Raw genomic sequence first — 107126 nt, forward strand, 5'->3', positions numbered from 1 at the left:
GTGCTGAGATTACAGACTTGCATCACCATGAGTGAGTTTTAGTTCATTTTAGAGGGGTCTTATGATGTAGTCCGGGTTGGTCTCAAACCCAAACCAATCCTCAGCCTCTCTGAGGGCTGGGTTATGAATGTGACCGTCACACCAGGCATTAATTCTCTTCAGAGCTAATAGGAACCCTCATTATAGCATAGCCAATGGGCACTCCATACATGGGTGTTCAGAGCAATGTCTGTGAAGCACCAAAACCGTAAACAATCAGAATCAGCTTTATTGAAGTATAATTGACATACCATGAACCGCATCTATTTAAAGTACACAATTTAATATGTTTTGACACATGTGCACACCCATGACAATATCGCACAATCAAGATAAGGAACATGTCCATCATCGGGGAGGCTTCCTCTTGCCCCTCCCTACCCACTTCCCATTCCTAGATCTGCTTTCTAAATACGCCTAACGCTAAGATGTCTCACCCATTTCCCCACTCTAGTCAATAGAGTATGATCTTTGAGTCACCCTGCCTTTAACATTCTGAAAGTGATGTCCCCAGAAGTCATGAAGATATGTAACATCGTTTGCTCTGCGTACTAAGTAACCATTGTCAGACTGCCAGAGGAGGTGGCTTGGCACTCGAGAGCCATCTGGGTATCTGATTCCCAGCTACGACTCCTAATGCCTCCAGACTGGCACATCCACCTCCCGCTGTGACCTTTTCATACCTGACTATGGATCAGAGGTTTCACTGAGATTTTGTCACTGGAAAGGATCTGACACAGTCTAGGAACTTGGGGACATTATTACTGTGGGTTACTGTGGGGGTTGCATCTGGGGTTGGGACCAGAGAGGTGACCGATGTTGGACAGTGCCCACCACAGAGACAATCTGACCTGAGGCGTCAATAGTATTGAAGGAGAGCAACCCTGTATGGACGGACGAGGAACCAACGCAGAAGCTCAAGTGATGGTGGTCAGCTGTTATGAAGGAGGAGCAGTGGGCTGGTTGGAGCAGCAGGTCACAAAGCTAAAGTTAAGGACCCTGCAGAGTCTCAGGTCAGAGGCAGCTCTGCCTTCCTGAGGACAAGTCCTAAGGGAACCAGGGCAAGGCACGCAGCACATATCCAGCAAATGCCTGGCAGACAGGGCTGTACCCAAAGCATTTATTAGGTTCCTAATTGTGGGTAGCACTCATTGGGCACAGAAGGGGAGGCTGAAGACATCCAGCTGGCCACAGGAAGCCATTAAAGCACCGAGTGACCAGGATGGAGAGGAGCCAGCGGGAAAAGGTAAGTGCAGACCCACCCCAATAAACGAGAAAATGAGAAAGGCTAGTCATGTTGGGATCCGGTTCCAACGTGACCAGATATGTCACCACCGCATTACTTCTAGCTTGAAGCTCCTCCCCCCACCTACAGACACCAGTTGGCCTGTCATATAAAGGGTTTTTTCCCAAAGTGGTTTAGCCGGAACTGGAAAGTTACTGCCTGGCGTGACAGGAGCCTCACCGGGGCACCAGCGGCCAACAGGGAAGCCGAAGGGACCAGCAGGATGGATCGTCGTGGGTTCTCTGGAGCTAGATGGTGAAGTATGGGCAATGCTTTACTCCGTTTTGCATGACTTGAAGCTTTTGCTATTGTATTATAGGAGCTATGGAGACACTGCTGAAGATTCAGGTAAGAGAAAGAAAGGAAGCAAGCAGAAAGCTGTCCCATCCCTCCAGGGACAGGAAGCACCCTTTATACACACATGCTGCGTGTATGGTGACTTAAACCAAGGGTGACTACTACTGAAGGCTTCTGGGTGCCTCAGGGTGGGGAAGGTTTGAGAGGTAGAGACTCCCGCAGTTCCCCAAGGGGACAAAGGGACTGGGTGGATTTTAGCACTCTGTGGTTTAATTATGGATCAACTTTATCTAAGGATAAAGAGAGACTGGCTCCTTCCTCTTACTTCCGCCCCTCCAAAGGGTCCCGCTTCTCCCATCTCTAGACTCCGGTCACTCCAGGTCCTAAGGATTCTGTAAAACAGATAAGTGTTACTGTGGAAGACTCGTCAGGAGTTAAGTGTCAGCGGCAGCTTAGGTTTCAGGTCACTAGGTAGAAGGTGAGTAGGAGAAAGGAACTACGTATAGAACTTATTTCACCAAGGTGAGGCATTCTGCCACTCACTAGCCCGAGAAAGACTTCCACATCCTTGTCAGCAGAAGTGTTGCAAATGCAATGTATGTGAACTTCCAAACTGGAGAGAAACAGGGTGGAAGCGGCTGTGGGTTAACCCGGGCAGCAGCTTAGCCTGCTGGGTCTCTCCACGTACCCCTCTCCCTTAGTGAGGTGCCTGTATAGATTCTGTCTCCAGCCAGGCAGCAATAGCAGGGAAGATCACCGAGAGAGATGCCTCTGGGCCCAACCTCCAAGGATGGGTGGAACCACAGAGGCTTTCATTCTGGGGTGACCTTTTTTTTTAGGTCACAGGACAATTGGGAGGGGCACTGGGGGGACTCCCTGCTAGATAGGGCCAACCCTGTCCCTGTTTCCCCTAAATGGGTGCTGTTGCTCACAGCTCGAGGAAGAACTCTGACTCACTTCCGGCCTCAGTCTCACCACAGGAGTATTGTTCTTCCCAACTGTGCATGGTGTGTGCTGGTAGGGGCTCCCCCATCATGGCCCCCACAGTTCCCGGCTCCTTCTAAGAGAAGTCTGGGAGGACCAGAAGGACTAGGGCTGACAGACTAATCTCCTGGCCTTGAGGACCCTGTGTCCACAGTGTTTTTAAAGGTGCTCAAATTATAACAGACTCCCTCCATTAACTGCACACACATTTACAGAAGGGTAAACTGAGGCTCTGGGAATTTAAGATTGTCATAATGCAAAACAGTGCCACAATGATTGGAGCCCAACTTTGCTGGATGGTTTGCCACACAAATGACTTTAGGAATATATATATATATATATATATGTATATATATGTATGTATGTATATGTATATGTATACACACACACATATACACATACGTTTCTTTTGGGATTTTGAGACAAAGTCTTAATATGTCGTCTTGGCTGGCCTTAAACTTGTGATCATTCTCCTGCCTCTGCCTCCCCAGTTCTGGGATTACAGGCCAAGTGCTACCACTCCTGGCTCCTTGGCATATTTAACCTTCCTGGGTCTAAACCCCACCCTCAGAAGAAACCGTCTAGGAAGCAGAAAAGATACCTAAACAACCGCTGTGTGAACTTCATGGGGTTTGCGGTTTGAGTGGAGCCCAACCACATGGAGCCGGCTTAGGATAGTGCCTAGCTCCGAGGGGCACTCGGTAGCATTTGTGTGAAAGACCCACAAGGAGAGGATGGGATAGCATCATGTAGCCAGGTTATCTCACAGACAGCAAGAAGGGTTTGGGCAGAGGCTGCTGACGACCTTGGAACAACCCAGCCTGGGAAGTTCTTGGCCCTGTTTCCCCTCTTCTTTCTCAGCTCCAGCAGAATGTCGACCTCAGCCAAGTAGCACAGCCGTTTTCTAGGGCAGGAACCCAGGGAGGGAAGGGTTCTGGCTGGTATATTCTAAGTAGCTTGGAGTGAAGCGCTGCCAAATCTGAGGCCTGCTAAGTTGTGTGACTTAAGGAAAATTATTTAAACTTTGTGTGCCTCAGTTTCCTTATCTGTAAAGTGGGATTAATAAATCAGCCTGAATGGATTATGTGGATTAAAGAATGTACATAAGGAGAAGATAATGTGAACTGAGATTGGCCCAGTGCCTGGCTCTCCGTTGTTGCAGGGGGCGGGGAGGGAGGGGAGACCAAACATAAAAGGGGGTGGGCTATTTCTGTTTATCCACCTGTCTCTACAGAAGCAAATAAAAGTCTGCCTCCTATAGTAGGAGGCGCGAGGCTGCCCTGCCGCCGCCGCCGTGAGGTCCGACCAGTGAGGGAGTGGAGTTGCCCCAGGTCCGCCATCCCAGGGCGCTTCCCGGGACTGCCCCCCAAACTCAGGGCTCTGGAGCCGGAACCGCGGGGAAGGCAGGGCCAGCCTGGGCTCCACACGACTCCCGGCCCCTTCCCTCACCATCCCGCCGGCATCTCCGAGACCGCCTGCCGGGGAGTTCGCGGGGCGGAGAGCCGAGCCCGGCGCGGACCGAGGGGCCTGGGCGAGGCGCGCAGGGGCCGCGCTCCTACCCGCCCCGCCGGCAGCCGCGGCCAGGGCGCCCTAAAGGCCGCGGGGCCCGCCGCGTGGGGCGCTCCGAACGCTCGCCCGGCACGGGCGGCGAGCGGGCCGGGCCGGCGGCGGCCGCGGAGCGCGGAGGTGGCGCCGCGAGGGGGAGGGGCGCGGCGCGGAGGAGGAGGAGGAGCCGGGGCCGCCGCCGCCGCCGCCGCCGTGACAGCGGCCCGAGTAAACAAGCCGCGCCGCCGCGGCCGGGCCGCTGCCCCCGCCCGCGCCCGAGCCCAGGCCGAGCCTTGCCCTGGTCGCCGGCCGGGCCGAGGCCGCGCCGCCGCGCCTCCCCGCCTGCGCGCCGTGACGCCGCTGCCGGGCGCGGGGACCGCCCGAGGCAGGCCCCCGCCGCCGGGCTCCGCGCTCGGCCGAGGGCTGCCGAGCAGCCGCGGCCGGCGCTCGCCCGGAAAAGTTTCCCCGCCCGGGCTCCCCAGGGTAAGCGGCCAGGGCGCGCGGCCCCGGGGCCGGGAAGGCGGCGCGCCGGGGAGCCGGGCCCGGAGCTGGCGTGGGGAGAGGGGGGGGAAGCGCGGAACCGGGCGGCGCAGCCCCGGGCCTCGCCGGCCGCCGGGCTCTGGCCGCGGGTTCCCGGCCGCCGCGGTGGGAGGACGGGAGCAGCGCAGCCCACCTGAGCGCGGGGCTTGGGGCCCGCGCCGGTACTTTTCCGCTGGGGCCGGGGCGAGCCCTCTGACCTCAGGAAACGCCGGCGGGGCCCCTACTGGGGCGGGCCGGGCAGAGCATTCCGAGGGCGCTGGGTGCTCACGCCTGCCCCGCCGACCTCCGGAGCCCCGGCGGCTCGGGCCTGTGCCCCCCCACCCCGCGGGACGCGCTCCTGGTAGGGACACGGGGTCCTCGGGCGGAGGACCGCACACCTGTGCGGCCGGAGCAGCCGGGGGCGGGATCGGCGGGCGGGATCGGCAGACGGGCGCGCGCAGGCCGGCTCGGGGAGGTCTGGGTTTGCCTCCTGCCGAGGCCTGGCGGAGGCCCCTGCTGCCCCCGTCGGGTGGCTTTGGTCGAGGGGCGGCCTGCTTGCCAGACAGGTCTGACGGCAGATGCTGGTCTGGTCAGTGCCTACTTTCCCCACCGCCCCTGGTCCTTGGCGCCTGGGAAGGCGACTTTCATCCCTCTGGACCGCTGGGCTTCTCTTTGACTTGGGAAGTACCAAGGCAATGCAGGTGATGTGGCCCAGGGAGGGCCTGTGGCTGCTGGCCAGGTGTGGGCACAGCGAAGGAGAGTGGCCGAGCAGATTCGGTGTTTGTTTGTTTCCTATATTGGGCTTCTATCTAAAATTTACATTTTTAAGAAGATTCGTGGGCTTTTCTTAAAAAAAAAAATAAAAGTTTTAAAGCCGCTGGCTTTTAATAGTTTTTAACCACCAAGGAAACTGAGGCCCAGGAAGAGGAAATGACTTGTGTAAGATACATAAGGAACAGTAGTTGAGCCAGGACTAGGAGTTAGAATCCATGGGACTGTATGTGTGCCGGTAACAGAACCTGCCTTGGGGTCTCTGCTGGAAAAAGACCTGACCAGGTTTCCCAGCAGTCTTCGGTGACTTGCTCTGTGGCTGTCTCAGCCAGGTCTCCAGGCCCCGGGAAACAACAGCCACACCTGGTGGTTGGTGCAGTTCTGATACCTGGACTGGTTGTCTCTGTTGGCTGGTTCTAGGGAGGGAGAGAAAGACTTTGACCAAGAAAACAGCTAGGGACAGCACCAAGGCCCAGTCTGTAGCCAGGCCCAAGAGCTGAGTGCTGGGCAGGACTGACCCAGAGAAGCTAGAAATATATCCAGCCTCCTGGTTTGAGACAACCGGGACTCAGAGGGTGAGTCAGAGTCTGGGTTGGAGTGGGGAGAAGCCTGTTCATTCATTGTTCTCAGCGTGTGTGTGTGTGTGTGTGTGTGTGTGTGTGTGGTGGGGGTCCTCTCTCTATGTCAGAGGTTGAGGCAGGGCTGTCTGATGTCTACTGCCCATAGCCTTGAGGACACTTGGGGGAGGGAGGCAGATCACCTTTCTTAGGGGTGGGGAGATTCCCATCCTGTTCAGTTGTGCCTGGGTGCTTGCTCGTGGACTGCTGCAAGGTAATTAAATAGTTGGTTAATCGCCTCTAACACCATGCAGTTGTGGCTCCATCTACAGTTTGCCAGAACCTGGGCTATACCCAGACAGACCCGGCCCGAATTCGGAAGCTGTAGTCAGGTCTCCCAACTCTGGGCCGGGAGTCTGCCTGGTGTCTAAACCCAAGAGATTTAGATGTGACAGGAGACCAGGCCTTGTTTCCATATGATTTTGCCTCTAAGCCCCACATCTCCTTAAATGGGGGCTTGGGGGTCCCTGTACCCCTTAGCACTGGAGTCTCTGATTAGCCATAAATAGTGGCTTTATCTCCCAAGGGGACAGGGAACTGTAACTCCCAGGCATGTCTTGGGAGCTCTTTGGACTCTGCCCTTCGGGCATGGATTCTGCTCTGTGGATGTGTCCTGCCATCAGCTGTCAGGTTATTTTGGTGTAAACTGAAAATACTCCAGGAATTGTGTGTGGAGTCCCCGCAGCCCTAGGGTGAGACAGCAGCGGTTAAGGAGGCCCTGTTGTAGCTCCTTGAGAATCCAGTGCCAAGCAGATCTGTCCTGCTCCTGGGACAGTGTGCACTGAGGTAAATTCATGTCACCATCTGGGTGAATGGCCACCTCTGGGGCTGGGACACTGGAATGGCGGGGGGGGGGGGGGGCACGTCAGGAACCTTGGGGCCGACGCAAAAACTTGGTCCTGAGACAGGATCCCCCCAGCAGCCTACTGGAGCCCCCTAGCTTCCACCTACCCCAGGAGCTTGACTTGTGGTTAGCCGGGGGCCCCTTCTGGGGACAGTTATGTGGCCCCTGGTAGAGAGGTCTTGCTGTCTGTTTGCTGAAGGAGGAAAAACAACACTCAGGACTATTGATTCAGCCTCACCTTGTGCTCCTGGCTCAGCAGCCAGTGTTTGCCCTGACTGCCCGGCTCAGATTATGCAAGGTGGTGGGTCAGGAACAAGCAAGGGGGCAGCTCTGAGCCCTGCCTCTAAAGATGGCTGTCATCTTAGTCCTAGAGGGAGGTGAAGCCTGAGGAATCCCTTGTGCTCAGAGCATGGTTTCCCAGCCTCCCCCCCCCCAAAACTTAAGTCACCCACTCTTTCCTTGCAGGGACTCTGTTTTCAAAGAACTCCTATAGCTAACCATTTTTGCTGAACCAGGATACCCTAATGAGCTGGGTAGACCCTGTACGTTTTTTAAAGAGCTAGCATGTTATTCTTTTATAAAATATAGCTAGGTATGAGAGCATACGACAGTTCCTGCTCAGAATTCTCACCATCTCCAGGGAACCATTGTTAACATTTCAGTGGGTGTCCTTCCAGATTTTGTTTTGGTTTTGTATAAACATGCATCTATAGTTTTAAGAAAACAAAATGGAATCCTGTGTACATGCCATTTTATAGTGTATCTTCCTTTCTTTGGATATTGTTTGTTTTTTATTTTGAATGACTCAAGCCCTGCTTGTATTCTTAATGGAGAAAGGCTTGTGAAAGGAGATGGTGGGTCCATGTGTCTGTTTGGCTGACCCTGAGGGGTAGGGGCTGGATTCTTCCAGAGACATTTCGGGGGTTTGTGGAGTGTGCATGTGTGTCTGGTGAAGCTGGGAATGCTGGATCCCTTGGAGCTGCAATTATAAGCAGTTGTGAACCATGCAGTACAGGTGCTGGGACCAGCCTGGTCCTCCTCAGAAGCTATGTGTGTGTTCTCACCACAGAGCCAGCCCTGACCACTGTTGTTTTTTTGTTTGTTTGTTTGTTTTGTTTTGTTTGTTTGTTGTTTTGAGGCCTGCTCTCTTCCCAAGCCTGAAGCTTGTGAATTTGGATAGGTTGGCCAGCCATCAAGCCCCAGGGATCCTGGTGTCTCTGCCCTGCTCTCAGAAGGGCAGAGTAGGGCCCTACTACTGCCAAGCCTACTTTTTTATGTGGGTCCTGGGACTCTAAACTCTGATCCTCATGCTGGGGAAGCAGTAACTGTCCTTACTGAGCCATCTTCCCAACCCCTCAGTTGTTTGTTTTATCCATCTCCCCTGAAACGCCTTTTAGCCTAAGCATTGAAGACAGGAAAACAGTAAGGTGTGTGATGAGAACGGACTGACTCGTCCTTTCTTGTTCCCTCAGAGCCTGCCCTCATCCTGCCCTCCAGCCCTGCCCATCTCGGCCCCATGCCCCCACCAGTCAGCTCCGGGCCCCTGGCAGTGAGCAGGCACGTGACAGCCGAGGCCCTGTGACCAGGCCAGGGAGACGGGAGCTCCGGGGTCCCAGTCATCTGCCCCCCCATGGAGCTGAGGCCCTGGTTGCTATGGGTGGTAGCAGCAGCAGGAACCTTGGTCCTGCTAGCAGCTGATGCTCGTGGCCAAAAGGTCTTCACCAACACTTGGGCTGTGCACATCTCTGGAGGCCCAGCTGTAGCTGACAGCCTGGCACGGAAGCATGGGTTCCACAACCTGGGCCAGGTAGGTTTCTTACCTGACCTATTGGTATAACTTCAGGATGTTGCCCCGTGGTGAGGAGGGTGAGGGCAGGGGTTTTTGCACCATAAAGCAGTTTGTCTTTCAGGGCATCTGACCAAGTGGCAGGTTCTGGGTGACTGGGATGGGATCTGTGCCATTGCTCTGTTAGTGGGATTTTATCATAGGTTGCTTAGAAAGCCCAACACATCTAAATGAGGGGTGTCCCTCTCTATCCCTTTCCATGTTACCTTGGTTCTTAGCAGCGAACAGATGCCCCCCCACTTGTCTTTGTGAGCTCCCTAGCAGCCTCGTCCACCCCCTTTCTTCCTCCCCCAGGGACTGCCAGATGGAAGGCCCATCTCAGTCTCGCTGCTTTATTACAGATCTTCGGTGACTATTACCACTTCAGGCACAGAGCAGTGACAAAGCGGTCCTTGTCGCCTCACCGCCCGCGGCACAGCCGGCTACAGAGGGAGCCTCAAGTAAGTGTGGCCCTGGCCCTTCTGACTCCCATCCCCTTCTGTTCTGAGGGCCCCCAACACTTCACACCCCCCCACACACATACTTATACCATCTACATCATTCCTAGGTAAAGTGGCTGGAGCAGCAGGTCGTAAAACGAAGGACCAAGAGGGACGTGTATCAGGAGCCCACAGACCCCAAGTTCCCCCAGCAGTGGTACCTGGTATGCTGCCTTCCTGGGTTCTGGTCTTCTTCCCACCACTGGGAGGGGCTGTGCGTGGATGAGGCTCACTCTGGGGCTTCTGATTCTTCCCCCCCTTTTCTCTGCCTCTAGCCCACTGGGTCTCAAGCTTCCCAATGCTGCAGCTCCTCATGTTTTAGTGACCCCAACCATAAAATTATTTCATTGCTACTTCATGGCTGCAGTTTTGCTACTGTTATATATCATAATGTAAATAATTCGGAGCTAGAGGGTTGAGAACCCCTGCTCTAGCCCACCCTGCCTTCCCAGAGTCTATGTGTCAGGTGGAAAGCAGTGGCGGCTTAATTAAGAACTGGAATCGGTAGAGATAGAGGTTTGAGGGTGGAACGGATTCTCTGAGTTAACAACCAAATACTTCTGGTAATGGACTGGTTGTCTCTGCAGTCTGGTGTCACTCAGCGAGACCTGAATGTGAAGGAAGCCTGGGCACAGGGCTTCACAGGTCACGGCATTGTGGTCTCCATCCTGGACGACGGCATCGAGAAGAATCACCCTGACTTGGCAGGCAATTATGTGAGGAGTGGAGAAAAGTGGTCGTGGCCCCTGGGCAGGGGCCTCTAGGGCCTGTTCTGTCGTCGCTGTGGTTAGCAGCTCCTGATGATGCCCTGTTCTTACAGGATCCTGGAGCCAGTTTTGACGTCAATGACCAGGACCCCGACCCCCAGCCTCGGTACACACAGATGAATGACAACAGGTGAGGAGTGCTAAGTCCTGCCTCTGGGCCTCTGCTTCCCTCTCATCTATTAAGGACTCAAGGGTGAGTCTGATGTCACATGTCCCACCTAAAAACTGAAGTCTTTCTGGGCATGGTGGCATATTCTTTTCATTTAACCAGCACTTGAGAAGGAGATGTTGGCACATGCCTGTGAATTTGAGGTCTGGTTTACATAGTGAGTTTCAAGCTAGCCAAGTGCATAGTGGCTATGCTATAACAACAAGGGGTTGGTGGTGGCGCACACCTTTAATCTCAGCATTGGGGAAACAGAGGCAGATGGATCTCTGTGAGTTCCAGGATAGCCAGGGCAACACAGTAAGACTCTAAAACAAACAAACAACCCCACAACCGAGTCTTTGTTTTTAGTCCCAGTCATCCAGGGAGTTTTAGTTTTGGTCTTTTGAGACATGGTTTCCATGTGTAGCCCTGACTGTCCTGGAACTTGCTCTGCAGACCAGACTGGCCTCAAACTCAGATCCTCCACACCCAGATCCAAGGGAGATTTTGATCAGAGCAAAGAGGACTACAGGCCCCACAAGGGAAGTGCTGTGCACACACGGGATGATGAATGTGGTTCAAGGTTCTTTCTGATCCTTCCCACTCCTCGAGCTCCATCTGCTGCACTCTGTCCACCGCACTAATGCTATGCTCTCGATCCTGGCAGGCACGGCACTCGGTGTGCAGGTGAAGTGGCAGCAGTGGCTAACAACGGTGTCTGTGGTGTAGGTGTAGCTTACAACGCCCGAATTGGAGGTGGGTATGAGCCTTGGCCCTGGGTCCGCATTGACGGTAGTAGGGACCACTTTGGAAGTTTTCTCTGCCCACGGCCACCTTCCACATTGGATCTTGAGGCAGCATGCTAGTCTGTGGGAGGTCCTTAGCAAACAGAAAAGCTGGAACCTCAGTGCTGGTAGCATAGTAGAGCGGGTAGGGTCCTGTTAGCCAGCGTCTCCCTTACTCAGCACAACCTTGGATCCCTTGCTCCTCTGAGGCCCCAGAATCTTCCTAGTGAAGAATGTGTAGTCTTGGGGAGACGGTCACGTCCTCTGTCCTCCTTGGGTTGTGTTTGTGAAAGGCAGTGGTAGACAACTGATGGGGGCTTTGGGTTTCCCAGCACTGGCCTCTCCTCTTTCTTGCTCCTCCCTGGGGTTCAGGCTGGGCCTGTGCCTACGGGTGCCCCTGGCAGCTGGACCCACGTGGCATCCCTTTTCCCACCCCCTCTGCGGCCAGGGGTGCGCATGTTGGATGGCGAGGTGACTGACGCGGTAGAGGCTCGTTCGCTGGGCTTGAACCCCAACCACATCCACATCTACAGCGCCAGCTGGGGCCCCGAGGATGATGGCAAAACCGTGGATGGGCCAGCGCGTCTCGCCGAGGAGGCCTTCTTTCGGGGAGTCAGCCAGGTGAAGTGGGGGGTCAGTGCCAGCCCTGGAAATCAGGCTGGCTAGTTCTGTCTTTTCCATTTGCTCTCTTCCTTGTTTTCTATTTTAGATACTGTTTTTTTTTCTTTCTCTCTCTCTCTCTTTCTTTTTATCTTTCAGTTTTCCATGTAACAGCCTTGGCTGTAGTGGAACTCCCTTTGTAGACTAGGCTGACCTCAAACTCACAGAGGTCCACTTGCCTTTGCCACCAAGTACTGAGCTTAAAGGCATAAGCCATCACCTCTTGGCCCTTGTTTTTGAGACAAAGTCTTCCTATGAGGTTTTGACTGGCCCAGAGTTTGCCATGTAACCTTGTAACCCAGGCTAGCCTCGAACTCACTACTCTGCTGCTTCAGCTTCCTGACGTTGAGATTACAGGTGTGCACCACCATGCCTCCTGGCTTCTGTGTTTAATTTTAATATTGACAAAAGTGATAAAATGAAATGTTATAGAGGCCAGAGAGATGTCCCGGTGGTTAAGAGCACTGGCTGCCCCTGCAGAGAACCTGCGTGTGGTTCTCAGAGCCTGCATGGTGGCTCACAGCTCTCAGTAACTCCAGTTCCAGGGATCTGGTGCCCTCTTCTGGCCTCTGAGAATGTACTACATGTACATACATACAGGCAAAACACTCATAAAAAATAATAAATTTTATGGATTGGAGAGATGGCTTAGCAATCAAGAGCACTGGCTGCTCTTCCAGAGGACCAGAATTCAGTTCCCAGCACCCATGTGGCAGCTCAGAACTCTCTGTAACTCTAGTTCCCCAGGGATCTGGCACCCTCATATAGACAGACATACATGCACATTAAAAATTTTAAAACTAAATGTTATTAAAATATTAAGGAGGTGGAGACTGACAGTGAATAAGTGACGTTTGAATAAGATCCTGATTTTTGGGGTTTGTTTGTTTCTTTCTTTCTTTTTTTGTTTTTTCAACTCAAGGTTTCTCTGTGTTAACAGTCCTGCCTGTCCTGGAACTCACTCTGTAGACCAGGCTGGCCTCGAACTCACAGGGATTCACCTGCCTCTGCCTCCCTAGTGAGTGCTGGGATTAAAGGCATGCCCCACCACTGCCCGGCCAAGGTCCTGATTTTTTAAATTTTATTTTTATTTTATATGTATAAATGTTTTACTGGTTTGCATGTATGTGCACCACATGCACACCTGTTGAAGTCCCTGACACTGGGATTATGGATGGCTGTGAGCCACCATGAGTGCTGAGAATCAAACCCAGGTCTTCTTCAAGAGCAACAGGTTCCCTTAACTGCTGAGCTAATTCTCCAGTCCTAACTTTTTTTTTAAAACTGGGACAAAGATTGCAGTATTATGTTGAGCATAGACATTACATATTTTGTCATGAAGCTGCATTCCCGTCCCGAGACCATGGATTTGATCTCAGCACCACCACAGATAACACGTGACAGGGTCTGAAAGAGATGTTGGCAGGTACAGCATCTGCACACAGCTGCATGGCCTGAGTTCAAGCCCCAGTTAGTTGTTCTCTGACCACCACATAGGCACCATGGCATGCACAGCCGTAACACATATCATATAGTAATTGTCTGAGTTTAAGAGACGAAAGAAAGAAAGGAAGAAAGAAAGAAAGAAAGAAAGAAAGAAAGAAAGAAAGAAAGAAAGAAAGGTCCATTACCCCATCCTGTGGGAATCACATCACTCTGAACCTAGGCTGATTTGATGCCCAAGCCTAAGTGTGTATACATACTGATCTATAGAGATCTTTAGGTGGATCCAAGAAGTGAGCTGAGACCCCAGAGATGGGGCTCCCATCTTCCCAGGCTGCTGCAGCATCTTCCTTCTGCACCTCTGTACCCCTTATCTCCCCCCTCCAGCTCATGCCCCACCTTGAGGAACCTTGGCCTACTTTGTTCACAGGGTCGCGGGGGATTGGGCTCCATCTTCGTCTGGGCCTCAGGGAACGGGGGCCGAGAGCATGACAGCTGCAACTGTGACGGCTACACCAACAGCATCTACACCCTGTCCATCAGCAGCGCCACACAATTTGGCAACGTGCCCTGGTACAGTGAGGCCTGCTCCTCCACGCTGGCCACCACCTACAGCAGTGGCAACCAGAATGAGAAACAGATTGTGAGTCTTTCCCAGGCTCGGGAACTGGGTCAAAAGGCTTCCTGTTCTCTGCTCGGGGCCCCATTAGATCTCATCTGCTCTCATCCCTGTGTGGCCTTGTGAGCTGGAGTCCCTCCTAGACTCTTGACGGCAGCAAAACCACCTCTGAATCCCTGAGAAATACAGTCTCCCTGTCTCCCTGGAAACCTGCCTTGTACTCCAACCTCTGATTGATCCACCTTAATCCTTGAGAGACTTGGCCCTTGAAGGGACTATGCATGTTAGCAAGGTAGAAGCTGGGACCCAAGTGTCTTGACATCTGGGGTACCGAGTGTTATAGGCACGACAGGCAGGTAGCTCATTCACTGCCCCCAACATCCCTCATGGTTTCAACACCATTGTCCCCTGGCAGGTGACAACTGACTTGAGGCAGAAGTGCACAGAATCTCACACGGGCACCTCAGCTTCTGCCCCATTGGCAGCTGGCATCATTGCTCTCACCCTGGAGGCCAAGTAAGTGGGCAAGCAGCCCCTGTCCCAGCAGCGCTCTCTGTAAAGGAGCTATTTTCTCCTGCCATGTTCCAAAAAGCCTGACCCTTAGACTTTCCCTCCTTTTCAGTAAGAATCTCACCTGGCGGGACATGCAGCACCTGGTGGTGCAGACCTCAAAGCCAGCCCACCTCAATGCTAATGATTGGGCCACCAACGGTGTGGGCCGGAAAGGTGAGGGATGGTGACCCAGAGGTTTAGACTCTTGGGTAGGATGGGGCACTCCTGCTTCCCTACTGACCCTTCCCTGTCTCTGCAGTGAGCCATTCGTATGGCTATGGGCTTTTGGATGCAGGTGCCATGGTGGCCCTGGCTCAGAACTGGACAACAGTGGCCCCCCAGCGGAAGTGCATCATTGACATCTTGGTGGAACCCAAGTAAAAACTGGGCCCTGAGTGGGAGGGAGCAAATGCAGCCTGAGAGTTCTGGGGCGTCCACAGACCACTCTTGTCCTGCTGACTCTCGTGGTGCTTTCTGCGCAGGGACATTGGCAAGCGGCTGGAGGTACGCAAGTCTGTAACGGCGTGCCTGGGCGAGCCCAACCACGTCGTCCGGCTGGAGCATGCTCAGGCACGGCTCACCCTGTCTTACAACCGCCGTGGAGACCTGGCCATCCACCTTGTCAGCCCCATGGGCACCCGCTCCACCTTACTGGCTGCCAGGTGCTCGCCATGTCCCTTTGCAGTCTCGCTTCCAGGTCGTCGTCACTTTATCTCCAAGACTCCAGCAAGCATCAGGGACCCTGGGGATGGGGGCAGCCGTGTGCTCTGGGACACCCTCATCACGGGAATCCTTGCCTGGGACCCATTTTCATGCCAGTTGTGTGTGTCCCCTTGTGAAATAGTCCCCTAGTTAAGACCATCTGGGAAACAGCCTTTCTAGAAAGCATTTCCAGTCTGTGAGGTTGCCACTTGGGAAGAATAGCGTATGTCCCATATGTCGTGGGCTAGGTGTCCCCTCTAGACCTCAGATGGCTACATGGAACTCTCTTCCTCCAGACCCCACGACTACTCCGCTGACGGATTTAATGACTGGGCTTTCATGACAACTCATTCCTGGGATGAGGACCCCTCTGGCGAATGGGTCCTAGAGATTGAAAACACCAGCGAAGCCAACAACTATGGTATTGAGAGTGGGGGTGGGAGAGTTGCTGGGCTCTCGGCTGCTGACGTGGTGCTCACGCCCTTGACCCTTGTCTCTTACGAACCCCGGAATAGGGACACTCACCAAGTTTACGCTCGTACTATATGGCACAGCTCCTGAGAGGCCCTCTACACCTCCTGAAAGCAGCGGCTGCAAAACCCTCACCTCCAGCCAGGCCTGCGTGGGTCAGTAGTGGGTGTGGTTATGGCTGGGAAGGTTGCGGGGATGGGATTGGAATGGTGGAGTCCGACAGGACAATGATGGTCAGGCAGCTAAAGAAAAAAGGCTCCTGGGGACTATAGGTCCACTGTGGCTGGACTTTGGGTAGAGAGCTCAGTGGCTTAGAGGCTACAATGCCCTTGACTAACGCTCCCCGTCCTCTCTTGTGCTGGCAGTGTGCGAGGAAGGCTTCTCATTGCACCAGAAAAGCTGTGTCCAGCACTGCCCACTGGGCTTCACACCCCAAGTCCTCGATACACACTACAGCACTGAGAACGATGTGGAGATCATCCGTGCCAGCGTCTGCACCCCCTGTCACACCTCATGTGCCACATGCCAGGGCCCAGCTCCCACAGACTGCCTCAGCTGCCCCAGCCATGCCTCCCTGGACCCTGTGGAGCAAACCTGCTCCCGGCAAAGCCAGAGCAGCCGAGAGTCTCGGCCTCAGCAGCAGCCTCCCGCACTGCACCCGGAGGTGGAAGTGGAGCCCCGGCTGCAGGCTGGGCTGCTGCCTTCTCACCTGCCCGAGGTGGTGGCCGGCCTCAGCTGCGTTTTCATCGTGCTGGTCTTCGGTACTGTCTTCCTGGTCCTGCAGCTGCGCTCAGGCTTCAGCTTCCGGGGAGTGAAGGTGTACACCATGGACCGTGGCCTCGTGTCCTACAAGGGGCTGCCCCCTGAAGCCTGGCAGGAGGAGTGCCCATCTGACTCAGAAGAGGATGAGGGCCGGGGCGAGAGGACCGCCTTTATCAAAGACCAGAGCGCCCTTTGACGAGCCCACTCCCACCCCATCAAATTGATCCCTTCCTCGGGCACTTTTTAATTCACCAAAGTATTTTTTTATCTTGGGACTGTGTTTGGACTCTTTTGGGAGGTAAGAGGGGCAGACACTGCTTCCTACCCCACCCTTGGGCCTACCTATTTGCCTGAGGTGGGGACCCAGGAGCCTCAGCCCCTCCCACCCCTCCATGTGGAAAAGGAGTAAAATCTTTAGGGCAGCTTCCAAGGCCCAGCTGGAGTTCTGCAGAGTGAAGAGGGGCGGCCTTTCTCTGGGTCCCTGACCGGTGCAGCCCTACCCCGTTCCTGCCCCTCAGAAAGCAATAATGGTCCCCATCCAGGCAACAGGGAGGCTGGCCAGGAGGTACTTGAAGACAGCGGCCACCTCTCCAAGGGCTTTTGCATCCCCTGACCTTCTCTAGCTTGTGGATGAGCCTCCACAGCCGCTGCAGTTGTAGGAAGGGACCAAAGCAAAGCAGGCGCTGCCCAGCTCCAATGTGCCCACCCTTACATGCCCTCAGCCTGCCTCTGCACTCCAGGCCGAGCTGGGCTGGCACGGGCCAAACTAAAGCTCTGGGGGCCTTATTGCTGGTGTCCTGACCATCCTGTCGACGGCACCCTTCCCCCCTGCCAGGGCCCTGTTTTCTGAGCCCGGGGCTGCCTGGGCTGTTGGCACTCACAGTACCGGAGCCCCTGGGTGGGTGATGGGAAGGGACGGTGGCCCAGCCGGCCCCTCCTGCCTCCCACCCGATGCTGCTTTCCCCTGTGGGGATCTCAGGAGCTGTTTGAGGATATATTTTCACTTTGTGATTATTTCACTTTAGATGCTGATTTTTGTTTTTGTATTTTTAATGGGGGTAGCAGCTGGACCATTGACCTCCTAACACCCATGCCCACCCTGCCCTTCCCTTGGCTGCCCAGCCCTGAGGTATAGGGGCCGGCAGCATATTGCTGAGGAGTAGGGAATCACTAAGCCCCGTGTCCTGAAGAGGCAGGCTGGCCAGGTGGGCTCTAGGAAAGGGGGTAGACTGACATCTGTGTTTCAAATGGGGTTGTGCCAAGGGCTTATGGGTCGCTGGCTCTCCAGTGCCAGGGGTGGGCAGGTGGTGGCACCAAGCCCTTTCTAACACTGTGCCCTGGTGGAGAAAGCATTGCCTATGATGCCCCCCAAGCCCTCTCTTCTGATGTGCCTTTTGCACCCCTCCCATTAGGACAATCAGTCCCCTCCCACCTGGGACCCCCTTTTTCTTTTCCCTAGCCTTTCCTCTGGTACCCAGCCTACCTGCCCAGGGGTGCCCCTTCTGCCCACCCCTCACGGCCATCCCGGCTGGTTTTGTAAGATACTGGGTTGGTACACAGTGATTTTTTTTCCTTGTAATTTAAACAGGCCTGGCATTGTTGGTTCTATTTAATGGACACAAGATAATGTTAGAGGTTTTAAAGTGATTAAACGTGCAGACTATGCAAACCAAGCTTGGTCTCTGGCGTGATTCTCTTGCTCTTCCCAGGACCCTTTACTGGGTTCAGCTGGGGACAGGAGTGGGAACTGGGGGCCAGTTTGGCTAAGTGGTACCTTGACTGCAGAAAGCTTAAATGTCTCCAAGGGGTCGAGGGGCGTCCTGTGCTGAGCAGGTGTACCAGCTTCCTGGGCAAGAATTCAGCAGCTGGAGATGAGCCTAGAGGGTGGGGCAAGTGAAGCCACCTGGCCACCAGCTACAGAGCTGAGATCTAAGGAGAATCTGAGTGAGCCAAGACGACTTGTGTGCTTGTTAGTGTGTGTGTGTGTGCATGCTTGTGTGTGTGCTTGTTTGTGTGTGCTTATTAGTGTGTGCGTGTGCTTGTGTGTGTGCTTGTTAGTATGTGTGTGCATGCTTGTGTGTGCTTGTTTGTGTATGCGTGTGCTTGTTTGTGTGTGCTTATTAGTGTGCGTGTGCTTGTGTGTGTGCTTGTTTGTGTATGCGTGTGCTTGTTTGTGTGTGCTTATTAGTGTGCGTGTGCTTGTGCACGTGCTTGTTTGTGTGTGTTTATTAGTGTGCATGTGCTTGTGTGTGTGCTTGTTTGTGTTGTGTGCGTGTGTGCTTGTGTGTGTGCTTTTTAGTGGTGTGTGTGTGTGTGTTGCATGTGTGCAGTCAGGCGGAAGTGGGGGGTGGGGGGCTGGGGGAAGGGAGGCTAGGGGATGCCATCGTAACACAAGCTAGTTTGATCTGGGTAGAGAAGCTTCAGTTGAGAAATTGCCTTTCATCAGACCGGCCTCTGGGCAAGTCTGGGGAGCATTTTCTTGAGAATGACTGGTGTGGAAAAGGTCTGACATACTGGGAGGAGGGGGTAATCTGGGGAGGGGAGTTACCCCTGGCCAAGGGTGTATATGAAAGTAAGCCGAGCCAACCAATAAGCGGTGTTCTCCCATGGTTACAGGTTAAGCCCTGGCTTCCCTTAAAAGTGAGTTCTAATCCATAAGTCAGATAACCCCTTTCTCCAAGTTTCTGCCCAGAAATGGAGCTGGGTGTGGTGGCGCTCACCTTTAATCCCACCTTGGGAGGCAGAGGCAGGTGGATCTGAATTTGAATCCAGCCTGGCCTACATAATGAGTTCCAGGACAGCCAGGACTACATAGACTCTTACAAGGGGCAGAGGAGGTGGGGGGGGGGGGGATAGCACACCAGGACTACATGGCTGGGGGTGTCTGAGCCCCCCGGGAAAGTTCATACCCAGCGCTGACCCAGGCTTCCGTTGAGACTGAAGCCCTAGCTGGGTACCTGTGCCTGAGAAGCAGGCTTCTGCTCAGGGTATTTATTTGGAAATTTTCTATTCAAATAGAGGCTGCCGCCTGAGCTGTGCTTAGGGAATCCAGAGAAAGGACGGACGAGGCTTCCCGCCTCTCCCGCGGCTGCATTCCACTGACACCTTAGCTCAGAATCCCCAGACTCTGAGCACCCTAGGTGCCACTGAGCCCAACTCCTTCTTGCCTGGGGCCTCTCCTTCAGTCCTTCCCACTCCATTTTGGGTTCCTTCTCCATGTTCACGGGACGCCGCAGGGCCCTTGGGAGTGTCTGGTGCACAGGCATGACCATTCTTTGCCGGCCTCCTCCTCCCTTCCGTTTCCGTGCCTCTGTAGGCTGTAGCCCAGGGCATGCAGAGTGGGGAGCAGGGGGGCCTGTAAACTCCAGCCCGCCCCTTCCCTGTAGTGGACCCGCCCCGGGGCCTGGGGCAACTGAAACCACGGAGGAGGAAGCTGGTAATCAAGAACTGGGCTGAGTGGATTCTGGGCCCGAGTTGGTCCGCTGCTGCCTGCCCCCCGGAGCAGCTGCCCCACAAGTTACCGCAAAGGTAACTTCACCTTTGCGGTCCAGAAGGTTAGATAGGGTATGGGCAAGGGGTGGCTAGGGGTGCCAGTGGGTGAGAACTGGAAAGGGGACAGGAAGATGTTCTGGGAGCCTGAAACCTGTTGGGGGTGGGGGTGGGAGCTTGGGAAGGGCAGGAGAGTGCGGTGGCGCCGAGCAGTCCAGCAAACTTGGCACTGTTGAGGACCCTGGTGCAGGATCCGGTACCATCCAGGAACAGTGTGGGTGACGGACCCTAGTAGGGATCTCCAGTCCGTTCCTGGAAAAGGAACCACTGGCTCTGGGACCTGGCCCGGCACACAGGAAAGAGCAAGTGCCCAAGTGCGGTCCCCAGCCCAGGTTGCTCTCTCTGTACCTCCCGGTTTTTCTGTTGGACAGGACTCCACCCATGTCCTGCCCGGAGGGAGCCTCTCTTTGACCTTACTAGCCTTTGGCCTCTTTTTCCTGCCCTTCCATCTCCAGCTGCTGCTTTGTCGCCACTGAATGACCTAGTCTCTGTCTCTAGGACACCAATATGGGCTTCTCTTCGGAGCTGTGCAGCCCCCAGGGTCACGGGGCAGTGCAACAGATGCAGGAAGCGGAGCTCCGTTTACTGGAGGGGATGAGGAAGTGGATGGCCCAGAGGGTCAAGAGTGACCGGGAATATGCAGGACTGCTCCACCACATGTCCCTGCAAGACGGTGGAGGCCAGAACTGGAGCAGCGGCCCTGACAGCCACATCAGCCAGGTGAGCTTCCACTCCCCAAACCCTTAGATGTGGGGCTGGAGAAAAGCTCTTCCTGCTTCCCCATCCCACCCTGTGCCGTAGTCCTGGGCAGAGATCACGAGCCAGACAGAGAACTTGAGCCGGGTGCTGCGGCAGCATGCGGAAGATCTGAACTCGGGGCCCTTGAGCAAGCTGAGTGTGCTGATCCGGGAGCGGCAGCACCTGAGAAAGACGTACAACGAGCAGTGGCAGCAGCTGCAGCAGGAGCTCACCAAGGTGGGTGTGCACCCCGAGGAGAACTCTTCACAATCAGGAGTTGCACAAGAATGCCTGGGGAAGCAGAAGTCACTGGCTACAGGCCTAACTCCAGGATGGCTTGTCTGACCCTGCTGCTGCTGCTGCTGCTGCAGCTTCCTCTTTTTCTCCCCAGCTCAGGCTAACCTGCTTCAGGGCCTGTCCAGGCATCGATGGGTGCCTGAGCAGAGTGTCGAAGTCCAGAATGGGTGAGGCTAGCCCTTGCCTCAGAGATCAGTGCAGCTCAGGGGTGAGGGACTTGGGGTGGCCAAGTCCATCTTTGGCTCCGAGTGGTTCCTTCCACGGCCTCAGAGGCAGAGGCGTCTGAATTCCAGCGGCTCTTCAGCTATAGGCTGGGGTGTGTGCAGCTGCTTTGTCTCCCGGGGTCACTGGTCAGCCTCCCAGTACCACACCCCTTTCAGCTCCACAGAGCTAGGTTTTCCCGTGGACCTACAGCGCCTCCTTGTGGTCCAACTTCCTTTTCTAACTGCATCCTAATTCAAGGGTCTGCCCATTTGTGGGGTCCTCGCCACGCTCGTTTTGGACTCTATGTTTCAGTTACAGAATGGAGTAATTTCTGCAGACTCTCTGGCCTAAATGCCTGAAATATTTACTAGCTGGCCCTTTAAGACTGGCCAAGCCTATGAATTTAATCAGTAACAATGGGGAAACTGAGGTTCCAAGAAGCAAAATGAAAGCTTGCATGCTGTGTCCCAGCACCCAAGCCAGAGAACTGGGTTGAGGACTCCGGTCTGTGGCCATCACCTAGTGTACTTTTACCAAGAACATGCCATTCAGGACCCTATGCAAATTAAAAATGTGGGAAGTTAGCCGTTGGTGGGCAGCGGATGGTGGTGGCACGCTTGCCTTTAATCCCAGCACTCAGGAGACAGAGGCAGGCGGATCTCTGTGAATTTGAGGCTGGCCTGTTCTATGAAGTGAGTTTTAGGACATCCAGAGCTGTTCCACAACGAAACCCTGTCTCAAAAAAAAAAAAAAAAAAAAAGTTGGAAAGCAAAGAGTTGCACAAGCCAAGTCTGTAATCTTGCATTCAGGCAACAGAAGCAAGAAGATTGCAGGTTATCCTGGGCTATAGAGCAGGACCCTGTCTAAGAGGAAAAAAAAAAAAGAACAAAAGAAGGCTAAGGGCCACTGAAATGGCTCAGTATGCAAAGGCACTTGCTGCGAAGCCTGCCAGTTTGAGTTTGATCCCTGAGATCCACACGGTGTAAGGAGAGAACCAATGCTTGCAAGTTATCCTCTGATTTTATGTGTGCTATAGCATATGCACACCTTCACACACACACACACACACACACATGCACACGCACAAAGAGCTGGAGAGATGGCTGAGTGGTTAAGAGTGCTTATTGCTCTCTCAGAGGATCAGAGTTTGGATCCCAGCTCCTACATCAAACAAAGCTCACAACCACCTATAACTTTAGTCTCAGGGATCTAATAGCCCTCTCTGGCTTTGGAGGGACATGCCTTCCTGTGCACACACACATAAATAAAATGAGACAAATCTTTGAGATAATAATAATTCAACATGAAATTGAGTGTAGTGGTTCATGTCCGTAATCCAGAGATAGGATTGCAACAAGTTTCAGGCCAGCCTGGGCTACAGAGTGAGTTCTAGGTAAACCTAGACTAGAGTGAGACCCGACCTCAAGAAAAAAACGAGGAAAAAGAAAAGAATTATTGGGGGCTGGAGAGATGGCTCAGAGGTTAAGAACATTGCCTGCTCTTCCAAAGGTCCTGAGTTCAATTCCCAGCAACCACATAGTGGCTCACAGTCATCTGTAATGGAGTCTGTGCAGGCATACACACAGACAGAATAGTGTATACATAATGAATAAATATTTTTTTTAAAAAAAGAAAAGAATTATTATTATTATTATTATTTATAGTGTTCTGCCGGTATGTATGCCTGAGGGCCAGAAGAGGGCACCAGATCTCATTACAGATGGTTGTGAGCCACCATGTGGTTGCTGGGAATTGAACTCAGGACCTCTGGAAGAGCAGCCAGTGCTTTTAACCACTAAGCCATCTCTCCAGACCAAGAAAAAAATTTCAGTGCAGTAACAACAGGAGAGGAAGCCGAGCCTAAGGGCTTTTGAGGGTGGAGTCATAGGCCAACTCTACCTGCCACCAGGTAGTCAGGTCCTGCCCCAAGTTCCTTCCTGGCCCCTTCAGCAGGCCATCTACAACTCAGCTCCTCTGACCCTGACCTCAGCAGCCAGCTTCCCCAGAAGTCTCCAGACTTTTCTAGAAGTTTAAGTTTGGCTAACCTGACACCTTTCCAAGGCTTGAGGCTCGGCCTCCCCCACTCTGACCTCCCTTTTCTTCCAGACCCACAGTCAGGACATTGAAAAGCTAAAGAGCCAGTACCGGACCCTGGTTCGCGATAGTGCCCAGGCCAGGCGCAAGTACCAGGAAGCCAGCAAAGGTTTGGGGGCTTTCCTTCCTGACAGGAACAAAAGCTCAGCCCAGTAGACCTGTCTGCGGGTGCCCAGGGGTGGGTGGGGTTGCTGCTTGGGCCTCTGGAATACCAACCCCCGGAGCTTGTTTGTTTGTGTGTGTGTGTGTGTGTGTGTGTGTGTGTGTGATACCCCCCCCACACCACATACACCTCTTCCCTCCCACCCGCCAGACAAGGATCGAGACAAGGCCAAAGACAAGTACGTGCGCAGCCTGTGGAAGCTCTTGTTTGTGTGTGTGTGTGTGTGTGTGTGTGTGTATGTGTGTGTGTGTGTATATGTGTGTGTATGTGTATGTGTGTATGTGTGTGTATGTGTGTGTATATGTGTGTGTGTATGTGTGTGTGTATGTGTGTGTGTATGTGTGTGTATGTGTATGTGTGTGTATGTGTGTGTGTATGTGTATGTGTGTGTATGTGTGTGTGTATGTGTGTGTGTGTGTGTGTGTGTGTGTGATACTCCCCCCACACATACACCTCTTCCCTCCCACCCGCCAGACAAGGACCGAGACAAGGCCAAAGACAAGTACGTGCGCAGCCTGTGGAAGCTCTTTGCACACCACAACCGCTACGTGCTGGGCGTGAGGGCCGCCCAGCTGCACCACCAGCATTACCACCAGTTCCTGCTGCCTGGCTTGCTGCAGTCGCTGCAGGACCTGCACGAGGAGATGGCGGGCATCCTGTAAGCCCGCAGCCTCATTCCTTTCTAACCCGTGGTAAAACCGGCGGGCTAGGTACCAGGCCTGGGAGACACAGACTTGGGGTCAGCAGCACATTAATGCCTTATGTATTTATTGGGGACCTAGATCCTGAGTACTTCCTGTGTAGCAGGCACTGCCCACAGAATCTCCTGGATCCTTGTCACCACTACCTAAATGCCTATAATCTTACCTGGAAACAGAAGGCCAAGGGAAGGCCTTACATGATTTGCCTAAGGTCGTTCACTTGCAAATGAGTAGAGGTGAAAGTGGCGGGGTGGGGGTGGGGCACATCGTCCAACCTAGAACTGCTCCCGAACCACCAGTGTCCTAGGCTGAGTGGCTCTCCTTGCCCAGCCCGAAGCCCTCTAACTCGGTGGTTCTCTGGGGTGGGGGATGCAGGAAGGACATCCTGCAGGAATACCTGGAGATCAGCAGTCTGGTGCAGGACGACGTGGCGTCCATTCACCGGGAGTTGGCGGCCGCTGCTGCCCGCATCCAGCCCGAGTTAGAGTACCTAGGCTTCCTCCGGCAGTATGGGTAAGCCAGCCCTTATCCTTGGCTCCCGGACCTCCGACCTAGCCACTGAAGGACCTTGTCTCCCCTACAGATCCACCCCCGACGTGCCACCTTGTGTCACTTTCGATGAGTCGCTTCTTGAAGAGGGTGAACAGCTGGAACCTGGGGAGCTGCAGCTGAACGAGCTGACCTTGGAGAGCGTGCAGCACACGTGCGTGGTAGTTTGGCTCACTATGCTCACACGTGTGCGTGTGCGTGTGCGTGCGTGTGTGTGTCGGCACGGAATCCTTAGCTACGTGGTCAGGCTAGGTTGGCTTTGTTGGGGTGTGTGTGGCAGGGTAGGGGAGTGGGGGGGTGGATACAGCTTTCACCATCCTGTCCTTGGTGCAGGCTGACCTCAGTGACAGATGACCTGGCCGTGGCCACCAAAGAGGTGCTGAGCCGGCAGGAGATGGTCAGTCAGCTGCAGAGCGAGCTGAGGAATGAGGAACAGAGCACCCACCCCCGGGAGCGGTGAGCAGGCCCCACCTGCAGCCTCCTGGCTCCCCTCCACTATGTGTGCACACTTCAGACTGAGCTTCTCTCTGCTCTCCTCTTGCCCTGCTCCTGCCTGCAGGGTGCAGCTTCTGGGCAAGAGGCAGGTGCTGCAGGAGGCGATGCAGGGGTTACAGGTAGCGCTGTGCAGCCAAGACAAGCTTCAGGCCCAGCAGGAGCTGCTGCAGAACAAGATGGAGCAACTAGGCACTGGCGAGCCCCCGGCTGTGCCGCTCCTTCAAGATGACCGCCATTCCACCTCCTCCGCGGTGAGATGCCCGGCCACCAACCACTAGTCACCTCCTCCCTCGCCAGCCTACCTGCAGGGGCTGTGCTCCTCATTTTTGCCCTCCCCCTCCCTAAGCCTGACCATCCGCTGACGTCTGTCCCTGGCCTCAGGAGCAGGAGCGAGAGGGGGGAAGGACACCCACACTGGAGATCCTTAAAAGCCACTTCTCTGGAATCTTCCGCCCCAAGTTCTCTGTGAGTAGTGCTAAGGCTGGGCCTCCACCTCTGCCTATCTAGTTAGGCCAGGACAGGAGTCTCGGACATCCTCCTCCATGCCCTAGATAGAAGGACCTGTCTAGACTTCTTTCACTGGGCAGGGGGTGGGGTGAGGGTGAAGGAGCGTCCTTTTCTTTCTCGGGATTCCAGGCTTCAGACACCTCCGAGCCCCAACAGCTCCCTTGGACACTCCTCGTCTCCCCTGAATGTTGTTGCAGGGCCTGCAGCTTTGGCTACTCCATTGCTCTGTCTGCTGTGGGAGTGACGGGGAGGCTGTGGTTCAGAAGAGAAAAGTACTACTTGGTTGCGATCTGCTAGCCTGGGCTTCCCCGTCCCAGTTCTGCTCAGAGTGAGCTTGAACCAGGCCTCTGTAGTGTCATGGGAGTAGCCGTAGGAATGAGAGCAGCGTAGGAGACAGAGGGACCCCACACTAGCCCAGTGTTCTCCCGCTAGGGGCCAGCCCAGTGACTCCTGCGTGTTCCCTCCAGATCCCTCCGCCACTGCAGCTCGTTCCCGAGGTGCAGAAGCCCCTCCACGAGCAGCTGTGGTACCATGGGGCCCTCCCTCGGGCGGAGGTGGTCGAGCTGCTCACACACTCGGGGGACTTCCTGGTTCGGGAAAGCCAGGGCAAGCAGGAGTACGTGCTGTCCGTGCTGTGGGATGGCCAGCCCCGGCACTTTATCATCCAATCCTCAGACGTGAGTGGGGCTGGGACCCTGAGCCTTCTGGACCCCACTCCTTCCTTCTCCTTCCCCTCTCCAGGGAAACGGCCTGGATGACTTAGAGTAGGGTGCCACGTACCACACTCCACTGCCTCTACTTCATGTCCTAGAGAGTCCCTGGGCTCAGGGCTCCTCCCCAAAGGAAGCTGCTTACCTCATGTCTCCCCCACACCCCTAACCCCTGCCTCACAGAACCTGTACCGGCTGGAAGGGGATGGCTTTCCCAGCATTCCTTTGCTCATCGACCACCTGCTGTCCTCCCAGCAGCCCCTTACCAAGAAGAGCGGTGTTGTCCTGTACAGGGCGGTGCCCAAGGTGAGCCTGTGGCTGGCCTGGCCCGTGTTGGGCTTGGGCTTCACTGGTCAACCTCCTCCCTTGGTCTACACTGAGAGGGTGAAGGGAGCATGACCCTACAGGGTGGGCAGCCTCAGTATGGGGTGCCTTCCCACCCACGGGTCATATATATCAGCCTGGTCCCCGAATTATCTGAGTGTGTCCTGATGCGACCAACCCTATCAGCCAGTGTGACACACTGAGGCTCAAAGTCAGACATAGTGTCAGCAGGAGAGCTATTCAGCCCGTCACAGGGCCCAGCACCTCTTCTGTTTGCTGGTTTCTGACACCCCAGCCTCTCTCCTCAGGACAAGTGGGTGTTGAAGCATGAGGACCTGGTGCTGGGCGAGCAGATTGGAAGGGTAGGTCTAGCCCCACCCCCCTGGGATTCTCCAGCCACCTGGGGGCTGCCTGTTACCTCCTCGCCAGCTTCCTTCAGGCCCTTCACCAAGTTCCACCTTGGGTTTGACCTCCAGAGTCCTAGAGGGTCTCCCTGACTCAATGCGACTCCAGCCTGTACCCTGGTTCCTTCGTCAGAAAATAGCAAATGACTCCTAGGCCCCCCGAGAAGCCAGCACCCCACCCCCAGCTCTTGCCCCACTCAAGGGCTTCCTACCAAGCTCCTCTTGTGACTGTAAAATGCCTGTCACTTTTCGATCAGAATGCTTTTCCAACCCAAAGAAAGGCGATTTCTGGGTTTCCCTCGTCACTTCTCAGGGAAGGTGGCCCAGGTTAACTTTTGGGTCCCTGCTGGAGGAGCATTTCCTAGAGAGCCGGGGTGACAGTCAGCACAAACAGTGGGGACAAGATGGGCTGCCCCCTTGAGAAAAGTCAGCAGTTCCTGGAAGCTGTGTGAGCCCGGGACTGTTTCAGGGGAACTTCGGAGATGTGTTTAGTGGCCGCCTCCGAGCAGACAACACCCCTGTGGCTGTGAAGTCTTGTCGAGAAACACTCCCACCCGACCTCAAGGCCAAGTTTCTGCAAGAAGCGAGGTGGGTGATACAATAAGCTTGACCGAAGGCTCCTTGTCTGGAAGGGTCCCTCTGCGCGTGGCCTGGCATTCAGCCCTCTGAGTCCAAGTAGCACCCATAATGCAAAGAGGTACTGACCAGGACCCCACCTGCGGTCACCTGTCCAGGACTGCCGGCATTCAAGGCTTTTCTTGAGGGGGGTGGAGGGTGGGAGATGGGAGACGGGGTGTTAGGGGTAGGTGCAGAAGGCTGTGAGCACCCATGGCCTAAGCAGCTGTGCACTATAGGATCCTGAAACAGTACAGCCACCCCAATATTGTGCGTCTCATCGGGGTCTGCACACAGAAACAGCCTATCTACATTGTCATGGAGCTGGTGCAAGGTGAGCGGAGGGGCTGGTCTCTAGGGGGATAGCTCCGCTGGCTGGGGGGTGGTCCTCCCACCAGGCTTCAGGCTGCCCTCTCCTCCAGGGGGCGACTTTCTCACCTTCCTGCGGACAGAGGGACCCCGCCTGCGGGTGAAGACGCTGCTGCAGATGGTCGGGGACGCAGCAGCTGGCATGGAGTACTTGGAGAGCAAGTGCTGCATCCACCGGTGAGCGGACTGCAGGCCCCGGCGGGCCCCGTCATGGTGGCCGCCTGGCATCAGCCTTCCAGGCTGAACTGGTCTCGAGTGCCCTGTGTTTGAGGGTTACACTGTGGCAGCATGCTTGCCAGTGCACACGCGTGTAATGTGTGTAGAGGCCAGAGATCAGTGTTAGGTGTCTTAATCTTTTACCCTTTTATTTTTGGAGACAGGGTGTCTCACTAACCCCAGAACTCATGAATTTGGTGACGCTGACTAGCCGTGAGCTCTGGGGATCCACTTCTTCCTCATCCCCCAGTGCCCGGATGATAGACAAGCGTTGCCAGCTTTTTCTATGAGAACCCGGGATCTGAACTCAGGTCCTCATGATTGCACAACAGGCAGGCACTTTAGTGTGCCACCTCCTAAGCCCCAGGGAACAGCTATTGTTCATTGTCTAGAGCGTTTGACCCGGCTGGGCAAACAACACTGCCCGGAGGAGACCAACTTCTGCCCTGCCTCACCCAGGGATCTGGCTGCTCGGAACTGCCTGGTGACCGAGAAGAACGTCCTGAAGATCAGTGACTTTGGGATGTCCCGAGAAGAAGCCGATGGGATCTATGCCGCCTCAGGGGGCCTCAGACAAGTCCCTGTTAAGTGGACGGCCCCTGAGGCCCTTAACTATGGTACCTGATTCTCACCCACCCTGGGCTGCAAGGCTGATGGCTGGGCATGGTGGACTCTGGGTCCCTAAGTGTGGACAGTCTCCCCATGTGGCCTTGTCTCCTTTGCAGGCCGCTACTCCTCAGAGAGTGACGTGTGGAGCTTCGGCATTTTGCTGTGGGAGACCTTCAGCCTGGGGGCCTCACCCTATCCCAACCTCACCAATCAGCAGACGCGGGAGTTTGTGGAAAAGGGTGAGGCCACAGATGCAGGATGGTACCTCAGGGCCAAGCTCCTAGCTGAGATGCTGCAGCTGAAAGCTTCCTTCTCAAAACCTCCTACTGGGGCAGAATAAGAACAGGCTGTAGCTACCACAGGTGGCAAGCCTATTTATGCATGGTGGGTTAGAGATTAGAACCTAGGCCTCCGTCTTGGGGTTCTTAGTAGATCAGATTGGCTCCTTAAGGGCAGTGAGTCTGAAGCCATCTGGTCCCTTCTCACACTTGCTCCATTGTGCCCTGTCCTTGCAGGGGGTCGTCTGCCTTGCCCAGAGCTGTGCCCTGATGCAGTCTTCAGGCTCATGGAACAGTGCTGGGCCTACGAGCCTGGGCAGAGGCCCAGCTTCAGCAGCATCGTCCAGGAGCTACAGACCATCCGCAAGCGGCATCGGTGAGGCCTAAGGGCCCCTTGCTGAAGCCAGTGGCCTGTCCAGAAAAGAACGTACCTCCTCAGCAGCTCTCAGTCCCTGTTGGACAACTCCAAGACCTGGGTTCCAACCGCCAGCAAGAGGGCGGCTGGCAGGGTGCAGCCCCAGGGAGGCGCTCTGTCCCAATTCCTGCCCAGCTTCCTCTCAGGCAGAAAAATAAAACCAGTTGTGCCCATCAGGTAATCTTGGCATGTGTGCTCCTCTGGAGGCCAGGGACCAGTTCTAGGAGAAGATAAGCAGGGTCCTTATGGGACTGTGAGGAAGAACAGAGAGCCCAACTGGGCTAGAGCCGGCTGGCAAGATTTGGTATAATGTGAGACAGGAGCCGGGAAGGAGCGCAGGGTGGTATACAAGCTCTGACCAGATGGTGGCGCTGTTCCCTAGAAAAGGCCCAGATGCTGATTGTAAAGACATGGCTTTCTGGGAGTCTTTTTTGGTTTTTGGTTTTTGGTGTTTTGTTTTGTTTTGTTTTGTTTTGTGACAAGGTTTCTCCATAGCTTTGGAGCCTGTCCTGAATCTCGCTCTGTAGACCAGGCTGGAATCGAACTCACAGAGATCCACCTGCCTCTCCCTCCTGACAAGAAAATAGTCAAGCTGGGTATAGTGACTCTTGTCTGTAATCCCAGCACTTGGAAGGTGGAGGCAGGAGGGTCAGGAATTCATCTACATAAAGCCCTGTCTCAACAACAACAAGCAAACAAAAAAAAAAGAAAGAAAGAAAAGGAAAGAAAGAAAGAAAGAAAGAAAGAAAGAAAGAAGGAAACAAAGAGCGAGGCGGGGTGGTGGCAATGCCTTTAATCCCAGCACTCAGGAGGCAGAGGCAGGCGGTTCTTTGTGAGTTTGATGCCAGCCTGGTCTACCAGAGCTAGTTCCAGGATAGGCACCAAAACCACACAGCGAACCCCTGTCTCAAAAAAACCAAAGGAAGGGCTGGAGAGATGGCTCAGAGGATAAGAGCACTGGCTGCTCTTCCAGAGGTCCTGAGTTCAATTCCCAGCAACCCCATGGTGGCTCACAACCATCTGTAATGAGGTCTGATGCCCTCTTCTGGCCCATAGGGATACATGCAGGCAGAATATTGTATATATAATAAATAAATAAATCTTAAAAAAAAAAAAACCAAAGAAAGAAAGGAAGAAGAAAGTTGAGCCACTGGCATCGGGTTCTTAGTTCTGCACCCCAGCCCACCATGCCATGAACTACACAGCTCTGCCAAGTCTTCTTCACCACGGCGAACCCTTGGAAGTCATGGAAATGAATATGCCTATTTATTTGTTTACTTATTTTTTCCTGTCACAGCTACAAAATCAAACCTAGTTACTACAGGTCCCATCCAAGATAATAGCTATATTGAGGTCATTGCCCAACCAGAAAAATCACAATGGCAAATGCCCTAGATGGGAAGGCCCTAAACATGACCATGGCTACAAAATTAAGCCTGACAGGATACAGTTACTTAGGCGTCAGGTGGGCGGGCACCCAGAGAACAAGTACTGCACCTGTTCAAGGAGGTCCACTGGCCTCAAACTTCCAGCAAACTTGGAATGGTGGCACACACACCTGTCATCCATCCCTGGGGAAGTGGAGGCAAAGGCACCAGTAGTTCATCTTCAGCTACGTCCCCACTGTCATTGACACTCGACAGATTCCGTCCTATCTACACCAGCTCTTTCTTCTTGTTTCGCATTGTCAACGCCCGCCTGCAGCCTACCCCCAGGACTTGCATTTCATTTTTTGTAATTTATTTATTTATTTATTTTATGTGTGTATGAGTGCTCCACCTGCAGGTACACCCTTACACCAGAAGACGGCATCAGATCCCACTACAGATGGTTGTGAGATGTGGTTGCTGGGAATTGACCTCAAGACCTCTGGAAGAGCGGTCAGTGGTCCTAACCTCTGAGCCATCTCTCCAGCCCAAGCGTATGTTTTTTTGTAATTGATTTATTTATATTTTACATGCATTGGTGCTATTTTGCCTGCATTCATATCTGTGTGAGGGTGTTGGGACCCCTGAAACTGAAGGCAAAGACAGTTGTGAGCTGCCATCCATGTGGGTGCTGGGAATTGAACCCTGGTCCTCTGGAAGAGCAATCAGTGTGCTCTTAGCCACTGAGCCATCTCCCTAGCCCCCAGGATTTGCATTTCTTAAGGGCTATTACTCTTGTAAAAATCTGTCAAATGTTAGACCCCAGCTGCAGATACTGCAACCCTCCTTTTCCTACCCACCAGGCCAGAGGCTCTCTCCCCGAGACTGACGGGCAACTTGACTTTACCCACAAGCCCACAGTCAGACAAGTTAGGTACCTCCTGGTCTTAGTGGACACATTCTCAGGGTCGGGGGAGGCACTCCCCACCACAACATAAGGATTCAGACAGTCTCCTCTGGGAGATTGTAAACGAAGACTGCTCTTTTGTTTCTCAGTCACCCAGACCCGAATAATCACAGAGAAACTATATTAACTACAACCCTGTTTGGTTGACATCTCAGGCGTATTTCTAGTTAGCTCTTACATCTTAAATTAACCCATTTCTATTGTTTTATATTTTACCACGAGGCTTGTGGTTTGTTACCTCTTGCTTCCTGGGCAGCTACATGACTTCTCTTTGACTCCATCTACTCTCTCTAGCTATCTCTTCCAGCCTGGCTATATATATAATCCTCAAGTGCTGGGATTACAGGCTCGTGCTTGGTTTATATAGTGCAGTGGATGGAACCCAGGGCTTCGAGCATGCTGGGCCAGCACGCCACTGATCGATTCTACCGACCTGTATTTCTGCAGGTCTTTGTCAAGATTCATTAAGATGTACACTCAAGATTTGTAAATTTGGCCGGGTGATGACGGCAGATGACTTTAATCCCAGAACTTGGATTGCTATGAGTTTGAGGTTAGCCTGGTCTACAGAGCTAGTTACAGGATGGCTCCACAGAGAAACCCTGGCTAGAAAAACAAGAAAACAAGAACAAAAAAAGATTGGTAAATTTTATACGTGAATTAAAAGAAAAGAAAGAAGGACCACTAAGAGAGAAACTGGAGCCTTTGGAAATAAAGTTTCTCCCCAAAATGAAAAAATTAATAGAAAGGCTAGGAAATAAATTTCTGTGAACACAGGGTAAGCACAAACAGCTACGCGGGAGGAGACCTACATCTTAGCATCGGCCATTCTGGCTGGTACACATCCCTAGAAAAATGGCCTTGAAGATAATACCAAAAAAAATGGGAGTGAAACCATGAGATTGTATTTTATATCTAATTAATCAACTAAGAATCGCTTTGGGGCTGGAAAGATGGCTCAGTGGTTAAGAGCATTGCCTGCTCTTCCAAAGGTCCTGAGTTCAATTCCCGGCAACCACATGGTGGCTCACAACCATCTGTAATGAGGTCTGGCCTGCAGGCATACACACAGACAGAATATTGTATACATAATAAATAAACTGTTAAAAAAAATCGCTTTGGCGATATTTAGCTGTTGCTTTTCGACAGGTGAGCGGGTACAGTCCTTTCCAGAAACCGTTGGAAAAGCTGAGCATCATCCATCATATCAGGGCTTATCTTTTGCCCAGGAAAACTCACGGCTGCAAATCCGTCCAAAGATAATGTCTCAGGCTGGTTGAGCTGCTATAACTAAATACCATAAACTAGGTAGTATATACATAACAATTGACTTCTTACATGCCTGAAGAGTGTGAGACACGAGTAGATTGGGGTGTGCATTTGTATGTGTACATATGTGTGTGTGTGTGTGTGTGAACAGAGGGTACTTTTTGGTATATAGATGGATTCTTCTGTGTTCTCACATAGCAGAAGGGACAAAGCATCCTTCTTCCTGGGATGCTTTAAACTTTTACTACATTCCTCTGTGTGTGCTCGTGCACTATGGTACAAGTGGGAGATCAGAGGACAGCTTGCAGGAGTCGGGTTCTTTCCTTCCACTGTGGATTCTGGAGATCAAACTCAGGTCATTGGGTTCGGTGGCAAGCATCTTTACCCACTGAGCCATCTCACTGGCTTCCAGGTTCCCTTTATTTCATTAGGACAAGGTTTGGCTATGCAGCCCTGGTTGGCCGGGCGCTCTCCACAATCTGCATGTCTCTACTTCTTGACTGCTGAGGTGCCAGGTTCTGGGGTGCTTTTACAATGAAGTGATAATCTGCTTTTTTAAAATTAATTTATTTTTATTGTATGTACATTGGTGTTTTGTCCACGTGTATGTCTGTGTGAGGGTGTCAGATCCCCTGAAGGTAGAGTTACAGGAACTGCCATGTGGCCATGTGGGTACTGGGAATTGAACTCAGCCTCTTTTTTGTTTGTTTGGGGTTTTTTGTTTGTTTGTTTTTTGTTTTTTTATTTTTGAGACAGGGTTTCTCTGTAGCTTTGGAGACTGTCCTGGAACTAGCTCTTGTAGACCAGACTGGTCTTGAACTCAGAGATCCACCTGCCTCTGCCTCCCAAGTGCTGGGATTAAAGGTGTGCGCCACCACCACCCAGTTTGAACTCAACCTCTTGAAGAGCAACCAATGCTCTTAGCCTCTAAACCATCTCTCCAGTCCCGATAATCTGCTTTCTAAGGGCTCTGCATTCATTAGCTAATCTTAATCTCACCAAAGCCCCACCTCCAGATATGGTCAAATAGGGAGAGAGAGCTTCCTGATGTGAATCTGGGATCAGGCACAGGCTAATCTAATGTTTTGTTATGGTGTGTGGGACCTAGGCTGCTGTCCGGTGACTGGGATCTTCTTGCCACAACCCCCCACTAGCCCAGTTTCAGCACTAACCCAGTCAGGCAGCAATTTTTAGTAATCATGCTTTTGAAACAGGGTCTCAATGTGTAACCCAGGATAGCTTCCAACTTGTGGTAATCCTCCTGTCTCACGGATAAAAGGTATTTTGTTTTGTTTTGTTTTTTGTCTATATAGCTATGGTTATCCCAGAACTCACTATGTACACCAGGCTGGCCTCGAACTCAGAGATCCGCCTGCCTCTTCCTTCCACGTGCTAGGACTAGGCATGATCTCCTTCGTCCGGTCAAACAGTAATCTTAAAAACAGAAAAATATGAGATCCGTGAAGATGTTCACTGCGATTTGTCTTACGTTGCAAATCTGAAACCTGGACGCCCAATAAAGGAGTAATCTTTAACAGTATGGTATGCCTTTCACCCTCCATGGCAGAGCCACGGAACGCACAGTACCCAGACAGAGGCGGCATCCCTTTGCCTAAGAAACATCACTATGGAGCCAGGCTAGGGAAGCCAACACGCACCGCACGCACGGTTCTGCCCTTTCTGTTTGTGCCTGATTCTTGACTCTCGGAAGATCGTAAAGAAGTCTCGCGGCTCTGCCGGAGTTCCGCAGCGCGCGCCCGGCCCTTTCCACGGCTGCGTAGAGCGGCGTAGTAGCCATATCGGACCCCGTACCGACCCAGCAGGAGGCACCGCGGGAACGGGTCGAGACGCTGGGAGGCGACCGCGCCTGGTGCTAGGGGGCGCTGCGGAGCTCGGCGGGGCGGGGGGGGGGGGAGGGGGTTGGCGAGGAGGCGGCAGGGCCCGGAGCTGGGGGACGCTGCGCGCGCTCCCCCGCGCCCCTCCTCCTTCCCCCACCCGGCGAGCCGCTTGGCCCCGCGGCCGCTAGAGGCGGGAGCGCGGATCGAACGCAGGAGCGCGTGGCCGGCCTGGCCCCCGCGGGAGCGCGGCTGCGGGGCCGAGCAGGGGCGGTGGGTGGGCAGGCCTCCGTCTCTGCCTGCGCAACTGCCCCGCGCGCGGGCGGGCGGGTTGCGGTCCCCGGGGATGCAAGCGGTGGCGGCGCGGCCGGCAGGGTCCCGAGCGGCGCGGAGGCCGGCCGCGTACGGTAGCGGGCCAGGCCGGGTGCGGGCGATGACTCCTGCCTGCAGGCCGCGGGCGTTGCGGCCCCCGGGTGCCCGCTGAGCTCCGAGGACCGGAGGGGGCTGGGCGGGCTTGCGTGGGGCGGGGGACGACGACCCCGCGGCAGGTGCCTGCCCCCAACGGTGACCCAGCTCCTGCTCCCCAGCACCGCCCTCTTTGACCAGGACCCAACCTCCAGGGGCTAAAAATATTGCCCGGAGGCTCCCGAGCGGAATCAGTTGGCGCTAAGTAGGACGCAGGGTGAGGTGACGGAGATCTTCAGCACCAGGGCCCGAAGAGCAGACTCCAGAACGCGGTCCCGCCCACGCGCGTTCGGCAGCTAGCGTCCTCCCTCCGCCGACAGGCAAGTGGGGGGCCCGCGGGCGGTGGCAGCGGGCATTGTGGGTCCTCTCGAGTTGCTTCGTTTCCGAGAAGTAGCTCCCGGCCTCCACTACCCTAGGGACTTTGAGTCTCGCCGCTGGCTTCTCAGGAGTCCCTGAAAGCGCTCTGGAAGCCAGGACTGGAAGTTTTGCACTGCAGGAATCAGTACCGCCAGGGTGAATACTAGAATACTAATACTAGGTTGTGTTAGAAACGTGAGCATCTCTTTCAAAAGAAATCCATTCTGTATGCTTCCTGAGACAGGATCTGGGCCAGGCACTGTTTCTGCTGAGTAGCAAGCAGTCTGACTCAGGAGGTCAGAGCAGGGAGGCTAGCCTGTCTCCTGAGGCGGTGATTGTACCTCTAAGTCAAACAAAATAGAAGCCTTGGTATTTATGCATCCGAAGGGAGGAAACACATGGCTAGGAAGCCTGGACAGACCTTCTCTGCGGGCATGGTCCTGAGCAAGCTGTTTGTAATTAGTGGTTTTATAATGAAATGTGAGTCAGAGCTGGGACTCGGTTATCCCCACTTTTGTTTTCGTTTTAATATGTTACACTTATTTATCTGTGTGCGTCTACACCACAGAAAACATGTGGCAATCAGAGGACAGTTGTGGAGGTCGGTGTTCTGCTTCCGCCATGCTAGTCAAATGGCTTAACTTGGTTGTCAGGCTTGGCTGAAAGTGCCTTTGCCTCTTGAGCTGTCTCACCTGCCAGTGCCACACACACACACACACACACACACACACACACACACACGTACATTCACACACAGTGACACACAGTGTATCCAGGTTTTTATGGATCGGACTGAGGGGAGACAGAACTCCTGCCCTACAGGACCAGCCCCAGATATATGTGCAACTTGTGCGCTAGGAGTCGCAACCAAGGTTTGGTTCTTGGGCGCGCTTTGGTTTTTTACCAGAGTCAGGCACAAATAGGTGCTCCTTGGGAGTTCAGAGGGCGCTTGCTAGGAAGTGCAACAGAAGGTTTTGCATGCCAGAACGACAGGTGGCGTGTCTCCTGCCAGGTACATGTGGGGGTCAGTATGAAGTTGAAAAAGCAGGTGACGGTGTGTGGCGCTGCCATCTTCTGCGTCGCCGTCTTCTCGCTCTACCTGATGCTGGACCGAGTACAACATGATCCTGCCAGACACCAGAGTGGTGGGAACTTCCCCAGGGTGAGTCATACCTTGTTCTCTTCCTCAAATGCAAGTCACCTGGTCTTGGCATCTTCCCAGCAAGTGAGCTGTGTCAGGATAGGACAAAACACCCTCTCCCACCCCGTGGTCTTGGGGAGCACTCCTGTATCCTCGTGCACGCAGCATGCAGGCTACAGCTGAGTTGTGCGTTCGAGCATTCCTAGAGAGATTTTCCTTCCTTTGGAGGTGGGTTGCCCAAGGGCTGGTTCTTGCTAAACACATGCCTCACCACTGGGCTGTGTTCCTGGCCACAGCAGTGGGGGAAGGAAGAAGAAAAGTGGCCATATGCATTGCTTGTCTGAGCTGACTACTTGGCAGACGCTGCTTATCTACTGCCATGTTTCTTTGCCATTAAGCTGAACGCAATCCTCAGCGCCATGCTTGAGACAGGAAGTCCAGGCCATTGAGCGCAGGCATGCGAGTTGAAACGTTTGCCCTCCGTGAGCTGGAGAAGGGTGACGCTACTTCCAGGCCCAGTGGACAGGAGTCTGCAGGGGTGATGTGCGGTCCACTTCAGCCCTGTAGGCCCATGGTCCGACTTGGCCTGCGGAGAGGGAATCATAGACCAGTCAGGCATCAGGTGGTGGCCCCAAGCAGGAGTTCTTCCTGTGTCTGTGACAGGGAGCTATATGAGTGGTCCCTTTCTGTTCTTATTTTTGGCAGAGCCAAATTTCTGTGCTGCAGAACCGGATCGAACAGCTGGAGCAACTGCTGGAGGAAAACCATGAGATCATTAGCCACATCAAAGACTCCGTGCTGGAGCTGACCGCCAATGCTGAGGGCCCGCCAGCCCTACTGCCCTACCACACAGCCAATGGCTCCTGGGCTGTGCTCCCAGAGCCCCGGCCCAGCTTCTTCTCTGTCTCCCCCCAGGACTGCCAGTTTGCTTTGGGGGGCAGGGGTCAGAAGCCAGAACTACAGGTGAGAGCTGGAGCTGGCGCAGGGGTGGGGGGAGTCTCCTGTTGTCGCGGGTGGGCCCTGAGCCGCGTTCCTCCCTGGCAGATGTTAACGGTGTCCGAAGACTTGCCATTTGACAATGTGGAGGGTGGCGTGTGGAGACAAGGCTTTGACATCTCCTACAGCCCGAATGACTGGGACGCCGAAGACCTGCAGGTGTTTGTGGTACCCCACTCACACAACGATCCAGGTGAAGGCCCAGCAGGCCCCGGCGCCAGGGTGTGGGGCAGGCTTTCTGAGGACAGACGTGAGGGGTGCAGCTGACGTGTGCGGCATATTCAGGGGACCTTGCGTTGGCTCCCCCAGGCTGGATCAAGACTTTTGACAAGTACTACATGGAACAAACCCAGCACATCCTCAATAGCATGGTTTCCAAGCTGCAGGAAGATCCCCGGCGACGCTTTCTCTGGGCAGAAGTCTCGTTCTTCGCCAAGTGGTGGGACAATATCAGTGCCCAAAAAAAGGCAGCAGTTCGAAGGTCAGTGGTAGCTGGGAAGGCGTGGGTGTCATTAAGCCCTAGGTCAGTGGGTTGGTCTTGTCTCATGCTGTGGGTGCCAAGCTTGTGAGTGTTCTCTGGCTGGAGGAGGCCAATGCATGCGGTCCCTGTCACCCTTCCCTGCCACGTCCTGAGTGTGCCTTCATCCTTAGGCTGGTGGGAAACGGGCAGCTGGAGATTGCAACAGGCGGGTGGGTGATGCCGGATGAGGCCAACTCCCATTACTTTGCCTTGATTGACCAGCTCATCGAGGGACACCAGTGGCTGGAGAGGAACCTGGGTAAGTCCAGGCGTGGGAGCTAGACTCTCCCCCAGTGCTGGGCCTGAATGGTGGCAAGATGCTGTGAGGTACAGTGGTTGGTCGGGAGTTGTTCCTTTCCAGGCTTATGCAGCCTGCCTGCTGGGTAAGGCAGAAGCTGGCCTCCCAGGCACTAGGAAGCCAGCAGCCAGTCCCTAAGGTATTCAGGGCCTTTGAAATCTGTGCTCTGCCCAGGTGCAACCCCTCGCTCGGGCTGGGCAGTGGACCCCTTTGGGTACAGCTCCACCATGCCTTACCTGCTGCGCCGTGCCAACCTGACCAGCATGCTGATTCAGAGGGTGCATTATGCCATCAAGAAGCACTTTGCTGCCACCCACAGCCTGGAGTTCATGTGGAGGCAGATGTGGGGTAAGGCCAGGGAGGGGCACGGGTCATATAGTAGTGTGATCTTTACTGGGGAAGGGAAGGTTCATGTGATCAGACCCTGTGTGAGTCCTGTTGACCTCCGCTGGCATCTGGGGGCACATCTCCTGCAGGAGCTGTGGATCTGGGGGCCCCGTGTCCTTTTCCCAGTCCTCTTCCACATACTCTACAGTCTTGAGTTTAACCAGAGCCTCAGTGTCTCAGGGCTCCCTATGGACAACACAAATCTATACACGCGTGATGTCTTTGTAGCTAGCTGCTAACCCTGCCTGCCAGTGTCTGACCCTACCGTGTACCTTCGTCTTCTGTAGATCCAGATGCCAGCACAGACATCTTTTGCCACATGATGCCCTTCTACAGCTACGATGTACCACACACCTGTGGCCCTGATCCCAAGATCTGCTGCCAGTTCGACTTCAAACGTCTGCCTGGCGGGCGCATCAACTGCCCTTGGAAGGTGCCGCCCCGGGCCATTACAGAGGCCAATGTGGCAGACAGGTATCTGTTGTCAGCCCTGCAGGGACAAGGAGTGGGGTTTGGGGTTCTGGGCTGTGGAGTCCCAGGGGTATTCAGTCCTCCTGCTTCTGTCTTCTGAGAATAGGGTAACAGGTCTTTGCTGCCACACCCGGCTCTGAAACATGGTTTCTGGTCTTGGCTCTGCCACATGGGACTGCATGATGCTGGCCGTACCTGGAAGGAAGGGCGGACTCTGCGGGGAGAGTTTAGGCCGTGCATCTGCAGTAGCGACTCCTTACTGCCTCCCTGGGGAATAGAACTGGCGCTTAGCTTCCTTCCCAGAATGCTTTTACTTTCCTCAGTGAGGCTGCCTTCTGATGCCCTAATAGACTGGGAGATATCCCCCTCCCCCCTTTTTTGTTTTCTTTTTGGGACAGATCTCATATTCCAGGCTGACTGGCCTCAAACATGCCTCCATGTCTTGAGTGCTAGGTTACAAACATGACTCACTACACCTGGTTGCTGCCCAGATCAGGGGTTTGTGAAGCAGGGCAAGCACTTTACCAACTGAACTACACCCCAGCCCTAAACAATTCTTTTTTTATTTTCCTGAGACAGAGTCTCAAGTTCTGGCTGTCCCGTAACTCACTACATAGACCAAGCTATGTCAAACTCACAGAGATCCGCCCACCTCTGCCTCTCAAGTGCGGGGACTAAAGGCCTGTGCCACTATGCCTGAACGATTTTTACGTTGTTACCATTTCTTGCAAACTTTTAACTGCTGTCTTTCATTGGACTCAGGTTCTCTGGGTCAGCTCCAGGTCAGGCAGGTGGACCTTATACTTACTGGGCCCAAATGCTGCTTAGATCCACCCAGTCCTGCCGGAGAGCCTCTAGCCTTGGAGAAAAAAGACCTGTCTCTTCTAAGAGAATAGTAAAGGACCTCAGAGGTGTCACTGTGACTAAAATTAGACCCCTACAAAAGTGTTAGGGTTGATCTAAATGTCACCCTAACTAAAATGCTGAGAATGTGGCAGCAGCAGAAGCGGCTCGTGCTAGCAATCCAGGCACCAAAAAAGCTACTTTTCCTTTTCTTTTTTCTTTTTCTGTTTTTGGAGACAAGGTCTTGTCATGTAGCTCAGGCTGACCTCAGCTTCCAACAGTCCTCCTGCCTCAGTCTCATGACTCTAATGACATGCTGTAAGGCTCTACTGAATAGGTGATATAGATAAAAATAAAAAAATTTTCTCATACAGTTCAAGCAAGGCACCATTCTTCGTGTATGTATGGGGGATATGGACAGTCTCAGGTAGCCGAGGCTGTCCTTGAACTTGCAGTATAGGTGAAGATGGGCTTGAACTACTGGTACCCCCAAAGTGCTGGAGTTACAGGCATGTGCTGCCATACCCATCAGGCCTTCTCTGTGTAGACCTGCCTGGCTTCAGACTTGAAACCTTCTTGCCGCAGCTTCCCAGGTACTGGGGTTACAAGGTGCCTCTGTGCCGAGCTTCTCGTTTGCGTCTTTTGTTTTTCTTTTGTTGAGGCAGGATCTCACTGTGTCACCCTGGCTGGCCTCATAATCACAGAGACCTGCCTGCCTTCTGCCTCCCAAGTGCTAGAGTTAAAAGTGAATGCCACCAGGCGTAGTGTGAATGTGTGTGCGCCCACATTTGTGGATTCATACACAGGTCTGTGAGTGTGTATGGAGAGCCAAGGTTGACCTCAGAAATCTTCCTTGGTCTCACTCCATCTTACTCCTTGAAAAGGTTTCTCAGGTAAACCCAGAGCTCATCTCCAGTATGGGCTGGTCTAGCTACGCTGCTAGCTCTGGGGATTCTGTCTTCACCTTCTGAGCTCTGCGCTTATAGTCAGGCCTCCATGCCCACTGGCATTTACACGTTTCCGGGGGGGTATGTGTCCAAACTCCGTTCCTCATGCTTGTGTGGCAAACATTGTATTCACTGAGCCACCTCCCCACCATCCTCACCAATCTTTTTAAGCCTGGGACTTCATGTTGGGCCTATGACGTCTGTGTTTTCAGGGCAGCCCTGCTCCTGGACCAGTACCGGAAGAAGTCCCGGCTTTTCCGTAGCAACGTCCTCCTTGTGCCACTGGGTGATGACTTCCGCTATGACAAGCCCCAGGAGTGGGATGCCCAGTTCTTCAACTACCAGCGGCTCTTTGACTTCCTCAACAGCAAGCCTGAGCTCCATGTGCAGGTGGGAGGCACGGCAGATGGCTGTGCAGATGGCTGTGCAGATGGCTGTGCAGCTGTCTTGCTGCAGCCTGATCCTTCCTCTACCAGCTGCAGCCCCATTCTTCCTCTACCAGCCCTGCTGCTGAGGGCTCCTGGTCATTCCCAGTCCTGGCCACGGTTCCTATGTGGATCAAATGCATCCCCAAGTTCCCCAGCTCTTGCTAGGCCCAGCAGAGCAGGACATAGAGATTTCCTGCCCTTTGCTAAACAAAGTCCTCACCTGGGCACACGCCTGCAGAATTGTGGAATGGTAGCCAGAGCTCCCAGGAGACTCTGTAATTGATGGGAGTGTGTTTTGTGTCCCTACAGGCCCAGTTCGGGACCCTCTCTGAGTATTTTGATGCCCTCTATAAGAGGACAGGAGTGGAGCCCGGTGCCCGGCCTCCAGGGTTTCCTGTGCTGAGTGGAGATTTCTTCTCCTATGCTGACCGGGAGGACCACTACTGGACAGGCTATTACACTTCCCGGCCTTTCTACAAGAGTTTGGACCGAGTCCTAGAAGCCCACCTGCGGTGAGACCTGCCACCTTCCCTTGTTGAATGCGAGTTAACCTTTGCGGAGTAGCGGGAGAGGACCCTGCCAGTGTGGGGGTGACCCTTGGGTGAGGTTGAACAGGAGAGGAAGGGCTCTGACTTCTTTCTCTGGGTAGTGGGGCAGAGGTCCTATACAGCTTGGCTGTGGCTCATGCCCGCCGCTCTGGACTGGCTGGCCAGTACCCGGTGTCTGATTTTGCTCTTCTGACGGAAGCTCGGCGCACACTGGGGCTCTTCCAGCACCATGATGCCATCACCGGAACTGCCAAGGAGGCGGTGGTAGTAGACTATGGAGTCAGGTAGGTGCCACCCCCACGTCCCTCACCATTTCAAAGAGAGGCTATGTGGGTGATTGGTCCTGCTGGTGTGGCAGACAGCCTCCCCACGGCCGTCTTCTCTCAGCTTTCTCTCTTGCCCTCCGCAGGCTGCTGCGGTCCCTGGTTAGCCTGAAGCAGGTCATCATCAATGCTGCTCACTATCTGGTGCTGGGAGATAAGGAGGCCTACGAGTTTGACCCTGGGACACCCTTCCTCCAAATGGTGAGCCCCTACTACATCAGCTGGAGAGATCCTGTGGTGTGGGTGGGTATTACCTGGAGAGCCGCTATTGGTGGGTGCTGTGCCTCTTTGCCTTCCTTGCTCTGCGGTGCAAATTTCATGTTTATGGTACATATCCTGGACAGGCTGGGGTGGGGAGGAGGCTGAGCTCAGCCATCATTCCTTCTTCCTGCTCACGTCTTTGCAGGACGAGAGCCGTTCAAGTCACGATGCCCTGCCAGAGCGCACAGTGATCCAGCTGGATTCCTCACCCAGGTGAGTCAGGCCTGGCCAGGCTCACAGAGGCGCACCCTCCACTCCCCAGAACAAGGGGGCCTTGCTCTGGCTGCTGCTTCTGCCCTGCCGCTGCAGCAAGCTCCCGGGTCAGCCCACCTTCCACCCACAGGTTTGTGGTGCTATTTAACCCGCTGGAACAGGAGAGGCTCAGTGTGGTGTCCCTGCTGGTCAACTCCCCAAGGGTGCGAGTCCTTTCAGAGGCGGGTCAGCCCCTCTCTGTGCAGATCAGTGCGCACTGGAGCTCGGCCACTAACCTGGTCCCTGATGTCTACCAGGTGAGGCAGGGCTCAGCCCTCCCTGCTCATCAGTACCTCTCCCGGGCCTCCCTCCCCACGAGCACCTGCTTCCTACTCCTCCGCTGCGCCCTGCTTACTCCCCAGGATGGAGGCAGGTGGTTTGGGGAGAGGCATTGCCCAAAGGACAGTCCCTCTTGGAATCTGAGTATCCTTAAAAGGATGGCGAGGACACTGTGGTCATAATTATAGCACAGATGGCAGCAACAGTGCCCTCGGCTGCTCAGCAAGTATTTGTTTACTTTGTTGTGATAGGGTCTTGCATGTTGCCCAGGCTGGTCTCTTAATTCCTGGACACAAGCTTCTAAAGATGGTTTATTATGTTGACTTATGTATTTCATCTGTAATGTGGATGAAAAATAAACGTTCAGACATAGTTCATGGCAGGCACTGCTTTCTTTGCTTAAATATTCAATTTGTTAAGATTTTTTTTTTAAAGGCAAGCCCTCGCTATGTAGTTTAGGTTAGCTTCAGACTTGCTTTCCTTTGCTTCAGCCTCCTGACTGTTGGGATACAGCAATGTACCCTCCCTTCTGACTTTCATTAAACTCTTATGAGTGTACATAGTGATGTAATCCTCATTTCACCAGCAGCAGAGGTCCAGAGAGGTTATGTTACTTGCCTAAGGTCGCCCAGATAGTCTGTGAAGTTAGCTTGCTTCAGACTCTGGGCTCTCAACTGAGTGCTGTGCCCCTTTGCTGACAGGCATGCGGAATGACACTGTGGCTCAGAACCAGGATGCCAAAGCAGACAGGACTTCCCAGACAGAAATGCAAGGTTCCATGCTTAGCTTCAGAAAACAGAATGCTGGGAGGTGATGGCACACGCCTTTAATCCTAGCACTCGGGAGGCAGAGGCAGGTGGATCTCTGTGAGTTCGAGGCCAGCCTGGTCTACAAAGTGAGTTCTAGGGACAGTCAGGGATGTTACAGAGAGAAACCCTGTCTCAAAAAAATCAGAAAAAAATTGAAAGCCAAAAAAAAAAAAAAAAAAAGGAAGAAAAGACACAACCCAGAAAACAGAATGTGGAGGTTTAGGATGGAGGAGAAGTCTGGACTGGTGCTTCTCTGTTCATTGCTTCCTTCTGCTCCTGGACTCAGGTGTCAGTACCCATCCGCCTGCCAGCCCTGGGCCTGGGTGTGCTGCAGCTGCAGCCAGATCTCGATGGGCCTTACACGCTGCCGTCTTCCGTACGCATCTACCTGAATGGTGCGAAGCTGTCCATCGGCAGGCAAGCAGCCCTCCCTCTCCGTGTCATGGACTCCAGCCCCAGTGACTTCGCCATCAGCAATCGCTACATGCAGGTCTGGTTCTCCGGCCTTACTGGGCTCCTCAAGGTAAAGGGCCAGGCCAGGGTCGGTGGGGAGGGACCAGAGAAGGGCACGGGCATCAGGAGGCTGTGCACAGCTGTTCCTGGCCCTGTGTGCGCCTGTCGCCTGACTCACAGAGGCTTGGGTGTGAGCATTAACAGCTCTCAAGCTGACAGCATGGCACAGCTGAGCGCGTTAACCGTCTGTTACTGTGTCTGCAACTTGTAAAGAAGAGAAGGTTATTACAGTTTGTGAGCGTTGAACCTACGGTTAGACAGACCCATTGCATTTGGGCCTGTGGTTAGGCAGCACGTCACTGCAAGGAACACATCTCAGGAAAGTAAATTACGGCACAGTCAGGACACAGGAGAGAGGTTGGGTGTGCTGGTGCATATCTAAGATTTCAGCAGTGGAGGGGGCAGAAGCCAGAGGCCAGAAGTTCAAGGTCATCTTTGGCTGTATAGCAAGGCCAACCTGAACTACAGGAGACCCTTGTCTTAAAAAGTTTAAAGAAAGAAGTTGGGTTTGGTCACATACCCTTCAATTCTCGCACTTGAGAAACTGAGTCAGGGTTGGGGGTGTGTGTCCTCTGTAAATTCAAAGCCAGCCTACTCTACATGCTAAGTTCCAGGAGAGCCAATGAAATGGTACCTCAAAATAAATGAAGGAAGGGAAGAAGGAAGGGAGGGAGGAAGGAAGGAAGGAAAATTAAAAAGGGACTGGGTCAGGACTACACAAAGAAACGCTGTTTCAGAAGAAAAAGGTGGAGGCTGGAGATGCATGCTAGGCTATGCAGTCTACCAACAGCTGTAGCCTTGGGATTGGCACCCAGCAGTGCAAACCGGATGTGGTGGCACATGCCTGTAATCCCAGCATTGGGAGGCGAAGGCAGGAGATCAGAAGTTAAGGTCAGCCTTAGCTGGGCTGTGGTAACACACCTTTAATGCCAGCACTCGGGAGACAGGGGCAGTCGGATCTCAAGGCCAGCCTGGTCTACAGAGTAAGTTCTAGGATAGCCAGGTCTACACAGAGAAACCCTGTCTCAAGAAAAGCAAAAAAGATGGGGCTAGAGAGTTAGCTCAGAGGTTAAGAGCACTGGCTGCTTTTCCTGAAGCCCTGAGTTCAGGTTCCAGCAACCACACGGTGGGTCACAACCATCTTGAGATCTGGTGCCCAGTAGACATGCATGCAGACAGAACACTATACATAAAAATAAATCTTAAGGGGCTAGAGAGATGGCTCAGAGGTTAAGAGCACTGCCTACTCTTCCAAAGGTCCTGAGTTCAATTTCCAGTAACCACATGGTAGCTCACAACCATCTGTAATGAGGTCTGGTGCCTGAAAGCCAGAAGAGGGCACCAAACCTCATTACAGATGATTGTGAGCCACCATGTGGTGCCCAGTAGGCATGCATGCAGACAGAACACTATACATTTTTCTACAGAATATTGTATACATAATAAATATTTTTTAAAAATCTTTAAAAAAAAAAGAAACAAGAAAGGAAAAGTAGAAGGGAGGAAGGGAGGTGGTAGAGTCCCGATGTCTCCACCTCATCTCGTAGCAGCAGTCTGGGAAGAAGCCCTGAACACACAGACCTTATGGGGGACACCTAAGATCCCAGCTGGGCTTGGCTCCTGAGGGGAAGTCAGTCCCTGCCCTCCAGGGGGAGACCTGACATGCTGGTGTGGGGCCAGGGGTCAGGGCTGTGTTCTTTGGCAGAGCATCCGAAGGGTGGACGAGGAGCAGGAGCAGCAAATGGACATGAAGTTCCTCATCTACGGCACCCGCACATCCAAAGACAAGAGTGGTGCCTACCTCTTCCTGCCGGATAGCGAGGCTAAGGTACCTGCGATGGCTCCCACAGTCTGCGGGGTCTCGTGGATGGGGAGAGCCTGGGAGGGCCCTAACATCCCTTCGTCACCGCCTCCTGTGTGTTGCCTGCCTGTCCTTGTCTTCGTTGCCATGTAGAAGTGAACTGTGGTCTTAAAGTGCTCTGGGCCTGCTCGGCACAGGTCTCGGGCCAGAGCACTGGGATGAGGACTTCCGTTGCCCCACTCTGGGTTGGTACTGTCACTGTGTACTCTGTACTGTGGGTTCAGTGCCCCATGCTCTTTTCCCAGCCCTACGTCCCCAAGAAGCCTCCCGTGCTGCGTGTCACCGAAGGCCCGTTCTTCTCGGAGGTGGCTGCGTATTATGAGCACTTTCACCAAGTGATCCGACTTTATAACCTGCCAGGTGAGCCCGAGGAGATGTCAGTCCCACAGGCTGGCACCCGTTCCTCTTCTGCCCCATTTCCATTGACAAACAGATGTATCATTTGACGTGGGATGTTGATTCTCTTGAGCGAAAGCCCAGAGGCCAGTGCCCTGGAAGCTCCGAGGAGGAGGGTGGTGGAGCTTCCCCGGCATAGACTCTCAGGCTGTGCTCACCTCACTTCTGGCTGTCCCCGTGTGCAGGGGTAGAGGGGCTGTCTTTGGACATGGCGTTTCTGGTAGACATCAGAGACTATGTGAACAAGGAGCTGGCCCTGCGCATCCACACGGACATTGATAGCAAGGGGACTTTCTTCACAGACCTCAATGGCTTTCAGGTAACTCTTGGGCCCCATAGAACTTGGGCTGCTTTTGGCCTCCAATGCAGGTGCTGTGGGGAGGGGGCCAAGGACTAGGGGCCAGCATGGGGCCAGTGAAGTGGTTCAGTGGGTAAAGGCTCTTGATCAGGCCTGGCAACCTGAGCTCAATTCCTGGAGCCCTGGTAAAGGTGGAATGAGAGAACCCATTCCACAGAGTTCTCCTCTGACTTGCATATGTGTGCTGTGGCAATACACTCCTGTGCACACGTTATATACATGTTATATACATACACTCAGTTAAGGAAAAATAGCTGGGCAGTGGTGGTGCACGCCTTTAATCCCAGCACTTGGGAGGCAAAGAAAGGGAGATCTCTGAGTTCGAAGCCAGCCTGGTCTACAGAACGAGTTCTGGAACAACCAGGGCTACACAGAGAAAACCTGTCTCAAGAAAAAACAAATAATAACAAAACCAAAAATAATAGCCTTCACACTGAGGCGCCTTCAGAACACAAATCAGACATCATTCCTAGCTGACCTTGAACTCCTCCCTAAATAATAGCCAGAAAGGCCTTCACACTGAGGCGCCTTCAGAACACAAATCAGACATCATTCCTAGCTGACCTTGAACTCCTCCCTGCAGGTACAGCTCCGGAGGTATCTAAAGAAGTTGCCCCTGCAGGCTAACTTTTACCCCATGCCAGTCATGGCCTATATCCAAGATGCACAGAGGCGCCTCACACTGCACACCGCACAGGCCCTGGGTGTCTCCAGCCTCGGTGACGGTGAGTAGGGAACCAGCCTACCCTTTGCCTCAGTGAGTCCTCTTTGTTGGCTTGCCTCCCCTCTCTCTAAACCCCATCACCCCAAAGCTTGGAAAGGGATGAGCCATCTACAGCTCCTGCCAGTCACACTTGGGCATCCTCTCCTTTGGGGGAGGAAGCTGGGGATTAAAGGGTTAGTCTCAGCTGAGGGGTGCAGCTCTTTTTTATTTCCTTTTATTTTTGAGGCAGGGTTTTTATGTGTAGCTCTGGCTGTCCTGGAACTTTCTCTGTAGACCAGGCTGGCCTCGAACTTAGAGAGATCCGCCTGCCTCTGCCTCCTGTGCTGGGATTAAAGGTGTGCGCTACCACCAGGCAGATCACCAGGCAGATGTAATACTTAGAAAAGGAGAAATGTCTGTATTTCCTCCTAATGGTCAGTATAAAAAATAAAAAAGGCTGACATTTTGTTTTGTTGTGTTTCGTTTTGTTTTTTGTTTTTGTTTTATGTTCATTGAGACATGGTTTCTCTGTAGCTTTGGAGCCTGTCTTGAAACTAGCTCTTGTAGACCAGGCTGGCTTTGAACTCACAGAGATCCACCTGCCTCAGCCTCCCGAGTGCTGGGATTGAAGGCATGTGCCACCGTCACCCAGCTGACATTCTTACTAATCAAAGGAGGAGTTCTTGGCCTAGTAGCATAGACATGTAACTTCAGCTCCTTGGAGGCTGAGGTAGGAAGATCCTAAATTCAAACTCAGTCTGGGCCATTTAGTGAGACTTAGTCTGGAGGTTTAGCTCTGTGCTGGATCACCTGTGCGGCACCAGCAGGGTGTGAGCCTCTGCGCAGTACTGGAGGGAGTGAGAAGCCAGCAGGGACAAGGCCAAGGCCCCCTGACCCCCAGTGATATCTACAGCCTTGGGACAGAATGAGCAGTCACTCTTCTGTCTGTGGGGCTGAACTCAGTGCAGGGTTAAGGCTGCGCCACAATGGTGCTGAGTGTTGTGCCTGCTTCCTCCGTGGGAGGAGTGTGGCTCCCCTATCGTCTGCCAGGATGTTTTTGGGATCTGTCTGTCTCAGAGCTCCTGAATGCAGCCCATTGTCCTTGCTCAGTCAGCTGTCTGCCCCTCTGGGACATGGGGCATTAAGGAATGATTATATTCTAGGCAAGGAACCTATTTTAGGGCTGGGGACAGCTTCCTGTGTCTGCTCAGAGGAGAAAGCCACAGCGGCTGCAGAGATCAGAAAAGGACTGAAGATGAAAGGGAAACCTGAGCCTCTGTGGAGGAGGCTGCTCTGGGCGGCTGTGGGGAAAGCTTTTCTTCCCTCCCGTCCATAGACTTTGCAATGAGGGCCCTCCCCCAGCACATTCCACGTGGGAAACAAACAGGTAGTCCTCCTGTCTCTCACTGGAGGCCTTGCTCACCTCACCTCATATGCCTTCTGCCTGTCTCACCACAGCCTGCAGATTCTGATGGGCACGGCCATCCCCTCCAGGCTGCCCTGCTGGTCCTTTTAGCCCATGCCATATAGAGCAGAGGCAGAGAGTGTGTGTCAGTCATGAGTCTGTCCAACCCGAGCAAGCCCACCTCAGATGAGGGACTCTGCAGCAGTATGACAGACAGGCCCCTCAGTTTTCTGTTCGCTGGCTCTTTACTGTGTTCTGTGTGGCCTGTCCCCAAGAGGTTTCCTGCTGGCCTAGGCCTAGGGCCCAAATCCTAGTCCTGAGTCACAGAGGGGAACTGCCATGGTCAACACTCCCCTTTCCAGTCCTCCTGTCCCTTCACCTAGAGAAATAAGGCGAGACAGCTGCACTCTGCTGTCTCACTGCCCTTTTCCCTGAGTACCTGAGGTGGAGAGTCGTCTCCCAAGGCCTGTAACTGCTGAGACATGGGGCTTGGCAAGCTGGAGCTCACTGTTACGGTCCCCAGGCCAGCTGGAGGTGATCTTGGACCGGCGACTAATGCAGGATGACAACCGGGGTCTAGGCCAAGGGCTCAAAGACAACAAGATCACCTGCAACCACTTCCGCCTCCTGTTAGAACGGCGAACCATGAGCCATGAGGTAAGATCTGGGCCCATTGTCCAGCGAGCTAATGTAGGTTCAGCCCCGTGGAGGACCCTGTGGTTTCTCAAATATAGCTGGAGGAGATCAAGGGACAGAGAGTACAGCTTAACTCTTGCGCTGAGGCAGGGGCTATATGGCGTCTGCTGACCCCTCTCATGCAGCTTGGTAGCACCTGCCCCGCCACACTCTGTCACCTTGCCCCTGTCATGTTCTCCTCTGCCTTTCTCTTCGCTGCCCTCACCGTCCCCCCCAGCCTGAGCATCTCCTACCCCGACACAGTCTTGCTCATCTCTGGGCTGTCTTTGCCTCACCAGCCTGGCTTTTTCTCCAAACTGGCAGCCATGTTTAGGGGCTTGATCTTTTCCAGCAACTCGATGAGGAGTCCAAAGGGTAAGGGTCAGCGAGGGCCTGGGTGGCCTGGGGTGAGCAGACTGGCCCTGTAGCTGGAGTCTGCTGCCTAGCATCCCGCAGGCTTGGCTTAGCTACTTACTATAGCAGGACTAGTCTGTAGGTGCTGGCTCCGCTTTGATGAGGGGGAACCATGAACAACATAGAGGCTGCAGTGACTGTGCCTGAGGCTGGTTGTGACTTTAGACTGGAGCAGTGCCTATGAGCAAGGCAGCCGCCGTCCGCACGTGCAACCCAGTGCTTTGCGCATGTTAGGCAAGTGTGCTACCGCTAAGCTAAGTCTCCAGTCAAGTTTTTTAGGTTTGTTTTTGGTGTGTGTGTGTGTGTGTGTGTGTGTGTGTGTGTGTGTGTGTGTGTGTGCTGTGTGTGCGCACGCGCATGCTTGAGACAGGGTCTTAGGCCTGGAGAGATGGCTTAGTGGTTAAGAGCATTGACTGCTCTTTCAGAGGATCCATGTTTGATCTTCAACTCTCACAGGGCAGCTCAGGGCCATCTGTAATTCCAGTTCAAGGAATGGAGTGTCTTCTCTTGGCCTCCAGGAGCACTGCATACATGAAGTGCACAGACATATATGCAGGCAACCCCCTCACACATACACACTAATAATAATAAGTTGGTGTTTCAAAATTATATTAAGGCCCCAGGGGTTCTAGGTGGTCAGTGGCTATCACAGAAGGCGTGACAGATGGTGTTTCTGCTCTATCAGAAAACTCCATGAGCCAGTGCTGGGCTAGAGCATGGTGGGAGGGAGGGGCAGGGCAGGGCAGGCTGCAGAGTGAGTGCCTGGCAGAGTGAGACCATGGGAGGACCTGAGTAAGTGAGGGGGGGTGTCCTTTGCCCTCATCTGTCAGGACCGGAAGCAGCCCAGTGACTCTCCAGGGAAACAAGGAAGGGATGACAGATTTAAGAGGTTGACAGGAAGCCTTAGGGACTTGAACTAAGCCAAGGGTAGGAAAACGAAGTTGGAGCAGCAGTCTGTGTTGAAGACATTGCAGAAGCAAAATGGAAGAGGAATAGCCACCCCGCCTGGGCTTGAAGGGTGAAGGGAGAATGTATATCGGGCACTCAGGGGGGTGCGAGGGTCAGGGATCAGCGTATAGAAATGTAGTGGCTGCGGAGAGCAGTCCCACGTAAGCCTGTGAATGTGGCATCCTGGGAGCCACCTGAGGAATGGTCTTCACTCAGGCTGGTGGACCTGAGGGTCAGGCTGGCACTGTGGATGCGGGCATCTAACCGTGGGATAGTTACAGCACTGTCACTATGAGGAGCCTGTCTGTCTGTCGTCCCTTCCTCCTCTCTGTGCACTGGCCACACTAGCGAGAGCACAGCCCTCTCTAAGTACCACAAGAAGTAGCCACTTATGAAGGGTTGGCAGTTTGGGGCCCAGAACCAGGCAGCCAGAGTCCAAGTGAAGCAGGAAAGCTGTTTGGAAAGGATCTGGCCTGCTTCCCCTTCTTCACCCTTTAGCCTGGCTCCCCTCACCTACATTTTGGGTTCATCTTGCAGGTCCAAGATGAACGCCCTACCAGCTACCCGTCCCTCCTCAGCCACCTGACCTCCATGTACCTCAACATGCCTCCGCTCGCCTTGCCTGTGACCAAGAGGCAGGCCGCCAGCCCTGCTCTGCGCTCTTTTCACCCCCTGGCCTCCCCACTGCCCTGTGACTTCCACCTGCTTAATCTGCGCACGCTCCCAGCTGAGGTGAGTGTTCCGGTGAGTGCCAACCCTCACCACCAGGTTCTGGCCTTGCCCCCAGCTCTTCTCTATTCAGCCTTGTGCTCTGGGCAGAAGTGCGGCCGACCCTCCATTGCCCTTGCCCTGACTGTCTTCCAGGACACCCTGCCCTCGGCTGATGCCGCACTCCTCTTGCACCGCAAGGGTTTTGACTGTGGCCTTGAGGCCAAGAACCTGGGCTTCAACTGTACCACAAGCCAAGGCAAGGTGAGCAGGGCCCAGGGGTGGAAGCAGGACCCTTTGTCAAGACAGTGAAGCTGGACTTTCTACAGTAGCAGAACTGAGAACTTAGAGGGAGGCTGGCCTGCGGCTTGTCAGTAGGGTGAGAGGAGAAGGCATAACCTCAGGGCTCCCCAGAAACAAAGGGGAGGCTGTATCAGTGTTTTTAGTATTGAGTTGGCCATGAGCAGTTTCAGACAAGGCACTGAACTAGAAGCCAGGAGGAGGGGCCTGTCCTGAGCATGGTGGGAAATTGAGAATGAAGCACTGCCACACCTTTCAAAGCATTAATCATGGCGTCCGCTGGCCCTTTGCCTGCTCCGGTGACTCAGAAGTGAACCCAGACATAGTCCTTGTTCTCAAACACAGCTTGGTGTCCAGCTGGTACTGCGGTGCCTGGATAGGCTCCCGGCTTGAGTGGATTGCAGCAAAGCCTAGCTGAGGTGTGTTGCTACAGACAGGACCATAGCGTCCCTGAGATCAGTTCCTTCTTACTTTTTCTCTTTATTTATTGTGTTTTTGTTCTTGAGACAAGGTCTTATGTAGGCTGGATACAATCTTACTTTGTGGCCAAAGCTGAGTTGAACTCCTGAGCCAACTGAGTCCACTTCCCAAGAGTTACAGTCATGTTACTTTCTCTTGAGGGATCTGACCGAAAGCCAGGTGTGGTGGCTCACAATACCATCTCAGCACTCAGGAGACTGAGACAGAATTGATGTGCGTTTGAGGGCAGCCTTGAAGACAGTGTGAGACCCTGTATTAAAAAAAGCTAAAAGGTGGTACTGGGTGTGAGAAAGAACTTAACCCAGTGTTGGCGGTTCCCAGCTCAGCCTGCCTCCTCTCTCTTCACAGCTGGCCCTGGGGAGCCTCTTCCATGGCCTGGATGTGGTGTTTCTACAGCCAACCTCTTTGACCTTGCTGTACCCTCTGGCCTCACCCTCCAACAGCACTGACATCTTTCTGGAGCCTATGGAGATTGGCACCTTCCGCCTCCGCTTGGGTTAGGTTAGGGCTTCATGTGACCTGAAGAGAAAGTGCGTCCACAGAGACTGCCTCTTAGCACCAGGATCGGTTGGGCAGGTCACACTAGTACCACATCCCGTTCTGCCTCCCAGAACTGATGGACTGGGCTCTGCCCTTACTTTGTGTATTGTTGCTTCTGTGTTTGGGACAACCTACACATCAGTGGTGGGCAGATGCTGGTGAGACGAGGGAGAGGAACTTCTTTGGGTTGTGAGTAGGTACCCAGCGGGGCACAGGCTCAAGCTCCCATTCTTTTCCCAAAATGGGATATAGGAAGAGTCGGAACAAACAGAAGAGGTCAAGGAAGCTGAGGGGAACAGCCCAGTGCCAGGTGACTGCACTTAGGAGCTAGCTCTGGGGAAGGTCCTATGGTGACATAGACCCCGCGTGTCCTTCTGCAAGCACAGGAGCGGAAAGATTCTGGGAGAAGGGCATAGGGTCCCATTGTTAGTGAAGCAGAGGAGTGGAAGGGATCCCAGCTCTCCCGAGAGCCTAGAGACTTTGCTGCTTTCTGCTCTGCTCTGCTCTGAGTGCCACTGAGCCTGTGGGCCCAGCCAGTGACCGCTGGGTGGCAGGAAGGACTTGCTTGAGACTCTAAATCAAGGCCAGAGGCCATAGAACACTTCAGGTGCCCATGCCTGTCCCGCGCTGGTCCTCTGGTGATGTGCTGCTTTGTGGCAGGGGTGAGAAGTGTCTCCCATCCTCCCTGCTGCTTCATCTCACACACCACTCTCCACAAGTTCCTGTCATGGGGTTCTGGCTAAGTTCCTTTCCCTAGAAAGGAAATGGAGCTGCCAAGACCCCTGTGCTTGGGTTCCTTGGGAGGCATCCTGTGCTGGGCCCAGTGGCAGGTTGAGAAGGTTCATCTTTGTTCCATCTGCAGAATTATTGCCTTCCTGGTGTGTGGGACAAAGAAAATGGAGAAAAAATTAGGAGGCTTTATGCTTCATTTTAGCTTCAGTTAATAGCGAATTTGTCTATAAATGATAAACAGAGAGTTGGTAAAAGTGAAACTCCATCCCTTATGAAATCTTAGTAAGCCACGACTAGAAAGAATCATCACCGTCTAGATAAAAGTCCCTATCACCAGTAATAATAGCACCTAAAGAACCAAACAGCATAGGCACGCTCCTGATGGTCAGGAATTAGCCGGGGGCATGCTGTTATTTAGCAGAGTCCCCGGATCACTAACCCCCGCAGTTGAGCAGATGGGGACTAGGAAGAGTCCTGACGGCCATCGTTTTTAAATCACAAGCTACCTAGAAACCAGTGTCGCCTGAAGACGCAGCAAGGCAGTCTGTGAGTTGCCTGAGTGCTGTCCACCCTCCTGTAAAGACTGGTTCTTCCCAAATCAGCCCATAAAATCAATGTAATTCCAGCAAGGTTGGATATTTTGTGGAATTCTGCCAGTTCTGACATTCATTTTAAGAGTGCAGGAGGAGGACATGAGGTAGTTCTGAATGGCAGTGGTGGTGTGCGCCTGGTGGGTCCAAGGTGGGCAGAAGGCACTTGTCTTTAAGTCCTGCCAGCAAGAATTCAGTCATCATGCAGGCCAGACAGACCCAGCACACAGACGTGTGTCCATGGTTTCAAGTGCAGGGAGGAAGAGATGGGTTGTTTGATAGACAGTTCTCTGAGACAGCTGGCTCGCTGTTAGTTGGAACTCTACCTCAGTTTCCCAAAAACTAGGTCTAGAGGGGGGAAAAAAACAACAAAATTTTTTGAGAAATATATATATATATTGAGACAGGGTCTTCCTGTGTAGCTCTGGCTGTCCTGGAATTCACTATGTATACCAAGCTGTCCTCAGAGTCACAGAGGTCCCCACCTGCTGCTGGGACTAAAGGCATGTGCCATCACACCTAGCAAGAAAATATATTTTTATACCTGATGTAGGACATTCTTTTCTAGACACAATATGGAACCTTAACATATAATAGGGGAAATGACTAAAAAAATAGATTTTGCCACCAAAAAAAAAAAATGAGAGCGTGTTGTAGGAAACAGGTTAACACCCACCTGTGCTGGTGGGCAAGGAGAAAAGCCTGCTCGGCTCCTCAGAGAGCATCACTAGGGTCTGTCCAGCAGTCACCCAAAGACTCTAGCGACAGGACTGAGTTCTTGCAGGTCCTCCAGAGCACACGCAGCCAGGCTCAGGCCTGGGTTCCTAGTCATATCTCAGTGAATAAAACGGTGATGTGTGGGAAGGGCTTAGCGTAGAGCCTGGGCACGAGAGAGGTGTTGATGGGAGTTTCTGTCCCAAAACGCATTAGGAAAGACTATGAAGCCGTTGTTAGAGCAGGTCATGTTTGCTGGCATGTGGTCTGTAGTCAGATGACAGGGAGACTCTGTGAACCCCTAGGAAATTAGCAGAATAAAGGATACTCTTTGGAGGTCTAGATGTGCAGTAAAGTTAATGCCACACGAAAGTGTCTGGGGACGGGGTCCTCAGCGCATCCAGACTTGCCATGGAGAACCAGGCTTGCTGTCAGTCTGTCATCTTCCTGCCTCTGCTGCCCATGCTGGGCTCACAGGCCTGCACCATCTGCCCCGCTCGTGTTCCCTAGTCCGGTATTACTTAGAGCAGTGTTGTTCAGAATGTCCCGTCAGCAGAGTTGCTTCTGCAAAGTGCAGGTTTCTGTCCTGTCCTCAATAGATGGGGCTGTTTCTTCAGTCCGGGTGCTGAAGTGATGTGCGCACAGGGCCACATGCACCTGGATAAAGAAACAGAAACTTGCTCTACAACACAGGAAGGAAAAAAAAGACAACTCTGGGAGTAAGGCCAAAAAATGTCTTTTGTTTGGGTTTGTTGTGTGTGTGTTATTTTTGTTTTTTTGTTTGTCTATTGTTTTCTGAGACAGGTAGCACAAGCTGGCTTCCAATTTACAGAAATCCTCCTGCCTCAGCCTCCCAAGTGTGGGATTACAGATGCATGCCACCATAACCTGGCTCGGCTTGGTCTCAGTAGCGAGTGGCCCAGTGAGTGCATACTATTTTGCGGCAAGCAGCAGCCCTTGTCATTGTGAGGACAACAGTACAGGGATCCAGGATGCAATAAAACAACCTCAGTCACCAGAAACGGAAGGACTGCCTCATCGAAACACATCCAATTCCATGAAGAGGACAGGGCTGAGTGGCTAGCTGGAAACGCAGAGAAAAAGGCACGTGTGAGCCTCTTCATCCTCTTGCAGGGAGTCCGGGCCCAGGTAGGGTTGGGATCTACCATCCCTAGGGCATGAAGAGAAAGAAGCAGAAATTTCTGGGAAGCAGCATCTCGCACTTGAACTGGAACTGCTTGTTTGCTGTCGTGGCTACTAAGAAGGTCCCTGTGAAGCCAGGCACTTCTGTTCCAGCTGTTCTGGGGGCAGAGGCAGGAGTCTCGAGTTTAGAGCGAGCTTGAGCAACATTGAGCCCCCATCTCAAACACGAGCTGTCAAACTAAACTACCTTCCCCCACACGAACACAAAGAGGAACCAAATTATGTAGTGAAGGGTGAGGCTTGAAGTTCAGCTAGAGATCTCTGAAAAGTTTTGTTCTTTCCTAACAAAAATGTGTGTGAAGGGCAAGTCTCACAAAGTGAGAGATGATAGCAGAGAGACCGGATCTTCCACCAAGCCAGTTTTGTTGAGGCCCAGTAGGAAGTAAAGTTCAATCATAACAGTTGTTAGGAGCAACTGGGTCTATTCGAGCTTCTGATTTTGGACTCCCGGGTTGATTAGGATAGCCTGCACACAGGAAGCCCAAGTGGGCTGGTGATGATGACTTTTTAACATCATTTAACAGTGTGACACAGTTGCAGATTAGAGATAATGACGGGGGAGGAAGTTCCTTAAAGGAAGTAACGCCTGGGCTTTGTAAGCGTTGCATGCTACATTTCGAGCATTTGTGTGTCCCTCTGTAGTTCCGTGAAATACTATTAAGAGGTGGGACCTGTTGGTGGCGATCAGGCCATCAGGCTCCTTTCCAGGAGGAGGATGGCCACGGGAGGATGGCAACTGTAAAAGGAGAGGCCAGGCGTGGTGGCGCACGCCTTTAATCCCAGCACTCGGGAGGCAGAGGCAAGTGGTTGAGTTCGAGGCCAACCTGGGCTACAGAGTGACTTCCAAGACAGCCAGAGATATACAAAGAAACCCTATCTCAAAGAAAGAAAAAAAAAAGAGGGGGGGATAAATTCTCCTTGGGGAAGGAAGAATTTGCCGAACTCAGGGAAAAGCTTGCAGAGGTGGTTTGGTCAGCCTGGATCAAGGAAACTCCCACAAGCCATGAGGCAAAAATATCTTCATGCAGACTTGCTCTGTATAAACAGCATGAGAAGGAACACGTGACTGTTTGTTCAACTTCACTGAGCTCTCAGAAAAAGTCTCTAAAGACGGAGGACTGCTTCTCCAAAGGAAAAGTCAAGGTTTGAAGTATTGTCCAAAGTAATGACCCTCACTGTGCCCTGGAGCCGGATTATGTCCCTCCCAAAGGCGCTAGTGCTCCCCAAGACCCCACCTGCCTCCTTTCTGTTTGCTCTTAAATCAGTCAAAGACCAAAAACGAACACCCAAGCTTGTCTATTAGAGATGCTGGGGGTAAAATCTGAATGGCCAGAGAAAACCACAAGAGTAGGAAGCAGCCAGACTAGAGGAGAAACATGAAGACTGCGTGCCAAAGGCAAAAGTGAAGCAGCAGGAAGAACCAGCCCTGAGTAAGGAGCCAGAAGAGGGTGAAGGATGACGGCCCTGTGACGAGTGTGTGTGTTCAGGAAGCTAGCTGTTTTCCTAAGAACGGGGCATTCAAGTGTAGCTCAGCATTAGCTTCAGTGTAAAAACTACAGACTTTTGTATGGCTGGTGAGATTTAAGAAACCTTGGTGGGAGTGTATGTGTGTGAAGAGATGGTTCAGTGGTTAAGAGCACTGGTTGCTCTTCCAGAGGTCCTGAGTTCAATTCTCAGCAACCAAAACCATCAGTAATGAGATCTGTTGCCCCGTTGTGGCCTGCAGGCACACATGCAAACAGAACACTGTACACAAAATAAATCTTAAAAAGCCTTCAGAGGAGCTGGAGCATGGTTGTGCAACGTGTAACCCCAGCAGAGGCACGAGGACATTTGGATGTCAGCCTGGGCTGCGTGAGATCCTATCCCCACCCCCCAAAAATAAAGGGCAGGCGAAGGTGAGATAGCTCACTGGGTAAAGGCACCAACCTGCCAGGCCGAGTTTGATACCAACGTGATGAAGGGCAAAACCCAACTTCCCCAAGTTGTCGTCTGATTGCCACACCCACACTTGGGACGTCCGCACGCGCGCATACACGAACACAGAAATATAACCAAAAAAAGAAAAATCTCAGCAGTTTACGGACCTTTTTTTCCAGAACTTTTGTGTGTGTGTGTGTGTGTGTGTGTGTGTGTGTGTGTGTGCTTTTTCCAAACTCCACCCACCTCCATGGGCGGGGCAACGTCAAGGCCACTTCCGGGTACCCCGGAAGCTCTTGTCGCTTAGCAACCCAGTAAATCATCTCTCTTTAAGGGCCAAGGCAAAGGCTATGAATTACTGAGCACCCACTACAGTTTGTGTATGGAGGCACTGAGGTCTTACTGGGATTTCTGTTCTTCCCAGCCATAAGTGGTGGCATTTCTTCCCAGTCTATCTGCGGTAAGGGAACTTCCCAAATCAGTCACCTACATCATCTGACCTTCATAACAACACAATCCAGCTCAGTGAAAGGACGCCATGCTCCAAGGATTGATGCTCTCAACCCAAGGGAACTGATGCAGGGGATACATAGTTGGAAGCAAGTATTTAGCGTGTAGGTTCTTCACTCAGGAGAACAGGGAAGGAGGAACAGCAATTTAAGTTTTACCCTAAGTTCTTTATTTTCCATGGTTTATAAGCCAAAACTTACGCGATCCTAAATCCCTGAGGGGCCAGAAGTCCCACCGCGAAAAATAGCAAACAGACCCAAGACTTGAGGAAAGTACACGGAGGGATGGGTAAATCTGATGTCCATATCTGGCGCTCAGCTGAGTTAGAAAATGCAGACGTTTTTAGCCTGGAATGTATGAGCTGAGTGAAGGAATGTTAGAAATGCTGAAGTAAGAATTCCATCGTGCCCGGGCCTCGCTGGAGCCACACCACAGGATGTCACCAAGCACCGCTCAGAGGGTCAGCCCCCGCTCCTCAAACAGTTGCTTTAGTGCCTCTTCCAGTCGCTGGTTCGTTCCTTGAAGCCCCTTCACCACCTGGGCTGCCCACTCGAAGTATTCCTGGACTCGCTGTTCTGACCACCCTGCACAAGAGTGGACAGAAACCCGCTCCTGTGATGTCGAGGCCAGCACTGGCTTTTGCCTGTTTCCTGGAGGGCTTCTGATGCAAGGCCATAAGACGAGCTGCTGTGGAATGACCTGAAACTTTTTCAGGACCCCGCAACTTTTCCCACTTTGTGGAAGAAAACTGTTCTAGGTTGTTTAAGGCACTAAGACCTCCGCCCGCGCTCACCCCTCCCCTCTCCCGCCCAGCTTATTTCTGTGAAATTGACCAATCTGTGTTTTTAGAAGCTGAACATTTCCCCCACTCCCACCCTCTCAGAGCTAGCAAGGGAGCATACCTTGAGGGGTGCAGCGATTCAGGTCTCTCAAATTGTATAGTTTGTCTGCCAGTTTCACCAGTTTGGCCCCTGGGCTGCTGTGGGGTGCCTGCTCCACCTGTTGCCGCTTTCTTTCCAGTTTGGGCAGAGTCTTGTCATCTGTCACTTCCTCCACTAAGCGCCGAACCTGGGCTCCGAAGTGCAGCTCTACCTCATCCAGGGTAGTGTCTGTGTCTTCTACTGTATCGTGGAGCAGGGCCGCCTGGGGAGAGGCTCCCGTTCAGTCCGGGGGCACTAGCCTACTACCAGTCAAAGGGCACCTATTGTTCAACAGTGTCTCCAATTCCCACACCAGCCTCCTGGCAGAGAAGGGTAAAGTTACCTGTAACACCAAAATGTCAGTGATTCCCGCCTCGTGGGTTAGTATCCGGGCCACACCTGACAGGGGCAAAGCAGAGGTCAGACTAGAGGAAGCCACCCTGGAGAGCCAGGCATAACCTCTCACCAGCTGGGTGACCTTGGGAAATCCTTTACCCTCTTGGGCTGTACTTAGGGGACAATCCCATCACTGCCTCAGGTGAGGCTTGCACAGCAGAACACACAAAAAGTGACTGACACAAAGCTTGGGACTCAGTAGGCGCTCAATGATTTGTACACCCTTTGTGTTCCCGTCCCAATCAGTCCCCACCCGCCACGCGCCGCGAGGACGGCTTCCCAACCGGCGCGCCCACCGATGGGGTGGTTGATGTAGGGAGTCCCTTCGGGATCTTTCCGTCGCTGCTGCCGGTGTTTGCGAGCGGCGAAGTCAGCAGCCTCCAGCAGCTGAGCCGCCTCGGAGCCCATCGCGCGGGTGGCGCGGGTGGCGGGGGAGGGGGGGGGGGGAGGGACTGAAGCCCTCCAATAGGTCGTCTACAGCGCCCCCTGGCGCATCGGAGGCTTGGAGCATGAGTTAATTCTAACAAGCTGTCATCCATTTATTCTCCCCACCACCACCACACATCTCGCGTGTTATACGTATGTGCGTGTGGTGTGTAGAGGCCATATGTCTCCATCTTAGTTTTGGAGACAAGGTCTCTCCTTGAACCTCTAGCTGCTCAGTTATTTAGCAAGACTAGCTAGCCAAGTAGTTTGCACGGATTCTCCTGTCTCCGCCTCCCCAGCAAACAGGTGTAGGTTGCCACCCCAAGCTTTTTACTGGCTATTGCTTTAGTCTGAATGCAACTCCTTATTCTTATGCAGCAAGCACTTTATCTACTGAGTCATCACCCCAGTCTCAGTGGAAGTTCTTCAGAGGCTGAGAGCCTGGGCACAGAAAAAAAAAAAAAAAAAAAAGCCTTTAGCCAGACTGTGGTTGGTGCACACTTAGTCCTCAGGAGGCAGAGGGAGTGGGTCTCCGAGTTCGAGGCCAGCCTGGACTACAAAGTGAGGTCCAGGGCTTCTGGGCTATGCAGAGAAACCCTGTCTTGAAAAACAAAATGAGAAAGGCTGGAAAATAGTTACCCTGACTCTCTGAGAACTAATGGTCTCTGGAGAGAAGAAAGGCAAACAAGAACAAAGATGTTGGCCTCAAGGAGTCCTGAGTACTGAACTGGAAGGCATGGGTAGCCATGGGTCCAGAGAGAAGGCCCAGTTCATCTAGCCTGGGAGGCAGAGGCGTCTTAGGAGAAAAAGGCTGGCCACAGTTTTTCAGCGCCCAGAATGTTTTCAAAGTGCTCCAAACATAGCTCTCCCCACAGACACTGTCCCGGTTACTATGGGTGTCTGAGCCTTTAGGGACACTACGAGACGCTACGCTGTGACCGTCTGGAGAACTAGGTCCTGAGCTAGAAGTTCTGCCTAATTGCTTCAGATTTAGGCTCCTGGGAGGCAGTGCTGTTTCTACAGAAACTGCATTAATTTCCTGGACCACAGGAGAGCCTGTTTCAGTCCCCAGACCTCTGCTGTGGGCCTCTGAGGCGACGAGTCTTTTCCCTGCGGTTTCAGGGACATAATGTTGCCTATCTTGGGTAGGCATGGGAATAATCCTTCATCCTTTACTGACAAATGATTTTTGGATCTTCTGGAGAAATTCCCTACCTTAGTGTTGGCAGTCTGAAGAGTAAGCGAGATCTGGGACCCTCCCTGAAGGACTCTCTGAGAAACAGAGGTAGCCAGTTGCTAAGTGCATTCCAATCAGCAGGTAGCTTTTGTGTCTGGGCTGGCGGCTGGGGAGGTGAAGCTCAGGGGATGTTTACTGACAGGATTCTCAGGGAGGCTTGGTGGTTGCCATGTTGTAACCATTATGGAGGGACGCTCTGCAGGCTGACCGGAGGTCTCTGGGGTCTAACATGGATTGGTCAGAATCCCGAGGTGTCTGTAGTAGCTTAGAAATAGGAGGATGGATAGGCAGACCCATATCTGGCTTTATGTGTTCACTTTTTCAGGATAATGTCTCAACTTCTCTCTCTCGCCTGGCGTTCCTCCCTTCTGCTTAGGAAAGCATAGGCAGTTCGGAGCCAGGGGCCTCACAGTACCCAGAAGATGACAGGAACCCAGTTGCTCTCATCTCTCCAGAAGCCTGTGATGGAGGAGTTTCCACCCCTGTGGGCCTTGGGACTTTAATGTCAGGTTCTCTATGGTCGGGAATCATAGCTTAGGACAAATGCTGGATTCCTGGGACTACGACTGAGGTGACCGCTCATGGGCCTCCAGAGGAGTCCAGGGCCTCTCCTGACACACCTGGCTGTGGGGCTGCTGGTGCTTTTCAGTTGGATGAACCCTGCCCACCTCACCGACCTCTCAGGTATATACACTTCCCCTGTCCTCCGAGAGAGACCTCAGCAACTGAGAAAGCTAACGGTGAGGGGTGAAGGAAGCCTCCTCTCCTGGTAGGAAGCTGGACCCCATTTTGCACTTCGAACCGGGTGAAAGGGGTGTGGGTAACCTTCCTCCTCTATAGCCTTCTTGCTTCTCTCCAGCACTGGCTCATCACCCCCATTTGTGCCAGACCACGCGGGACGCTGAAGGCCGCCACTACCCGGGTTTCTTCTGTCCCCGCCTCTCTGATACTTCTGAGGAAGCCTACTGTTGCCACCTGCAGGCGGCCGGGGGTTCCTGCTGTACCCGGGATGAATTTGAGGCCCTGTACCAAGTAAACTTATCTACTCTCCAGCCCCCGCCCATCCTCAGGTGAGAACTCTGGTCCCAGATCCACGGGACACCGACAGCGTACTCCGGTGCCTTGGGCACTGGCCTTAAATTCTGCGGTGGGAGGATTGTAGCTTCCAGACTAGTGGAGAGGAAGTCACGTAAATCACGATTAAAATGACTCTGTGGAGGAGTGAAGGAGTTAAAAGTAATCAAAGCTGCTGTATATTTTGTGGACTTTTTTTTTTTTCCTGAAGGGGATGGGATGGTGTCAATAGAGAGGATCTGGTAGTCCATGAGTTACACACATTGTAGTAGGGACTTTAATTCTGAATCTAGCTGCGTTCGTCTTCAAGATACTTGCAAGCTCCCACATTGGGTTGCAAACTATGCGTAGGTAGTATTTATCCCGTGCTTTCTTTGACTCTTCGGGTTCCGTCACCCCAGACTTGCGCAGTCACTGTACGATCTTGAGTCTCTCCTCTCTCCCACAGGGGTCCAGGCCCGCTCCTGGCACTGGGCCTCTACAGTCTACTGCTGATGGCACTGATGACCGCAGATTTCGTGCACTTCTTCCGTGGTCGGAGCCGGAGACGACGCTTGGACGCCAGCAGCCGCCGCCTCTCCTCTCGGGCCTCCGCGGCTCGCCCCCTACGGGTCCCAGTGGGAACAGACTAGACGCCCCTGGAGCGTCCCTGGAGCGTCCCTGAGCCTGAGCCTGCGCCTGCGCAACGCGGCCGAACACCCCGCCCATGCACGGCCCCGACGTCTTCTTTGCCTCGCCTTCTTTGGCGTAACCCTGACGCATTGCTGGGGCGGAGCAGCTCCCGGCATCTTCCCGAGACCAGAGCTGCTTTTGCTCCAGAGGCTGCTCCAGCGCCGGCCGGCTCGGAAGGAAGCTCAGCTCCGCAATGACTGTGAGTGATCCAAGGGACCTCCGAGCCCCGATCTTCGGTCCCGGGGTGCACACTGATCCTCCTGTGAGATCCCCTTTTCTCAACTGACCACCGTCACCTCTATAGCCCTCCTTAGATCCCTCCTCGGGACTCTGCCCGGACCGGGCTCCTCTCCCAGCTGCGCTGATCTGCGCCCTGCCTTTCTTTCCCCAGGCCAGCTCAGCCGAGCAGCTGCGGAAGGAAGGCAACGAGCTGTTCAAATGCGGGGATTACGAGGGTGCCCTGACTGCCTACACCCAGGCCCTGAGTCTCGGTGCGACGCCCCAGGACCAGGCCATTCTGCACCGAAACCGGGCTGCTTGCCACCTCAAGCTGGTGAGGGAGGGGTCGGGTTGCTCTAACTTGGTTCTACCTGGGCCTGGGGTTACCCATAGCCGCTGCTGTTTGCGCACCGCACCGGATGGGCATCTCCTAGCCAACACGGTTGTCCCATGTCTTTGGGCATTGGTTGTGGGGGACCCAGCAGAACAAGGGGCGCCCATTGCTACTCAATTAGATCAGGCTCCTGATCTTTCTCTTCCAGGAAGATTACAATAAAGCAGAATCAGAGGCGTCTAAAGGTAGGGGAGTGTGGGCCCTCATGTGGAGCTGTGGGTCTTCTGTGATGGGCAAGGACTCTGGGACCACTGAGCCTTCCCTTTCTCCTCCTCCTCTGATCCCAGACACTTGTCTTTCTATTTGCTTTCCCACTTCTTCGGCCTTTGCTTTTCTGCAGCTGCCCTCACCTTTTCTGAGGCTGAAGCTCCGAGCTCCACATTGGTACCCCCCACCTTCCTCTGGCCCTCAAGATCTTTCCTTACTGCTCTTGCCTGGAGATGGTGGCCTCATGGGTGCTGACAGAGCTCCTGTTTGTCTCAGCCATCGAAAAGGACGGCGGGGATGTCAAGGCGCTTTACCGCCGAAGCCAAGCGCTGGAGAAGCTGGGCCGCCTGGACCAGGCTGTCCTTGATCTGAAGAGATGTGTCAGCCTAGAGCCCAAGAACAAAGTTTTCCAGGAATCCCTGAGGAACATTGGGGGCCAAATTCAGGAGAAGGTATGTGAAAAATCCAAGAAAGGATGGGGTCAAGGATGTAGACACAGTGCTCGAAACAATCGTTAATAATGCTCAGCCTGGCCGGATGGTGGCGCAGCACACCTTTAATCCCAGCACTTGGGAGGCAGAGGCAGGCGGATCCCTGTGAGTTTGAGGCCAGCCTGGTCTACAAGAGCTAGTTCCAGGAGAGCCAGGGCTGTTACACAGAGAAACCTTGTCTTGAAACAAAACAAAACAAAATAATGCTCGGCCCGTTGGAGGAAATTGAATTAAAAGCATGGTTGTTTGATGCATATGAAAGTTTATATACTTGGCAAAGAGTGAGGCAAGGATGAAAGTGGTGTGTGTGTGTGTGTGTGTGTGTGTGTGTGTGTGCACGCGTGAGTGCTCTTACAGCTACTGGTGAGGGTATGCATGGTATGTTTCCTTTAGGCGGCAGTATTAGTTAGCCCAGGCTGACCCTTTTCTCACTACATACCTGAAGCTGGCCTTGAACCCCTGATTCTCCTGCTTCCAAAAACACTTTTATTTTTACTTTTTTCTTTTCTTTCTTTTCTTTCTCTTTTCTTTTCTTTTCTTTTTTTTTTTAAAGACAGGGTCTCGTATAGCCTAGGCTGGTCCTGGTTGCTGTGTAGCTGAGGATGACCTTAACTTCCTGTCTACACTTTCCAAGTGCTGGGATTTCAGGCATCTGACTTTTCTTTCAGTCTTGTTTATGGTTAGAGAAACTTGGAGTCTGCCTAAATGCCTAGCAACGAGAGCAAAACTAACCAGGCTAGGACAGTGCTGTTGTTTTTGAGAAGTGGATCATGAGTGGTCACGTGGAGAGGGCTGTACTGTATGGTGGACGGAAAAGTAAAATCTGCAGTAATACACCCGGGAGAGATTGTTACCACCGAGCTCATGACCCGTACCGTATGTCACGTCTGGGCACATTGGATAAATATATCTAAACACAGTGAAAGATATTGTTAGTGTGTACATCAAAAGTCTGTTAAACTGAAAGTTCGAGGCCAGCCTGGCATACAGAGCAAGTTCTAGGACAGCCAGGGCTACACAGAGAAACCCTGTCTACACACACACACATACACACATAAGCCTGTTAAAAATGTACACCAAAGGCCAAGTATAGTGGCACACACCTTTAATCCCAGCACTCTGGAGGTGGAGGTAGGCAGATCTAGGCAGATCTTTGTGAGTTCAAGACCAGCCTGATCTACATTTAAAAAAAAAGAGAGAAAATATGTGTGTGCGCGCGCGCACGCGTGTGTGTGTGTGTGTGTGTGTGTGTGTGTGTGTTTGTGTGTGTGTGTGTGTGCATGTGTGGTGTTTATCAAAATGGTAACATTGGAAGAAAAGAATGGTATTAAGAAGGCTTTCAAAAAATATTTTGTAGCCGGCCAGTGCTGGCCCAGGCCTTTAATCCCAGTACTCGGGAGGCAGATGCAGGAGGATCACTGTGAGTTTAAGGCCAGCCTGGTCTACAGAGTGAGTTCCAGGACAGCCAGGGCTACACAGAGAAACCCTATCTCAAAAAAACCAAAAAACAGCAACAAGAAAAAAACCTTCGACTTATTAAACAAACATACACAAATGCACACACATACACACATGCACACACAAGGCATCAAAGGGAGGGTTAGCAGCTACCTTGCAACCCTCCTGGTGTCTCGTGACTGCCAAGTTCAGTGCCGTATTCCATGCTTATGCTTTTACGCTGCTATAGTGTAGCTGGCACTACTGGGAATGGGTTCCTTATGACTGACAAGCTGCCTGCTCTTCTGAAAGCACTTCCCTTAGCCTCGGCAGGCCCTATTGCTCAAGCAGGAAGAAGTTCAGAGAGGAAAACAGCCCTGGGAAGTTTAGGAGGAGATGCCTGGCAAGTCTCTTCCTGCCTGCCAGGGTTCCTAACTGTTGACCTTGTGCTCTGAGCCTGCCGGGGAAGAGAGTCAGGGAGAACTCGGAGGAAGCATGACGTGTCTGGCCAAGAAAGGTGACTTACTCTGTGCTTCTTCACAGGTGCGGTACATGTCCTCAACAGATGCCAAAGTAGAACAGATGTTTCAGATACTGTTGGACCCCAAAGAGAAAGGCACAGAGAAGAAGCAAAAGGTACAGGTCCTGGAGTGAGCTTCTAGGGCTTCCCTACAGACCCCTTTACTCACCAGTGTGGGCCTTGGGAGTCCTGCTGGCCCACTCTGCTGTAGGTTGAGCCTCAGGCCATGCCTGCTGCATAGGAGCTGTTGGGGATCGGGGCCCTTAGTGTGAGGCAAGGAAAGGGAACTAGTGTTGCCAGAGCACCTTGGTGGCTCTCCTGGAACCAGGAGCCTGCACACAGTGTGACTGAGGCGCTGTTCTTGCTCTTGAAGCCCTGCTAGGGACTCTATTTTAACCAACACCCACAAGACCAAGCTCTCCTTTCTGCTTGAAGGGAAAGAAGCTGAAGTTCTGAGGGCGGCATTTATGGCTGGCTAAGGAGAAGTGGTGAGGTCCAGAGCTCAGGGCCTGTCTGCTTGCCCTGACCTTGGAAGGATGTAGTATCAACATTAGAATGTGCTTCCTTTGGTGTAGGCATCTCAGAACCTTGTGGTACTGGCCCGAGAGGATGCAGGAGCTGAGAAGATCTTCCGGAGCAATGGGGTTCAGCTCTTGCAATGCCTGCTGGACACGGGAGAGACCGATCTCATGCTGGCTGCCCTGCGCACACTGGTTGGCATTTGCTCCGAGCACCAGTCGCGGGTGAGTGCTGTGGAGAGGTCTAGTTATTTCTTCAGTCTATCTGTCTATCCTTTTGTCTATTAATTCCACCTACCTGTCTACTCTTCCACCCCTCGTCTTCTCCAAAAACAGTTTAAAGCACAGATAGGTGCTATACAGCTATGGGGAAAAATAAAAAGGGGACAGAAAAGACAAATATAAATTAGGATGGAGTAACCAGGCGGTGGTGGTACATGCCTTTAATCCCAGCACTCAGGAGGTAGAGACAGACGGATCTCCATAAGTTTGAGGCCAGCCTGGTCTACTAAGTGAGTTCCAGAGCAGGCTCCAAAGCTACAGAGAAACCCTGTCTCAAAAAAGCAAAAACAAAAAAAAACAAACAAACAAAAATCAAATTAAGATGAAGTAGGACCAGAAAGCACAAACATAGCCTGCATCTTGAGCATCACTGTCCTGAAGCCAGTTCTCGAAGACGCCTGGTCACTGCCCCACTCAAGGCTGCTCGGAAAGGGGTTTTGTCTTTTCCAGAGGTCAGACTCCTTTTCCTCTGGAGAGAAGAGACTCCAGTGATGTCACCAATAGCATCTCTGCCCTGGAGATAGTGACCTGGTCAGCAGCATGGATGGTACTGTCCTGGCATGGACAGTGCCACAAGAATGGCCCTGACCCTGGGCCTGGAAAGTTCACACCTGCCCTGCTCTTACCATTGCTGACTGGACCCAGAAGATAGGGACTTAGTCTTTGGTTGATCAGTATGTTTTTATGTGTATACTTAGAGTCAGGGTTTTCTTGTGTAGTCTGGGCTGCCTTGAACTCGTGGTCCCTGTGGGATTTCAGTGTGTGCTGCCGTGCTGGGCTCCTTGATTGCCTTTAGAGTCTCCAGTCCCAAGAAGGCTAGATTGTGAAGTAATCCGTGAAATCCGTTGAGGCTAAGCCTGGGTTATATTTAGACTAGTCAAACCATGTGTGTCCTGCGGCAGCCTCTAGCTTCCCCAGCTCCGTGTGGGCTGGGATGAGCCCATCAGGCCTCCTAGGTTCTCTCGCTTACAAGGAAGGTGGAGAGGCTGTGCCGGTCCTCCCCGTGCATGCTCACACCCTCAGGAGTGTACAACCCCCCCTGCTGGGTTTGGGAAGGAGCTTGCATCTATCAGGATGCCTTGTCCGGTGTGCTGCCTTCCCGAAGAGACATGAGACCAAAGAGCTGCTCCTGGGGCTTGTCTTCTCCCCAGCTATAGAGAGCAGAGGTGGACGAGGACTTTGGAATATGTAGCCTTGGCTGTCCTAGAACTGGCTGCTATCCTGCCTCCTGGGATTGCAGGTATATTCTACCACTACCAAACGGGATGCTTTCTTTCGATCCTTTCTAAGAGGAAGCATGTCACGAAGCCAGGTCCTACTTTTAGACCTGCTTTCCTTTTCGCTCGGAGCTGGCCCTTCCACCCCGGCGTTGGCTCACTTCCCAGCCACACTCACTGACTCACTGTCGGGAGTCACCTCTACCCACCGAGCCTCCGTCCAATTCTTTCCCCGCTCTAGACGGTGGCAACCCTGAGCGTCCTGGGAACGCGGAGAGTGGTCTCCATCCTGGGTGTGGAGAACCAGGCCGTGTCGCTGGCGGCCTGCCACCTGCTGCAGGTTATGTTTGATGCCCTCAAGGAAGGTGTCAAGAAAGGCTTTCGAGGCAAAGAAGGTGCCATTATTGTAGGTGAGTGGAAGCTGTTGTGGAGGGGATGGGTGGAGCTGAACCCACCCAACCAATCCTTCCAGGATGAGCTCTGTAGATCCACGAATGTGGCTTAGTGATGATGTTTCACCCTAGATGCTTTTGTTTCGCTGAGACGGGGTCTCACCGTGGAAATGGACTCTGAATCCCCTGGCCTCAGCCTCCCAAGTGCTGACATTATTTATATGCTTGTGTCTTCATACCCAGCTTCTCCTTTGGACTTTAATAGCCAAGGTGCTTGAGGAGAAAGCTGGGATCAGCTTAGAACTCGGGAGGGAAGCCTCCTGCTCTGCCTGTGTCTCTGACAGTTGAGGGGTTCAGCAGTCACACAGGGCTGGGTCACTGTAGAGCCCACTAGTGTCACGTTTTCTGTTGTGCTGTTTTGTTGTTGCTGTGGAGGGCTGAACCTCTTATGTCATAGACGTTGATCACCTGTGTGTGTTGCCGCCAGATCCTGCCCGGGAGCTGAAGGTCCTTATCAGTAACCTCCTGGAGCTCCTGACTGAGAAGGGAGTCTCCGGCCAAGGCCGTGACAATGCCCTGACCCTCCTAATTAAAATGGTACCCCGGAAATCTCCGAAGGACCCCAACAATAGCCTCACACTCTGGGTCATTGATCAAGGTAAGTGATACAGTGTAGGAGAACTTGCTTGGGTGGCTGAGGCCTGCCTTTCTGTGGGAGTGATGAGAAGAGTGGCGGTTGTGTGCGTCCTGTGCGTCTACAAACGGTGCCTTGGACAGTCCCTAAGAAGGCCAATCAAAAAGCAATGCCATCTTTTTCTAGTTGCAGGTTTTTTAAAAATCACGTTATTTATTTTTTTAAAACTTTTAAGACATTTTTGTTTATTTATTAAGTCTTTCTCCTCCACATATCCCTCCCCCGCCGTGTGTGTGTGTGTGTGTGTGTGTGTGTGTGTTTGAATACCATGACACTGGTGTACATCAGGATAACACGCAGAGGTTGGTTTTCTCCTTCTACCGTGGGATCCTGGAGATCGAACTCAGGTCATCAGAGTTGGTGACAAGCACCATTACCTGCTGAGCCATAGCCTGGCCTGTTTTTCTTAGTGACTATGTATTACTACTACTCTCGGAGAAAAAGACAATTAAATCAGAACATAGCAATATACACTTCTCATTTTTCCAAAAAGATAAATAAGAGAGGACTTGCGAAAGCCCTGCCTGACGCCCCCTGCAGGGCTCCTTTGAACCCCATGGCTTCACCTCTGCCATGCCACTGTTTGCACTCTGACCTTCCTGACGGAGAGGCGGCCTTGCTTTTCTCTGTGTGTCCAAGGCTGTCTCTACCTTTAGGGGTTGGCACCAGTGGAGTCGCTGTCTGAATGGGGTGTCTTTCCAGGTCTGAAAAAGATTCTGGAAGTGGGGGGCTCCCTGCAGGATGCTGCTGGGGAGCTCACAGTGACAGCCAACAGCCGCATGAGCGCCTCCATCCTCCTCAGCAAGCTCTTTGATGACCTCAAGTGTGAGGCCGAGAGGGAAAACTTCCACCGGCTCTGTGAGAACTACATCAGGTGAGGGAGGAGTGACCAGCATTCAGCGTAGAGGGCGGAGTTCAGCATGGAGGGCGGAGTTCAGCTTGGAGGGCGGCCTGAAGGGAGGACTAGAAAACTAAAGTGATCCCCAGCACCTCCACCCTGTGTCTTAGTTGCTTTTCTGTTGCGGTGAGGAGACACGTGACCAAGGCAACTCCTAAAAGAGTTTATTGAGGGCTTAGATTTCAGAGGTGAGTAGAATTCATAACCATCATGGCAGGGGGCGTGGCGGCCAGCAGAGAAGCATGGTGCTGCAGCAGAAGCTGAGAGTTGAGGCAGTCACAGGGCAGGAAGGGAGAGGGAAGAAAGGAGAGAGAGAGGGAGGGAGGGAGGGAGAGAGAGAGAGAGAGAGAGAGAGAGAGAAAACAAATTAACTTAACTTGGACTAGTGTGGGCTTTTGAAACCTCAAAGCTCACCCCCAGTGACACCTTCTCCAACAAGGCCACACCTCCCATTCCTTTTCAAACAGTTCCACTGACTGAAGAACAAACATTCAAATATATGAATTTATGGGGCCATTCTCTTTCACTTTTTTGTAAGATTTTATTTTATGTCCATTGGTGTTTTGTCCATATTCATGTCTGTATGAGGGTGTTGGATCCCCTGAAACTGGAGTTAGAGACAGTTGTGAGCTACCCTGTGCGTGTGCTGGGATTTGAACCTAGGTCCTCTGGAAGAGCAGTCAGTGCTCCTAACCGCTGAGCCATCTCTCCAGCCCCTGGATCTCTTTTCTAACCCGTGAACTAAATATGACGGTCCACCCTTGAGAAGCTGACAGTTGAGGGGAGGTGACTGACAGTAATAATTTTCAGTAGGGTGACCTAGGATCTTCCATAGTACAGGAAAAAAAATGGGGCAGGGCAATGCGTGTGGAGAATAACTTATGTTTGGTGATATGCCACCAGCTCACGTAGAGGGAAGTTAACGGGAATTGGTGGTTGCTGATGTGAAATGGCCAGTCTTTCCCTCGGCGGGTTTTCAGGATAAGTAGCGCCAATAGGGGAGCTGGGAAGAAGAGGCCCGTTATAAGTGTTTCGCCATGACAGCTGTTGCTCTGTGCCCCTCAGGAGCTGGTTTGAGGGCCACGGGCTGGCCGGGAAGCTGCGAGCCATCCAGACAGTGTCCTGCCTGCTGCAGGGCCCATGTGATGCCGGCAATCGGGCCTTGGAGCTGAGCGGCGTCATGGAGAGCGTGATCGCTCTGTGCGCCTCCGAGCAGGAGGAAGAGCAGCTGGTGGCGGTGGAGGCGCTGATCCACGCAGCCGGCAAAGCCAAGCGGGCCTCCTTCATCACTGCCAACGGCGTCTCTCTGCTCAAGGACCTCTACAAGTGCAGCGAGAGGGACAGCATCCGCATCAGGGCACTAGTGGTGAGATGGGAGGCCTGGGTGGGCAGCCAGATGAGGTCAGCTGGTGTCTCCTGAGAAGTATATACAGCACCTCCCTGGGGCTACGGGAGTGGGCTGGCTCCTGCCGCCGAAGGGCGTATGATCTAGTGGGGAGATGATGTCTAGGGGTGCGGGGTGCCTCATACTGTCCCCTTGGTTAGAAAGGCCTGTGGAGAAGCAGAAGCTGCACGTTTGGGGCCTTTCTAGCATCCGTGAGCGGCTACAGTCAGCACGGTAGGGGCTTTCTATTGCCGTGATAGACACCACGACCAAACACAACTGGAGAGGACAGACTGTATTCCATGTTACAGCTCAGGTCAGAAAGGGAAGACAGGGCAGGAGCTCCAGGCAGGAACTGAAGCAGGCACTGTAAAGGAGCGCTGCTTACGGACTTGTTCCTCGTGGCTTGCTCAGTTTGCTTTCTTTTTTTTAAAAAGATTTATTTATTTATTTATGCAGTGTCCTGCCTGTATGCCAGAAAGAGGGCACCAGATCTCACTATAGGTGGTTGTGAGCCACCGTGTAGTTGCTGGGAATTGAACTCAGGACCTCTGGAAGAGCAGTCAGTGCTCTTAACCGCTGAGCCATCTCTTCAGCCCCTCAGTTTGCTTTCTCATACACCTCGGAACCACCTGCCCAGAGATGGCATCCCTCACAGCCAGCGGGGCCTTTCCACAGGCCAGTCTGATGGAGGCAGTTCCTCAGCTGAGGTTCCTTCTTCCCAGATGAATCCAGCTTGTGTAACGTTAACAAGGAAACCAGCTGGCGCAGGCAGTTTGTCCTGGGTTTCTCTGTCTTGTAAGAATTTAGGCCATGGCTAATGTACTTGTACAGGGTCTTTCTTTCTTTCTTTCTTTCTTTCTTTCTTTCTTTCTTTCTTTCTTTCTTTCTTTCTTTCTTTCTTTCTTTTTTTTGAGCTGGAATCTCAGTAGCCCAGGCAGGCCCCAAACTCATTATTAGCTGAGGCTGGCCTTAAACGTTTGATCATTCTGCCTCTACCCTCCCAGGGCTGAGATGACAGGGTTTTGTTGTTGATGTTGTTGTTGCTTGTTTTTTTTTTTTGGGGGGGGGCCTGTTTTTGTTTGGTTTGGTTTGGTTTGGTTTGGTTTTTCAAGACAGGGCTTCTCTGTGTTAACAGTCCTGGCTGTCCTGGAACTCTTTGTAGACCAGGCTGGCTTCAAGCTCACTGAGATCCACCTGCCTCTGCCTCCTGAGTGCTTGGATTAAAGACGTGCACCACCACCGCCTGGCTTTGTACGAAGGGTTTCTGTGTGATATGAAAGGGACAGACCAGTCAGCGTGGAGAGGGCTCAGTATATAGAAAGCTGTGTCCGTTTCTACCAGGCTCTGTGTCCCGTGGCCACCTCAGTAGGTGACTGTTGCCTGTGGGGGACTTGTTGATTAATTAATGTTTGGGTTCCTCCAAGAGCTGCGACAGAGGGCCCAGGAGGGATCCCCAGCCAGGTAAGAGCCAGGCTGCTGTCTCCATTCTGGTCACCAAATAGCTGGTCCTTGTCCTCTTCCTCCAGGGACTTTGTAAGCTCGGATCAGCTGGAGGGACTGACTTTAGCATGAAGCAGTTTGCCGAAGGCTCGACTCTCAAACTGGCCAAGCAATGTCGGAAGTGAGTTATCGCATTTCTCCATTTGTGGGACAGATCTTAAGAGAGGCTGTGCAGCTGCAGAGATGCTCAGAGGGCGTAGGCGTGAGGGCCTCAGACACCCATGTTAGGAAGCTGGGTGTGGGGGCTGGAGAGATGATTCAGTGATTAAGAGCACTGACTGCTCTTCAGAGGACTCAGGTTCAAGTCCCAGCACCCACAGAGCAGCTAACAAACTCCTGTAACTCCAGGATCTAACACAGATGTACATGCAGGCAAAACACCAATGCACATAAAGTATAAATAAATTATTAAAATAAGAAGATGAAGCTGGGTGTGGCCATTCATGTGCCTGTGGGCAGAGACAGAAGGACCACTGTGGCTTCCTTCAGTGAGAGACCCTGTTCCAAGGAAGGAGGACAGAGAGGGACAGCAGGACACTGACGTCCTCCTCTGGTCGCCATGCATATGCAGAGATGCATACAACTTTGAAAACGGGTATGGGTAGAAGGTGGAGCATCTTTGTTTCCTGCTAGAGCCTAGCTCCTAAGCTCCCGTGTCACAGGGAGGCCCAAGCTCCTGGCTCACCTCCTTGTCCAGGTTACTCCCTCCTGCTTCCACTTCTGCTTCTTGTTGCTGGATTTTGTTTTTTCGAGATAGGGTCTCACTATGCTCAAGCTGTCCTAGAACTTATGACCCTCCTTGTCTCTGCCTCCTGCGTGCTGAGATTACTGGCACGTGCCACCATGTCTGGCTCCGGCTTCCTGCCTCTGATGATCATCTGCTGTCGTCATCCATGTCCCTAGGTGGCTATGTAATGACCAGATTGACGCGGGCACTCGACGCTGGGCTGTGGAAGGCCTGGCTTACCTCACCTTTGATGCCGACGTAAAGGAGGAATTTGTGGAGGATGAGGCTGCTCTGAAGGCCCTGTTCCAGCTCAGCAGGGTAGTTCTGCGGTTCCTGTTGTCATGTCAACCTAGGAGCAGGACCTGGGATGAGAGCTTGCCAGGCTTTGGCAGGTCTCACCAGTGTCCCTGGTGATGCAAAGCCAGCTAGTGTGGCCTTGGTGCCTACAGTGTCTGGGCGCACAGTTGTCCCAGAGGAGTTAAGAGCCGGGATTGTGAGCTCTGAATCTGGGGTTGAGGCAGGTTCCCAGTGTCACTCTAGGTCCCAGGTTGGGCTGTGGGGGTGGGAGGGAGGCCATGCTGCCCTGCTGAATGTCATTCTGTCCTCACCAGTCCGAGGAGAGGCCAGTACTCTTTGCAGTAGCCTCGGCTCTGGTCAACTGCACCAACAGCTATGACTATGAGGAACCTGACCCCAAGATGGTGGAGCTGGCCAAGTATGCCAAGCAGCACGTTCCTGAGCAGCACCCTAAGGTACGGGTACACTAGGAAGGCCTAGGGGTACCTGCTATTGGCACAGTTGAGCGGGCAATTAATCCTCAGCAGAAAACTATCCCTTAAACTATTTCCAAGCTGTGTCTTGGCTGTTTGTTTCCACGCTCATCAGACTCTACGTGAGAAGAGTCCATAGTTCCCTGTCTAGTCCTCTGGGGCCCCTCCTCAACTGCCTCCTTTCATAGGACAAACCAAGCTTCGTGCGGGCTCGTGTGAAGAAGCTGCTGGCCGCGGGGGTGGTGTCAGCCATGACATGTATGGTGAAGACGGAGAGCCCCGTGCTGACGAACTCCTGTAGGGAGCTGCTCTCCAGGTCAGCCAGCCTGCCTCTTCTAACTCCCGTCTCCGCCTGCAGCATGCCTTGGGAGTGGGATCTGTGCCCTGAGAGTCCTAGAGTGTTTGGTTGCCTTACTAGCTTCAGAATGGAATGCCTGCCTGCCAGAGCCTTGAACCCCACCTGCCCATGCCTTCTCCCTGCAGGGTCTTCCTGGCTTTGGTGGAAGAAGTGGAGGATCGAGGCACCGTGGTTGCCCAGGGAGGAGGCAAGGTAAGCTGCTTTCCGACTCCTTCCTGATTCTGAGCATCCACCTATAAAACATGACTCAGTGGCTGCTGTCCTCGGGGGACACTATTAGTGACCACAGGAACTGCTGGTGAGGTGACGCTAATGTGGACAGGCTCTTCGGAGGCCCATAAAGGTCCTGAGTTTGCCTCCTTTTCCCACTGTGGCCCCAGGGCTCAGCACAACCCGTGTTTAGCACTTAATAGGTGGTTGAGGAAGTGTTTGGGTGGTTTTATTGAGAGACCTCAGAGTGAGGAAGAGTTTGAGCACAGGGTAGTCTCAGGACCAAGGAGAGAGTGAGTGGGTTGATGGCTTAGACCTTAGACTCCCAGGTCCAGGCTGGGCATTGACAGGGCTGGGGCTGTTCCGACAGGCTCTGCTCCCGCTGGCCCTGGAAGGCACTGATGTTGGGCAGACAAAGGCAGCCCAGGCTCTTGCCAAACTTACCATCACCTCTAACCCGGAGATGACCTTTCCTGGCGAGCGGGTATGTGTTGTGTCTCCTTGTTCCAATCATGACCTCTCCTGTTTCCTCCTTGTGCCCCGATGGCCTCCGGCATGGGCTTTCCCTGGTGATCAATGGGAAAATGGCATTTTTGCTGAGTCCTGGGGGAGGGGACAGCTGTAGAGAACGCCACTGTCGCAGGTGGGCTCCATGCTGTGGATCAGTGGGTGGTGGGGGGTCGCTGCAGTGGGCTCTCTGATAGGTGGGATGTTTCACAGATCTACGAAGTGGTTCGGCCCCTTGTCTCTCTGCTGCACCTCAACTGTTCAGGACTGCAGAACTTTGAGGCTCTCATGGCCCTAACGAATTTGGCAGGGATCAGCGAGAGGCTCAGGTAAGGTCCCAGGGGAGCTTGGCCCAGGGATTTGGGTGAGTCCCAGTATGCACTCTACAGTTGGGAAAACAGTTCCTCGTCATTGTTTGTGCCTCACAGTAACTCCTGTGTAACATCCAGATGAAGAGGCATGCCAAGGGTGGTGCCCAGGGCGGTGCCAAGGGGGCCCAGGATGAGAGCAGTGCTCTGAAGTCAGATTGCCTGGGGTTCAAGTCTGGCTCCCTAAACCCAGTAGCTAGAGAAGCCCCAAGCAGTGAGGATCTGGGGCCCCAACTGTGCCCTCTACTTCCCCCTCCTCATCCCCAGGTTGCTGACACTCACTGGCTCGCTGTATGACCCTAAGCAAGTCTTTAAGTCATTCTGCCTCAGTTTCTCCTCTGTGAGTTAGTTAAGTATCAAACCCATGAAGCAGCCGCATAGAGAGTTCCTTGAGAAAATATAAAAGGCTTCGGCAAGCACAAGAGGGTGCGGCGGTTCATGCCAAGGGAGGAATTCTAGGCCAGGCCAGGCTATAAACTGTCTCAAAAGCCCTCCCCTCCTCCCAAAGCCCTTAGTTCATAGGTACCTGCCCTAGCAGTAATCACAGTCAACATGCGTTAGCTGTTGTTACTAATTGTGACCTAAGCCACATTGCTCACCACCCAGCCCAGTTTCCCCTTTGGCCAAATAGTCATGGTAGCCACGCCTACACTTTCACCATGGAGTGAGGTGAGCGTTAGGTAAGATAAGTCAAGCATCATGGGGTTATGGTGAGTATTAGGTGAAATAAGCCAAGCAGCTTGGTCAGGCTCAGTGCTCAGATGACTGGTGTCTGCATCGCCGTCGTCACCACCGCCCTGCTCGGCTAATTGGCAGCATGTCTAACAATCCTACGCTGCTCCAGCCAGGCCAGACGGCTGGGCAGCACTGGAGTTGACACCCGGGATGGGAAAGTCCTTGGACTTTGCTAGGGGAGCAGCTCAGCTCAGAGCTCAGCCACGTGGGGGATAGGGTGGCAGGTTATCGAGACGCTGGTCCTGCGGACCCTGCCAACTCTGTCCTGCAGACAGAAGATCCTGAAGGAAAAGGCTGTGCCCATGATCGAGGGCTACATGTTCGAGGAGCACGAAATGATCCGCCGGGCAGCCACCGAGTGCATGTGTAACTTGGCCATGAGCAAAGAGGTGAGGGTTGGCCCAGGTGGTCCCCGTGACAGGGACGCGAAGGGGCCTGTACTTCTACTAGGCTTTGGGCCCCGGTGGCATGGTCTTTGCCTCCATCTGGTCACAGGTGCAGGATCTCTTTGAAGCCCAGGGCAACGACCGGTTGAAGCTGCTGGTGCTGTACAGTGGGGAGGATGACGAGCTGCTGCGGAGGGCTGCTGCCGGCGGCCTGGCAATGCTTACCTCCATGCGGCCCTCACTCTGCAGCCGCATCCCACAAGTGGTTAGTGCCTGGCCCTGGTAGGGGAGGATGAGGGAAGTAGCAACTCCCTGCGTGGTGGCATTGCTGTTCTGTGGGTGTGGGGGGGGGGGAGGTCCTAGGCTACAGATGCGTTTTTCTACCAGGGTTGAGCCTGTTGCTGGGTCTTCACACCTGCCATTTCCTACAGACCACACACTGGCTGGAGATCTTGCAGGCCCTGCTTCTAAGTCCCAACCAAGAGCTCCAACACCGGGGCGCTGTGGTGGTGTTGAACATGGTGGAGGCCTCAAAGGAGATCGCCAGCACCCTGATGGAGAGCGAGGTGCTGGAGATCCTGTCAGTGTTAGCCAAGGGAGAGGAGAGCCCAGTCACCAGGGCTGCTGCAGCCTGCCTGGGGAAAGCAGTGGAATATAGACTCATCCAGCCCAACCAGGACAGAGAGTGAGGATCGGCCCCAGGCCCACTGCTCACGCATCTGCCACCCACCACAGCACTGAGAGCCAGGACAGAAGCGGCTTTGGCCAACAGGTCTGAAATGCTGGACCCTTGGCTCTTTCCCCCAGCTGCACTTTGGTGTTCTGTTCTGAGAGATCACACACTACACAGCCCTGCCCTGCCAGCACTCAGAAGGGTCCTATATTTGTGGAGAGCTGGAAATGGGGAAGGTGCATCCTAGCTCAAGCCTGTGGATTATGGGCATCAAGAAGGGCACAGCAGCATCCTCGCAAGCCGTGACCACCACCAGAGCCTGCCAGCAGGCACACCGCTCTAATAAACTGTGTGGAACCGAAGTGTGTCCTTGTGGGGTTGGGGGAGGCTGCTGAGGGTGGGAGGCTCTGGGCAGTAGCTGGGCATCAACAAGTGTGCTGTAGAGGACTGACCTGCAAGAGAAGGAAGGAGTGGTTTCCCACCCCAGGGCCCATTTATAGTTGAGACTGGGCCTCGGTATGCGTAGCCAAGCTGACTTCACACTGACGATCCTGTCTCAGCCTTTAAAGTTGTAGGAATTACAAAGCGTTCTTTATTAGCTTTGGTGGAAGGGTAAGCGTAAAGCCTAAGAAATTGACCAAATTACAGTGTCCTTGAGATAACCGGTTTTAGGGGAGAGCAGTAGATGCTGGCTCCTGGATGCATTTGTTGTGATAATTTGAGTTCTTGATCTCCAGTCAGGCAGTGTTCGACATTTGGGGCTGGTGTGCACTTCCCTCAGTGAAAATTTTTCTTTAGCTGTGCCCAGTTGAAGATTTGGCTCAGCAGGGCAGTGGTGGTGCACGCCCTTTTTAATCCCAGCACTCGGGAGGCAGATCCGGGTGGATCTCTGTGAGTTCAAGGCCAGCCTGGTCTACTAAGTGACTTCCAGGGTAGGCTCCAAAGCTACAGCAAAACCCTATTTCGAAAAACAAACGATAAAAAGATTTGACTCAAGCAAGTTCCCCTAGCGGAGGACACCGATCTTAGAGGCGGGAAAGCTTAGGGCTCATTGGCTCAGTAGATGTAAACGACAGAGCCTGGGGCCAATCAGCGAAGGCACTAATACTACCGCTTCCTGTCTGGGCTACGGTCCTGAACCACCACCCCCTTGCTCGAAAGGAATGGCGGGCGTCAGGGCTTGGTCCTCGCTTGCCGTTTCCCTCCGATCTTCATGAATATTCCTTCAGTGGTTTCATTCGCGTCCGCTGGTGTCGGCGCTCAAAGGAGACTTCAGCCCACTCGCGGGAGCGGCCCGCATGGACTCACGGAGGATTCACAGGGACAGACAGGTAAACCGGCGCATGTGAGCACGTCAGGGAGCCCGCCCCCACAAGTGGTGACGTCACCGATCGCGCCTGCGATTGGCTCCGGAAACGCTGCTGCATCCAGTGACCGCCTTGCCTGGCGTGCGGCGCTTTAAACACTTTCTACCTCGCTGGTCCATCCCCGAGCTGAGCCCTGCAATTCGCTGGCCAGTTTCCTTCGAGATTTCCCGGCGAAAGGGCTTTCCTGTTGGGTTCAGGCTACAGGGGCATGGGTAAAGTCAAGAAAAGATGAATACTTAATATTTCTTACAGTGGCACACTGGATTTGAGCCAAAAGTGGGAGACATGACCAGCTCCAGATAGTTCAACAGTCACTCATTGGATAGGACCGTTAGCCAAAGCTCTGCTCACGGAACGATAGTGGGACGGACACTGATCGCCTCTGATTAGGAGAGTGGAATCCAGATGGTATCCGGTCACTATTTTACAGATAATGCAGCTGTAGCCCCTTGGAAGGCCAGACTTTCCTGTTTGCAATCATCTCCTTGGGTTGCAGCCTTAACCTTCCATCCTGCAGGCCACGCCCCAGCCAGGTGGCTACCCACAGAAGACTCTGTGAATATGGCCAAGGAACAGCATGGGACCTGGTTTGGCTTTGGTTTCTGCGGCTTTGGGCAAGTGCTGGGTTCTGGGAATGGGCGCCATTCGGTGCACAGTCCCGAACCACTGCGTGCCAGTGAGGACGTTTGCCGAGTGAGTGCTAGCTGGAGCTACACCGCCCTGGTGACCCGTGAGTACCCCCACAACCCCACCTCCAGGCCTGTTCCCTGTACACCTGCCCAAACATTCTTAATATGCCTGCCCAGAAATACCTTACACCCTTTGTCAGGCAACCTCGCTGCACCCCTCTCTGGGTCCTTGGTACGTGTTCCACCCCACTCTCTACCCACGCAGGTGGAGGCCGGGTGGAGCTGTCAGGCTCCGTGAGCAGCTCAGCAGATGGCTGCCGGGATGCGTGGGCTTCCGAGGGACTCCTGGTGGTGTTGCGTGACAAGGACGGGTCCAGCACAGAGCTGCGCGCCTGGACACCAGGCTCGGCATTGCAGGGGGAGCCCCTCTGGGTCCAGAACCTGGTTTCTGGGGCAGACGACCCAGGGGAAGATGAACCCAGCAGCGAGACTAGGGCGGGTACCCTACCGCTGCTGCCCCGTGCCCATGCCTATGTGAACCCGCAGCCCCCCTTCTGCCAGCCTCTGGCCCCAGAGCTGCGGGTGCGCCAGCTGGAACTGGGTGCCGAGCATGTGCTGATGCTGTGCGAAGCCGGTCAGGTGTTTTCCTGGGGTGGAGGCAGGTGAGGACCAGCGGAATGTGATTTGGTGAAGCTTGAGGAGGTGGTCTCTTGCATGTACCCGTTGCTGATTAAGGACTCCCTTGATCAGGCACGGACAGTTGGGCCACGGGACGCTGGAGGCGGAGCTGAAGCCAAGGCCGTTGGAAGCCCTGCAAGGCCTCTGGATGGCTGAGGTGGCTGCGGGTGGCTGGCACTCTGTGTGTGTGAGTGGTGAGTGACCTGGGGCTGTCCTTCCTCTTGTTTTTTTTTTTTTTTCTTTTTTTCTTTTTTCTTTTTTCTTTTTTTTGTGTGTGTGTGTGTGGGTGGTCTAGCCCAGGCCTCATTCCGAACTCAACCCAAACCAGTCATTCCTGACTCTTTAGTGTCTGCAGATTCAGCCCGTTGTCTCCACCACCCTCTTAGGCCTTGCCTGCTGCTATTGCTGCAGTTATCGCTGTTACTGGGTTCTCCTCCACTCCCACACATCTGCTAGGCACCAAGGCTGCTTTCTAAAATACTCCAGAAGGGAAACACACTTATCCAGGGAACTGCTAAGAGACAGCTCAGCCAGAAAGAATGGAGAAGGCTGCATATCCCCAGGTAGCCATGATGGTACCCGGGAACTGAACCCAGGTCCTCTGGAAGAGCAGCCAGTGCTCTTGACCACTGAGCCATCTCTCCAGCCCCAGAAGCTACTGATCTGTCTGACTGGGGCTCTCAATCCCCGCTATGTTTTCATGTAATAGCCCTAGGAGGCAGTGGGGTCCAACCTGGGCAGGAAGGCAGAGGACAGGAGGACAGGACTGGAAACAGCCTAAGGGGAAGTTTTACACCTAAGATTTAGGAGTTTGCAACCTCAGGCTTGCAAAAGAGGTTGAAGCATAGAGGTATGGAGCAAGGCTTCCTAGTTTACAATCTTTACTCTGGCTCTTTGACCTTTGTCTTGGTGCTTAACCTCTGTTTCATCTGACTTCCAAGTGAGGATATTGTCATATAAATACTTCTGGGGCTTTGTGATTGTATTTGGAAAGCACATAAAACACCAGCACAGACTGAGCATTTTATAAAATTACTGTTACTAAATGTTGTGGTCAGTCTCATATAAGGCCAGCCTGGCCTCAAACGGACTCACCTTGAACTCTCTGTCTTCTTGCCTCTGCCTCCCAAGGAGTGTTAGTGATTAGTTAGTATGTCCTGATTAGTTTGTTATCAACTTGACACAAGCTAGAGCCAGCCAGAAAGTGAACCCTCAATAGAAGTTGGCCATCAGATTGTCTAGAGGTAAGTCTGTGGGGACATTTTCTGGACTGATTGCTATGGAGGGAGATTCGAGCCTACCGGGGCTGTGCCACCCCTGAGCAGATAGTCCTGGGTGCTATAAGAAAGCAGGGGGAGCAAGCCCTGGCACCATTCCCCCGTGGCCTCTTCTTCAGTTCCTGCCTCCAGGTTCCAGCCCTGACTTCCCTGAATAATGGTGATGGACTCAATAAACTTCCTGTTGCTTTTGGTCATGTTTTTTAATCACAGAAATAGAAAGTGACTAAGATAGTCACTATAGTAACTAGCTCCAGTCCTCACCTAATATAGAGCCTTGGTGCTATGAGAAAGAAGGCAAGAGAGAGGCAGAAGCCTTCAGTAGGAGCAATGGAAGATGAGATTGAAAAAGGGCACAGGTGCCAGGCTGTGGTGGCACGTGCCTTTAATCCCAGCACCCGGGAGGCAGCAGCAGGTAGATCTCTTTAAGTTCAAGGCCAGCCTGGTCTACAGAATGAGTTCCAGGACAGTAGGGCTACACAGAGAAACCCTGATTTGAAAAACAAAACGAGAGAGAGAGAGAGAGAGAGAGAGAGAGAGAGAGAGAGAGAGAGAGAGAAGAAAGTGTACAGGATACCTCAATGCCTTTGAAAGGGATACAGTGGGGACTTCTAGGGCTCCCCTAGTTGGGGAAGTAGGTGACAATTTTGAATGAGATTGAAAACAAGCTGGGCCTAGTGGTGCACAACTTTAATGCCAGCACTTCAGGGGCAGGTGGATCTGTGTGGGGCCAGCCTGCTCTACACAGTGAGTTCCAGTACAACTATGGCCACACATTGAGACCCTGCCTGGGGATGGGGGGAGACTAAAAAGCTGAAACCATCTGGTCCTGGGCTTTTTTTGGTTGGGAGACTTTTGATGACTGTTTCTGTTTCTTCAGCTGTTATAGATCTGTTTAATTTGCTTATCTGGTCTTGATTTAATTTTGGCAAGTGATATTTATCCAGAAAGTTGTCCATTTCCTTTAAGTTTTCCGATTTTGTGGAGTACAGGTTTTCGAAATATGACCTGATGATTCTCTGCATTTCCTCTATGTCTGATGTAATGTCCCCCTTTTCATTTCTGATTTTGTTAATTTGGATATTCTCTCTCTGCCTTTTGGTTAGTTTGGATAAAGGTTTGTCTATTTTGTTGATTTTCTCGAAGAACCAGCTCTTTGTCTCATCGATTCTTTGAATTGTTTTGTTTCTATTTTGTTGATTTCAGCTCTCACTTTGTTTGCTTCTTTTTGTTCTAAAGTTTTCAATGTTCTGTTAATTCACTACTGTGGGATTTTTCTAGATTTTCTTTATGTAGGCATTTAGTGCTATGAACTTTCCTCTAACACTGCTTTCATTGTGTACCAGAAAATTCATTTTCATTGAATTTTAGGAAGTCTTTAATTTCTCCCGTTATTTCTTGCTTGATCCATTGATGAATTCAGGTGAGCATTGTTTAATTTCCATGCGTTTGTGGGTTTTCTGGAATTAGTATTGCTGTTGACTTCTAGTTTTATACCATGGTGATCTGATAAAGTACATTGGGTTATTCCAATTTTTTTGTATTTGTTGAGGTTTGTTTTGTTACCGAATATGTGGTCAATTTTTGAGAAGATTCCATGAGGTGCTGAGAAGAAGGTATATTCTTTTTTGTTTGGATAGAGTATTCTATAGATGTCTGTTAAGTCCATTTGAGTCATAACATCTGTTAGTTCTCTTATTTCTCCATTCATTTTTTTTTGTCTGATTGACCTGTCCAGTGGTGAGAAGGGAGCTTTGAAGTCTCCCACTATTAGTGTGTGGGGTTTAATGTATGATTTAAGCTTTAGAAGTGTTTCTCTCACATATGAGGGTATTGTATTGGGGGCATAGATGTTCAGTATTGAGACTTCCTCTTGATGGATTTTTCCTGTGACTAATATGTAATGACGTTTGATTGATTTTAGCTTGAAGTTTATTTTGTTAGATATTAGGATAGCTACATCTGCTTGTTTCTTAGGTCCCTTTGATTGGTATATTTTTTCCCAACCCTTTACTCTGAGACAATGTCTGTCTTTGAGGTTGAGATGTGTTTCTTGTATGCCGAAGGATGGATTTTGTTTTCATATCCAATCTGTTAGCCTGTGCCTTTTTATAGGTGAGTTGAGTCCATTTACCTTAAGGGATATTAATGACCAGTGATTGCTAATTTTGTTATTGTTGCTAAATTAATTTTGTTTTCATTGTTGGTGATGTTAATTTGTGCAGTTTTTTCTTTGGGATCTGGGTACCATTTTTGTTTTTCTTTCTTTCTTTCTTTTTTTTTTGTTTTTCAATACAGGGTTTCTCTGTAGCTTTGGAGCCTGTCCTGGAACTAGCTCTTGTAGACCAGGCTGGTCTTGAACTCACAGAGATCCACCTGTTTCTGCCTCCCGAGTGCTGGGATTAAAAGCATGTGCCACCACCGCCCGGCTTGTTTTTCAAGACAGAGTTTCTCTGTTACAGCTTTGGCTGTCATGGAACTTACTTTGTAGACCAGGCCAGTCTTGGACTCACAGAGATTTGCCTGCCTCTGTCTTCCGAGTGCTGGGATTAAAGGATTAGAGCCACCATTCCCTGGCTCTCGGTACCTTTTTCTTAAGAGATTAATTTTTAATTATGTATGTGTTGGGGGGGGAGGATGCATGTGGGGGTGACCAGAAGAGGCTATCCGATTCCTTGGAGTTTGAGTTACAGGTGATTGTGAACTACCTGATGTGGATGCTAGGAACTTGAACCTGGGTCCTCTGCAGGAGCAGCAGGCCCTCTTAACCATTAAACCATCTCTTCAGCCTCTCTCAGTACCTTTTTTCAACATGGCAAATTCATATTGATATTGTTTCCCCCTACCTCTCCTAGTGACTCTGCGATCTTCATCCCTGAGCTCCCTGCCTGTCCTCAAGTCCCACCTAACCTAACCTTTTCCTTCCTATTGACCATTTAGCTCTTTACTAAACCAATGAGAGCAACACATCTTCACAGTATACAAAAAGACTTCCATAATAAAGCATCCAGGAAGAGGGTGGAGACTTTGAGGCCAGCCAGAGAGGTGCATAGTAAGGCTGCTTGGAAACACACACACCAGAATTGGGGGGAACTAAAGGTGTTTAGTTCCTGGACAAGGGGTCTAGGACAAGGAAGCTGCTGGGTCTTGGGAAGGGGGCATCTTTCTTGGGTACTTGGACAGGGTAGCCTTTACCCATCCCTAGGATGTGTAGAGGATGTAGGTGGATGGAAGGGTTTTGGTCTGTTTCACAGATCCTCTTGGTCTCTTTCAGAAACTGGGGATATTTATATCTGGGGCTGGAATGAGTCAGGGCAGCTGGCCCTGCCCATAAAGAACCCTACAGAGGACAAGAGAGTAAGCAGGGCAGGTAAGGTCAAGCTCTAGGATTCTTGACTGTGTGCTAGACACTGAGGTGCGGTGCTCAGGATCAGAACTCATCCTGGCTACTGCTGGACAGACACTACTCCTTGCTGTGGGAGGCTGATGCTAGTTTTGGCACAGCATAACCGGCAGGTGTGTTGAGTAAGGGCTGGGTACCAGTTCTGGCACTAGAAAGTGTTTTACAGAGCAACAGTAGGAAGATGCAGTGTGTGAATGAGGTTTGCCTCCATGCTTAGAATGTTAAAACATTATAACCATTCTAAAGCTACAGAATTGAATGAAGATTGTCTCGAAGAGGAAGCAGCTATGACTGATCTTGGGGCTCCTGCCCCCTTCATAGCCATCCAGCCCTTCCCAGCTCTTCTGGATCTTCCCATGGGCTCAGATGCAGTCAAGGCCAGCTGCGGATCCCGACACACAGCCGTGGTAACACGTGAGTGGACTGTCTCAGGATGGGGCAGTATTCCATCCCATTCTTTAGCTGGGGGTGCAAAAACTTTGCCCATCCTTTTTAAATTTTAGTAAGAGTTTCACTTTATTACGCAGGCTTGTCTCAAACTCCTGGGCTCAGGCTTTAGAGTAGTTGGGACTATAGGCATATGCCACTGCACTCTGTGTATGCTGGGGACTGGATCTAGGGCTTCTCACGTACCAAGTAAGCACATCACTGAGCTATGTTTTTAACAAAATTACCGTATTATAGCATCTTGATATAGACTTTATGATCAGCTGTCTCACTTTCGTAAATGCTGGGCATGGCAATGGCAGCACACACTTATAAATCCTAATTCTTAGGATGAGGCAGGAAGATTGGGACTGTGTCAAGTCTTATCGACTAAAAACAGACAATAAAAAGGTTACTTGCATCTTTAACAGCTCCACAGCCTCAGACCCAATAGGTTCCTTCTAGAAGAAAACCTGCCCAGTCTAGGGTGTGACTCCATGTGTACATCTCAGAATTCCAGCGTGTTGTTTATGGCTTGTGCCAGGCCAGGTAGTATCTTGTCTAATTAGCAGAACAATGGTGGCAGCTACTTGCTCTTTGGTTGCAGGAACAGGAGAACTCTATACCTGGGGCTGGGGTAAGTAAAAAGGTTTTGTGATTCTTCCAAGGGGATGAATATAGAACAGTTGACATAAAGCCACACAAACTAGAGGGGGTAGGAGCTTTGGCCTGACAAATGGGAGGAGAGCTGAAAAGTTGTCTTCCTTGGATGGGAACAGATGTCTGCCAGACAGAGAAATAAGGAGGTGCCTCTGACCATCTTGACATAGGAAGCAGGGAGTCATTGCCACTGTCCTCTGGGCAAGCCCAAAATTTGCTTGAGCTTTGAAGCTTCCTGGCTTCACAGAAGGCCAGCAAGGCCTATCAGAGAAAGGTGCTTGCTACATTCTAGGTAAATATGGACAGCTTGGCCACAAGGACAGCAGCAGCTTGGACCGACCCTGCCGTGTGGAATACTTTGCTGAAAAACAACTCCAAGTAAGGGCTGTTACCTGTGGACCCTGGAACACTTATGTGTATGCAGTGGAGAGAGAAGAAATCTGACCCATGTCATGTGAACCCCCAGGTTGCTAATGGAGCCTAGGTGAGAATGAACTGTCATAAGCGCCTGCCAACATAAGTTTAGAGTCAGGGATGCAGATATAAACGTTTACTTTTGGAACAGGGCTAGGGATCAAAAGAACCCTAGATCTTCTGTGTGCTGGACAAGCATCAATAGCTAAGTTATATATACCCTAGCCCAGCTTTACTAGTTGCAAAATGAGAAAATACATGAATAAAATGGTATTACCCAAAATGAGAAAGACTCTTAAATCTTTTAATCAGTAGGCCAAAGTAACCATTGATTTGGAGAAAAAAACGTTTTCCAAAGGTAACTATATACATTTTATTTTAATATATTTAAAAAGAGAACATATATATGAGTAAAAGACAGCATGTTGACAGACTGGGTTTTGAAGAATCATTTACTATGTTGGCACAGGCACAGAATAAATAATAGTGCTTTGGGAAGAGTAGTGATCCTCTGGGTGCTTAAAGAAAGAGCCTGGTGGGTGTGGTTGCAGGAACACTGCCTTTTAGATGTGCAAAGTTGCTAATGTCCATGACCAAAATGGCCCAAACCACCCAGAAAGCCTCTCCATTTTGTTGTCAACTACAAGAATAACAAGAGTAACTGCGTAGTGAGCACAGGGATGGAAGACTGGACAGACAAGCATATGTGTTCAAGCACACACTTCATAAAGAGACTGCACTGTCTAAATGCTGTCACTGCTACTCTTCGGCGGCAGGTCAAGCCATCTCAAATGCTGGAACACAAGAAATCCTCACTGGGATAGTGTGGGGCGAGGGGCACAGGTCTCTGGATTAAAATCAAAGCTACCATAGCTACAGCCTTAATTTAAAAATTGGTAAAGATGTTAACTGCTAATCCCAGGTCTACAGGCCAGAGTTGTTTCATGTCCCATACTCCAAGGCTGGGCACAATCATTTTCAATACAGTAGTGAAATAACAAACCCTTGACCATTCCTTAAATAGAATTATGGGGTAGAGAACAAATTAGGCACCAGATGTTAAAATGTGTACTAGCCGTCATACTAGATTTTCAGGTGTCTCTGGCCCTCCGCACCTATGAAGGCTTCATCTGTTGTCCTCATGCCTCAAGTTAGGCCCATGGTAACACAACAAGGTTGTTTCAAACACACCTAAACTGAAGAAAAGCTATAAAGTCACCCCTGTATAATGAGTCAGTCCAGTCTAGGTACAGGAAGCCACAGCTGGCTAACTGGTCAAGAATTCTCAGGACTGGATGTTGGTTGAATTGAGGATTCGAGAAGTAGCGTCAGCTCTGGAAGCCTTTGAAAGTTCTCGCTGTTGAAGAATGAACATCATCAGTGAGAGCACTAGTGCATGCCCTTCCACTCAAACTTGCAGCACAAAGCCCCCAGAGCAGTTTCCCGAGAGTTCCTAGCACGGCTGTGCTAGGAACATACTGAGGAAGCCTGAGCACCATTCTGTAAAGTCACAGGCCCAGGACATGTGCGCATGTGCCCCGCTCTGAGCCTCCACCAGTCCAATCTTAAAACTTCACGAGAAACCCTTACATTTCACAGTTACTTGTGTAGTTTGTGTTGTAAAGCCAAGCAAGCAACAAGCTTTGTTTTTTCCTCTCCCTGTTGGGATAGAACCCCAGGGCCTTGCACATGAGTAAAACAAGGGTCAGACCGTTTATCTACCAATCCCGGGGGCTGAGGGCTTTGTAACCTGCTGGTGATTCGATCTCATGCTGGAGTACATGGTGGAAAGCACAAGAGAACAAGAGGTATTAGTAGAGGTCAGCTGAGTGAGTGAGTGGCTTTGGTGCTGCCCCGTGGAGTTTGTCAACAATACCCAAAACCCTCCAGGCTAGTGTAGGTAACATTAAGCCTCATAGATAAAATGGGCTTTGGATAGCAAGCAAAAAAGGGCGGGAAAGCTAGATCTGTTGTTTGGCAATTAGCCAACAAGAGTTTCATACATCCATTTCTTCTGATAGAAACCACCACCACCCAGGTCATTGGGAAGAGGGGCCAGAACATGAAGAATTTCAACATTTCCAACTGGCCACACTCATTTTGTCCCAATTTCCTTCCCTGTGGCTCCGAGAGGAGGCAGTCCCAGCTTTAACTTGGTGTTCCCCAACAACAAGGGTGAAGGGCAGCCTTCACCTCTCACTGGTGAGATAATGAAAGAAAAAACAGGTGGTTAAGGAAAAGGCACTGTGGTTAGGTGTCAGCAAATTCAAAGCAGGTAAAGGAAGGTAATGACCATTGTAGTGAAAAGGCATTTCAGTCTCACACATTAGCGACTCACTAGTAGAAAAGAAATAAGTAGAGGTAAAGTAAGCATAGGCCAGCCTATGTAGACAGACTGGGCGACTCAGCCCTGTGGGTTAGTAGGGTATATACTCCAGGAAATAATCAGCACACAGGCCAAGAGCCTCAGCACAAGCAGCACACAGCTGGGGTTCCCGTCCCCATTTGGGGGAGAGGAAGCTTTCCTCTTTCTAGCACATTCTAGGCCTTTGATATAACTAGGGGATGGGGGCCAGGTATTTTTTAATTGTAATAGGTAAATATATATTTGCATAATCTTAGGTGGGGGCTGAGAATCCAATTCAAGTCTGAACATGTTTTCTTGCTAGTCAGCACGTCAGTCTACTGAAAATAGAAACCAGACACTTACTTTTGAAGTCCACAATAAGAATTCTTGTGGGTTTTTGTTTTTTATGGTTGCTGTTGCTTTGGTTTTTGTTTAAGGGTCTATGTGGATACAGCTGAGATTATGGTTAGTGTAGTACTGTGCCCAGGTGGGAATGAAGCCAGCAGGTGACAGATCAGTTTAGAAAAGGGGACATGGGGCATGCAGGGGTTACCATACAGACCTGAAGCCCAACAGTGGAGCTGTCAGAGAGGGACGGATCCTTCTAAGAACAAAGAATTAAGACAATTACCAAGAACTCCACCAAGAGAGCACCAGGGCAGTCATTAGCAGGTTACCTCCTGCAGCCAGGGAATGGTACAGTAACTTAAGCAGAAGGATTCAGGTCAAATGTCTAGTTGCTGACATCAGCTTCCTCGCTGTACACCCCTTAAGCCACCCACACCCTACCATGATCAAAGCAGGAAAGGGATTCTCAGCCTCTGGGTTACTGTCCTGACTGAATATCTTGGGCACCCTTGGGAAGATACCCACGCTGCCAACTGTGTGCTCCCCAGAGACTGGTAGATATCAAAAGGTGAATTACCGAAAACTCAGAATAGGTGCTGGCAACAGATTTAATGCTGCAGTTGTGCTGGAGGGGGGTCGAGCCAGAGTACCCACCGCTCAGGATGCTGCCATTGAGCTCCATGTTCTCCTTGTTGGCCCTGAGCTGGGCAGCTCTAGGCGTTTTCTTTCCAGAACACATAGAAGTGGCCACTGCCTGTATAGAGAAGAAAGATATCCATGTTATCCACCACCCTAGAATGAATGTGCTCACACAAACCACTGATGCCTCATTTATATTACTCATGTCTATAATCCTACACTTCTGACTTAAAAATAGTGCAGTTAACTCAGACGTGGTGTTGCACATCTTTAATCCCAACAGAAGCAGGTGGCTCTCTGAGATCCTTAGTGAGTTCCAGGACAGCCAGAGCTACAGGAGAGATCCTGTCTCAAAACAAAACAGGTATGGTTTTAGCTTTTAAAAATGTGCTGGGGACCAAACCAATGGCCCACTGAATACAAGTCATGTTTGACTACTGAGCTATTAAACCCCTAGCTCCCAGCATAAATTATACTTCTTAGCAAAGTTCCTTCTTGTCAGTGGTCTAGTTATCCAGTGTCATATAGACTATAGTCCAGAAGCCACCTAACAGCCCACCCAGCCCTTCCATCAGTGAGGAGCAGTGACTGTTTCCCCTCATCTTTGACCATTCTCTAATGCCCAGCCTCTTAAACAGTGGGTGATGACCCACATGAGGTCACATAACTGAATGTGGTAGTCATGAAAAATATGGCTATAAAGTTTTTGAATGTGTGCGACCAAAAACTGATTCAGAATCAGTGAACCTGAGGTGCTTCCAGCATCAGTTGCTTGTGTAGTGTCTGTTTCACTGCAGCCTTTGCTTTGAACACAGCACACACTGGGAATCTGCATGTCATACTACTCTGTGCCAACAAATGCTGTCTAAATACCTTAGTGCTGATCAAGATACACTTAAGAGCATAACTGCAGTAGTCATCTTCACATAGAGTTCTGCTGTTAACAGGAGCATGATGGTTTAGTTATAGAAACAAACCATTAATATTTTCCTTACCATCAGTCCCTTTCATTGTACTGTTTGAACTGAACTTCAGCATATTAGGACAGAATTTACAACAAATCAAAGTGTCCTAAACTTCTGTAATTTTGTAGTATTTCTAATTACAATCAACATTAGTGATTATAAATCAAGCTACTGCCAGGCAGTGATGGTACACACCTTTAATCCCAGACGGGAATCTGAGTTTGAGGTCGGCATGGCCTACAGAGTGGTTTCCAACACAGCCAGGGCTACACAGAGAAACACTTTTTTTTTTTTTTTTTGGTTTGGTTTTTCAAAACAAGGTTTCTTTGTAGCTTTGGAGCCTGTTCTGGAACTAGCTCTTGTAGACCAGGCTGGCCTTGAACTAACAGAGATCTGCCTGCCTCTGCCTCCCAAATGCTGGGATTAAAGGTGTGCACCACCACCACCTGGCTTTTTTCTTTTCTTTTTGAGACAAGATTTCTCTTTAGCTTTTGGGCCTGTTCTAGAACTCACTCTGCACACCAGGCTGGCCTTGAACTCACAGAGATCCACCTGCCTCTGCCTCCCAAGTGCTGGGATTGAAGGTATACACCACCAGTGCCCAGCGAGAAACGGTGTCTTAAGGAGAAAAGCCCTGGTCTAATGACTATCTGGCTCTCAGAATCTCAATGATCACCAAACTGTGATCTTAGAAACTAGGCTGAGGAGGACCTCTAGGAAGCACACAGCAAACAGGGATATGCATGTACAGAATATACTAACCTTGCTGCCAGGTGGTGGTCGTGATACAGGCGAATGGTACATTGTTCCAAAGACTGGCCGAATACTGCTATTGGGTGTAGCACTGGACATGGTGGTAGTGTTCATCTAAGAACAGATACTTTATTGATGGGAGATTAACCACATCAGCCTTTCCAGCAACCCAGCTCCACCCTGCAGCACCAAGTTTCCAGGAGAGGAGCTACTACAGTATAAAGTTGGCTGTGCACAATGCTGCACAGCTTTAAGGAAATGTAAGAAATGTCTCAAAGCCTATTTAGATCGTCCAGATGGAAGTATAAACTTACCTACTTATGGCACAAGGCGTACAATTTGGCCTCATGAAATCATATATTCATATGAAGACTTACATGTTTATGGCAGCTTTTGTTTGTTTTGGTTTGGTTTTTTGAGACAGAGTTTCTCTGTGTAACAGTCCTGCCTGTCCTGAAACTCGCTTTGTAGACCAGGCTGGCCTCAAACTCACTGAGATCCACCTGCCTCTGCCTCCCTCGTGCAAGGATTAAAGGCCTGTGCCACCACTGCCCAGCTACAGCAGTTTTATCTGTAACAGCCCAGAGTTAGAAATATCCCTCCCTTCACAGGTGACTGGACAAGCAGATTATTCTATATGCACAAAATGGAATACTACCCAATAATAGAAAAGAATCATATTACAACATAGATAAATCTCAAAAACATGCTAAATGAAAGCAACCATACAAAATATATTGCATGATTCTATTTGTATAAAATGTTAGAAAATGCAACATTGTGACAGAGTAAATTCCTAGTATTCTCTTCCTCTTTCCTTAGACCCTAGCAAAGTGGCATTAGGAACATTTTGGAGCCGTGGATATGTCCATTATCTTCACTATAGCAATAATTCCTTATTAAAGCACACATTTTATATACTGCAATGCTCACTATACTAAATAAAGTTGTAAGATTTTTAATGCTAAGGATTAGGCCAAGAGCCTTGCATATATTCTACTTAATATGCTGGGTTTGGTGGTTTAAGCCTGTAATCCCAGCCAGCATTCTAAAGGAATTTATTAAAAGCATGGAAGGTGTCTTTTGCCTAGTACTATCACTATTTCCTTTTTAAGTTTTTTGAGACAGGGTATACAATAGTATAGCCTTAGCTGTCCTGGAACTCACTCTGTAGACCAGGCTGACCTTAAGAGATTCGCCTGCCCCTGCCTCCAGAGTGCTGGGATTAAAAGCATGCACCACCACTGCCCAGCTTTGGATGATGAACTTCTGAAAAGATTATCACATGTTGCTCCCAATTATCAGCCTCCAGGGGTTTATTCATGCAGGATCTTGAAAACTGGCACAGAATTGGTCCTTCTGCCTGTCACTATAAGCTGCTACTCTGTTTTCCCATACACTCTCAAATGGACTCAGCCTACAAAGACAGAAATACGGGCAATAAAAAGCAAAGAACTCTAGCTTCCCTACCCCTTGCGAACAACAACAGCATGAAGATAGATTTACCTTGCGTACTTTGCCAGGCTTGTTGGGAGTCAGTCCTGGTCTCTTGCAAGGTGTCCGGGGAGCACTGCCATAGAGCATCTCTGTCTCGGTCTGTTTCTTGTTCTTTAGTTGCTGAAATAATGATATGCCCAGTAAGACAGCAGAACCAGAAACCCAGGTAAAGCTCTATAGGCTGCTGTTCCACCTGTCCTTCAATAAACTCTGATCCCAGGAAGAGACGCAGGACCACTAAGTGCTACCCTCTTTTTCTAATTTGTGTGCACAACTTACTCTTTCCTGTTTGGCTCTTTCTTTCTCCAATCGATGCAGTTCCCATTGTTCTGTAACATACTCCATGAATTTCTGCCCATTCACCACAAACGCCATTGATTGCTCTTGTTCCCACTTTTCAATCCGTGCTTTCAGCTCCTCCTCCAGCTGGCCCGGAAGCAAGGACATGCTGTTTACTTTAAGTCTTTGGTGTTAATCTCAAATGAAATAATTATCGTAAAGACTTTTTCCCAGTGTCATCAACCTTCTGAAAGCCAAACCCATATGAATATAAATTAGAGTGAAGGGAAATCAAAGACTAGAAAGTTCATTTAGACACACATTAAAAAGGAAAAAAAAGCAAGGACCCAGTGTAAAAATGGAAGTTTTGATGCCTAAAGTTAGAAGCATCACTAGGAATATCAACATTATCTAGACAGGGTATGTTATGAACAGGACTATGGAAACACACACTATCAGGTTTTCAATATGGAGTCAACCTCTTAACTAGCAGTGAAGGTGAGTAAGTTGAACTTTTTAGTATCTTGGTCCTTTCATCTCTACACATGGAAATATTAAATATTAGACAATGATATGGATGCATGAAATACCATTGAATATTATCTGGCAAAAGTTAACAAAAGCTATTTAGTACTATTACTAAATAGAAGACAGTAGCACTTTTGTAAAAGTTAGCCTTATGCTATAGGTGCAATTGTTATCCTACAATTCACTGTGAAGTCTTAACCCCTAGTACCCACACCTCATTGTTATTATCTGGAGACAGTCTTTAAGGTAAGTGGGTTTAAATAAAGTCATTAGGGTAGGACGTAATCCAATAGGATTGACAGTAATTAGGACAGAGACCCAGAGGAAAGACTATGTGAAGACAAAGGAACAGAGGACAGCCATTTATAGTCAAGAACAAGAACAGAAGTCAAGAGAGATCCAACCCTATCAGACACCTTGAGCTCATACTTCTAGCATCCAGAGTATAAACAGATAAATTTGTTGTTTTAAGCCAACTAATCTCTGGTAGTTGTGGCAGCCTTGGAAAACTCCTACAGTCAGTTGACTGTATATATAAAGGCCCAGTACATACTTGCTGTCCTTCCTATGTTTAAAAAGGACCAAGAAAAAGGTACCTTACAACCAGAATTACCTTAGGGAGTGTTTTCTGTAGCTTTGCTCGTTCCTTTTCTTCTTTTAGAAGATTTCCCCCTCTGTTTGTAAACCGACTTGGATCTGAAGCTTTTCTCTGTGAAAAACATATTTGTTAGAGTAAAACCTAGAGGGCTGGGGAGATGAATCAGTAAAGTGAATAAGCATGAGGACCGGAGTGCAGGTTGATCCCCAGCACCCACGTAAAAAGCTACAGGTGGTAGTGCATGCCTTTAATCCCAGTGCTCAGGGGCTGAGGCTAATGGACAAGAGGATCCTGAGGCTCCAAGTTCAGTGAGATCTTATCTCAAGAAATAATGTAAGCCAGTGCTTGGGAGGCAGAGGCAGATGGCTCTCTAATCAGTAGTGTTCTTGACACAGTCCCTGATTGGTACAGCCTATAAAGAACTGCAGGGGACGCTAACCAACCAAGAACTCCACATTTCTATCCTAACTTCTCTCCGCAGAGGAACTAGCTGTCTGTAAACCTCAGTTTTCCTCACCTCAGAGTCTCACTTCTCTATTTGTAATGCCTTTTCCTTTCACTTTGAAGCCCAGGCTAGGGGAGAGCCCATGGTAATCCTTCAGCTTGCCAAGTGCTAGGACTACCACACCCGGCATGCTTTCATGATGGTTAACTTCACTCTAGAGAAATACAGGGGATGTTACCTCAAACTCTAGGAAGAGTTTCCAACTCTCTTCCCATTTCTGGACACCTTCAAATAGTTCCTTATGAACTTCATAGTGGTTTCTTAACCGTACAATCTCAGCATCATGAAGATGAAGCAGGTTTTCTGTGTAGTCCTCTGCAACAGAAAAGTTCAATAGTGGGTTTGTTTGGTTGTTATTTCATTTTTTTTTTAAGACAGGGTTTCTCTGTGTAGCTTTGGAGTCTGTCCTGGAACTTCAAACTCACAGAGATCTGCCTTTACCTCCCGTGTGGCAAGTTTTTTTTTAAAAAAAACAAAAAAACAAAAAAACAAATTCCTTTAGTACAGTGGTTCTCAACCTGGGGGTCTCAATCTCTTGGGGTCACATACCAGATATATACATTAGGATTCATAATAATAGCAAAATTACAGTTATGAAGAAGCAACGAAGTAGTTTTATGGTTGGGAGTCACCACATGAAGAACTGTATTATAGGGACACAGCACTAGGAAGGTTGAGAGCCACTGCTCTAGTGTGTGGTATTCCAAGTAACTAAGTCTACAGTTTGGAAAGTTTTTAAAATAAAATGACATAGGAATAAAGTGAAAACAAACCTTAAGGAGAGGGAGGGAGAGAAAGAATAAAAGCCAGCCACAGTAGCTGGGGTGGACTAAAATGGTCTAAATTGATGAACATTCTCCAAAATATGTTGTTTTTTCTTTTCTTCATACTCTTTATGCCTCACACGGCCGATAGATTGGGATATATAAAATATATAAATATCTGTTATTTTGTTAGAACACTTTCACTTCTGTTCAGTTTATGACAGCCTGGAACTCTCCTTGACTTCAAATTCAGACAAAAATTTAATTGTTATACCTTTGGGTTCAATTGCTCAAAATTTTTTACCTATGACATGAAAACTAAGTGAGGGATATTTTTAAGGCTTGGCTCTATCTGCTCAGAAGCAAAAATACAGAACTTCTTGGTGGGTGAGCTTGTAAAAGACCTGTGAGCGAGGTCACATGAAGGTCATCACGTCTGTACTAACCAGAATAGTAAGGGGCAAAAGCCTGTCTCTGTTCCTGGCTGTAAAAGCACTGGTCCCAGAACCGAGCCAGCTCCACTCGAATGGTCTCGATCACTTGCTTTATGTTCTGCATTTTCAGCTCTTCTAACCGATCCACCTCTAATTGCAGCTGAAAGAAAAAAGAAAGGCTAGAGTCATACTTGCATATTCTTCTTTACCTTTCCACGTGTAAATAAACCAACAACACACTTTGTAGCATTATAAAAGCCAGAAATCTAAGGAATGTGCCCACAAAATGTACCAAAACAGAACTTGTCTTTACTCGTCAAGGACAGTAGGTAGAACATTAGATTGGACCCAGAAATGCTCAGAGAACACTATTTTCCCAGCACCCATTGGTTTTCTTACCGCATTCCTGACTTTGGCTTTTGATCCAGTCATAATTGCAGCCACAGGTTCTCTCTCTTCTTCAGGTATTTGTAACCTATCCCAGAGCTCTCGGATTTGAGCACGGAGCCCCTCACACTCTGCCTCATTTTTTGACTTTTTGATTTCCAGCTGTAGCAAGAAAAGGTAGTGTTTATGACAAAATAGCAAAGGCTAGCCTTCTAGTCTCTCAAAGGAAAATGTCTGGACTCATGAGAAGAAAGCATTTTTTTTTTTATGAGATCCATATATATTCATATTCCTGTCTTCTCTATGTAGCACAGGCTGGCTTTGACTTAGCTTCCTGAATACTGGGATTATAGTTACATGTGTGCTATCACAATCTACATTGAGTGCTAAGAGACACGCTTTCATGTCATCTAAACATGTGCTGGAAGGCTGTCAAACCCATAACAGAATTCCAACTCTGACTTCTTGTGGGTATTTTTTGTTTTGTTTTTAAGACTTATTTATTATACATATGATGTTCTGCCTGGATGTATGCCTGCACACCAGAAGAGAGCATTAGCTCTCATTATAGATGATTGCGAGCCACCATGTGGTTGCTGGGAATTGAAGTCAGGACCCCTGGAAGTAGAGTCGATGCTCTTAACCTCTGAGCCATCTCTCCAGCCAATTGTTATTTTAAGACGGGGTCTCATTATGTATCCCTGGCTGGCCTGGAATCCACAGAGACTTCATGCTTCTGCCTCCTGTGCTGGGTTTAAAGGCATGTGCCACCATGCCTAGCTCAGGATTCAAACTTTAATTTTCTTATTATTAAATATTAGGATAATTAAAATGGTTAAATGCTTATTCTAAGAATATTTATTATATTTCTTATTCACATAAAAGGTGGTTGGACTTTTTCCTAAATTAAAAAAAGTCAGGGCTATGGTTAGGGGTTCACTGTTTAGGGTCTAAAATTCATGAAACTACAAGGTTTGAGTTCAATCTCTACCACTAAAAAAACAAAACAAAAAAAAACAAAAACAAAAAAAAAAGGAAAATAGGAACTGGGGACTCAGTAAAGTACTTGCCACTCAAATAATCCCCAGAACCTGTGCATAAAGCTGATCCTGGTAAAGTATGCTTGTAATCTTAGTGTTGTGTTGCAGGATATTTGATCACACTGAAATTGTACCACTGTTTTACCATGTCTACCCTAAAGCATCTTATTGGTCTAATAAAAAGCTGAATGCCAATAGCAAGGCAGGACTTCCAGGCAGAGGGGTACTCAGGGGGAGATGCCAGGGAGATTTGGAGGGAGTCAGACATAGAGAATGGAAGTTAAAGGCCATGTGGCAGAATGTAGATTAATAGAAATAAGATTAATTTTAGTTATAAGAGCTGGTTGGGAACAAGCCTAAGCTAACAGGCTATAATTAATAAAGTTTGTGTCATTATTTGGGAGCCCAAGAAAGTCTGACAAGAAAGTCCAACTACATTTTAGCACTGGAAAGGTGAGACATATCTCTAAGACTCACTGGCTGGCAAGCCTAGCCTAATAAATGAGCTCTAATCCCAGTGAGAACTTGTCTCAGTACGGTAGACAGCTCCTAGTAATGACACCTGCACCTGACCTCTGACACATGCTCTGTCTCTCACACCCTAACAAAGAAACAGATGGATTACACGTTGTTCTCTCCCCCTCTTTTGTTTAAGACAGAGTTTCTCTGTGTAGCCCTGGCTGTCCTTGAACTCAGATCTATCTATGTGCCTGTCTCCCCAGTACTCCAGCTTACACTTATTCTCTTAATTCACACTGGCACTTTAAGACTAAAAAAGCTGTTTTTTTTTATAATTGATAAATACTAGTAAGATGTTACACCATAATCTGAGCAGCTATTACCTGTTGTAGCAACTTCTGCAGCGTTGCAATATTCTCCAATGATAAACAAAAGGCACTTTCATCTTCACATACTACATCTTTTTCAAAGCTTGTATCTGGAGTGTGTTCTAATTCTTCCATACACAATATGATTTGTCTCTTAATGCTGACAAATTGCTCATGCCTAGATTCCTAAAATAAAGAAAATTATTATAAGCTACCTAGAAGCCAAATGAAGTTTTAGGGTGAATGAATGCAGGTAGCGTACCTTTGTTTCCTTCAACGTTGCCACCCGTTGTCGGAACCGGTTCAGCTCTTCTAAGGTGGGGACAGAGGAGCTCTCCACATCATACAGAGGCAGACAAAGAATTTCACAGAGCTCTTGATCTTGTTCTTGAAGTAGCTTAAGTTCCTGCTTTCTCTCCTTTTTCTGTTTTCTCATCAATTCTACTTGAGTACGCAAATCTTTTTCTAATTGCAAGACAGTTATCTCTTTTTCTTCCTATATGAAATAAGGTATGACTATAATAAGGTCCAAGAATGGGAAGAAAACTGGGAGAGAACATGAATGATAAATGTTTAAATTTACAAACAAGGCAGTTTAAGTCAGAGGTGGTGGCACACACTTTTAACACTAGCACTTTGGAGGTAGAGGCAGGAGGCTATCTGTGAGTTCAAGCCAGCCTGGTCTACAAAGTTCCAAACAGTTCCAAGATAGCCAGGGCTATTACACAAAGAAACCCTGTCCCAAAAAAACAAAACAAAACAAACAAAAACCCAAGGTAGTTTATGGCCACAGGGAAAGGCAAATAGGGCCTTTTTTATCTGGCTTGAAGGAAGACCTCAAAGTCTTGATCCTCCCCGTTTTGGGTGCTCAGATTACAGGCATGGGTACCATGTGCAACTTCCTTTACCAATTTTAACTATGGTAAAACACCCCTAAATTATAACCCTACATACCATCTTTGTTTATTTTAAGATTTATTTATTCTGTGTACAGCATTCTGCCTACAGGCCAGAAGAGGGTAGCAGGTCTCATTACAGATGGTTATGAGCCATCATGTGGTTGCCAGGAATTGAACTTTAGACCTTTAGAGCAGTACTCTTCACCACTGAGCCCTATCTCCAGCCCCCCCCCCCCCATACCATTTTACCATTCTTAAGTGCATAATGCACTGGTATTAAAATTAAATACCAAAAACCAACACCCATAATTTTAAAAACAACTTAGTTTTTTGTTTTTTGGTTTTTCGAGACAGGGTTTCTCTGTAGATTTGGAGCCTGTCCTGGCACTAGCTCTATGTAGACCAGGCTAGCCTTGAACTCAGAGATCTACCTGTCTCTGCCTCCCGAGTGCTGGGATTAAAGGTGTGCGACACCACTGCCCAGCCAAAACAACTTAAGTTTTATAAATTTAATTTTATTACTGTTTGTATATAGTAGGGGAACATGCACGTTGCCATGACATGCATCTGACAGTCACAGGAAAGTCACAGCTTTATGAAGTTGATTCTGCTCATCCTTATGTGGGTTCTGGGGACTGAACTCAGGTCATCAGGCTTTTACATGACAAGTGCCTTATCCACTGACCCATCTTGTTGGCCTGATCTCTTATTATTGGTCAACTAGAGATTAAAACTAGGACATCATTCGGGTCAAACTTCTACCACTGAACTACATCCACAGTGGTTAGATCACAATTTTGTTTTAATCCACAGGTTGGACATTTGTGTGTGATGGTCCCCAATTCTAGGCTAATGTGTCTTGTGCATATGACAATAACCAGATGTAAACTACAATTTTCAGTAACTGAATTATATGAATTATAGAATTTTTAAAAATTTATGATGGCTTCATTAGGATGTAAGTCTAAGTTAAGAAGCAACTGTAAATACAGCTGTGTAATCGTGATCACTATAACTCACTTTATGCTCCCACCCACTCCAGTCGATTCTGCTGAATCTGCTTTAAGTGCCAGGGTACTTTTGCGAGAGGTGTACAAAGGATCAGAGAGCTTACTTTGGTTAGCTAGATGACTCATAGCTCTTATTAACCGAAATCTTACACTAATAATCCTATGAACATCTCCTTACCAATACCAATTTAGTAGATCCTGTTCTATTCCTAGTGGATAAACAATGGAACAGAGTGAATAGAAATTATATGTTCTACAAATGCAGTCTCATTTAATATTGTTAAAAACTTCATATATTCAAGAAGATAGATGTACCAGTGTACCCCTCAACTTCTCACGCACCTAATTTTACACTGAAGGTTTAAAATAAAAAGAGTAACTTTATGTAGCAAATCTATATGTTAATTTCAGGAAACTACTCTCCTGTCATAGTCTGCTTGAATGCTCTTGACTGCCAGGGATGAATTAATTATCCTCCCCATTCGAAGGCAGTCTGACTGCTAGACTTAGTCCATCTATAGTCCCAGGTGGTTGGTTATTACTGCAACAGTAGATGGAGCATGGGAACCAGTCATCACCTTTCAGAGCTCCCTATGTGTCCCAACTGAACCATTCTGGATGGTTCAGTGGTATGCAGCTTTTGATTATTAAAAGACTCATAGGTTGAACTTTGTTTGGTATCTTTTTCTTTGTGTCACTGGGTATCTTTGCGTCCTGTGTACCCCACTTTATTCTGTGGGGGTGGAAGGGAGTACATATATGTGTGAACAAATGAACGGAGGACAGAAATCAATTTTGGGTGGTACTGTCCACCCTGCTTTTTGTTCTGAAGATTTATTTATTATAAGGGTATGAGCTTTTCTCCTGCGTGTCAAGTGAGTGACCTACATGAGAACCTGTGCCCACTGGGCCACAAGGGGGTGCTGGACTCCCTGGAATTGGAGTCCAGGACAGTCCTGTAAGCCCCCACATATGCTGGGAACTGAAACCAGCCCCTATGAAAGCAGCAAATGCTCTCAACTGCAGCCCATTAGGGAAGAACTTTACCAATTAACCCATTTCTTCAATGTTCCCTTACCCCCTCTTTCAAACAAAGATCTGTGCCTACCTTTTCCTCAAAGTTAACTTAAAATGTTACTATGTTCTATAGAACTGAAATACAGCAACAAGTTTGATGACCTATGTTAGCTGTCTCATGTTTAGTTCTCCTCCTACAAGATCGCATTCCCCTTGCATTCCTTAGTTAAAACTTAGTCCCATCTTAGGCTGCAGCCCCAGTAGCTCTCTGCGCCGGCACACCTGATATGGCTTCACTTGTAGCTCACTGCACAGGGTGCTCAGCTCCTTCTGACAGATGGATATGCTTTTGAGAAGCCTTTCCCTCAGGCTCTCCTCCTCAGCAATCATCCTATCCAGAAGATCCTGGGAGAGAGAGGGCAGTTAGTAAAGGTTTGGAATCACTGGGAATAAAAAACAACACACAACAAAACCAACTAGTATCTCAAAACTCTCATATCAAATTTTGCAGAAAGGGCCTTAAATAAACAAACCCAGGAAGAGCCTGTGATATCCTAGTATGAATGACCAGATTTTTTATTTATTAATTATTATGTGTGCTCATGGTGTGGGGTTGAGGAATGCAGATGCCGTGGAACACATATGAAGGACAAAAGACAACTTTACGGACTCACTTCTCCCCTAATACCCTATATAGGTTCTAGTGAATGAGGCCAGGTCTTCAGGCTTGTATCCAAGTTTCAGGCACCTTTACCTACTTACTAAGCCACCTCGCCAACTCCCCCAAATATCAGTCTATCTGTTATTTCAAATAAGAGCAACATCCCTACCTACTTGTCTCACCGCAGAAACCAGTGCCACGCAACTCACCTTGATGTGTTTCTTCACAACCTCAGTTCTTTGTAATCGCTGCTCCTCTGGAATCCCAATTAATTCCCATATTTCCCGAAGGTGAGTTAGAGCTTTCTGGAGGCATACGATAGACTCCTCTGCTAGCACCTCACTGAAAGATCAATAGAAGACCATTCTGCTTATAATAGCCAGCATCACCGCCTCAAGACTAAAAGCACTATTTTCAGGAGCTAAATTGAGTAGTTTCCCAGTGGCCTTAAGAAATGAAATGAAATCAGTGTAAGGATACTAGTTTAATAAGCCCATGGCCATTCTCTGTGCCCTCAATGCCACAGAAGCAAAATGATTATATTCATTCTTAGTAAGGCCCAAGACTTTGATTCGTGACTCTATTTTTAGCAGTATAATACTGAATTACAAATGCTTTTATAAAAGAAAAACCAAACAAAATGTCAGTAAAATAAACTCCTAACATAAGAGTTTAGGCGTAAACCGGGTGGTGGTGGTTTGTGCTTTTAACCCCAGCACTTGGGATTAAAACTGAGTTCAAGGTCAGCCTGGTCTACAAAGTGAGTTCCAGGACAGCTGGGGCCACACAGAGAATTTCGGTCTTGAAAAACAAAACAAAAAAAGGGGCAACAAATATTGGTGAGAAACTAGACGCTTATACACTGCTTGTGGAATGCAAGATGATATAGCCACATTGGTGTAAAATCTAGTAGTTTCTCAATCAGTTATACAACCCAACAATTCCACTACTAGGATTTATCCAAGAGAAGTGAAAAGATGTTCACATAAAATTTGTAAAGGGGGGGGGGGGTGATCACGCACACCTTAAGCCCAGCACCCTGTGAAGTGGCTCAGAACTGTTAACTCCAGATGACCTCCTCTGGGCTCCCCGGGCACTGCTGCACTCACGCGGACATATCCACACACCATATACACATTATTAAAAATAAAATTTTCTGAGGGCTATTCATGACTCAGTGGTGTCTCCAGTGTGGGCTTCAGACAAGACTGCACGGTGCCTTTGGGAAGTCCCAGGGGCACAGTGAAGGGTTCAAATTAGCCACCGTCACCATGTTCATTGTACCAAGTTTCCAAATAAGTTAACATGTGACTGATGTCCCACACTAAGCCTGTGTTTAAGCTCCCTGGCCACCAGAAGATCCACATCTCAAAGAAGTGAGGTTTCATCAAGTTTAATGCAGATTAAGTTAAAAACACGGTAGCTGGGAAGAATGGCTCATTCCTGATGGCTACAGGGTCAAGTCAAATACTGAGGTCTCCTGGGTAAGTGGCAGACCTGCAGACCTGAGGGCTCCCACTGTGTTCTATACCTCACCAAACCATTTTCATAATAAATCTCACATCCAGTTTTAAATATTTTTTTAAGCTGGGCCTGATGGTGCACACCTTTAATCCCAGCACTTGGGAGGCCAGTGTGGTCTACAGAACAAGTTCTTGGAAGGCCAGTGCTACAGAGAAACTCTGTCTCAAAGAACAAAATCTTTAAAGAGTGCAACACTCACTGCTGCTCTTTCAGAGTACCTGAGTCTGGTTCTAGACACCTGTAACCAAGTGCAAATACCATACACCAGTACACGTAATTTAAAATAAAAAGGCCCCTCCCCTTTTAAAAAAGGGAGGGCACATGTGGTGGCACACAGCTTTTACTCCAGCACCCAGAAAGCAGAGGCAGTTGCATTTCTGTGAGTTAAGGCCACAGTGTAGTGAGTTCCAGGACAGCCAGGGCTGTGCAGAGACCCTGTTTTAAAAGCCTCCCCAAATAAATAACAAAATAAAGAAATCTTTTAAAGAAATAGCTGAGACATAAATTCAAAGATCTCAAATTCAATTAAAACCAAGGAAAGCACTGGCCATGCTATGGCCTTCCTGCAATCTCAACAAGAGCTTGTCTTGAAATTTAAAAAGAAAAACAATCATGCCGGGCGTGGTGGCACACGCCTTTAAATCCCAGCACTTGGGAAGCAGAGGCAGATGGATCTCTGTGAGTTCGAGACCAGTCTGGTCTACAAAGTGAACTTCAAGACAGCCAGGGCACTTTCAGAAAAACCCTGTCTCAAAAACCCAACCTCCTCCCCCCCAAAAAAAACAAAAACAAAAACAGAAGATGCCTGAACAACAATACTGAATCGCATGCCCGCGCGCACACACACACATTGAGACGGGATCTCAAATGTTAGTCTGGCCTTGAATTCGAATCTCCTGCCTTCATTCCCCAAGAGATAAAGTGGGGGAATACCTGTGCCACCACACCCAGCGTTTGGGCCTCCTATTTGGAGACCGGATCCTTTTATATAGTACAGGAGGTCTTGAACTCTCTGGCTTTGGGCATCTGAAATTTGTTACGGGGTGAGAGTTACCACATCCAAATATACTTTGAATACTAGTTTCCTTTAGGGGTTTTACTAGTCTTCATAAAGCACCATTATCTTAATCCCAAAAAGTTTAAGTATAATGTCATTCACATGAGACTATCTGGATTCCTTAGCCTTGTGCTGAATTTGTATTCAAGATACTGTTTGCATTCTATTTTCATTCTCTTGAGGCCAAGGGGTAAAAAACATGATCAAAATCAATAATCACGTTACCAAGTCTCTTACAAATTACAAAGCCAATAATACAAGCTAATACTAAATCTCAGAGCACTTCACCCACTACTTTTCCGAAGTTATTTGTATAGCCTCAGCACAAGAGCCCAACACACGCATATTATTTTAGAAGTGTGAAAACAAGCAGTTCAGACTTGCCCAAAGAATCAGTTCTGGTTCGATTCCCAAGCAGTGCCTGGGAATCTTAAAACGTTCCGGAAAAAAATTCCGTACTTTGAGTAGTTTGTTAACGCGCAAGGAAATCAAGCCATTTTCCAGTTCAAGGTAAACGTTAACACCGACAGGCGGCCACGAAGAAAAACGGTTCACTTAAAACTCGCCGGCTTTTTGAACCGGTCTCGTCACGTAGCCTGGGCTAAGCTCAAGGCAATCTTCGTGGTCCAGCCTCCCGAGCTATGGGATCCCAGGCACTAGACAACTGAGAAGTCAACACCATTGCACGCTCAGCGTTTCCACGGAGCGGCTGCTGAGACAAGCAGCTGCACCTGAGGCTGCCGAGGAGCCGGGAGCAGCGCCCGGGCCTGAGCCGCACCCACCCGGGCCTCCACCCTGCGCCGTCCCGCTCCCGGCTCGCCCCGCTAGTCGCCCGGGACCCCGCTGCCCTCCCGAGCCCCGCCGCCAGTGCCCCCAGAGCTCCCAGCGCCCCCAGCCGCAGACACCGTCTTAGCGCAGGCTCTCGAGCCTTGAACCTGACCGCATTTCAACAGTGGCTCCCTCCCCTGAGAGACTCGCACCTTCTCCTCATGGCGGACGCTCCTGGCAGTCAAGACCCGAGACCCTCCACCTCCCTCACGCGGGACGGAGGACAGTAACCTCCAGCAGCCGCTGACACTCTCAGCCGCGTCTTGTCTCCGCTCTCGAGCCGTTGGACCCCCGCGTAATTCAAACTCTGCTCGGAGGCGGAGCCGTCCGACAATTGGTTCCTGTTTCCGCCATTCACGGAGCCCCGCCCTCGTCCCGCCCCCTGCGACAGGCGCTCCCTTCCAGGCCCCGAGGCGGCGGCACCTAGGGATTGCGCCCTGGGCGTGGGAAGCACTGGCAGAGGCCGCGCGGGCCTTGGTATACGCATGCGCACACTTGTGTCTCCCAGCCTCCGTAGAGCTCAGCTACAACCTCAAGGGAGCGGAGGAGCCTGGGAGGGGGGGCCGAAGAGCGATGAGGTCACCCCAGCCCCACCCGGCTGCCGCCGTTGGGTTTCGAAATTTTTACTTCCTCAGAGGTCTAGGG

The 107126-nt window shown here is 50.9% G+C and overlaps 8 protein-coding genes across 26 annotated transcripts; 6 read left to right on the top strand and 2 right to left on the bottom strand.

Moving 5' to 3' along the window:
• Positions 1-1438: 1438 nt before the first annotated feature.
• Positions 1439-17808, top strand: Furin (furin, paired basic amino acid cleaving enzyme). 4 transcript variants are annotated; one of them, XM_085682577.2, is made up of 16 exons: positions 1439-1584; positions 8374-8708; positions 9089-9187; positions 9295-9390; positions 9814-9942; positions 10047-10123; positions 10809-10897; positions 11375-11547; positions 13460-13672; positions 14064-14164; positions 14271-14374; positions 14460-14577; positions 14683-14862; positions 15199-15323; positions 15418-15528; positions 15739-17808. In XM_085682577.2, exons 2-16 carry the CDS (start codon positions 8532-8534, stop codon positions 16329-16331), a joined length of 2385 nt encoding a protein of 794 aa, XP_085538703.1. In that variant the 5' UTR covers positions 1439-1584; positions 8374-8531; the 3' UTR covers positions 16332-17808. The 4 variants fall into 4 exon arrangements, with proteins under 4 accessions (XP_085538703.1, XP_085538704.1, XP_085538705.1 ...); XM_085682578.2 differs by having other exon boundaries at positions 1461-1579; XM_085682579.2 differs by lacking the exon at positions 1439-1584 and adding an exon at positions 3916-3936.
• A 1696-nt stretch (positions 17809-19504) lies between these two features.
• On the top strand, positions 19505-29548 carry Fes (FES proto-oncogene, tyrosine kinase). Of its 4 annotated transcripts, none has more exons than XM_085682580.2 (19): positions 19518-19689; positions 20183-20404; positions 20486-20659; positions 23030-23126; positions 23655-23838; positions 24257-24394; positions 24465-24584; positions 24764-24886; positions 24990-25176; positions 25313-25390; positions 25900-26109; positions 26326-26448; positions 26775-26828; positions 27340-27458; positions 27725-27819; positions 27908-28031; positions 28530-28687; positions 28796-28918; positions 29195-29548. In XM_085682580.2, exons 2-19 carry the CDS (start codon positions 20192-20194, stop codon positions 29335-29337), a joined length of 2463 nt encoding a protein of 820 aa, XP_085538706.1. In that variant the 5' UTR covers positions 19518-19689; positions 20183-20191; the 3' UTR covers positions 29338-29548. The 4 variants fall into 4 exon arrangements, 3 of the variants coding, with proteins under 3 accessions (XP_085538706.1, XP_048290890.2, XP_048290891.2); XM_048434933.3 differs by having other exon boundaries at positions 19519-19689; positions 25307-25390; XM_048434934.3 differs by having other exon boundaries at positions 19520-19663; positions 25307-25390.
• Positions 29549-34920: 5372 nt separating this feature from the next.
• On the top strand, positions 34921-55814 carry Man2a2 (mannosidase alpha class 2A member 2). 2 transcript variants are annotated; one of them, XM_087901391.1, is made up of 23 exons: positions 34924-35595; positions 36645-36794; positions 37479-37736; positions 37818-37962; positions 38079-38250; positions 38421-38548; positions 38762-38935; positions 39262-39448; positions 41448-41625; positions 41973-42175; positions 42313-42495; positions 42621-42735; positions 42941-43008; positions 43139-43304; positions 44422-44658; positions 46354-46476; positions 46755-46869; positions 47091-47224; positions 47847-47988; positions 49895-50028; positions 51946-52140; positions 52273-52380; positions 53245-55814. In XM_087901391.1, exons 2-23 carry the CDS (start codon positions 36663-36665, stop codon positions 53395-53397), a joined length of 3450 nt encoding a protein of 1149 aa, XP_087757517.1. In that variant the 5' UTR covers positions 34924-35595; positions 36645-36662; the 3' UTR covers positions 53398-55814. The 2 variants fall into 2 exon arrangements, with proteins under 2 accessions (XP_087757518.1, XP_087757517.1); XM_087901392.1 differs by lacking the exons at positions 49895-50028; positions 51946-52140; positions 52273-52380; positions 53245-55814 and adding an exon at positions 48217-48432 and having other exon boundaries at positions 34921-35595.
• A 3437-nt stretch (positions 55815-59251) lies between these two features.
• Hddc3 (HD domain containing 3) lies at positions 59252-60874 on the bottom strand. The gene is made up of 4 exons (XM_048434931.3): positions 60718-60874; positions 60369-60424; positions 60008-60248; positions 59252-59689 (listed from the first exon to the last, which is right to left on the bottom strand). The coding sequence occupies exons 1-4, from the start codon at positions 60827-60829 to the stop codon at positions 59559-59561; spliced, it is 540 nt and encodes a 179-aa protein (XP_048290888.2). The 5' UTR covers positions 60830-60874; the 3' UTR covers positions 59252-59558.
• Positions 60875-62368: 1494 nt separating this feature from the next.
• Positions 62369-63793, top strand: LOC146889886 (protein shisa-like-1a). The gene is made up of 3 exons (XM_085682588.2): positions 62369-62768; positions 62944-63154; positions 63607-63793. The coding sequence occupies exons 1-3, from the start codon at positions 62666-62668 to the stop codon at positions 63788-63790; spliced, it is 498 nt and encodes a 165-aa protein (XP_085538714.1). The 5' UTR covers positions 62369-62665; the 3' UTR covers positions 63791-63793.
• A 96-nt stretch (positions 63794-63889) lies between these two features.
• Positions 63890-79082, top strand: Unc45a (unc-45 myosin chaperone A). The gene is made up of 20 exons (XM_048434919.3): positions 63890-64029; positions 64222-64383; positions 64592-64628; positions 64927-65102; positions 67122-67214; positions 67674-67841; positions 69357-69525; positions 69995-70165; positions 70904-71075; positions 72165-72465; positions 74013-74107; positions 74890-75031; positions 75325-75465; positions 75672-75799; positions 75967-76033; positions 76422-76535; positions 76772-76887; positions 77933-78050; positions 78157-78312; positions 78479-79082. The coding sequence occupies exons 1-20, from the start codon at positions 64024-64026 to the stop codon at positions 78734-78736; spliced, it is 2790 nt and encodes a 929-aa protein (XP_048290876.2). The 5' UTR covers positions 63890-64023; the 3' UTR covers positions 78737-79082.
• A 139-nt stretch (positions 79083-79221) lies between these two features.
• Rccd1 (RCC1 domain containing 1) lies at positions 79222-87864 on the top strand. Of its 6 annotated transcripts, XM_048434930.3 has the most exons (9): positions 79892-80051; positions 80340-80495; positions 80605-80817; positions 80982-81378; positions 81467-81588; positions 85946-86041; positions 86321-86488; positions 87108-87137; positions 87453-87864. In XM_048434930.3, the coding sequence occupies exons 3-9, from the start codon at positions 80649-80651 to the stop codon at positions 87602-87604; spliced, it is 1134 nt and encodes a 377-aa protein (XP_048290887.2). In that variant the 5' UTR covers positions 79892-80051; positions 80340-80495; positions 80605-80648; the 3' UTR covers positions 87605-87864. The 6 variants fall into 6 exon arrangements, with proteins under 6 accessions (XP_048290886.3, XP_048290884.3, XP_048290885.2 ...); XM_048434927.3 differs by lacking the exon at positions 80340-80495 and having other exon boundaries at positions 79474-80051; XM_048434928.3 differs by having other exon boundaries at positions 79475-80051; positions 80340-80817.
• Positions 87865-87922: 58 nt separating this feature from the next.
• Positions 87923-106791, bottom strand: Prc1 (protein regulator of cytokinesis 1). Of its 7 annotated transcripts, none has more exons than XM_085682585.2 (15): positions 106634-106791; positions 103282-103414; positions 102694-102816; positions 99748-99981; positions 99501-99671; positions 97631-97780; positions 97244-97391; positions 96212-96348; positions 95544-95639; positions 94403-94549; positions 94133-94243; positions 92636-92740; positions 90924-91023; positions 90484-90525; positions 87923-88931 (listed from the first exon to the last, which is right to left on the bottom strand). In XM_085682585.2, the coding sequence occupies exons 1-14, from the start codon at positions 106642-106644 to the stop codon at positions 90506-90508; spliced, it is 1686 nt and encodes a 561-aa protein (XP_085538711.1). In that variant the 5' UTR covers positions 106645-106791; the 3' UTR covers positions 87923-88931; positions 90484-90505. The 7 variants fall into 7 exon arrangements, with proteins under 7 accessions (XP_085538711.1, XP_048290877.1, XP_085538712.1 ...); XM_048434920.3 differs by having other exon boundaries at positions 90847-91023; XM_085682586.2 differs by lacking the exon at positions 92636-92740.
• Positions 106792-107126: the final 335 nt, after the last annotated feature.

This window comes from Myodes glareolus, chromosome 24 (genome assembly GCF_982192425.1).
Source record: "Myodes glareolus chromosome 24, mMyoGla1.1, whole genome shotgun sequence".
NCBI classification, from domain to species: Eukaryota; Metazoa; Chordata; class Mammalia; order Rodentia; family Cricetidae; genus Myodes; species Myodes glareolus.

Bases quoted from the DNA above. Each gene is read 5' to 3' on its own strand.
- Furin (XM_085682577.2), top strand. From the start codon at position 8,532: ATGGAGCTGAGGCCCTGGTTGCTATGGGTGGTAGCAGCAGCAGGAACC. The intron at 8,709-9,088 runs GTAGGTTTCTTA...GCTTTATTACAG, and splicing joins GGTTCCACAACCTGGGCCAG to ATCTTCGGTGACTATTACCA. The intron at 9,188-9,294 runs GTAAGTGTGGCC...CATCATTCCTAG, and splicing joins GGCTACAGAGGGAGCCTCAA to GTAAAGTGGCTGGAGCAGCA.
- Fes (XM_048434933.3), top strand. From the start codon at position 20,192: ATGGGCTTCTCTTCGGAGCTGTGCAGCCCCCAGGGTCACGGGGCAGTG. The intron at 28,032-28,529 runs GTGAGCGGACTG...TGCCTCACCCAG, and splicing joins AGCAAGTGCTGCATCCACCG to GGATCTGGCTGCTCGGAACT. The intron at 28,919-29,194 runs GTGAGGCCACAG...CTGTCCTTGCAG, and splicing joins GCGGGAGTTTGTGGAAAAGG to GGGGTCGTCTGCCTTGCCCA.
- Man2a2 (XM_087901391.1), top strand. From the start codon at position 36,663: ATGAAGTTGAAAAAGCAGGTGACGGTGTGTGGCGCTGCCATCTTCTGC. The intron at 36,795-37,478 runs GTGAGTCATACC...TATTTTTGGCAG, and splicing joins GTGGTGGGAACTTCCCCAGG to AGCCAAATTTCTGTGCTGCA. The intron at 47,225-47,846 runs GTAACTCTTGGG...TCCTCCCTGCAG, and splicing joins CAGACCTCAATGGCTTTCAG to GTACAGCTCCGGAGGTATCT.
- Hddc3 (XM_048434931.3), bottom strand. From the start codon at position 60,829: ATGGGCTCCGAGGCGGCTCAGCTGCTGGAGGCTGCTGACTTCGCCGCT. The intron at 60,425-60,717 runs GTGGGCGCGCCG...TGCCCCTGTCAG, and splicing joins CTACATCAACCACCCCATCG to GTGTGGCCCGGATACTAACC. The intron at 60,249-60,368 runs GTAACTTTACCC...GCCTCTCCCCAG, and splicing joins CTGACATTTTGGTGTTACAG to GCGGCCCTGCTCCACGATAC.
- LOC146889886 (XM_085682588.2), top strand. From the start codon at position 62,666: ATGGGCCTCCAGAGGAGTCCAGGGCCTCTCCTGACACACCTGGCTGTG. The intron at 62,769-62,943 runs GTATATACACTT...GCTTCTCTCCAG, and splicing joins CCACCTCACCGACCTCTCAG to CACTGGCTCATCACCCCCAT. The intron at 63,155-63,606 runs GTGAGAACTCTG...TCTCTCCCACAG, and splicing joins CAGCCCCCGCCCATCCTCAG to GGGTCCAGGCCCGCTCCTGG.
- Unc45a (XM_048434919.3), top strand. The intron at 76,888-77,932 runs GTAAGGTCCCAG...TCTGTCCTGCAG, and splicing joins GGGATCAGCGAGAGGCTCAG to ACAGAAGATCCTGAAGGAAA. The intron at 78,051-78,156 runs GTGAGGGTTGGC...ATCTGGTCACAG, and splicing joins ACTTGGCCATGAGCAAAGAG to GTGCAGGATCTCTTTGAAGC.
- Rccd1 (XM_048434925.3), top strand. From the start codon at position 79,934: ATGAATATTCCTTCAGTGGTTTCATTCGCGTCCGCTGGTGTCGGCGCT. The intron at 80,818-80,981 runs GTGAGTACCCCC...CTACCCACGCAG, and splicing joins CTACACCGCCCTGGTGACCC to GTGGAGGCCGGGTGGAGCTG. The intron at 81,379-81,466 runs GTGAGGACCAGC...TCCCTTGATCAG, and splicing joins TTTTCCTGGGGTGGAGGCAG to GCACGGACAGTTGGGCCACG.
- Prc1 (XM_048434920.3), bottom strand. The intron at 97,781-99,500 runs GTAATAGCTGCT...TTCTTGCTACAG, and splicing joins TGCAGAAGTTGCTACAACAG to CTGGAAATCAAAAAGTCAAA. The intron at 96,349-97,243 runs GTTAGTACAGAC...TTTCTGTTGCAG, and splicing joins TTTTGCCCCTTACTATTCTG to AGGACTACACAGAAAACCTG.